The 144,179-nt window shown below is 47.7% G+C and overlaps 2 protein-coding genes and 1 non-coding gene across 4 annotated transcripts; 2 read left to right on the forward strand and 1 right to left on the reverse strand.

The window, feature by feature from the left end:
* Window positions 1-28,992: 28,992 nt before the first annotated feature.
* SIAH3 (siah E3 ubiquitin protein ligase family member 3) lies at window positions 28,993-88,460 on the forward strand. Its single transcript, XM_033105153.1, has 2 exons — window positions 28,993-29,315; window positions 85,237-88,460. Exons 1-2 carry the CDS (start codon window positions 29,181-29,183, stop codon window positions 85,906-85,908), a joined length of 807 nt encoding a protein of 268 aa, XP_032961044.1. The 5' UTR covers window positions 28,993-29,180; the 3' UTR covers window positions 85,909-88,460.
* Window positions 74,628-74,735, forward strand: LOC117021842 (U6 spliceosomal RNA). Its single transcript, XR_004422929.1, has one exon. It is a non-coding gene; the product is annotated as a U6 spliceosomal RNA (small nuclear RNA).
* A 41,821-nt stretch (window positions 88,461-130,281) lies between the features above and the next one.
* Window positions 130,282-142,033, reverse strand: CBY2 (chibby family member 2). 2 transcript variants are annotated; one of them, XM_033105208.1, is made up of 3 exons: window positions 141,959-142,033; window positions 141,573-141,653; window positions 130,282-131,484 (listed from the first exon to the last, which is right to left on the reverse strand). In XM_033105208.1, exons 1-3 carry the CDS (start codon window positions 142,031-142,033, stop codon window positions 130,282-130,284), a joined length of 1,359 nt encoding a protein of 452 aa, XP_032961099.1. The 2 variants fall into 2 exon arrangements, with proteins under 2 accessions (XP_032961099.1, XP_032961100.1); XM_033105209.1 differs by lacking the exon at window positions 141,573-141,653.
* Between the last annotated feature and the right edge of the window lie 2,146 nt (window positions 142,034-144,179).

Consider the following 144,179-nt stretch of genomic DNA (forward strand, 5'->3'; position numbering starts at 1 on the left):
GCCTGCAGTGAATATTTATTAAATAGTTGGGTGGATGGTCAAAAAATGCTTGTGAAAAAAAATATGCTAATGTAATAAATGTTAAGCTCTAAGCTCAAAAAATCCTGTTACCTCCAACGCCAAGGAAAACAGCTCACACTGTTTGGTACCAACAGTGACGAGAAATGGACAATTATGATGCAGGAAACCAAGGGTGACGTTCATTCTGGAGCTGGTTCTGGGAGCAGCATTCTGCTTCACAGACTCGAAGGTTAATTCATGATGGCAAGCTCAGACCCTTCAAAGACAAGTGGCCTGAGTTGCAGATGTCCCGCAGCTCCTGCAGAAGTCCAGACAAAGAAACAAGAGATCTGGGCTTAGAAAAGAACTTTGCATTCGCCCCACGCCCACACCGATGGAGCTGCGTGGCAGAGCGGAGCTGTGACCTGCTGGGAGGGACAAGGGGACGGGCCTGCTCTTCTGGGGGAAGGCAGCCAGCTCACCTGCAGCCCAAGAGAAGAAGCTGTGAACGGAATACGGAAAGACGCTAGGGGAGAAAGCCCCGTGGTTGCTTATCGAAGGACAGTCCCATGTGGGAAGGCAAGGGGTCATACACTGGCCTTTCCAGTGATACCTGAAGAGACTCTCAGTAACTATTTTCAGGGTGTTTGCATGAATACAAAGTGCGTCTTGGTTTATGATGTATTTCGAAATGTAATGAATTGCACAGTTCTGTTGTTAGCATGCCTCTTTTTAGTTGTGGGGTATGGAGAGCTTGAAATAGCCAATGATCAATCATTCATTCATTCATTCATTCATTCATTCATTCATTCATTCATGGGGTGATGACGACGTGTGAGCCACTGTGCCTGGTAGTGCAGGATGACTGACAAGAACTCATGGTCAACGGGGAGAGGCAAACTGGTCCTAAAGTTTCAATACGAATGTGCCAGGATGGGCCTGGGCTGCGTGGGGAAAGCACAGGACTGAAAAGAAACTTTCAGGAAGATGGAACACGATGACACAGGGACAGGGTTTTTGAAAGTTCAGATAAGGCAGTTATGAATTTTAAAATGTGTGGGATGATCTATAATTGGGCAGAATTTGAAGTGATTTTGGAGTAAAATATTATTTTCCCCTCATAATTTATTAAACAATGGTTACTGTTCGAAAAGGAATGGAGGTAATTTACAATAAAAATTCCTGCTTCTCAAAGGAAGAGAGAGCCCGTTATCTGAGGTGGCAGCAGAGGCTGTTGGCAGCCCGTCGTGCGTGGCCCTCACTCTTCCTGTGTGCAGCCATTTCCTGCACACCTGCAGCTCTGCCTGGGGGCGTCCCCAGGTGGGCCCAGCCTGCTCACAGCAGGCTGAAAGGCTGCGTGGCAGTGCCCCAGCAGCCCTAGGCCAGTGACAGAATGCTGGAGGATAAATACCCACCTTCCACAGGTGTGACAGCTCAGAGGTGCACTCTGCACTCTCTCCTGGGGGCCTCAGGGCGACTGCACCTCAGGTGTCCACGTCAGCATCTTGCTCATTAGTGCACTCCAGACGGCTTCCTTCCCTTCTCTTCCTCACTTCTCCACTTCCTTACCAGCACTTCCTGGGACCATCTCAAAAATCAACCATTTGCATTCAGATCCTTGGCTCCGGACCTGAATGATCCCGAGCTTATTTCAAGCTCATTTCAGGAGGAACCTAATTCTTATGGGTTGAACTGTATCTCCCCAGAAAATAAGTTCTAACCTCCCCTCCTCCACCGACGCATGTGGCCTCATTTGGAAACAGGATCTTTACAAATAAAATCAAGCTAGGATGAGGTCATCCTGGATTAATGTAGGCCCCAGTCCAATATGTCTGGGGTCCTTATAAGAAGAAGAACATAGACACACGCCAAGAGAAGGTCGTGTGAAGATAGAGCCAGAGATTGGAGCGAGATGCAGCTCTGAACCACAGAACACCAAAGACTGCCATCCGCCATCAGAAGCTGCGAGAGGCGTGCAAAGGCTTCCCCTCTCAGAACCTCCCGAAGGAACCGATCCTGCCGACACCTGGATTTCGGATTTCTGGCCTCCAGAACTGTGAGGGAATCAATTCCTCTTCCTTTAAGCCCCCCAGTCTGTGGTCCTTTGTTACGACTTTCCTCGGAAACTAATACACCAACATATGACAAAAGTGAATGTTTCCTTCTCCTGAATTTTCCAAGAAGCGGAGGCTCTGTGGCCGCGTGCTTCTGAGTCCCTTCCTGCAGGACTCCACACTGTTCCTGCTCTGGAGTCAGGCTGTGAAGAGGGGCAGATCAGGCAGAAAGGATGGAAGAAGGAGGCAAATGGACTCTTCTAGAGTCCTCCTGGGCAGTGATAGCCGGTGAAAATAATAATGTGACCAGATTTTACAAACAGAAAGGCTTGGAAATGCCTGATGCTGATTTACAGATCTTTTCCACACACATCCACCCAACCCTACACCCACGTGTAACTGAGTTTGCACAAATTTTTTTTTTAATTTATTGGGGTGACAATTGTTAGTAAAATTACATAGATTTTAGGTGTACAATTCTGTATCACATCATCTATAAATTACATTGTGTGTTCACCACCCAGAGTCAATTCTCCTTCCATCACCATATATTTGATCCCCTTTACCCCCATTACCCTCTGGTAACCACTAAACTATTGTCTGTCTTGTCTATGAGGTTTTTTTTTTTTATCATTTATATCCCTCACACTGTGGACCCCCCGCCCCCATCCACTATCTCTCTGACATCGCACCGAGCCATCCCATTTCCACTATCTCCACTCCCAATGCTGTACTCCACCTCTTGTAAATGTATACATACCTATATATACATATATATATATATATATAATATTATAGTTGGCATTCATTATTGTACAGCTTTTAAACGCTAAGGTATGTTTGCCATCTTCAGATGGATCGCATCACTAATTAAATACTGGCACAGGAGTCTGTACAACTTTAAAACTTGCTTATGTCAAATTGTACATTCCAGATCTCTTGGCTGTTTACATTTCTATTCCATTTCAGGAAAGAAAGCAAGGGGAGGGGAGGAGGAAAGGGAGAGAGGGAGGGCAAGGAGGGACAGAGGGGAGGGAAAGAAGGAAGAAAGAGAAACACGCTTGCAAACATTGAGCGCTCTTGAAAATTATCTTAGTCCTTTATCAAAACCCAATTCCCGTTTTCAAACCTTGAAATGTTTTTTTTTTTTTCCTTTTATCCACCTTTATTGAGCCAGTTACCTCTTCCCTAACTTGTATGTCAGTACTTTCCTGTAAGAAATAAATCTGCTTTTCGGTGTTTGACCTTGAACCCAGAAGATGGAGGAAGGACAGGGGAAAATAAGGACAGCCTGATAAAGACACTGAAAGCCCCCTCCTGAGCCTGGGGGAGACCCCTCAGATGTCTTTGGTCCCTTTGAGTTTTCTTCCCGGACTTTCATCCCCTAGGCCAGAGTCATCAGATAGGTACCAAAAGCAAAACCCAGTGTGAGCCTGTGGCTGAAAGTGGCCACACCAATTTGGAAGTCTCTTTTAAGGATTTGATCCTGCCAGTTTGCAGACTAGCGTTGCCATGGTAACTCTCCAGGGGGCATTTTCAACTAGGCAGAGACATTCCCACACTTGGAGACAGTTGGTTAAGAAAATCTATCTTGACAAATAGTTGGCATTTTAATTGAGGCAGAGTCACAAACTCTGCACACAGCTCTGAGTGACCCTTTGAGCTGGAGAATGCAAGTGATAAAAGTAATCTGTATGTCTGTAAAAAGACTCCCAACAGGGAGAGCAGGGCCTCCAAGTCCTTTGGGGAGGTTTCTCCATAAGAAGGAGGCCTAGCCAGCTGCAAGGGCTGTCAAGATCTTAAGTCAGTGGTGTTGATTCTTCCTGAAAAGGGAGACCAGCCTTCTCTTTCTTTACTCTCACGCACTCATTCACCCTCTCCACCCCGTCCAAAATCTTCCTGCCTTTCCAGCTTCTTCTTCTCTTGGGCGATGGACCATATTGGATTTTGGATTCAGTCAGACATGGAGTTCAATCCCAGCTGCATGGCCTTCTTACGTAAGCTCTCTGGGCTGCAATCTCCTCATCTGTTAAATGGAGACAGTATGGTGGAGGATACTTGCAAACAGTAAATGGAATGACATTGTGAATAGCTTCGCCGAAAAGGAGCACAGAGCTATCCAGTAAGCGTTGGTTCCTTCCCCGGACGGCTTTTCTTTTTGTTTGTAGTCTTTGTGTGAAGAAGAGCAGCCATAAATGAGAGAGAAATGTGCCATCCGTCTAGTTCTGTGCGTGTCTGGCTAAAGCAAAGGAGTTGGATGCTAGTTCCTGTTGAGGGGTGGGAGTGGCTCTCAGGATAAAGGCACAATATCCCAGGAAAGTCGGAATGGACAGGGAGAAATAGCAATTACTCAACAAAGTCTTGCAGTGGCCACTTCTGCGGGTGGGGCCAGGGGCAAGTAGAAAGGCACAACTTACAGATGCTCACCGTGGCACGTGTATTTAGCCACAGTTTCTTTAGAAAGTGTCATGGTGATTTCTTGAGGATTTGAATCAGATGAAAAAAATATTAATAGTCATGCAGTTAGAGCATTAAACTAAGAAATAAGTCCATTTCAGTTTTTTGTTAGTAAGAACCCTGGCATTCTTAACCCGGTGAGCTCTGCAAAGAGAAAAGGTCCATGAATTTTGAAGAGCCAGTGAGCAAGGTCCAAGTGATTAAATCCCAAAGATCACAAACCTCTTTTCAAGTTCCCTGGAACTAGCATCTCAGGCGCACACACAGCACTGTGAGTTTTCAGGCTACCTTTCCAACTCAGCGTTTGGGTTTCTATTTAAAAGTCTCCATATTTTACCCCGGAAGGTAAATTCTTCTGTGTGGAATTGCACAGTCATCCAACAGCTGTGTCTCTGATGTAGTTGGTTCTCATTGGGGCTTCTGGCTTCTCATGGCACCCATTCCAGGAAACACACCCCCACCCCCCGTCCCCCAGCGCTTCTTCTCATCTACAGGACGGACTCCAGTGAGGCACGGGGAAAAGTTCTGTTGTGAAGGTGGCTGGAGGGTGCACTATTAAACCACCAATTTAAAATGGCAAGTGCAGTAAATTATTTAATGAATCTTCTACTGCAGGGTTTGGGCCTTTGTTTTCTTCAAATTAAAAATAAGAGGAAAAAAAGGCGCAATTTCAATGAGACTCTGCTTGATGTTTTTCAAGCCTGTGGAGGTTCACTCCCAGCTCTCTCTCCAGAAAAAAGCATGTCAGTCAGGGAACTTGGGGGCTGAAAGGAAGAAGAGGCTTCCCAGGGAGCTCTGGCCTGAGGCTTGGGGACAGGCGCTGGCAGTCACCAAGGGGCTTCTGCTGTCCTGAGAATGCATGGGACCAGAGGTGTGAGGTCACCCACTAGGCAGAAAGGGGCAGTCACGCTGACCCGAAGGGGCAGGGGGGAGCCTTGCTCCTGGCCCCTGGCGCACGGACTCTCTGGAATAGGGGAGGGACCCGTATTTCCCAAGGTCCTCATACGAGATGAGCGCTCCTTCTGCGTCCTCACACCACCCTGTGCAGCAATACAACTCTCTCTGCCCTCTTCACACATGGGGACAAGGCCCTGAGTGAGTGAACCACATAGGAACGTTAGCCCAGGTGGTTAAATGGGGGGCCAGGAGGACTCCACAGCCCTCACCACTCCCATCCAGCCACAGGCTCCTTTCAGTCACCTCGACAAGGGACCAGCACAGGGAGGGGAGGTTTTCAGTCCGGGGGGAGCACAGGGGCGGGAAAGCAGCAAAGAAATGCAGTGCCACCAGGAAAAGCTGAAAACTCAGTGAAGGCCAGGTCCTGGGGCTTTGAGCCCCAGGGTGATGCTTCCTGCCCGTGTTGAGTCATCCATGGGGAGCCACTGAGGATGTGTGAGGATGGGGGTGCTGCTGCCAGATGTTTAGGAAGGTTTCGGGGGCCGTAACCTGGAGGGTAGACCCACGAGGAAGGACTTTGGGAGAATTTCAGTGGTTTGGCGGTGATGTCGGCTTCAGGGTTTGGAGTTGGTCTGTTTTCTGAGCAGTTTCACGTTCTCCCTTCTGCACATACCCCCTCAGGCGGAGGCAGCATGGCCAGTGGGTCGTGAGCTCTCCCAAGCTGTGCCGCTTTGTGGCTGTGTGATTGGGGCAAATTACTGCCCCTCTCTGAGCTCAGTTTCCTTGTCTATAAAATGGTCATAGTAATATGCACCTCATAGGGGTATTGTGGAAGATACATAAGAAAAAGCTTATTTAATGCTTGTATATTCGTGTAGACATCTATAAATGACAGCCAGTATTGTCACTACTAGGAAGCGATATAGCTCTTTGCGTTTTCAATACAAGCAGGTCTGACCAGAATCAAACATGCAAAGTAAGTGAAATTAGTCTTTGGTCTCCTTCCATCTCTACCCTCCATCCCCAAGCTCCAAAATCTCATTTGGTGGCAAAACCTGACCGGAAGTCAAGGGAGGTTAGTGACAGACTTCATCTTAGGATGAAGACTAACACATTTTCTATTGAAGTGTTAAACAACGAGGGGACTAGCCTCTGGTGCCCCGCTGCTGGTCAAACACTAGTCTAGAAGTTGCTGTGACGGTATTTGGAAGATGCGATGGCAACCTACAGCCAGCTAACTTGAAATAAAGGAGGTAACCAACCCTGGATCACGCGGCTGGGCCTCTGTATGCGTCTGCTAGGGCCGCCATAAGAACATACCACAGACGGGCACTTAAACAACAGGAATTATGTCTCACAGCTCTGGAGGCTGCAAAGGCCAAGATTAAGGCACCCACACGTTCGGTTTCTCCGGAGGCCTCTCTCCTCGGCGTGCAGACGACCGGTCGCCCTCTCCCTGCGTCCTCACAGGGCCTCACTCTGTGCACCGTCCCTGGTGTCACTTCCTTCTCTTAGAAGGGTGCCAGTCATGTTGGCTTATGTAACCTTAGTTACCTGTGACCTTATGTAACCTTAGTTACCTGTGACCTTATGTAACCTTAGTTACCTCTTTAGAGACCACATACGGGATTAGGACTTCAGCATCTGCATTTTGAGAGGACACAGGTCATTCCCTTGTAGCCTCATCCAGTCAGCTGAAGGCCTTAAGAGCAAAAACAGGTTTCCTGGAGAAGAAGGACTTTTGACTCAAGACTGGAACAGAAATCCTGACTGAGTTGCCTGCTGGTCTTCTGTCCTGCCTTACAGGTTGGGGACTTGTCAGCCTCCAGTCACATAAGCCAACTGCAAATCTCTTGATACACACACACACACACACACACACACACACACACACACACGGATATGTGTGTGGTACATAACATGATATACCATGGAATGCACATATATGGCATAGAATACAATGTGACATCTAACTGAATACATACATCATACATGACATCTAATAATAGGGGCAGTGCCAGGCACGCCTGTCTTCTGGCCTTTCCATCAGGGCTCTCGGGACCCTGCTGCCCAGCAGCTGCAGGCCCTGTCCCTGAGGACTCAGGCCCATTCCTGGAGTGCAGTGGGATTGCAGGGAACGTGGGGAAAAGCTTGCTTCTCCAGAGCAGCTCGTTCAATGAGGTCTTTACTCAGTAGGGACCCGCCCTTTGAAAGCAAATCCAGTTTGACTAAGTGGGAACGCTATCGTCTTATTTTCCTAGGTAATACTTTTTCTCAGTCTTTGGTGACCAGTCCTTCCTGCTACCCTATCCACTGGCCTCCTAAATGCTGTCAGATGTGGTCCTGAGCTAGTCATTAAGTCTGTTAAATACTGTGAGTGTTCTGCCTCCAGCAGTGCTATAGAGGTCGAGGGTTTTGCTGGTAAATGACTAACCTGTCTGAATATATTAATTACTGAATGAACTGTTTAGAGCTTTGGGAGCATTCTAAGATACCTTGGTCATGAAACATCCCCCCACACTTGGCCACTGCATGGTTGGGAGAGTGTCTCATTCCAGAAAAAAGCCTCCGTGTGTGTTCGGCACATCAGCACAAGACCCAGAAGCTGGGAATGTGTAAGTGTGCTCACATCCTCGTGCCCGTGGAGACTGGCTTGGTTATATCGCAGGAACAAACAGCTCCCACACTCAGCAGCGTAAAACAGCCGAAGTTCCTTTCTTGTTCATGCTCCTTATCACCAGGGACTCTGTGCTGGGTCATCCTTATATTGGGACCCAGGCTGACAAAACAGCCTCTGTCTGTGCATTTCTCATTGCTGTGACGAGGGAAGAAAGAACACTGGGGACACTCGCATGGCGAGGAAACGCTCAGCCTGGCCGTGAAGTGCAGCGTCCACTTACAACCCCCTGGCCGGAACAGGTCATGGGCCCCCCCCCCCGAATCCCGGGGACCCATTGCCTGGAAATGGGAAGACCCAGAGTCTTCCCATTGCCTGGAAAGTAGAGTGCTGGAAATTCAGCAGGCAGCATTGATCACCCCCACGGTAACGCACTGTGGTTAGTCCCTTCCACATCTGTCTCTCACACCACACGGCAAGCTCCTCAGGGCAGTGGGCTGCGTATTATGCCCCTTACCACCCCAAGACCTGGCAATCCTGCACAGTAAATGTTTGATGAGTGAATAAATGAATGTCCTTTCTCTCATCTCTCTTCCATGCTGCATTTTGTTTTGAATGAAGAGGAATCGTTTCTTGGCTACGAGTAACCACCGTAGGTCTTGTGAGAGCCATTTAAGATAGAGTCCAAAAGAGCTCCTGCTGGACTGGCCACGCAAGGCCCTGATTTTCCCATCTGAGAATCCCAGCCTGTCCTATTCTGGCCATGTGTGGCCAAGGTCGCGTCAGTGTTTCTTCTCTGCAAACATCTCTCTCTCTCTCTCTGGTCAGGTCGTTCAAGTGTCTGAAATGTCACCAGTAGGGGGCAGTTATGGAATGGTCCCTATTAAAACTCCCCTCCCTCTGTGGGAGCAGACACATTAAAACTTTCCGAGGGAAAAGGTTGATGAAAGCCCCTCCAGTGAGAGGGCACCCATCTAAAGGGTGGGAGACTGTGAGAGACAAGGGAAAGCGGTGAGCAGGAAGAGACGTCCAAACACCGTGCAGGGATGGAAAGCCTAAGTGAGGTGGCAGGCTGTGACAGTCCCTGGTGCCCGGCTGGAAGGCCAGGATACTCCACGAGGGCGGCAAAGGGCACTGGGATAAATCGTGCCTCCCTTACGGTGATGTCAGTACAGCCGTGTGCCAAGGCTAGTGCCCCTGAGGCAGAGGAACACAGCCTAGAGATTCGGGGACCCCTAAGTTGGGACCGGGTGGTCAGGCTTTGGAGATAGACACACCGTGGTTCTAATCCCAGCTCCAGCATGTTCCTTGCTCTGTGACTCGCAGGGTGTTCTTTATTTTCTCGGAACCTCAGCTTTTCTATCGAGTGGGATTAATCACATCCATGAGGCTTCTGGGAACATTTAGGAGACAACACACGTACAAGAGGACGGCACTGAGCTGTGCATGGCAGGTCACAGGGCTCAGGACACGTGGGCTTCCTTCTGTCCTGTCTCCTGCTGCAGTTTCCTTGGAGCCCACCCCATCCCTTACACACACACCCTCAGAGCAATGAGAATTCTTCGTTTTATAAAAGTACCGTCCTGACCCTAGGAGCATTTAGACTAGTGTTTTCAAACTTTTTTTTTTTCAGTTTTAATCACCACCCACAATCAAAAATACATTTGAACAAAATCACGTGTGGGCTGGTGGGGAACATGGGTGCAAGCAGTAGACTCCATCCATCTCATCAGGCTGAACATGCTGGAATCTCACACCCAATACCCCCCTTGTGGGTGTCCAGAGAAACTGCCCCACAGGCGTGCCAAGGAAATCGGGAGAAGGTTCACAGCAGCGCTGTTTGTCAACACCCGAACTGGAACCTTCCCCGCACATGTCACCAGCCCTGGGGCGGCTCCTATCTCCTGGTGCCTGGGGGGGAAGAAAGCTACGCAGCAGTGAAAACGAATGAACAGGAATAAATCTCACAAACACCACTGAGCGGAAGAAGCAAATCCCAGAAGAACTGTCTGGAAGAGCTCCACGACAGGCCAGACCAAGCCCTGGCTTCCCTGATGTATATGTGGGTGGTGGAATTAGGAGGAAAGCAAGGGGTAGTGGCTGCCTCTGGGGGGAAGGGCGGTGAGGTGACGAGGGTCTCACAGGTGGCTTCTAAGATACTGTCTGTCCTTGTTGTCAACTGTAGTGGGAGGAATTCAGGTCTGGGCTTTATTCGTCTTATATGAATGGTATGTATGCTTCGGGGAGTTTAATTTATTTCACAATAAAGATTAGAAAATAAGCAGAAATGCATTTTAGGCCTCACCCCAGGACACACATTTATGTATCTGTGTGTTTACACTAAAACAAAAATGGCGCAAAGAAACCTACCTTTGTTACATGAGGTGTGTACCCTGACACGTTTATTGTATTTGGTTCAAGCCAAGCTTTCAATGCTAGTTGTAAACTTCTAAACTGATTTCAGGACCCAATGGCGGATCAGGACCTACAGTTTAAGAAGACTGCCTTAGACTAATGGTGAAGACCAACATTGCACCTCGCCCAAATCAGAAAGGCTTTTTGAAATATTCAGCAAAGCCCAATACGGCAGAGACAGCCCATGTTTTTGGAAGGGATTCTTCACTTTTGACCAGCTATTTGCATTTCAGGGGCAGAGCTCCTCCTCCCGGAAGCTTGTCCAATAAATGCTCGCTGGTTATTACGCTCCAGAATCGGGCACCGTCCTCCTCTGATTGGAACAGCCAAGGAAAAAGAAGGCCAGACGCAACAGTTTGGGGGCTGTGTTTCTGGGGTGGAAAAACAGCGTTTCCAAGAAACACACCAAAGTGTATCATCACGAAAGACGCGATGGAAAGTATCCACAGAAGGGCTGACAATGGCATCTGAGGGGCAGGAAAGCAGAGGTGGGAGGCGACTGGAACAGAGCACCCCCCGCAGAGCGCTTTGTCGGGGTGCGGTCCATAAGGAGGGCAAATTAGGTGGGGGCGTGGCTTATGGAGGAAAGGGCTGCTCGCTGGCCAGACAGCTGAGCTGCCATAGGAACAATCAATGGGCGAGCAGCGAACACGCTTTGGTGTCTCGCTGACTCAGACCTTTCCTCTCCAGGGCTTCAGTGAGCATAGCTTTTAACGTTGAGCGTGACTCGGACGGCACGAGCCAGCTCCCACCCGTGTCAATCACACGTTTGCGCCAAGGAGACCAGGCCCCTGCTTGGATGGTCTCCTTGCTGTCTTCTGGTTTTCCTGTAGATACTCAAGTTCAGCAGTTGGTGACTCCCAGACAGGCCAAAGCCGGAGCCCAGGGGCTGCTGTCACCAGGGACCGCAGCGCATCCAACAACTCCCCACCCCCACCACCCCGTGTGGGCTATTTCTACAGCCTCTGCCTTGGGCTGGTCCCAAGCCCTTCTGCAGACAGTGACCAGAGGAGGGCAGGCTCTGGCTGCTCGTGAGAACTTTGGGACAAACTCCATTGAAGCCTTGAAAAGAAAAGTGGATGGGGTATCCGGGGAGGTCAGAGTTGATTGCTGCCCTGGTCCCACATTGAACCGCAAGAGGGTAGAGCCCGGCTTCTGATAAACACCTGGCTGGCACACAGGCTCAGAACTTTCCGCGTGAGCTGCCAAGAGGCTAGGAAGTCATTTGGCCTCCAGGTGGGCTCTGCGGTGACGCTGGGCAGCTGGAGTGTGGCCTCATCGTCAGGGTGGTCGCTGTGGGATGAGGGCAAGATCAGGAAAATGAGAGAGAAGTGACAGGACTCTCGTGTTCTTCTGTGTTCTTGACAGTCACTGAAAATTTAGGGCCAGAATAATAAGACATAGGTTCCCAGGACCCTTTCATTCCAGCACTCCTCTTCCAAGGTAGGGAGGGGAGACGCTCTGTGACATTAGGGACACTCTGTGAGCCTTTTATCAGCCTGTGTGCTCAGGACAGGACCATCCACAGGCTCGGTCCAGCCAGGCATGGTCAGGGCCTTCCATTTCCATCAGGGTCCACAGCAGTGCAGAAAATCAGGAACCTCTGGCCTCTGAGAGAGTCCATGAGAAAAGATCTGCTGAGATGACATGAAATGTGTCTCCTTTGTCCCCAGAAAACTGTTACTGCTTCTTTGTGTTGTGTGGATAGGAGGCTGTGATATTGCAGCTGTGTGTGTGTGTGTGTGTGTGTGTGTGTGTGTGTGTGTGTGTGTTTGTCCACAGACTAAAGAGAGCGAGAGCAAGCGTCTGAGAAAGACCAGAAAGGAATGGAAACACAGTCTGTTAAGCAAATGTTAACATAATCAGGAGCCAAGTATATCACCTTGCAGGGTTCAGGCTTTCCCTTCTGGGACCCTCTCTCCAATCGCTGGGGCTGTTGGCTATTAGCTCAGTCTCTTGCTACTAACCTGCTTTATAGAGAAGACTCATATATATATTTTAGTTAGCCCCTAAAAGGAAAATCGGGGTTTGAAAAGATGAACATGCCAGAAAAGCTTTGTGAAACAAAAGCAATGTTTCATAGTAAGTATCCACTTCTTGATCGTAACAGAAATTAAGCTGCTGTAGGTTTTTCCTATCCTACTTGTAAATGTGCCCAGAGGGTAATAAGCCATGAGCACATCCAGTAACTCTAATAATTGAATAATAAATAAGCATCGAGTCAAGACAGACTGGGTGAGGGCGCCATGCCAACAGGCTGGAGCAGCACCTCCCCAAGCGAACAAAGGCAGGTTGAGCCAGATCAGAGAGGAAATATCAGGACACCCCTCTCCAGATTTCCTGACCTGGCGTTTGTCCAGGACATCAGGCTGCAAACACACAGACTCCTAAATGCACACCTAGCACACACCAGCGACCTGCATGCAGCTGTAAATGAGCCTGCTGAAAACGTGATTGTTTTAGTGGGGGTTTAGGGTAGCCACTGGCCGCTGTGGGGCAATTGCCTGGAGTACTTAGACCATCACAAAATTGGATGCATTCTGCCTTCAGCATCAATCAGTTTCTTCCTCAAGGGAAAAAAAAAAAATGTGTGTGGTGGGGGCCAGGGAATTAGGTTATTGAGTTGGAAGAATTAGCATAATGGAAGGAGAATAGGAGCTGCACAAAGTGTATGAATTCATCGGCATATATAACTCACTCCTGGAAAGTGTTTTGTTTTGTTTTTCTTTATGATTTCTGGTGCATTTGGCCCAGTGGTTTGGGGCACGTCTGAGGCTCCATTGACATCTGAAGGGAGGGAGGAATAGTGGGACGAAAGACCTCCGGGCACGAGTAGGGAAGGAAGGGCTGGGACGTGTGAGGAAATGCAGAGCTCACACTTCTTGGGGTGGTACCTACCGTGTTTCCCCGAAAATAAGACCTAGCCAGACAATCAGCTGTAATGCGTCTTTTGGAGCAAAAAATAATTGAAGACTCAGTCTTATTTTCGTATAAGACCAGGTCTCATGTAATATAATAAAAGACCATGTCTTATATTAATTTTTGCTCCAAAAGATGCATTAGAGCTGATTGTCCGGCGAGGTCTTATTTTCTGGGAAACAGGGTAATTAGAAGGGCAGCCTCCCCCTCCCAGGACCTTCCATCAGAGGTGCCATCGCCTCCTTTGATAGAAACACCCAGAGCTTGCCCCTAGCCTTGCTCCATTGGGCCCTGGGAGAGGGAAAGGGGCGTGGGCCAGCAAATTGTTGTGCATTCTATCAATGTTGTTAGCGAGTCCTTCAGCATAGTGAGAAAATACTAGGGTACGACTAGAAATGGAAGGTACAATCTCTGTTTCAGTCTATAATGTGAAACTAAGCCATGGGAAAACAATTCTGTGGGTGTGCATGTGTTGACCTAACAGTTCTCTGAATTCACTTTACACACGTAGTGTAGCGCCCTGTAGACGGCGTTTGGGACAGGTTGTGGCCGATGGTTGGAGGAGATGGTGATGGTGTTTTCTGCAGTGATTTGGTGCAGTCTTTTCTGTAAAAGGGATGGATTCAGTGATTTACACTACTCCTTGTAATCTATGGAAAACCACTTTCCCATTCAGTACAAAAATGCTGTCAGTATAAGTATTGTACTACTCAGCGTTGTGTACGTAATAGTTGAATAATAAATACCCATGGACTGGATTTACAAATCCATTTCATAGATTCTAAGTGGAAAGCCTAAGCCTGTGCCACCGTCAGGCGGCTTGTTAACAGTGCAGAGACTAGACAAAGTCCCAGATGGAGAGCACAGCTCCTTGAATAATGAGCCCTTTGGATTTCATGGCTAAGTTCACCTTTCCTGCTGGCAGGAGAAGGGTAAGAAAGCACCAAAGTTGCGATGTCAGCGATATCAGAGCCAACTCCTTTCTTGAGAAGAGGAAAGTCACACACATCCATTGAACCACTAGGAGCTTGAAAAATTAACTTGTTTTTCTTAAAGAGCTTCAAATTCTTGTTCTCTCTGTCAGTGGAAGTGAGTAAAATGCAAGTGTCTGCTGTTCATTCATTTATTCATTCATTGATGTTTTGTTGTTTTTTTTTCACTGAACATCTGTAGTCACTGTGTCTCATCAATACCAAGCCCATTTAGAAACTGTCAGTGTCATCCGGGAGCTTGTAATCTAGTAAGAATCCAAGACGTATTCGTATATTACTAAAACACAAGGCAGGATAAGGGAAATGCCGTGAGAGAGATGCAGGTGCCCCAAGGTGGCAGAGCTGTGGCAAGACAAGAACCTACCATCTCCATCCTCAGACGAGAATGGGGTGAGGAGAGAGGCCCATCAGGGTGCCCACCACCCAACCTCCAAAAGCTGATCCAACATTCCAGATACAGGGGCGGGGTGTTGGCCTTCCTACCCTTTCTCCCCCTGCCTTGACTTACTATTTGTGCCTCTTTAAGACGCAGAAAACTTTGGCTTCTGCTTTGTATTTCGGGATCTAGACGCCCGAGACTACTTCAAGTGGTCTTAACATTTGTGCAGCCAGGAGACTGAATCTCTGATTGCAGATCAACAGTCCAAGAGAACAGGGTACATGATTAGATGCGGACATTTCTGCAGTATCCACTCTGAGAAGTGCAGGCTATTGTTTAGGCTTTCTGCACTGTGAGAACTCAGGGTGAAACATCCCAGTGTTATCAAGAAATAACATCATTTCAAGCCCTGCCATTACATGCACTAAAAATAAGATCTCCGGCTCTGCCAAGAGGAAGGAAAATATCTACCATCCTCCTGGAAACACGCGCACGCACACACACACACACAACTGTCAGGTTTCTCAGTGCTGCCTTGGTTTATATTCCTGATTTCTCATTTTCACTACAAACCCAAAGCTTTCTGGATGAATTTAGGTTGACAAACCTCAAAGAAATACAGTCCCAATGGTAATAGGCCCAGGGTCTCTTAGGGAATGAAATGGCTGCTTCACCTTGCTCTGGTTCATGATCTAGGCTCTTTAGAAAGACCTCTCCGTGTTGACGTGTGCTAGGGTTTGCCTTTTTACAGGAGAGAGGAAAATCAATCTGAGAGGCCACCATCAACGTTGATGTTAAAATACCAGTGGAGACAGAAAATAACAGAGAGAATGCTGAGAACAGTTTTCCTCGCCAGATGCCCTGATGGGCCTTAAGAATACCCAGCACCCGCCCTTCTGACCAAGGGTGGGCCGATCATAGGATAGTAATAATACCTAAGAAAAGCATTGTCCCCTGACTTTGTAAGTTAGACCAAGAATCATATGCTCAGTGTAGAAAAATAGAAAATACAGATAAGTAAAAAGAGATAAACAATCAACCAAAATTCTCCTACCCAGAGACAATCACTGCAAATATTTTGGTGTCTATCCATTGCTATAGATTGAGTGTTTGTGTCGCCCCCGCATTCATAGAAGGTTGAAATCCTAACCTTTAATGTGAAGGATGGTACTTGGAGGTGAGCTCTTTGGGAGGTGATTCGGCTCTGCCCTCACGAGTGGGATTAGTGCAGAAAAGAGGCTACAGAGAGCTCCGTTCTCCCTTCCGCCAAGTGAGGACACAGTGAAAAGTCAGCCGTCTATGAACCAGCAAGTGGGTGGTTACCAGACACGGGAGGTGCCCACACCTTGGACCTTCCAGCCTCCTTCTCATAGTCGTTTATAAGCCACTTGTCTACGGTATTCTATTATAGAGGGCCCACATGGACTAAGACATCCATCAAAATTTTTCATATATATACGTATGTGTTTATTTTTAATAAAATTGATGCCTATTATTTATTCATGCTAAATATTTAATGTTTTGTGACCTAATGTTCCCCTTAATAGGTCATGAACATCTTGATATAATTATAGATGCACACACAATCACATCATTACTTTATTTTTAATAGTTAAATACTATTCTATTCTCCAGATGGACTACAATTCATTTATTCAATCCTGTACATTTTTTAAGACATTTAGGTTGCTTGCCACCTTTCACTATTAAAAACAGACCCTAATGATTATCTTTATAACTACACGTTGCATACTTGTCTGTTACTTCCTCAGGATTAAACTCCGTACCGTGGAATTGCTAGGCACATACATATCCTTGCGGCACCGGCTACATATTTCCAAACTGTACTCCAGGATATTGTACCGATTTACACTTTTAGCAACAGTGTCTGAGAGAGCCTCTTCCCCTAGACCCAGGAGAGGCATCTTTTAAAATCCCGTGTGTAGGGAAGATGGTGAGGAAAATTGGCCTTCATTGGCTGGTGTTAACTTCTGTCTATTAGCTTTTGTCTGTTCCTGCATGTGAGGTGATTTCTGTGCTGTGATCAGGGGTTGAGTAGATTCCCGCTTTGGTCTCATTCTCTCGGGCAAGGGAGACCTGAGATGAGGTTGCAATTCCCCCTTCTGTCTCATTCCCGGCAGGGGAGATATGAGATGATGCTGCTTTCTGTCTGTTTCGCCCACATCAGCAGATGAAGTGACGAAGTAGCTAAGTTGTATCAGGATGACGTGACAGACACATCGCCAGGCCCTGGTGCTTATCCAGATGAACTAGCCCTTTAGCTGGATGGGCAACATTCATATCAGGAACTGCTGGATCCTCCCAGAACTGGCTATTCCTTGAGAGGGGAGGCAGGAACACCAAACTTGGCTCTGGGGTGCAGCTAAAGAGATATGTAAGACAGACCTCAGGTGGCTTGATTGATTGATTGATTGCTGTTTCAAGAGATTGCTATTCAGAAGATCTGCTGTTTCAGGACTGCTTTTCAGGATTGAATTGTTTCAGAGTAAGAGATTGGAACTTGCCTCAATGGACAGTAGAGACTTCCTTTGTTGGTGAATTGTCATCATTCTAGCATCTTTGGGAACTTGTATGCAGCTTGCCGCTTGCAGTGTTAGAAGACTTCCTAACTTCCGACAACTACAACAACAACGCCAACAGCAGCAGCATTCTTGGGACTAGCAAACAGCGGTGTGGGAGACGCCTGAGTTTCTCTCAGCTACAGACCTGGCGAGGTTTTCTTTTATGACTTTTCCAGTGCTGTTCCACCCCGGTTTGGTGAGCTTTTGGCATCTACTGTAATAGTTACTATCCTATAGAGCTTATTGCTGCTTTTGAATACTCCTTACTGATGTTATTTGTGTCTTTAGCCAAGTGATTTTTTGATCAGTAGTAAACATATGTTGATATCTCTTAAACTTACATATATGTATACTCCTTTGACATGACATTGTTCATCTTAACCACCTTTACTTTCTGTCATTAGCACATTCTGTTCATTGCCTTTGTCTTTTGCTATTGCATATTGCTGAATTAATTGATTAGATGTTGCTAAATAAATTCCTTAGCCCCACTCTAGTGTGTGCTCCTCCCCTTTCTTTTCCCCACTCGACATTACAGCGTGTATCATCTTTACCCTTGGACTCCCAACCAGGACACGCCCTCTCCTGACTGCAGGGTACAGCAAGAGCTCTGTGCCACACGTGTGCACCAGACAAAGGAAGATGGGCAGGCAGCCACAAACTGGAGAAATCCCTGAGCGGGGCTGTCAGGATACAGTGAAATTTTGCTCAAGAGAAAGAAAGAGAGAAAAGAGCAAGATGTCAGCCTCAGGGGCACGCAGCTTGGTTTTCTCCTTCCTTCCTTTCTGTTTTGAAAGCAGTGATACTTTCTGTTTATACAGCACTGCTCTTCAGAGCAGATCACCCCAACAAGGTTTCGGCTTTCCATCCTTTTCCGGACTCGGGTATAACTGACACCTGTGTGCTTCCACATAGGTTGTCGTAGTACATGGTCCCCACGACCTTCTTCGGCAGGTCGTGCTTCTCTGCAGGTTAGGACACTTGCCTAAACGGTAGGGTAGCATGTCGAAACTCTGGTCTCCAGTCTAGTGCTCCCTTTAAATATTTTCCTCTTTCACTTACTATTGAGGCCCTTGAAATAAAGACTTATTAGCCCCAGGATCTGTGGTAGAAATCGCTTCTTTGACATAACTCCTGGCGTCAGCTTAGGTTGCACTTTGTCTTATTTTCTCCTAAAGAAGGTTGCAGCACAAATAAGACAAAACCAAAACTGGTCCCAGCTACTCCACAGGTGCCGTGTCAGTACCTGCATTCAGGGAACCCGATTTATGTGACTCTGTGAGGTCATGGTTACTGACTTCCCTGTGATGGCTAATTGTATCTTTCAACTTGGCTGTACCACGGTATTCAGGCATTTGGTCAAACGCTATTCTAGATATTTCCATGAGAGTACTTTTCCCCCAATGAGCTTAACATTTAAATCATCAGACTTTGAGTAATGCAAAGTACCCTCCGTCATGGGGGTGGGCCTCATCCAATCAGCTGAAGGCCTTAGTAGCAAAAGACTTACTAGGAAATTCTGCCTCCAGACTGCCTGTGGACTTGACCTGCAGCAGCCACTCTTCCCAGAAGCCCCCAGCCTGCTGGCCTGCCCTGTGGAGTTTGAACTTGAACTTGCCGACCTCCATAATTGTGTGAGCCAATTCCTTAAAATAAGTCCTCTCTCTGCCCTCCTTTTTCTCTCCCCCCATAATATGCATGCATTTCAATCTTATCTAACATCACTTTCAAATCTAAGAAGCAAGCATGGGTGAACCCCATTCCTCCCCACCTTTCAAAGACATATTCAGATAACAGGAAGGGTCCAAGTGCTGTGCCAAATTCACAACCCAGCACTAAAAGGTTGGCCTTAGCGCCCCCAGTGACAGAAGAGGAAGCTAAGGCCTGGGAGGGCTGGGCTATCTGCCTCTAGCCTTGTAAAGGTGACTCCAGCTAAAAAGTATGAGCAGCACTAAGTAAAAGTAAAAGCAGCACTAAGCAGCAAGCCTGGGGTTCAGATCCAGGTTCACCTGACTTGCTTGACTCCCCAGTTCAGGACTTTGACCTCTGTGCCATGCAGCCTTGTTGGAAAAGTGGTTTGGCATTTGCAAGAGATATTCAGGCACAATTGGGGACAAGCAGGGCTCTAAATTCTCTTTACTCCCGAGCTGGTGAAGACTTACCCAGTGACTGTTCCAGCTGCTGAACACAGAAGGGGTTCGGTGGGGAGGGGATCTTCCCCTGAGCCAGTGCTCAGGGCTCTGTCAGTCTCTCCGATAGAGAATGACTTCGATGCTTAACGTCTCCCCCAGTTGTTCCTGCTCTGTCTCATCCCCAGCTCCCATCCCTTTCGTAGAGCTGGGCTCCAGCGCTGCTGAAACAGCCCCTGGCTCAGCTCTTGCCAGGCTCCCTGAGGTCCCACAGGGGCTGCCTTCTGGCTCTTAGGCGCACCTCTCTCCAGCACCCTCCCCAAACCTACAGTTCTCTGTCCTTCCTCACTGCCACATCCCTTCCTTCCTTCACCTTTCTTTGCAGATAAAAAGGTCTGGAGACAGGAGCCAAGGGGAAGACAGGAGGAGGTGGGAGACCAGTCCTACTGTCCCTTTCTTCTCATCCTTCCTCTCAAGTCCACACCAGTAAAATCATCATAAGCACCTTTCAGCCATGTGACTAGATGCTGTAGGAACTGTCACAAGAAAACATCCATGTGTTTTAACACTCAAGAGATTAAATCTGTGAGAAAGCCTTACCCACTGCTGTTTGGAGCCATGGGAGGGAAAAACAATATGACAAGAGGTAGTGGGCTCCTGTTTGGTTCCGGGTGGTTTATAATATGAAAAATACTATTTGCCTTTCATGGATGACACTTCAAGTGTTATGGAAGTGTTTTCGCCCAGAAAACATCTGATATTTTACAATATTCTTTCCCCTCTTCCTAGGAAAGATTTACGGAATCATTCTGCCTCTTTATTTCTACTGGTTCCCCCTCCCCACACCCTCTGTGATGCCAGAAGCAGCTGCTGTTGCCTTGGCAACATTACAGAATAAACTTGTTGCTCTTGGACCATCTGCACCCAGCCCGGGCTTTGTTGAGGCTGTTGGTCTCCTTTTCCTGTTTGTCATCTCCCAAAAGTCAGACTTCCTTCAGGTACTGGCCTGCCTGAAGTTACATGGGGGCTAACAGAACTCCTCTCCCCATGTCAGAGTTAGAAGGGCTGAGTCATTCCTTAGGACTCAGGTCTTTCCCACAGGACCCTTTGTAAAATAGATGCCTGTTACTAGGGAGACAGGACCCACCCACACATGACAATCCAGTGGGATCAGTCAGTGTTCTGGTAGAAAACAGAATCCCAATGGACAGAAGCACAGGGCCGCCATGTTTTTCTGACTATTATCTGTTTATCCTTATTCCAAAAGGGATATAACGTGATTATAAAAAAAAATTTGCATCTTAAAACAAATTTGGAAAATACAAAAACAATATTTAAACATTACGAATAATCCTGCTACCCATACATAGACATTATTACAATTTTTGTATGTTTTTCTTATGTGCTATGTGTTTCTTTAAAAAATAAGATGGATTTGTTTTATAAACACAATTTTATATCCTAATTTTCCTAATTGAATATACATTGGACATTTTTGCATGTTATCAAAATTATTTGAAACATGATTTTTCTCTCTCTCATCACCTCCATCCCTCAATTTCTCTTTCCAATGTATTTACTTGTTAAAGAACCCAGTCATTTTTCCTGTTGTCATTTACCATGGTCCTCTGTCCCCTATGTTTCCTAAACCTTGGTGGCTAAATCTCGAAGTTTGATCAGATTTCACGTTTGTGACTTTGGCCAGAATGCTTTGTACATTTCCCGGGAGGCACACAACCCCGGGCTGTCTTCTGTGATATTAGCGACCTCACGACCACTGCCCAGATCCATTATTTCATCAGGAATTTCCAAAAGGGATGTTCTCATTTAACCATTATTTCATCATTTGTTCACGGGGGTACTTCTACAAGGAGAAACTTCTCCTCATTGACTAGCTGTGCTGAGGTACAGCATAGAAGAAAGGCAGGATACGTGCCTAATTTATTTGCCAGTTATCAAAGAAATGAATTAAGTGCCAAGCATGATCCAAAGGAAACTAATTAGTTTTCCTAGTATCATTATGAAGGCAGGGATTTAAACATATTTGCTGTGTTTTAATCATTGCAGTTGTTATTCTTCATCATGCTCCAATTGTCCTGTCTTTAGCCAGTGGGAGCCTCTCCCCACGGCTTTCTGAATCCTTAAGAAGACCTGAGATTGCTTTCTAGTATTTTTATTTATTGCACCCTCACTTTCTGGTGTGATGAGATGTTCCAAACTCATCTTAAATACTTTCTGCTCCAGATCTAAAACTAGCTATTTCTTCAAGATCTAGTTTGGTTTAATAAGGGAATATATATATATATAGAAACCACAATCTGGGTTTTAAGGTACTTATTTTTCAAGGTCCTTTCTGTGAACAGAATTAAGAAATTTATTTTTGCTCTCCCCGCATCACTTTTATCTTCCTCCTCTGCCTGCTCCCTAACATAAAATGCGCCATTGCAATTACTGCCATTTGCATTCAAAATGACAGTGTTTCTTTAACCTCATCAATCAAAACTTGTAGCTCCTTTCTCTCACGTCAGTGACACCAACATAATTACTCATTTGCTTCATCAACAACACACACACACACATCGAATTACTCCAAAAGTTAATGGTTCAGAGCAATGATAAACACTAATTATATCAGTTTCTCAGGATCAGCAAGTCAGAAGCAGCTTTTAGCTGCTTGGCTCTGGGTCCGAGTCTCTCATGAGATTGCACAGTATATAAACCGGGGCAGCAGTCATCTGAAGGTGTGACGGGGCCTGGGAGATCGGCTCCCAAGGGGCCTACTTCCAGGCCACCAGGTTGATGCTGGATGTGGACAGAAGACGTCAGTTGCTCTCAAGGGCTGCTAGAGGGTCCTCGGGGCGTGATTTCTGGCTTCTCCCAAAGTGAGTAGTTCCAGAGAGCGTGCAGTAAATGGCAGTGTTTTTGTTCTAGCCTCAAAAATCACACATTGTTATGTCTGTCACATTCTGTTGTTATAAGCGACTCACTTCATCTGGCTCATATTCAGGAGGAGAATTAATCTCCACCCACTGGAAGCAGAATGTCAAAGAATTTTCAGGCATATTTCTTTTCACTCTCTGGCTGCAACTTTACTCACATGGTAAATGTGGAATATACTCACGCCTTCCAAAGACTCCCCAAAAGTCTCATTCTTCTGCAGCATCAGCTTGAATCCAGGATCTTGTTACCTAAATCAGATCCAGGAGTGAAGGAGAGTCCTCAGGTGTCCTAGAGTACAGCGCCTTGAATACAGTTTATCACAACTGGACACCTGTGATATACACCCACTCCCACCCCCACACACACAACACATACACACAACACACAAAACACATGTGCATGCACACAACACAATACACAGAACACATACAAATCACACACACAAAATGCACACACACACAACATACAATGGCGGGCAGCATAGGGTAACTACTATGAAACCCCTCCCCCCATTCAAAATGGAGGAAAGGAGCCTCACAGCAAAATTCATCAGGATAAATGTTGGAAGTTCCTTGACTAGAACGCAAGGCCTCAAAACGCGTCTCATAGCTCTCAGCGCCAGCCTCTGAGCCCTTGGTTCCCCTGTCTAGGTCATCCTTTCTTTTTCATGAAAAGAAGCCCGTGTTTTCTGCTGAAGAGCTTCCTGAGCTTGCTTCCTGCCTGTAGAAGCCTCAGGATCCAAAGGCCTCTTATCATTTTATATTGACTCTGCCCCTTCCAATCCAAACTTGTGGTATTTCTTCCAATTTACTTCTCTTAAAAACATCTTGGACCTCCTATAATTCTTGTTGCAGCTCACTCAGACAAAACCACATGCACAAACTCAAAATAAGTACTTTTGCACCTTGGCCTTCTACTGAAGTCTTTCCAAGGTCCTTTGGGCTTTCACTAATGCCCTCAGCTCCCATTCACTGCCCACTTCCAAAGCCACATCTACATTTTAGGGTTTTATCGTGGCAGCCCACTACTCCTTGTACACATTCTGTGTTAGCTAGCTATTGCTATGTGACACATTATTCTAAAACTTAGTGGCTTAAAGCAACACAAACATTTATTATGTCACAGTTTCTGTAGGTTAGGAATCTGAGAGCAGCTCAGCGAGGCAGTTCTGGTGGGGAGTTTCTCATTACGTTACAGTAAAGAGTTCAGCCAGGGCTGAAGTTGTCTGAAGACTCGACCAAGGCTGAGGGATCTGCTTCCAAGGTGTCTCATTCGTATGGTTGGTCAGTTGGTACTGGGCTGTTGGCTGGAGACATTAGGCTCTTTCCATATGGACCTCTCCAGAGGGCTAATGGAATGTCCTCATGACATGGAGCCTGGCCCCAGAGCACGAGAACAATGGGGAAACCGCAATTCCTTTGATGATCTAGCTTTAGAAGTCATACATCACCATTTCCACACTTTCCATTAGAAGCAAGTCACTAAGTCTCGTTCACATTTCAAAGGACAGGGCGTAGGCTCCACCTTTTGAAGGTAGTGATATATTTTTAAAACACTACCACTAACAATGTAAATACTAAAAGTAGTTAAATTTTTTGAACTTCTTTTTGTCCTTAGAGTATGTATATTTTATTAAGAATTTATAGTCATATTACTATGTTCCAAAGTCACTTAAAATTGTCCTTTCTGTGTGCATATGCCACCAACTTGAAAAACAGTTGATTTGCTTTATTTTGCTTTTGACTTTTGGAGATTTCTTTTTCATTTTTATTTTATAATTTTATAAGATAGTTTCAAGGTTTCGAAGTCAAGCCATGGAACAAGGTACATTCAAAGAAGTCTAGCTTCATTTCTGCCCTCCCCACCCTCTTCCCTTCTCTCCCCTATCAGGAACTTTGTTTTTAGTTTTTGACTTATTCTCCCATTTTTTTAAACAAATAAATATATATCTCCCATTCTAAGATAAATATTTGCATGTTATGCACACGATTCTTCACAATTTTTTAAATCTACAAATATAACCTGAATTCATTCATAGCAATATAACTGTAGGGTTTTTTAATGGCTAATAGTCACCATTATATAGGTATTTATAGTTCAGTCAACCAGTTCCCTACAGAGAGATAATGTGGAAGTGTCTAGTCTTTTACTATTACAAATAGTGCTACAATGAATAGCTTTATGCGTATGTCTTTCTAATTGTTTTTTCCAGTAGCATATTCTATAGCTGTAACTTATTCCATGTTTTATACTTTAAGTGACTTAAGTGTACTTCTACTGTGGACGTGTAGGGTCTATGTTTTTTTCCAGCAGTATAAGTGATACAACAATGAATATCCTTGTACTTAAATCTTTGTTGACCATTCTGTTGATATCATAAGAACAGATTCCTAAAAATTTACCTAGTAGGTCAAAGCTTCTGGTCAAACCGTTTTGGGCAGTTGGTGCATATTGTCAAATTGTTTCCAAGGAAAACGCCTGGCAAGTTACACTCTCAGAGGCAGTAAATCTCAGTATCTGGCAGTGGAGAAATCTGGGTTCAAATTCTACCTTTCCCATTTACTGGTTGAGTGACCCTGGACAAGTTAATTTTGCTGAGCACGTGGCATGGACCCTGACATAACAGCACGCCGGGCATTTCCATGTCTGTTTTTATTACTCTTATCACCAGCTGATGAGACTATGAGCCTCATAGTCTCACAGAAGAGCCATCAGCCCTGGATATTATTGTTGAAACATAGGAAGTGCCAGCCTGACAAGTAAAAAAACGCTATCTTGTTTTAATTTGCATTTCTTGCACTTCTAGTTTGATTAAACATTTTTCATTTATTCATTAATCTTTTAATTTCTTCTTTGGTGTATTCCATTTATATCCTTTGTCTATTTGTTCGGTATAATTTTAGTTCTTTAAAATGCATGTGCAAGAGTTGTTGAGTAGGAATACAAATCTTTTCTTGCCGTAATTGCTGCAAATATATATCCCCCAAGATTTTGGATGTTTTTTAATTTCTGTCTTCATGGTCACATGGCATTTTCCCTGTGTGTCTGTCTTTATATTCAAATTCCCCCCTTTCATAAGAATACTAGTCACATTAGATATGACTAGTTCACACGAAGGATCTCGTTTTAATGTGATCACCTCTGTACTGACCCTATTTCCAAGTAAGATCACATTTGGAGGAACTGGGGGTTAGGGCTTCAACATACCTATTTTTAGGGAAACAATTCAACCTACAACCGCCATGAAACTAGAACACAGGTCCAAAAACATAGACTATATCTAGCCTTCCAAAACGTATGTCCCAGTCAGCCATCACCCCTTGCCAAGGTTACCACTCTCCTGATCTCCTACACCAGGGATTACCTTTTCTATGTTCTTGAACTTCATTCACATAAATGGAATCACGTAAGATGAACTCTTTTCTGTCTGGTTTTTCTACCTCACAATTACGTCTGTGAGATGCATCCATGTTATTACGTTGTTGCGTGTAGCACTAGTTCATTCTTTTTCATGTTTATGTAGTATTTAACAAAAAGAGGAAAAGCTAATGTTATTTATACATTTTATTGTTGCTAGAGACTCAGGTGGTTTCCAGTGTTTAACTATAGTGAACATAGTTGCTTGAGACTATATTAGGAATGTGTTTTGATGCAAGTCCTAGGACAGGCCCCGTGGGGAGCACATGCTCACACCTCCGTTGGGTCCGTGAGGTGGACTTTCTGGCTCCTAGGGTGTGTGCAGTGTGGAGCGTTAGTAGATGCGCCCAGACAGTTTTCGGAAGTGGGTCCCGCCGTGTGTGAGAATTCAGGTTGTTCTCATCCTCACCAACACTTTGGATTGACTAGGGCTACAGTATTTTCGATGAGGAGACGATAATAATGAAAATAGCTTCTCATTAAAGTTATTATGAAAAATAGACATTGGATTGGTCATTTAACCTGTATTATCTGATTCAGTCTTTCAGCTATTTTTCAAGGGAGCTTTTAGCTTCGTTTTACAGGCAACACAACTGTCAGTGAAATTCACTTGCCCAAAGTAACAGTAAGTAGCCAAGGAGGGTCTGAATCCAGATGTCTGATTACCAATCACAGAGACTTTCTAGTCTAGATAAAATGTAAGTCTGGTTGTCAGGGAGGCAAAGGGGAGCCCAGGCATCGTCATGGAGCCTAAAGGGCTTGGTGTGGCTACTGTGGAGGGGGCAACTTAGTGGTAAGACGTGGTCACAGCTCTACATCTCTACCTGAAGGATAGTTCGTGCCACCCTCTTTCGGGGACATTGAACATGAACATCTATTGTTCAGGTGAGCTCCAGACATTTCCCAGGGGATGATTATTTTGAGAACTGATTCTGAGAACAGATGGGTGCACTTAATCGTCTAAAACAGAGTGACATTGGCCAGTTTTGGTCTACAGAGGTAGCGCAAGGGGTCAAGTCTGAGACCGAGGAAAAGAAACCATAATAGCAGGTCTGTGGCACTGCTCTCATCACTGAGGTGATATGCCCTCCTTAGCCCGTCAGCCCTCACTTCCAGGCCCGGCTGTAGGTACTATCAGGAGCGCTGACCCGGAAGAACTTAGCAGGAGCCAAGTTCACTCTTACCACACACCCTAGTTTGCATGGCCCTAGATGGTAGCGTGGATATCAGTGGGTAAACTATTTTACAGGACAGAAATAAACTCATGCTGCCAAATCATCACCCTTTCACCAAACATGCTCGGTAGACTCAAGTATTGAGAGGCTGCTTTGAATCAGCTGCTGTGTTGGGTCCTTCCGGATACGTCATCTTTGTCTTCACAACGATCTTCAGAGAGAGAACAATTTCTATTTTCCCCAGGTGACAGGTGTGGGAACCGAGCCTCAGTGAGGCTAGAACCTGGCCTGAGGTTCCACAAAGGGAGAAACAAACAACACAATAGTTCCACTCTAACAAACAATAGAGAAAGGAGAAATTTGGACCTTTGGGAATTACGTGTTTTTAAGAAATCTCTGGGATTGCATGCTCACTTTTATTTTATAAAAATGTAAGGCAATAAAAGAACACTGAATGATTTCCTGCTGAATGCTGAAAACGTGTTCTGGAAAATAAAAACTTTAGAGAGCAAATTGTGCTATTGTGGGTTAGCAACCTTCTTTACAAACCATTTAATGACCTCATGCAGGGACTCACGTCCTGGAAAAGTATCATACTGATGAGGTCCTAATCCCTTCCAGCATTGTCATCTTCTAGGTTTGTGCCAGTGCCATTATTTTGGAAAGTACAAAGCTTCCATTTTAATTGGAGTTTGGTTTATTTGTCTCTTAAAACATTTGTTTGGTTTTAAATTCAAATGAAAATGACCACCTGGGCTTTGTCTTGGTTTCAGTTAAACCTGTTCATCGTTTTTTTCCCCTCTCATTTAATCAGTTGTTGGTTTAATTGCCTGATCAGGTCACAGAGTAGGTGTCCCACGTGTGTGTACAGTGTCATCCATCACAAGTGTGGCACTGCAGCCAGAGCAGAATGAAAGCCATTCCAGAAGGAGCAATGGACTCACAACTCTGGGCACAATTCATGCACGAGGCCCACCCTCACCCAGACGCCCAGGATCTGGGCCGACGTCTCAGTAGAGAAACAACCAAAGAAGAGAGACACACAACAACACACCCAATCCTCCTGCTTGACTCACAAAGGCTGACTAGCCCCAGAAACCCTAAGACTCCAGGTGGGCTGCTCAGGAAGGGGAGGGGTGTACAGTCTGAGGACTCCAATGCCCTCCCCCTGCTCCAGCACAAAAAGGTGCTGCCGGCATTCACAGAGACGAGGCTTGTGATGTGGCATGTGTGTGCTTACTCTCTATTTTAATGTCTCCAACAATCTAGTGGTTAATTAGCAATTTGCTGCCCACCAATATGCAAATGAATGACAAGCAAAGGCCCTCGGCATCTGTAATTATTTCTCGGATTTACAAGCCACTTTCCTCTCTGTGTAGGTTTTTTCTGTGTGTATTCATGCATCTGGGATTTCATTATTTTCAGACGCATACTCAGGGCTTTTTATGCTTTAATATTTTCAGGCTTCAGTAATTACAGTAGTATGGAACATATATTTTTTTTCCTTGCCCGGGATTATATATGGACAGAGAGAGCAGAGAGAGTAAGATTTATCAAGGAGCTAAAATCCAAATTGCAGAGAATCAGAGCACAAGATTGAAAGAGGCACGTTTCTCCTCCTGCCAAGTCCTTATCTGGAATCAGAAGAATCTTGTAATATTTGATTTTCTCCCAAGCAGCTCTGCGGAGCCGCGCCGCGATCTGCGTTATCCATCTGCCTACTTTGGAGCCGGCTGTTTCACTGTTTGGCGGTTTAAACGGTTTCCGTTTCTGCCAGCGCATTAAGAAAGGCTCTCGTGTTAAATTAAGTCAATTAATAAATGGAGACACATTAAGCAATCAATTTTGTCAGCCTATCTCCCCAGCATTATGTATGGCTGGCTGTAATCACAAGATAAATGCTATGTGCTCCTCTATGGTGGTAACGTCCAATGATACGTCCTCCGCCGGGCTCGATTCATCAGGGAGTTTCAGTCGGGGAGGCATTTGTTATTGGCTGTCTCTGCACCTCAAGGATAACACTTCTGTCCTTTTCATTGGCCTCCTCACTGCCGCAAGATTCTAACCGTCTTATTTCGATGATGAATATGAAGGCACGCTAAGCCGGGCAGGAGCCGAGTGTCTCGGAGGCTGCGCTACTTCCACAGCCCAAGGACTTACAGCTGCCTCGGCGGCCTTCCTGTGCCAACCACCCCCCAAAAGTTGTGATGCTTTTCTTCACCCAGTGCTTTGGGGCTGTGTTAGATCTCATTCACCTGCGCTTTCAGCACTACAAGGCTAAACGGGTCTTCTCCGCCGCGGGGCAACTTGTCTGCGTCGTAAACCCCACGCACAACCTAAAGGTGAGTTGCTCTGCATGGTTTTCGATTCACGCCGCTCGGGTCCAAGTCCTGCCCCCCGCGCGCTCCTGCGTGCTCGCGGAGCTCCTGCGAAAGCTGGCTCGCTGGTGCTGGGACCATGGTGGGTGCCCGGAGAGGCTGCCTCGGCTCCTTCTCGCTGTCTGGGTGGCTTGGCGCTCTCCGTGACCCTGTGTTTTTACCCTGACTAGCAACAACAGCTGAAGTGACAGTCAGTCTAGTTTCTTTCTCCCAAGCTGTCGGCCTGAGGGAGGTGGCGGTCAGAAGTGGAGGTGGTGGAGGGAGTAGGGGGGCGTCCCCCTCTGTCTCCCAAATATTTGTGGGCAAGTGCCCTAGAGGCAGGATTTGAAAAGTTACGCAAACTGCCATCTGCCGCATGTGTTGGAAAGGACAGGGGAGCCCATGGATTTTGGACGCCCCCTCTGTGTACTGCGGAAGTAATGGGGGCAGGCACCTCCAGACAGGGACCTGGGAGTTGGCAAGGGGGCTCTTTCTGCAAACTGTTTTTCCTTGCGCTCAGACTCGGAGTGTGTGTGTGTGTGTGTGTGTGTGTGTGTGAGAGAGAGAGAGAGAGAGAGAGAGAGAGAGAGAGAGAGAGAGAGAGAGAGAGAGAGAGAGAATGAATACGAACATCAGGAGTTCCTGTTCTTTGGTTTCTGGAGCTAGATGCGCCCCTTGCACTGAGGACGAGGACGGGAGGAGGCTGCTTGCTTCGATTGTGTAATAATGCACCCGGCTCCGAGCTGCCGCCTGAATCACCCCGGGCGGCTGCGGGTGCCTTGCGGCCTGCGTGCGACCTCCTGGCTGTGCGTCTGGCGCCGCTGCCTCTGCTTTCGTGCCTTTAGGTCAATGCCCTATAAAAGTGCAGCCAAAATATGGGATGCGGGAGGACCGCATCTCATCCCAGCCAAAACTGATGGGACAATGAAGAGCCGCTGGCAAGGGGTGGTGGGGAAGCGGGGAAGGTCGTGCAGTCGTGGGGGGTGGGGGGCGCGGAGGGGAGGACGCAGCTGGCCTCTCCCCAAATGTGAAACTCTGAGCCATCATGGCTCTGTACTAAAACAAGCGATGGACGGACTCCCTGGGAGTTGCTTTCCTGTCCTCACTCTACCCAGAGTCGAGAGACGGGGGAAGGGCATGTCTGCAGGGAGAGTGCTGGAACAATCTCTCAGGATAGATCTGTCATGTTCATCGCTGCTCTTGCCCGGGAAGTGTTGCTTGTTGCTCCTCACTTTATAAACTATGAACCGTCAGGCTCTCCTCAGCCGGAGCACTGCAGGTCAGCGCCTCCAACCACCCCTCGCCCCCCAATTCCTGGAAGTCCCCAGCAGGGACAGCTGCCTGGAGCCCCTGGGGCCATGTGCCAAGGCCAGTGCTGGGTGGAAGATGTGATGGACGCTGTGGAAGTGCTCTGTGCCCCCACCTAGAGCCGTGGTGCCCAGGCTGTGACTGATACCGCGTCAGGCAGTCGCTGTCTCTCTCTCATCTCTGTGGTCTCTGTCCCCTCCTCTTGCTATTTCTTTTTTCATTCATGGCTTAGTTTTATAAATGAGAATTCACCACCAGTCATCCTTGGCAAAGCAAGTGTATGGTGCACATACTAAAAAATGATTCTGAATTTCATTTCATGGCCACTTTTGAGACCACATTCAAACTCCCATTATTTTGTCACTTCACATTAGTTAGTTCCCTATGGCAAGAAATTTTGTTTACTCCTGTTTTGCATTTCAATGCATTTAAAAATTGTTTATGAGATTTAGCATTTCCAGAGTTTGAATTTATATGGTTCATTGGCTGCAGCTGATGATGATGGAGAAAGAGAGAGGTGCTAAGATCTTGGTGTGGAGTGCGGGGGTATGCATCTGTGAATGTATTTCAGTGATGTATGCCTGGATATTGACAAGTAGTCCTGCTGCTTGAACCCAGGGATCCAGAGTCAGGGTTGGAGGCCCTGGATCATGTCTGACCAGCTGTGTGACCTCAAAAGACTCGACCTCTCTGAGCCTTTCCTTCCTCACCTTCAAAATGAACCTATGAATACCTGTCCCACCTCCTCCATGGCTCTGTGAGGCTGAAAAGAGATACTGGAAGTGGACGTGCTTTATAACACTCTCCTCCAAAAAAACATTATGTTATTGCACATAATGCGTAGGGGGCCATTAGGACCTTCAAAAGTTGTCACTTAAAGCCTATGGCCAACTTAGAAACCACATAAGCAGTAACATAAAAATAGGTGACATATCTTTTGAGAGGCTGTTTTCCATGGCTCACTTTTTCAAATGCATTCTCATTTGGCTTTTCATTTCCCATTAAAAAAAAAAAAAAAAAACTAAGAGATTTTGTTCAAATGAGCATCACCGCAGGTAAACAAAGCAAATTGAACGCTGCTAATGTGAGCAGGGGGTGTGGCAGGGCACACAGGACTCAGAGGCTGCCTCCATCGAGGTCCGGGTCCCCGTAAACTCCTCATGCTCACCCATGGTCCAGGTGGCCCATCAGGTAAGCTTTACCTGCTTCTCAGACCTGGCAGCTAACAGTGGCCGCAGAGAAGTTAAAGCAGTAATCCTGTAGGAGCACTGCTGCTCCCATCACTTATACCAAAAAGTGCGTAAAACCTCAAGAGAAAAGTGCGCCTTCTAGGCACTAATTTCCGTAGATAGACCACAGAAATATACCTTGGATAGAATAAGCTGTGATCCACGTGGGGAAAATTCTTCCTTTAAAGAAAAATAAAACGCTGTGGCAGTGTTAACCCAGAATAGCTATTGATCTGTGGTGCTTCCCGCACTTTGTGTGACAAGCTGGTACACGAAGGGATGACCAAGGACAGAGAGCTTGCGACCTCGCTTTCAATTTTCTGGGTGGCATGTAGCTACAAAGAGGGCTGGGCAGCCTGCGTTTTTTCCTTGTGGGAGCATTTTTGCACTTTGTCCTTTCCTGGGCTTTCCTGAGAATGCTGACAATATTTTAGGACCCGAGGCAAGTGCTGAGTTATAATCAAAATTCACTGACTGAGCAGAGAAAATCGTGTATTTACTATGCTTCTATAGGTCACCTTCATTCTCAGTCTTATTATGGCCATTACTCAGTGACCTGGGGCTCCTGCAAAGCTGATGCCTTTCCTTCTCAATGCACAAGCCTTCCCAGGAATGCAGACACCCCAGTTCAAGCCATTCCACCCCTCAACCCCACCCTAATTAAAAGGGCTGTTTAGTGTAGATGGCCTGGGATGTTTGCTTTAAACAGTCCCTCCGCAGAGAAGGGTCCCTAGCAGAGCGTCTCTGGAGTGCAAATGACACTCTGTTCCCCTCTGTCTGTCTGTCTCTGCCTGTGGGGATGACTCCTTGTGCGGATGCTGCCCTCCATTACCCCATCCCAAGCCATGAAAGTGACCACCCAGGATCCAGTGTTCCTGGCTGGCTGCCCTCTGCGTCTTCACTCGCAGAGGTTACTAAAATGTGGCCTGGGGGGCATCAGGCTGGCCTGGTGAGGTGAGGGGAGGCGAGGAGAGGAGGGCTCCTGGTCTGGATTCACCACTCCCTTCCCCTCCTCTCCTTTGCTTGTTTCCAAACCCAAGAAGCCTCTCTCCTAGCTCCACACTAGCCGTTTCTATAATGCCCTGCCCTGGGCCGCCCTCCCTTCCTCTGCCAGTCCCTGAACCTAGGCCTCTTCAGGAAAGGGTCTGTAGTGGCAGCCAGAGCCCCTCTGGCTCAGTCCTCAGAGCTTCCCAAGCAGACAGTAGCTGAGCTAAGGCTGGCTGGGTAACTTCCTTCTCTTACCCACAGCCCTTGATAAACCACTTTCTGAAAGAAGACCAGCAAAGCGCTTCTGGCAAACTTCCGAAAGGCCCTTGCTAGTGCCAGCGGCATTGCTGAGACCCCCAGAGCCCTCCCCAGCATCCAGGCCCGACGAAGCAACCTCCCCACCTGTCCTGGGAGGCTCTTCATGCTTCTACCCAGGCTTCCCAGAGCTCTTCTCTATGGTAACCAGTTAACCTTCGGTTTACACACACGCATGCAGTGGTGGGAGTGGCATACGGGACAATGGCTTTCAGTGCTTGATAGGTACCAAATCTAAGATTAGGACATTTTAGTACCATTACTTGAAGCATCCAGGTGCCTTTCATTCTAAGACCACCTGTGTGGATGGAGTGTGCTAAGTGGTGAGAGGGATGGGTGGGGGTGCTTGGAGGAGGCAGGGCCTCATCAAAAGAGGGAGCCAGGGGAGAAGCATGGAAAAGCCAAACAGCACCTGCCCCGACCGGTGATGGCACAGTCTTTGGCAGCTCATGCAGCCTGGGGCTTCCACCAACTCTTCCTGACACAGCGCAGCAGGCAGCCCAGTGACAGCTAAAGACCTTAGCATGGTTTCTAGAGGTTTAGTGGTGGCTTTTGGAGTGTTCAGTCTGAATTTCTCCATTAAAGCAGTCAAAGGCTCCAACAAGACCGTTTAGCAGCGAGTGTGGGTTACTCAGTTCATATTGACACAGCCACCTCAAGGGGCCCACCCCCAGTCCTCTGCAAATGTCACCGTCTTCCTTTTGCTGCACGGCCTTGAGCCTCTTCACAGCTCATTAGCAGCTTCCAGGGACTGGAAAGGATGAGAAAGGGAGGGGCTCACGCTAGGAGCTTTATTCTCCAGGCTTTCCTCTGCCCCCTCTTCCAACCCTTTGGTTTCTGTGAATATTGTATGACACTCCCCTCTGTGGGCACGGAGCAGTCATGGGGCTTTTCTGGTTCATGGTGATTGCAAATGAGGCTCCCGAGTCACATAAATGGACGCCCTGAGCCCTGAGGAGCAGTCATTTGGTGAACTGCGGGCTAGTGATGGAGTTGCAGAGTGGGGGTGGGGGGGACTGGCTCTGAGATGAGGCGAGCTGATTGCCTCTGAACCACATTGAGCCGGCAGCCCCAAAGCAAATCTTACGGAACTCCTTTCACCAAGGTCCCTCAAGCTGCAGAGGCTGTTTGGAAGAAATTAGAAAACAGGTACCGAGAGCTTACTTTGAAAGGCGCAGAGAGGTCAGAGTGATTTGGATGGCTTCCCTGGGGTAAGGCAGAATTTTTCTAGCAATTAACAGTAAGAAAAAAAAAATTAACTGTCTGTGAAGGTATTTTACCCTTAGCAAAGTCATCTTGACTCAACCAGCTCTGTTCCCCAAAGGGAAAAGTTGACCTGTTTAGACATTAAATGTTGCGTGGAAGGGGTCAACCTGGAGAAAGGAAACCTGCCCTCCCACGGAGGCCTGCGACCCAGGAATGATGGGAAGAATGTCAGAACTGGAAGGTTATTTGACCGTCGAGGAAACTGAGGCCAGAGAGGGGAGGTGACTTGTATGTTTCCTCGGGCTGCGGTAACAAATGACCACAAACTAGGCAGCTTAAAACCAGAGAAATGTATTCTCCCCAGCCCAGTAAGCTAGAAATCCAGAGTCAAGGTGTCCTCAGGGCCACACTCTCTCTGAGGCTCCAGGGGACGGTCTGTTCCTTGCGTCAGCCAGCTTGCGGTGGCTCCATGTGTTCCCTGACTTGTGGCTGTGTCACGCCAATCCCTGCCTCTGTGGTCACATGGCCGTCCTCCCTTCTCTGTGTGTCCTCTCTTCTGTGTGTCTATCTTCTAAGAATAGATGTGATTGCATTTAGGGCCTACCCGGATAATCCAAGATAAACGTCTCCTCTCGAAAGCCTGGATGGAAGCACACCTTTAGTCGTAGAATAGCCCCCCTTTTCCCACAGGAGGTAATTCTCACAGGTTCCAGGCACTGGGATGTGAACATATGTTTTGGGGGGCCACCATTGAACCCATGCAGGACTTTTGCAAAGTCAACCTATTTCCTAACAGAATTAGAACCAGAACCTAGGTGTCCTAATGACAGACCTACATACCTACACTGCCTTCAAATTATCCCAAACTGTGGTCCTTTGTGGGTACCTGCTGTGAGAGCAGAAAATCGCAGCGACCCCCTTCCGACACCCCACCACTCTGCCCTGGGCCAGCAATATGACCCCAGGGACTGTACCCCACGGCCTACCATCTCCCCTTCACCAGACCCGTATTTCCATAACAAATTAGAGCCCTCTCCAACATCAATCATCCCCTTAAATCTTTCCTTTCCTTTTTCAAATTCTTTTAAAAATAATACAATTCACATGGATGCATGCACATCATATCTTAAAAATCAAATGATAATAAGATACAGAGTCAAAAGCATGGCTGGAGCTTCACATTTTGCCCTTGGTGCATATTTTATAAACCCACCCGATCAACATGGAGAGAAGCAGCAGGTGTAAGGAAAACCCCAGCTCTGGGAGAGACAGCGCTGAATTCTGGTCCAGACTGTGTCACTTGCCCACGTGCGACTTTGAACAAATGACTTGGCCTCAACTCTAAAAAGGAGAAAATAATGCCTTTTCTATGGTGGCGATGAGGGTCACTTGAGCTCACAGAGGGACACTGTCTGCCACTGAGGAGAGTCGGGAATCATAGCAATTACTGTCAACACCGTCCTTATGATGAAAGCAAGCCCACCTGGCCATCTTTCTCCGCCTTTCCTCCCTCTCTGCAAGCCTCTGTGCTGGCTGGTCCTTGGGATGCAAATTGCCCTTGGCCAAGAAGAAAATTTGGAATAGAACAATTTCTTGCCTTACATAAAAGTTAGCTTTGTCCTTGATGCTTAATTTCAAAGAAAGCCCTGAACCCTGCTTGGGTTCTGAGCCCAGAAATCCAGTGGGAGAGAGTCAGGGCCTTGGGAAGACAGGGTTTCCATGTTGGGACAGGGGCTGAAGAGTTGGGTCCCCCGTCGTTCTTACAGCCAGGAGCCCAGCAGTTCAGTCCTCTTCTCCTGAAGCCTTTCCGTTGTGATCATAAAATACAGTGAATGCTGCCGCCAAGTGCCATCCGACGGAAAGGCAGGGATCTTCAATACAGGAAGCGGCAGGTCGCACCTTAGTAACAGTGTGTGACAAGTTTCAACTTGCTTGGTGTAGTCAGTCAGGTGTGAGCTACGGTTCAGAGAAATTGTGTTTTAAAGTCGGCCGTAACTCACCCTCCATCATGACAACGCTCTGTGTCACACATTGCTTCTGGTATGGCAATTTCTGTCAAGTAAAAACATTACGGTGTGGCCTCACCCACCTTATTCTCCAGACCTGGAACCATGCAACTTCTGGCTCTTCCCCAAAGACAAACTGATTCAGGACATGGAGGCAGCCACGACAGTGCAACTAAAGACATGCAGGAACGAGGACTCAGGAAAGAAGACTTCCAGAACTGCTTCAGAAAGTGGCAAGAATGGTGGGATAAGTGTGTCTGAAGGGAGGGGGAGTATTTGGGGGGGGTTAAGTGTATATAGCGAGGACAGGGATGAGGCTCCAAGCGAAGTCATCAAAGCCACAAAGCCATAGCCCCAGACTTTCAGATAGTAGGATGGACCATGTTCTGCTACCAAACACTACATTTTCATCTTGACCGTGGGCCCAGGATGAAAGAGCCATCAGAAAACAGATTTGAAACCAGCCTGATGTTTTTAGCTAAAGAACAGGGTCCTCATGGATAATTTAGAATTGTGGTCTAACGGGAAATGTCAGCTTTCCTTGCAAGATGCTGGATCTCTTAATCATTTCTTGGTCCTTTAATGTATTTTTAATCATGAATCCATGATTAGGAGATGTGTGCTGCAGGGCTGTCTCCAGCCACGGCACTAGGAACTCTGGCCAGGAGACAGAGGCCCATGGACAGGGCAGAGCCAGGCCCCCAGGACAAAACCAGAGAGTGTCCTCCTCCATGGAGGAGAAAGGCCATTGCAGACCACGTTTGGAGAAGGAAGACGGGCTTAACTTGGCATCAGGAAAGCCCCACAGAGATGGAACCAAACCCAGATCAATAACACATTTTCCAAAAGGCTGGCCAGCAAGTCTAGCCATCTGCCCAGCTTTGTAGCCAAATGCCACGGCCCCTCAGATCTGACTCCTGCGACCTTGACAAGGACATGTCAGGAAGTCTGAGGCAAGTAGCCACTCGGAACCTCAGGCTCCCTTTCTGTAAACAGGGTATGTTGTGGCTTATACTAAGCTTAGCTGACTACACGTCCTGAAGCCCTCAGACAATAGTTTTCCACTATCTCAGTTATGCATGTAATAATAATAATAATGATAATAATAATAAACAACCACAGCATGACGACCATTTATCGAAGGCATGCTATGTCCAGGAAGAGTGTTAAATGTTGTGTATTTGATTCTCACTAGGAAGTGGTATATTATTGTCATTCTCCTTCAGACAGAATATAAAAAGCAGAAAAAGGTTAAAGAGTTTGCTCAATGTCACATTGCTCTTTGTGGCAAAACCTTTTAAAATTAAAATCCCATGCTTTTAAGCACTTCCTGATAGGTCATCCCTTAGTGTTCTTTTTTCACAACAAACAAGTGAGCCAAATGCTTGGCCATAGGACCGATACTGATTGTATGACATTTCATTTAAAAGTATTGACCTGGGATCCTGTCATTCACCCTGGTGTATACATCAAACGCACACTCGATGCCCCGCTGCTTGTGGACGACCCTGGGAGGCATGCCCCAGGCTTCTCTGTGCTGCCCGTGGATACAAGCCTGTGGTTCACAGCAGTGACTTTGTTCCCTTCCTCCTGCCTCCGAAATAAACTCCTGCACCCAAGTCCTTATCTCAGGCTCTGTTTTGGGGAAACCAGTGAGGACTAGTATGTGTATATGTTATTCTAATAGCTAATGTTCGTTGAGCATTTACTAAGTGCCAAGTGCTTTGCTAAGTGACTTACATGAATTAATTGCCCTTTTTCTTTTAAGTCCCCAGAACCATGCCGTCAGTATAGGCCCACCTCACACAGGAGGAAGCTGAGCCATACAGAGATTCAGTCAGTCATGCCAGGGTGCGTCCTGTGAGTGGTAGAGTTTAGCGGGTGCTCTAACCTCTCTGTTAAGCTGTCTCTCCCTCTTGATCACAGAATTGGTTGTCTGGAAGCTTCTGCAAAGAGCCCAACCATCCACATTCAGGCTCCATAAAATTTACGCTTTGCATAAAATACTTGAGGGAAACCTTTGCAACAACTTGACTGAAATCCCCAACTCAAAATGATCCTGCAGGAAAGGAAACTTGTGCTCTATAGCCATGCGTTTAAAAATAGGTTACAGGGTTTGACAGTGGACAGAACACCTGAAACAGTGACCCCCAAATCGGGAACGTAGGATCGTCTTATCAGTACCTGACTTCTCAGTGACAATGGCAGCTTGAAAACACTTGGCCCAGGAAGTTTCCTCAGACATGCAGACGCTCTCTAAGCATCGGGATAGCATCAGACAGCCGCCTTTTCTCTGAGGAAAGAAGAAAGGAGAGAAATGATTTCCTACTGAAGCAAAAATGCCCTTTACGAGAACCGTGGCCCTTGCCATGTCACACCCGTCCGCTGAGGGGGCGCAGGCCTTTGGAATTTCCCTTCTCATTCGCAGCCATACTTCATTACCAAATTTACTTTTTTTAAAACAAAGAGGAACAAAATTTTAATGACTGTTTTCTACCTAATTTAACTCAGTCTCTATCTTGGTTTCTAGTACGCCCTTCCTCTAATGCTCTTCAAACATCTTCTCTTTCCAAAACTGCTGTGGGAAGTCCTGAGTGAGGGAGGCAGCAAGGCGAGAGGTGAGCTTATCGTAGGAAAGTGGAATGATGCTTGTGAGGTTCGTTTCCAGTGTGCAAGCTGGAGAAATTCGGGTCAGGGTTTATACTGCCTCAGAGAGCGTCAGGACACTCAGCCAGGAGCTGTGGAGGGAAGTCACCAAAGTAAGCCCAGAGTCACCTCATGCAGCAGCCCTGACATCTGGGAAAAGTCGCTGAGGGCCGCAGAGGGACACTGAAGTGGAAAGAATTCAGGGAACTCTGTGAGGAAAGTGCCTCAGACATGGGTGACGTGCCATCACCATCATGCCGTCCCCCGTGACACCTGCTCATCACAGCCCCTGATGGTGGGGTGAGCGGGGGTGACATAAAGGCCAACAGGGCAGGGCTGGCAGAGGGACCCTGGCCGGCCTCCCCACAAGCGGGCGGGCTGATAAGCAGCTTAAGTAGCTGCCTCATGGAAACCAAAGCAGTACATCTGTTTATGGTAATTAAATAAATGCCAGTTGGACCCTTCTCAGCGTGCGTACTGAAGCAAGCGCCAGATACCCAAGGCTGTCCAAGAATCGGAGAGAAATTAGAGGCAGAAAGGAGAGCTCCTAGGCACTTTCCCACCCCCACCTTGAAAATTCTTGGCCGAGGAAGTTTCCTCAGAACCAAGAGGCCAAGCTTTTTCCCGCAGTCTGGCTCCCTCCCGGGGGGGTTTTGAACAACTCACTTACCCTTGACTTCTCCAGCTGTGAGGTGAGAGGGTGACCGTCACTCTGTGCCTCTCTCTGAGGTGACCTTGGTGTGCAGTAGTGGGTCTCTACCAGTGGTCTTATCCACATGCTTTTCCAAAGGGGTTTGAGGCAATTTACACCAAATGGTGGAGTGACCAGGTAAATAAAGTAGAAGTAAAAAGGAGAATGCTAGTGGATTAATTGTATGGGCCTAACCCATTTGTCACGGGTGACAGAAATTTAGTAGAAAAGTGAAATTCCATAGGTGTATTTTAAGCACCTCTCAATGTACTAGAAATATCGTGGCCTTTTGGACTCAATGTGGCTTCAAAGTTAGTTCCAATATTTATAACTGTGTGACCCATGGCAAGTTACTTAACCACTCTGGGCTTCATTTTCCTCGTCTATAATAAGACATACTCATACAGTGTGATGCTAAGGAGTAACCGTGACAAATGTACACAAAGGCACGTAGATCAATGTCAGGCACAAGACAAGGCCCTTGTAAATACTGATTTCTCTTTGCTTCCCTCCTTCTTCTCTTCCTTCCTTCCTTCCTTCCTTCTTTTTCCTTTTCCTTTTCCTATGTTTTCCATGTTAAATGAAGAAGTCTCCAGGAAACATGTCCGACATTATTTGATTAGTGGGTTAGAGAGGAATCTCTGAGGATGAGAAAGAAGAGAGTCCTGTCGGGCAGGAAAGGGACAAATTTTCAAGATGTGGAGTGAATCAATTAACTAATCCAAAGTCACCAGATGAGTCTTTTAAATTCTCTGCATCTTATTTTTGTTATCTGGCTGTGGAATTAATAAGATGGATTCCTTCGTGTACCTCAGATCTCCCAAAGGGATCTGGAGGAGAAAGGGGAACGCTGGGAGGTGTTTTCATTACACGAAGTCGGGAATACAGGGCCGCCGTTATGGAGACCAGGGCACGACACCAGACAGATGTGGCGCTTCCCCACAGCAGAGTGGCTGAGCAGTCTGGGGTGCCAGGACCTGCCGTTCTGGGACAGCAAGTGTCGGCACATTTCCCACTACCCATCAGAAAATAAGGATGACAAATGCATTGCCCTCTAACTCTCTGAGATCGCATGGATGCATCCAGGCAGGCAGGATGTGGTGTCTGCAGAGTGACCACCAGCAAGAATTCCAGGCAACCGGTTGGCCTAAGGGAAGGGAGGCAGCAGAAAGCAGCCCACGCTGCCTCCTCTGAAGCCTTCCCTGATAGCCTCTCCCCCAGGGAGAATCAGGCCCTCCTCATTCTGCCTCACTGATCCCTCAGACTCTTTCTCTACGCAGTCATTGGCCCATCTGTGTCTCTGTTGGACGGTGAGTCTCCCAAGGGCTCTGTGTCCCCAGGCCTACAATCCATGGCTGGCACATAGTAGGCTCTTAGTAAATGTGAGTCTAATTAATGAACGGAAGGCTCAGGACTGTGAGAACAAGGCAAGGAAGTGGGAGAACTGAGTGTGTTATCAAGACAGAGGCTCAAGAACACGGAAAGAGACAGAGCCTGTCTCCAAAGCCAGCCCAAGCTAGAAGCCCTGTGTGAGGAGCACAGTGAGGTTACAAGGCCAGAGCTAGACAAGCAGTGCGACTTGGCCCCAAGCCCCCAGATCCCGCCTGCCTGAAAACAGTGTTGGTTTTCTGAGCTTCGACTGGACCTGGGCTCACGGTTGGGGTCAGGGATACAAGAAAGCGTAGTGTAATACTAAATGTTAGACTGAGCATTATTGTGCCTCAGTTCTCCCATCTGTAAAATGGGGATAATAATAGTGCCTCCCTCCTAGGGTTGTCGTGAGGACGAAATGAGTTACTATAGTAAAGTGCTTGGAATGGTGCTTAGCACAGAGTAAATTCTAAGTGGGTGATAGCTATTATTATTGCTGCTGCTGCTGCTGCTTTCGTCGTTATCACTACCAGATGTGAGCAAGGCACACTTAGCCCACAGGCCCTGACGGTGATGCAGAAGGAGAATGAGGAAGCTAGTAACTCCGGGACTTCACGTACTGTGTCATAGCTGTTTCTACCTTCAACTGGTTAGGAGTCGGTCATCTGAAAAATAGTTCTCCACATGCTGTCCAGAAATGTTTTAAGTTCTATTTTTTTGAGAGCCTGGGGAAGAGTCACTCCCACAATGGTGCCAAAAAAAAAAAACAACCCATGGGTTTGGAATTGCTTTGCTGGAGCATTCAAATGAATCAGGGGGTTTTGTGGCTTAGGTGATGGAGGCATCAGTCTTTCTCCATCTGTCATTATAGTCTGTCTTGTGGGCTCTCAGACCTAAAGGGGACAGAAGAACGTTACAAAGCCCCGTTAGTTGTTAAACGAAAGTTCCTGTTTATTTGTTTTTAAACACACACTTATAAACCACTTACTATGTGCCAGATACACCGTTCTAATTACAAATATTAATTCACTTAGTCCTCAAAATGCCCCTACGAAATAGAGTGATTATTACCACTACTCCGCAGATGAGACATGAGGCACAGAGAGGGTAAGCAATGTGCTCACAGCCACACAGCAGTGAGAGCTGGAGCCAGGATGGTGGGTGATCTCAGGAGCCTGCCCCAGAGGCTCTCCTGTGCCTCCTCTTCTGCCTCTTGTCCAAAGGCCTAAGTTGGGGCAAATGCACAAGAAGGGAAGGAGGCCACTCCAGCCCAGGGTCGGTTGAGCTGCCCGCCTGTCCCAGAGTCCCCCACCCAGAACAGCTCTACCTTCCGTGCTGGAAGGAAAGGGGACCCCACAGACCCCACCAGATTCCTAGGGCTCACCCCAGTTGGCCCTGCTTCGGAAGGGAGGCTTTGTTTCCTACAGACACTGAGCAGAGAACCCCAGAAGACGGCCCCCATGAGGATGAGCAGAAGGCCAGTGTCAGCCATGGGCCCTGAGCTCCCCGGGGCCCTGTGGCCTCAGAGCCCTCTACCTCCCTCCTCTTCCCCTGGGTTTTCCACTGTTTCCCAGATAGAACAGGGAGGGCTTGGGGCCGGGGGTCTCCTTCCTTTGATCCAAGCGGAGGGAGGAAGCCCCAGGGAGCCCGTGGATGTCCCAAACAGGTCTGTGTGATTGCCGGGCCTGTCACAATCAGATAGCCTTTTCTTTCCTCTGATAGAGATAAATGTTGATAACTCAATGATGATGAAAACATTGTAAAGTGCCAAGCACAGCATGTTCAGTCACAAAAACCAGGAATAATTGCTGCAGCCTTGCTGCTAAGAAAACCAGTTGTGGAGTCCAGGGTAATTCTAGTAAGAAACTGGCATTCGGGGATTAATTGTTTAGAATATAATGACTGCTACAACCCAAACTAATGAGAACAGAAGGCAGTTTCCAATTTGAATTTCGGGAATGAAATAGGCTTTACCAGGCTGGCTGGTGCAGAAAAAAGAGAATGGAAGGGTTTTTTTTGTTGGTCTTTTTTTTTTTTTTTCAGTTTTAAGCTTAGTACTGATTGGGTGAAAAATAAGAAAGCATTTTGCAAGAACAGCTTTTGAGGAGACTAGCCTAAAAGTCTGTGCAGATGCCTCAGGAAACTTCTGACTGATAATTGAATACCTGGCTGAGCTGTCCTGAGAGCCCCTAAGCAGGTCTGCCGCAGCAAGGCAGGGGTGAGGGAGAGGGAGCCGGGAGCACGCCATCTCCCCTGTCTGAATCTGTCCCCTCCTGGTAACCAGACGGATAGCAGCACTTACCCTGCCAGCCTCAATGGCTTATTGTGAGGATCAAAGGAGACAATATCTGACAAAGCGCTCCCAAAGTCACAGTGTGGGTGGGAAGTATTATTTCTCATTCCTTTTTTTTTCCCTCAGCCCTGTCTTGTTCTAAAAAGGACTCAAGGCCACCTACCTATTTTTTTTCTCTCATTTCTTGCAGAGCTATGAGCACCCTGCAGAATAACTGTCGTGGCAGGCAGTGTGATTCAGTATCAAAAAAGACACAGGATGGTTTGCTGAGAGGGCCCCAGAGGGAGTAGAACCATTGCCAGGTCTTCAGAGTGAGGAACGCACTATGGATAGTGGTCGAGGGAGGAAAGAAGATGGGGTAACCCATTCGTTCGTGTGTCCATTTATTGAGCATCTATTTAGTTATCAAGGGCCTTCTATGGAGAGTGGCACTAGAATGGAGAGATTTTAAGAACCCTCAAAAGACACCTACATAACAGGTACCTCCTGGGAGAGGTCCCACATTCTTCACCAGTTTTCCAATTCGTATCCAGTTTCCTCCCCTCTCTGCCCCTGCTTTCTAGCTGATGTTGAGTAATGAGGATGCTGAACTCAATCCCCCTGAATTCTTTCAACTAACTGGAAGGCACACTCCTCGAAGTCCCCCCGGAAAGGAGGACTCCCCAGCTTGCTTCCCAGACTTGAGTGGTCAGTGTACGTTCTGAGAATGGATTTACACCTGACCCTGGATTCTGGGGCGCCACCCTCAGACCAGACAAGAGGGGATCCTAAGCCCCAAGCTCTGCAGGTCCCCCCCCCAGTCCTCCTCCAGGTGTGCCCCACCCCGTGGGGGGAGGAATCTGCAGCCCCAAGTAAGCGTTGCTACCTGCAGCTTGCACTTCCCTTTCCAGGCCCCTCTCTGGGTATCGGGAGCTTGTCTTCTGCAGACCTGTCCACCCGAGGATGCACCTGCCACCAGCATGCATGTCCTTAGGCCTGGCAGGTAGTCCGGCTTCATTTTTGTGTTGACTGTGGACAGAACTTAGATGGACAGGCTGGGGTGGCCATATCCATACGTCAGGTAGTGGATGGAGCCAGAGACAGGAAGAGAAGCAAGTGGGCTGCCCAGCCTGGAGCCATAGCTGACTTTCTCCACTCCGTGTTCCAGAACTCTGAGCTGTCTAAATTCAAGACGGGCCTTCTAACATATTCTGAAGATGTTTGTGTATCAAGATAGGAAGGAAAAATGTGCTTTACTAACAGTCTGTTGGCTTAGTGTGTAACTCTGAAATACTAGACAAATAGTCTGTGGGCCTCTACTTGACCTTTGCCCTGGGTCTCCCTCACATTAGGGGATGGCCTGCACCTCAGCCAGACAGAAAGGAAGTCCTCCCCTCCAGAAGAGGCAGATCGTGGCAGATGGTTCTTGTGTTCTGAACACAAAAGCCTATAAAAATTCAAGACAATTGCTACTCTAGTTCGGGACAATACACGATTTATGAGCAGACCTGGGAGAGACAAGCACCCCTTGGTCTTCTCTGGAGACAGAAATGCAGAAAGGGAAACGAGCAAGATCATTTTGCCTCATACTGACTGATGGAGATAGATGTCAGAAGAGGGGATACCTGGAGAAGGGGGTGCAAGGGAACTGACCGGAAAGGGACATGCGAGAAGCTTCCAGGATGCTGGAAGTAGCATGACGTGAGCAGTGGTTCCTGGGTTATGCACCTGTTAAAATTCACCAAGCTGCACACTTAAGATTAATGCGCTTTACACACAAGTGGTTTTTGGAGTCCATCAGCTTGGGCTTGCCAGCTCTATGCCCTTGAGCAAGGTACTTATCCTCGTAAAGCTCGATTTACTGAACGCTTGGTGGGTGCGATGAACATTTGACCCACAGCAACGGGGAAAAGGGGAGGAGCCGGTGCCCCGTCCATGGCGGTCCTTTGTCCTACGGGCCCGTCAACTACTATTCAATTAGCCGTTGCTTATTAAAATGCTTGAAACTGCTAACCGCAACGTGAAAAGGCCTTTCACAGAGAGAGGCAAACGACTTTCTTTGACATTCGTAAGAATAGGTAGCTATTTGGACATCATTCATTCAGGTAGAAGCCCAAATAGTGTTCCGATTAGGAAACATAGGCAAAGGGAATTTTTGAGAAAGGGAAGGAGAACAGTTACATCCACAGAAGGAAGGTGTTTCTACTGGTGCAGGTAACATAACACAGTGATGTTAATTCTAAATTTTTTTTTAATTTGCAGTCCGGTAGTCATAGTAACTGCTTTCTTGTTATCTTTGCAAAGAGTTCTTTGGGAAACAAGGTGGCTTGGGCCCAATCTGAAGGTTACTTTGTCCTGTTTTAACAATCCAAGGTTTGAGGCATACGACGAGCCAGGCAGTTCCTCTAGGGTGGCAGCTCTGGCCCCATTGTAAGTGGCTCCGTTTACACTATTGTTTACAAAACTTTGAAATGTATAGATTTTTTTGAAGGTACAGGTTTTCTAAATGCAACAAAATGAGTTAGCTCTGTCCAAAACTCTCCTGCTTACTGACTATTCTGTCAACACCACCTGTAGTCACTGCCTGACTTCTTTGAAACCACACTCGGTCTAGGAGTCCACTTTTCTGCGTGGCAGACGGGTTACCCTTCACCATCGGGCCTCACAAGGCCCCTGGAATTCAGTCCAAGGGGAACTGGAGCACACTGTTGAAACTGGCTTATTGCAAAGGACGTTTGTTGCTCCCGGGGTGGACTTCACCTCGGTCCCTGAAAGAAGCCAGGTCCTGTCTGCCTGTGACTCTGTCTGGTAAATTCCTGGCTCTGACCTCACACCACACAACGCTCAGCAGGGGTGACGAGGACATTCTGACTGTTCTTCTGTTAAGTGAGCTGGGAGAGCAGTTTTTGAGTCTCGCAAAATATTGATTGTGCCTTCCTGATTATACTTCTGTTAAATTACGCTGTTCTCTAAATTCAACTTCAGAAGGAGAAGTAGGCTTTGACGCAGAGCCCTAGAAGCTTCGAGAGTAGCACTCATACATTCTAACCTTTACCTGATGCCCTCCAAGGACAAGGGACCATCCCAGGCCCAGTGAGAGGACAGGAGGGAGCTCTCAGCCCTCAGAGAGCTCCCCTGGCAATCCCCTAAAGAGGCATCAGGAATGAGAACTTCCGCCACGGCTTTGGAAGTGTGTCCAGCTAACCACAGTACAAGTCAGGCTGGGACAAATACTCAGGAAGAGAAGGGCAGGACAGAGACCTGAACAGAGCGCTCCCAGACGCCAGGCACGAGGGCTGCTTTGTCTGTATCTCAGCAAGTTCTCTCAGCAACCTGTCAAAGCAGTTATTTTATTCTTATTTTACAAGTGAGGAAACTGAGGTTCAGAGAAGCTAAGACCTGGCCCAACGTCACAGAGTCTGTAAGTGGAGCCAGAACTGGCTCCATAATTTGTAGGGCACAGTGCAAAGTAAAACTATCGGGCCCTGTGCTAAAAAATTAGCATGGCAGTGACAGCGGTGCATCAAATCAAGTATGGGGACCTTCTAAGCCTGGGACCGTGTGTAGCTGCTCAGGTTGGAGGCCCATGAAGCCAGCCTTGAATGGAGGAGCTACGAAGAATTATGGAAGGAAGAAGGAGGGAGAGACTAACCTTGGTTGGAACAACTGAGAAAATGAAGAGCTTTACTGATACAGGTGGCGGTGAACCAGAAGGGGAATGTCACTTTGGTTTCCTATAGTAACATACATGACTACAATGCCAATGTTTTGTAACCATAGCCAGACAGAGCCAGGAGCTTAGGGGTCTCCTGAAGCTTGTGGCACTTAGGAGTCTGTCCTGGGAGCAAGCTGCCACTTCTTGGTACTGTTCTGTGCTATCTGTCACTTTCCCAATTCCTCTGAGAATTCTGTGGCCTTCTGGACCAGCTCCAGGCCTGGATGGGACCTGTCTGCATTGTTCTCTATCCGTGAGGAGTAAGATCGGGTGGAAAGAACAGAACAATCGAGCATCAGTGGCTTGGACAAATAAGGTTTGTTTTTCTCACAAACAAGTCTAAGAGTAGATTTTTTTTTTAGCATTAGTTCAGGTTCTCAAAGTGTTGGTATTGGCCTCTCTGGGATTTTCTCTTCCTTCCCGTCAGGGTGCCACCTCATGGTTGCAGTATGCTTGCGACAGCTCTAACCATCTTCACTGCATTCAAGACAAAGAGAAAGGGAAAGGGTGACGCTATGCCCAAAACGGAAGCAGCAGTTGTCTCAGAATCCCCGCCTCCAAAGGGTGGCCCTTAAGTTTCACCGACCGGAGCTGGGTCACACAGCCACCCAGAATTGCCAAGAAGGGCAGGGAAACACCCAAGTCACGGTTATCCTGGGTGTCAATCTGGGGGTGCCTGTTACCCCAGGAGTGTGGGGAGCTGGCAGCCTCTGCAGCCCACAGCCTGCAGCTCCATGTCACTTCATCTCTTCCCTTCGGGGTACGGCCAGCCCGCCATGTCCCTGGGTTTCACCTCTGAGCATTCAAACAACCACGGATGGAAAATAAGTTGGTTGAATCCACAGATTCGGAACCCATGGACATGGAGGGTGTGCTCGGGGCTTGAGTACCCTCAGATTTGGGGATCCACAGAGAGTCCTGGAATCAATCCCTAGCGGGTACCAAGGGAGGACTGTGCTTACAACTGACAGAGAGGGTTTAGGGCTTTCTGAGCATGCCCAACTCTCCTGCGGGACTGCAAACTCCCAGACGGCAAATCCGTGTTCGATCTGAAAATGTATTTAATGACGTCAACTGCGTTAGGAGCTGTGGTTGTGCTACAATCCATTAATGAGCAATAAAGGCTACAACACAAACCGGAGGAGGGGAATGAGAGAAAGCATAGTGTGCCTGTCATAACAGCTTGGGGAGTCAAGGAGCGCTTTCAGAGAAGGCTATTGATTCACCCGTCCACACTCGCCCACCCATTCAAGTGTTTATTTAGCACCTACTGTATACCAAGCAGTGTCCTAGGCTCTGGGGATGTATTAGTGAATAAGATAAACTGGTCCCTGATCTCATGGGGTTTATAATCTAGTCTAGGGAGGAAGAAAAAAACTATAAATATATCAGGTAATGGTCAGTTCTTTACAGAGAATTAAAACAAGCATCTGAGGACTGGGTCATCCAGGAAAGCCTTCTCTAAAGAAGTGGCACATGAGGTAGAATCTAAATGCAAAGAACGTTTCTGGAACCCACCCTGCAAGGCTCAGGGGAAAGGCCTCCAGGGCAGAAGCTAAGGAGACACCAGGAAACAAAGCCACTGGTCAAGGCTGTTGGGGGCCAGAGGCAGGAAAGCAGGGACCCCTGAGTGATGGGTTCTGGGCTTTGTCCCACGTGTGGGAGCCTCTGAAGGAAAGCGAGGTCTTAGAGGATGAGTCCAGGTAGCAAGAACGTTGCTAGAGGAGGGGCCTCCTGTGGACACAGCAGGAAGGTGACAAAGTCCTAGTGGCTGAGTGTGGGCCTGGAGCAGGTGTGACACAGGGAAGGGAAGGTCCGCATAGGCAGAAAGCGTCTTTGAGAAGGGTCTCTGCCCTAGGCCCTTGGGAACTCCCAGTGAGTGTGGAGAGGTGTCTCTGGGGCGTTGGCAGTGAGGACCACTGGGGTGGGGCACTGCAGGCCACCGCCGACCCATTGGAGGCATCGTGATATCCGGAAGAGACGTGACAAGAACCCACACCATGGAGGGGCTGGTGGTAGGAAACAGTCGTCTGGGAAATAAGCAGGAAGCAGAAGCCCGGCTGGGCTTTCATCTTTGGGTGCCCCGCCGGGTTTCCCGGTACCTTACCTGTGACAGGTGTGCACTGACGTCTGTGGAACAAATGAACAGGTGATGAGAAAGCTCAGAAGCTCAGGAAAGCAGCAAGAGGGGAAATCGTTTGCAGTGACAGAAAGTAATGCCTCCTAAGTCCCTTCTTGCTCACCAAGGTGTTTCATAAAGACACTGACGACCTTTACCTTGGCGGGAAGGTGAGCTGGGAGAAGTGGGTAATCTAGAGCACTAGTTTGCAAAGGTGTGAAAGGGTCAATGCAGATGTCACCCCACCCTCCGCCGTGGGCTGAGGAGTGAGGTGACGCCAAACACATCCTGCCACTTGGCCGGCCGGGAGCTGGGCTGCGGGCTTTGGCGAAATCATCCGGTGGGTCACGCACGGCGAGGAGTGTGGTGGGTTAGCTCTGACATGGAGAGCGCTCTCCCTTCCCCGCCTTTTCTTCCTCATCTTCAGCCCCATTTACTAATGTGATGCTCCCAGAGTCAGGATAATGATTTAAAAGCTCCAATGTTGTTACATTCTGAAGCCTGTCTGCCATCAGGCTGCTTGTAATGAGATTTGGGAAGGAGCTGGGCTCTTTGCTGGGGTCAATTCATCGCAGGGAGAAAGTGCTAGCATCAGAACGCTCTGGAATTATTAGCACTCAGAGGACAGCTGAAGAGACCTCTTAATGTGAGATGCCTGGGGAGTCCTGAAGTGTGAGGTGCAATTATATTTCTTATTTATCTCCTCCGGCTCCATATTTAAGGGTGAAGAAAAGAGGGGGAGGTTAGCTCGTGTGAACACCAATAAATATTTATTAAGCACTTCTAATACTGTCATACCGCCTTACCTTTGCCTAACATGCAGCACTCACGAATGTGAACACGTGAGCACACATCAGGTCTCGGACTCACTTCTCAGCCCTGCTCTGGAGACAGCAGAAAACAGCCTGTTATCCTGGTTTTGTTTTTTAATAAATGAGGAATTTCAGGTGCAGACAGATTGAGTCCCTTCCCCTAATAGGTGGTAGAGCTGGATGGAAAGCTGGGTTTTCCAGCTTCATCCACTATTGCAAAAATGTAACAATAAACTTAAATAAATAAATACATAAATACATAAACAATAAGGCTGGATTTTCCAATTCCAGGGTCTTGGTTTTATATCACACCATTTTCTTTATGTGCCCGGCTCAATGTGATGCAGTCTGGAGGTCCAGAGAAGTTTAGCACATGATATGCTTTCTGCCAGTGGTTCCCAAGTCTGCCTGCGTGCTAGACGCATCTAGGAAGCTTTCAAACAAGGGGGAAAAAAATGCCAAAACCTGGACCCCAGCCCCAGAGATTGTGCTTTCATTAGATCAGAGCAGGCCCAGACCTTCCAGCTTATAGGGATGGGAGAGACAAGGAAGAAAGTGGTCGGAATCTGATCGTTCTTCTGTCATGATTTGTACCAATAGCAACGCTTTGTTGACAGCCAGCTGGCCAGCCTATCACATTCAACGCTACTGAAACCCTTTGAGGCAGAGGCTGTTATTGACACTTTTCGGGAACTTACTGTGCAATAGTGAAACAAATAAAGGGTGGGGAACTAATACAAACCGACTTCCAAACCAAGTCCTGCCGGTTTCTAGTTGTGCGATGTTGAACAAGTCACTTAAACCTCTTTCAGTCAAATGTGCTTCGTTTGTAAAATGGGATGTAAAAATTGGCCCTGAGTAAAAGTGGAAGAAAGCGTGTCTTTGAACTTTGTAGGGTTTGTTGTATGAGCCATAAAAACACTGTCCCATTGATATGACAGAGGAGAAAACTGAGGCACAGACCCAATAAGCAATTTGCCTGAGGTCACAGGTCACAGCCCAGGCCTTCCAAGGGACAGACACCGTCCTTTGAATAGAAATCAGCATCACCCTCCATGAGGTGAGGCCTTTCCCCAGAGGAAGACTTTCATATACCTGCTTGCCCCGAAGGCATTTGGGTCTTTGGTCTCCGCCTTAGATGGAGGGTAGGATCGAGCTTGGCGGAGGGAAGCTGGAAAGACTTCCTTGTGTCTTTAGAGAGTGAAGGTTTGGGGCCAAAATGTTTCCAGTGCTTGGGGAATCACGGAACAGACCGAGCTCTCTAGGGCCCAGAGGGTACATTCAGATAATTGGAGAATTTTAAAGCTGGAAGGCATATCAATTGTAGGTTCCATGGAAGAAAAGGAAATTGGAAAAACTCCAGGGGTAGAATGAGACTTAAGGTTTCTGAAGTAGGGGCTATAAAAAGACTTGCCTGGGAAACTGGGGCAGGCTCACCTTGCCTCTAGCGGTTCAGTTGAAATAGTGTAGAAAGTGCTTTGAAACTCTTGGGGACACAGGGGTTCTCAGTGCTGGCTGCATATTAGAATCTCCTGGGGGAGCTATCACAGGACTCCGAAGTGGGGGAACGGTGTGGGGAAGAGGGCACCATACACAGGTGAAGTCGGCACGCTGGGGGTGGGGCCCAGCAGTAAAAGCTCCCCAGGCATTTAAAATGTACAGTTAAAGCTGAGAGACCGCCATTCAGAAGCATCGTGCAAATATGACTTGTGATTCCATGACTATGCAAGTAGACCCCGGACTGTGATGGAACGGGGTGCCCGCCTTCTACGAGGGTTCAGATAAGAGCTAACAGCTTTACTCTGCAGCAGAAGGGCCCCCTTAAACCTCAGGACGGTCTGTCTGTCTAGAGGGCTTTTACAAGAGGCCCCGGTGTTGGCTTTCTCTAGGGTGACTAAGCATAAACTTCCATGGGAGACCATGTGACCTCATCTGTTCTTTAATCAAGGAAATAGAGCCGCCAGAGGGAATTCCTAAGGTGGGGGCTGGAGGCCATGGAGGCAGCGTTAAAACCAGCTTTGTACCGCAGAGGCATGTAGTCCGAGCTCGGAGCGCACAGGTGTGATGCATTCCCTGTAACGGCTGCTGGTGGCCCTCATAAATCACTGCCAGCTCTTCCCCAGGCCCTCTCTGGGCGTCAGGGAGGGTGGTGCCGAAAGATAAGAACCAGGAATCAATCTGGCTCGGGAAAAAGAACCCCCAGGTGTTTCAGGGAACATTTGTTCTCGTTCTCCCCCTACCCAGTTTGCTGAGCATCAAATCCCCCTTTCACTGCCTTTCAGCCCCACTTCATTGGTTATCAACCCAGGCTAGAGAACAGGGACTTCCTGGGGCCACATCTAGGTGATGCTGTGACTAAGAGCCACAGAGCCACAACATAACGAACGCTTGCCCGGAAACTGCATCTTCATTTTAGTTCTTTTGGAAACAGCTAAAATTCAATCTGGTGCTTTCCCACTTCAAAGTCTAACTATTCTTATGGCACTAACATTTTTTGACCACCTACTATGTGTCAGGCACCGTCCTAGGTCCTGGGGCAATATGGTCTTGGCTATCAAGGAGCTGATGGTTTAGTTGGGGAGACAAGACACCAAATAAATCTAACACACTGTGATTGGGCTGTTTGTTCCTGTATTCGTTTCCTAGGGCCACACTAGCAAAGTACCATAAACAAGGGCCTTCAGCGCAGAAAATATTATCTCACCATCCTGGAGGCTCCCAGTCCCAAATCAAGCTGAGGCAGGGTTGGTTCCTCCTGTGAACTGTGAGGGAGTGTCTGTCCTCTCCCAGCTTCTGGTGGCCTCAGGAGTTCTTTGGCTTGTTAATGGCATTCTCCCGGCATCTTCACCTCCTCTTTCCTCTGTTTATGTTGGTTTCTGTGTCCAGAATTCCCCTTTTGACAATGATGCTGGCTTAGGGCCCATCATAGCGGTCTCTTTTTGACTTGCTCATCTGCAAAGACCCTATTTCCAAATTAGGTCCCATTCACCAACACTAGGGGCTAGGACTTCAACAGCTTTTTTGGGAGCACAGTTCTGGCCATAAAGGTTCCCAAATACATGTACAAAGCACAGAGCAAGAAATAACAGGTCCTGCTGGGAGAGTTTGGGGAAGAAGAGGACCATGCAGGAAGAGAGAATATCATGTGCAAAGGCCCGGGAACCTGGATCAGCCTCCTAGAAAACCGGGTCCGCAGCAACACGACAGAAACAAGCCCCACAGCTGAGCTGTTCCCTGGTGAGACGCTCACTCAGAGGACCCCAGAACCTGGGGGCAGGGGAAAGAAGCCCCAGGGAACCAGAGAAAGAGAAGAGGTGGCCCTGGCGGGGAGCGTTTTCTGCAGAAAGCTGGTTCGTGTGTTGGTGGAGAAGGGAGGCAGCTGCAGGGAGCAGGGAAGCGCTGCTGCTCAGGTGTACTCAGGAATCACCCATCCTCAGGAAGGCAGCCGTGCGAGGTGCATGCATGAGCAACTTAGCTGCGGGCGACTGGGTCACAGTCACCCTGGGGAACCCATGGGAGACAATGCGGAACACACCTCAGAGTTGTCCCCTCAAGAAGGAAGAGTCTGGGCAGTTTTCCCCCAATTTATTCCCATCCTGTGTCAAAGCTGCCCCTGCAGCAGAGTCATGGGTACTTGCTGTGGCGTGTCTGGGAATGGTGAGTGCCGGGGGATGAGGCAGGTGCAGCACGCCATCCCACACGCGCGCGGGAGACGGGGACACCGACAGGTGTACAGAGGCTGAGAGTAGGGGCTCGGGGCTCCGCCAGACCTCAGACCATATTCTCATCTCTCAAACAGGAAGAGCAATGCTGCCTGACTAATGGAGTAGTTAGGAGTAGATATGTGTATAAATAAGAAATGATGCGTATATTAAGTATTCATAGGTATTATACATATTAAAGTGCTCACAATGATCCAGGCACTATTTTAAGTGCATTATTTAAATAGCTCCTTTAATCCTCAGTAATGGCAAAGGGCCCATATTACTATTCCTATTTTGCCTATAATAGGCAAATTAAGGCACTAGGTAGTCAGCAGCAGGCACGGGGTTTGGTGGCCTCGGGCAAATTCCTAATCATGCCATAGCGCTGCCTCGGTGCCAGGAATGCTATTACCTGATTCAGTGAGATAATGGCCTGGTTGGTAAGAAGTGCTCAGTGTATCGCTATTGTTGTTGCAATTGCTGTCATCGTCGTTCCTCACTGCGACCTTTGGGCACCTGTCCTGCACAGCACACACTCCTTCCCCACGGTCCTCGTTCCCCGGACCATCTTCTCCAGCCACACTGGATTGGCTGTCCCAGAGCAGGTGAGAAGCAGTAAATGTCACCCAAAGAGAAGAGGGCCCCTTGTTGCATGCACGTGGTTCAGAGGGCAGCCCCGGGCCTTCACCCTCTGGCAGAGGTGGAGGTGGGCAGTGTGGACAAAGCCTAATTACAGCTGTGCTGACACTCATATTTGGACAAATGCCATTTCTCCAGCATTTCCTAACTCAGCTGCCCTAGTTTATAACAAGACCTTTAAAAATAGATTCCTACGCATAATTTTCCAGTCCACATGTTAGTGGAAATAGGGGGCTGTAAACACCTCTCTTCTTTGGCAGGGACATGAACAGGTTTTACTGGATAAACCACACTTCATTCTTTTTATTCCAGTCTAGTCATCAGCATCCTAAGGTGAAGAGGCCAGCAGAAACAGGACCACCAGGCAGCCTGGCTGCAGGGCACCAGGCCCTGTGGCCTTTGTGAAAGGGGGAGGGGGTCTCTGGAGTTGCGCAATGTGATGGCAGAGAACAGAAACACAAATTAGAAGCAGCTTCGCCCTCAGCTAAGTCCCAGTCCAGGCCCAGCACAGTGGTAAAGCAGAAAGGGCCCAGCCTGGCTGCCTGGGCGTCTGTCCTGCCTCTACCTGTGCGAACCTGGGCAATGCAGCTGAGTGTCTCTGTGCCTCAGTTTCCTCATCTCTAGAGCAGAGTGGATGATTCCTAACGCATGGCTTTGCTGTGAGAATTAATTGAGATGGTTCCTGTAATGTGCTTACTGGGAGGTCTGGCTCCTGGAAAATGTTACATAGATAGTGTCTGTTGTCATTTTTATTATAAGGATCCCCCATACTGCCATGTCACTTTAGCAACCTCTGCCAGCTGTGTGACAGATGAACAAACCAACTCCCAGGAAGTTAATCGACTTATCTAGACTCTAGAGTCTCATTACTGTGTTTCCCTGAAATAAAACCTAGCCAGATAATCAGCTCTAATGCGTCTTTTGGAGCAAAAATTAATGTAAGACCTGGTCTTATTTTACTGTAATATAAGACCGGGTCTATAATATAATATAATATAATACCTGGTCTTAAATTAATTTTTGCTCCAAATGATGCATTACAGCTGATTGTCCAGCTAGGTCTTATTTTCGGGGAAACACAGGACAGGCAGGGGCAAGAATGGAATTCGGGGTTGTTTTTTATCCTACCAAGCCCTCTGAGGTCACAGTGTGAACACGTGTGCAAGTAATCAGAAGGAAAAGCCAGAAAGCGTCATCTTTCCTGGTGGATAAGATACAACACTTTCAAATAAATCAGGTACCTTAAAGGTCCCAGGGCTTATCCTAGTCAGGGTTCTCTGGAGAACAGAACCAATAGGATCTACCGACCTACCTGTCTATAGAAAAGGGAGAATAATCTATCTATCTATCTATCTATCTATCTATCGAGAGAGAGAGAGAGAGAGAGAGAGAGAGAGAGAGAGATTTTAAGGATTTGGCTCATGTGATTATGGGAGCAAGTCTAAAATCTGCAGAGCAGGCTGTGGGTCCAAGGAAGAGTAGATGTTTCCAGTCACGTCTGAAGGCAGTCTGCAGGCAGAATCCCCTCTTCCTCAGGGGAGGCCAGTCTGTTTTCTCTTAAGGCCTTCAGCTGATTGGAAGAGGCCCGCCCACATTATGCAGGGCGATCTGCTCTAACCACAGTTTACTGATTTAAACATCAATCTCATCCAAAAAATGCTTTCACAGAAACGTCTGGATTGGTGTTTGACCAACTGTCTGAATATTTCAGCCTAACCAGTTGACACGTAAAGCTAAGCATCACATCCGGAAGATGGACTGCCTCAGGACAGCCCCTCCCCAGCAAGCACCCACAGTGATGGATGTTTCTTTCTGCTGCATCTTTGTGGGCAAATAAACTCATGACTTCCTCCAGGAGCCTGGAAGGATCTGAGCAGGAGGATTCCACAGTTGTGAGAAGGAGCTGAGCTCTGGGTCAGTGAGCGAGAACGAAGCTTACAGATGGTAGCGTCTTCTTTGCGTGTGCTGCCCTCTGTGCCAGCAAGTCGACTCCTCTGTTTCTCTTTGCTTGCCCAGTACGTGCTCATTCTCTGAGAGCTCACTTCTTCTGGGATGCCCTCCCCAGAACCCTGAGATGGTGTTGGTTTTCCTGTTGAGTATCCTCTGGCACTCAGCAACCCCTGTCCCCCGCCCCGCCATGCCATGGCACTTCCCCCATGTAATGTAATTGTTCCATAACTTGTCTGTTTCTCCCACTGGATGCTCAGCATCTCGGGGACTACACTTCTTGAGTGGATGGATGAGTATCATGGACTGCTGGTGTGTGTCCTCCCACAATTCATATATTGAAACCCTATCCTCCAGTGGGATGACATAAGGAGGTGGAGCCTCCTTGGAGTATGAGGGTAGAGCCCCCATGATGGGGTCAGTGCCTTGAGAAGAAGAGAGAGACTGGAGCTCTCTCGGCCATGTGCGAGCACAAGAAGATGGCCATCTGCAAACCAGGAAGAGGGCTCTCACTAGATGCCACCTATGCTGGCACCGTGATCTTGGACTTCCCACTCTGTGAGAACTGTGAGAACTAAATTGTTGTTTAAGCCTCCGTTCTAGGGTGTTCTGCTATAACAGCCTGAACTAAGACAGATGAGTGAATGAAAGAATGAAGACCTCTAAGGGAAGGGAGAGGGCTGTCGTAGCAAAGCTGGCCAAAGGGGCCTCGGACGCCAGACCCCAGGAGGTGTTCTCCAGCGCCTTAGTCTGTTCAGCTGCTAAAACAAAGTACCACAGACGGAGCATCTTACAAACAGTAGTTTATCGCTCACAGTGTTAGAGGCTGGAAGCCCAGAATCAGGGTGTCAGCATGAGGGCCCTTTTCTGGGTCGTGTATCTCCACACGGCAGAAGGGGCAAGGCAGCTGTCCGCAGCAGGATGGGTCCATCCTAATGATTTCAGCACCTCTCAAAGGCCGCACCTAGTGGTAATACCATCGCCTTGGGCATTACGATTTCAACCTGTGAATTTGGGGGACACAAACATTCAGACCATGCATCCAGGGCTTTTCCTCTCGCTCCCTACGCTGTGGAAGCCAAACAGCCTCCTTCCCGCCCTTGGCTTCTCCCCTTCTCAGTGGCATGAGAGTGTCCCAGTAAAGACGGGAGGCCCTCATGTACCAGGCCCCAGTCCCGGGGCAGGCTCACCACACCCCCGCCGGATCTGGCCAATTTGCTTCTGAGTGTGGGCAGTGCTGACAGCCAGAGCCAGGTACCCTCCGCTTCACAGCGGCCCCATGGGAGCCCAGGAGGCCTGGGTGGGTGTCAGTTGGCTAGCTGCCTTCCGCTCCCTAGGCCTGACTGTGGCCTCACATTTCCAGCCCGGGAGGGTCTCAGTACCTTTATTTGATGCCTGCACTTGAGCTGGTGAAGACGCCCCAAATTTTCTCAGTGTTAACTCCCTCTGTGTGTCCTTTGCCAAGACTTTTGTGCCACTAGAGTGTCAGAAAACCCTAGGCGATCCCTGCGTACTCGTGCTGGGGCCTCAGCCCTTGTCCTCAGCATTCAGAGTAAGCGGCCTCACCTGGCTGCTCTTTGGCGTGGGGGGCTAAATGTACGCACCCACGTGTGTCACAAAAAGGCAGAGCGTGAGGAAGCTGTACCTAGGCTCCTAGTGAGTCTCTGTCATGATAATGATCGTTGTACCATTATAACATGAGCCTCTGCTGCTCCAGCCTGACTGTGAGGTTTCGCGGGCTCCCATGAGCCCTTGGGGAAAGCTCTTCAGCAGCCAGTTTTTAAGCACTTCCAGGTGAATTTCTTTTAGAAAAGTATAAACCAGGAATGGGACTACATCCCGGCCACCGCCCTGCCATGTCCTAGCTGTGAGGCCTTAGGCCAGTCATGTAACCTCTCTGACTCTATTTCCTGGTCCATAAAATGGGTGCACTGGGTTTGTCTATCGTCTCTTGTGGGATTTGGACACGTAAGTGAATGCCTGTGGATGCTTCAGGGCTATGTCCCAAGCCTGGACCTGCACTATCAATTCTGCGGCCAAGTTTCTGCTTCCAGCTGCTCGGGGATCCACTGGCAGCTCTTCCTCAGCTCATCCTGCATCTGCTTGGACATGACCGACTTGTTTCTTTTCTACGTCTACCAGTTCTGGCGGTGTCCATCGGATAAGTGGCTTTGGGCTAAAAGGAGTACAGGGGAGAGTCTGGTTCCTGTTCCCTGAACGTGCCGCAGCACCCAGGCCCAGATGACACACCCCTGCCCATCAGTAGCTGAGAAATCTCTGGAAGTTTGGGTGGAGCCTTCCCATAGAAGTCCAGTGCAGTCACACTCAGGCCCTGTCACAATCAGGTCAACAGTTCTCTGGCCCCCTAGAGACAGAATCGCCTTCCTTTTAGAAACTCTTTCTCCAAAGTGGCCTCTGAACCCTAGGTCAACGGACGTTGATCTACATGAGGAGCAGAAATTAAACCCAAGAGCAGCAAACACCAGAAGAGGATGGGCCAGGGACCCTTGTGTGACTGCAAAAGCAATTACTTACGGTCACACCATAATCTCATAGCCTGAGAGCCTGGTTTCCTGAGATGCAAAGAAAATGTCACCCGTACGGTTTCATTCAGAGGGCATTAAAAGTGCTTTGCCTGATCTTCCATTTGTTTTATCCACAAAGGCTAATTATGAAATTTTCAAAATCCAGTGAGGCTAAAAGCATTCATTTCTCTTAGGAAATGTACTCACTACTACTACCCTTCATCCCCTCCGACTAGTCCTGCCTCATTAGGTTCACAGAATCACCACCACCATCATCACCACCATGATCATCACCACCATCACCATCATCACCACCACCACCATCACCATCATCACCACCACCACCATCACCACCATCACCATCATCATCACCATCATCATCACCACCATCACCATCACCATCATCACCACCATCATCATCACCACCATGATCATCACCACCATCACCATCACCATCATCACCACCACCACCATCACCATCATCACCACCATCATCATCACCACAATCACCACCATCACCACCATCACCATCACCATTATCATCACCACCATCATCACCACCATCATCATCACCACCATCACCATCACCATCATCACCACCATCATCATCACCACCATGATCATCACCACCATCACCATAACCATCATCACCACCACCACCATCACCATCATCACCACCATCATCATCACCACCATCACCACCATCACCATCACCATTATCATCACCACCATCATCACCACCATCACCATCACCACCATCACCATCACCATCACCATCATCACCACCATCATCATCACCACCATCACCACCATCACCACCATCACCATCACCATCACCATCACCATCATCACCACCATCATCATCACCACCATCACCACCATCACCACCATCACCACCATCACCATCACCATCATCACCACTATCATCACCATCACCATCATCACCACCATCACCACCATCACCACCATCACCACCACCATCATCATCACCATCACCACCATCACCACCATCACCACCATCACCATCACCATCATCACCACCACCATCACTACCATCACCACCACCATCACCACCATCACCACCACCATCACCATCATCATCACCATCACCACCATCACCACCATCACCACCATCACCATCACCATCATCACCACCATCACCACCACCATCATCACCATCACCATCATCACCACCATCACCATCATCATCACCATCACCACCATCACCGTCACCACCACAATCATCATCATCATCACCATCATCAACAACCACCAACACTGATCATAACTACTCTGTCCCAGGCCATGTGCTAAGGTACATGAATCTTTTAATTTTTGAAATCACCCTCTGACAGAAGTTTTGTTATCATCCTAATTTTGCAGATGAAGCTCAGAGAGATTAAGTAATGACTCCCAGGTTGCACAGCAAATGAGCAGCTGCACTGGAACTCAACACCAAATCTCCAAAATTCATGCTCTTCTTCCCTATTTTACCGCTCTCGGGTGTAACAGAATACTTCCTCAATCGTATTCCCATGGAAGCCAACCAGAAGTGTCTGGGCATGCAAGCTATGCATTCTTTTTCTTTCTGACTCTGTGCCTGACTTCTGGAAATTCTGTCCCAGGCCCTTTTAGGTACTGCATGTGCAGACCCTTGCTCTAAGGGTCCATGGAGGTGACGAAGCAGAGGGCTGGGGGGAGGGGGTGTTGCTTCATCTCTCCAGGACTGGTTGTAATTGAATTGGTAGTGACAATGTACAGCCAGATTTTAACAATAGAATTTGTTCAAAGTAATCACTCAACCAATTCTAGACTCTCATCAGTTGCCCGAGTATAGCAGCACGTTGTTTCTCTAAGGATTTGCCTCGACTCCAAGCCTAGAAGTAGAGAAATCAACGAGCTCTGGGCAAATGCTGGGCTAAAGTTCCATGATACATTGGTCCCTGTTGCAGCATTTTTCTATTTCCAGGGGGCGATTTGCTCTGAATCCAGGACGCATCAATACCCCATGTCTAAGCCAGCAAACACCAGCCGGGTAGCAGGGTTTGAAAAATTCCTTGTGGATTTTAAATATCCAGAGTGGTTTGTGGCAGCATTACATCAGCCCGACATCTCATGCCAGAGTCGAGATATATGTGAGCTCTTGGTGCAAACCATTCCTCACCCGGCCTGACTCCAATGCGAAGCAGAAGTTCGCCCATCCGTTCAGCCAACTAGCAATTATGGAGCATCCCCATGTATGCAGCACAGGCCTGCTGGCCTCACTGCCATGGAAGGTGGAGGAAGGGCTCAGCAACCAGAGGCCCCTGGCCTGTCCTGGGGGAGGATGCAGAGCTCGGTTTCCTGGGAGGATCCAGATGTTGCCTGTGGGCCACGGTGATCCAAGCTGAAAGCTTCACAGCTACCCTTGCTGAACTGTGCCTTCAGCTTGTCTGCAATGGTTTAGGAACCTTGGGTGCTGTGGGTCAGGATTAGCACAAATGAGGAGCCCATGGCCGAGTGACAGCCCTGGGCTTGGGCTGCTGGTAGGACAAGTTCTAAACGGAAGTGGTTTTTGCTCTCTCTCTCTCTCTCTCTCTCTCTCTCTCTCTCTCTGTCTGTCTTTCTCTCTCTCTCTAACACACACACACAAGTTTTAAAATAACATTTATTTTTTTTAAATTACAAAATCAATACATTTTCTTTATTTTATAAGGATGCTTATAAAATACAGGAAACCACTAGGAAAACAATTGTCTACAAGCCCACCCAAAGATCATCACAATTAATATTCTGGTGCTTGTGCTTCCAGTAAATTTTTAATGTAATGTTTGATTGTATTCTTTATAAGAAGAGCATTAAATAGCATCATGCATCTACAGTTTTACCGTGCTTTTAAAAAAAATCACTATATTACAAGCATTTTTCTAGGTCAGTATGAAGATAGGACCTTCTTGGGGAAGCATTCGGGGCACTTTTAAGCTCTGTATCCCCTGATTTACATCTTGGCCAGGCCAGAGGGAGATGGTCCCAATTACTGATACTCTTGCCTGAAACTCTCCTTGCAGTCACGAAGCAGCTGGTTCTGCCAATGAGCCGGAGTCATGTCTGGCAATTTCTCCACGAGGCACAGCTCTCAATCATCAGAGGGCATTTGTTACAATGTCCAGAGCTTCTCATTTCTCAGATCTGCAGGCACAAAAAAACGTGTCTAGAACTTGTAATGATTTCCAAACCGCAGTCTATAAATTTCCAGTGTGTAATGGAAATTATGGAGTCCATTTGAAGTTCTCAGGTCTATGGAGCCCCCAACACGCCTATCCCCCCTACCCTAACTCCCAGTTTAGCCAATTACCTTAAGGCAGCAGCCACTGAAAGGTCAGAGGTTGTGCAGAGAAGCCTCGGAATTTATGTCCACTTCAGGACTCATTGACCCTCATCGACTTCTTTTATGAGTCAGGACCAGGAAGGGGCCATCAATATTGTTACAACAGGGTTGGAAGCCCACTGATTCACCGGTGGGCCATGCCACCGAGGGCACAAACAGAGGGCACTCTGGCTTCAGAGGCTCCTTGCTCAGCTAAGCAATTTCAGATGAGAAATCGGTACAAATCCTAAACATATTCATAATTTGAGGTGCGTAGTAAATGCAACATTCTTTTCTCCGTAACTGAATTTAATATATATTTTGGGTTCCTGTTCCATCAAGAGTGGAAATTTAATCTTAGCCACGTTGAAGAGTCCCCACCTTTGTCCAGAATTGTGTCCGAGTTTTCAGGGATCTATAAAGTGATGTTCTAGTAGATATTTAAGAATCAGCTCTGTGGGGGTGGGGTTGGGGGCTGGGGAAATATGCATGTACATATGTACATAATTTATTATAAATTTTACTAATATAAAGGATGTGTGACACAACTTTTAAAGAATAATAAATATATACAATATTCTTAATTTTAAATTTCCTATAGCCACACAGAATGCCTTCATTGGTTTCGCTGAACTCTTGTACCCATAGTCAACCCACGTTGCAATTCAACCATCATTTGACAAAATAGATTACAATGAGAAATCACTGCATCATTGATGAATGTGTGTGATTTCCATATGAATGTTGGTTGATATTTCCTTTTGCGTTAACAAGATAAAAGTGAAACAGTACAGGTAAACGTCTGAGTATCACTCATCAATGACCTGAATGACTAAGTTCTTGGCTGACTCAGATAATTTTAGAATACTAAAATAATACCTCCTCAATTGTTAGTGCTATTTAACACAAAGTAACGGCTACATACATGACACACTTTTAAGTTTAATTTGCCTTCTTAATATTTCTCCATCACTTTCTTCAGTCTACTTTAGACAATAAAAAAAAAAAACCCAACAGAAAATTAATCCCTGATTTCCAGCATTTACTCATGTCCATGGTTTAAATACTTTCACCATGGCTATTATCACTCTACCAATGTGACATTGTACGTGAAGTTGGGAAAGAGATGCTTATCAGGATCTAGTATTTCCTCCACACATAAAGATACAAATACAGATTTATGGATATGTAAATAACCTCAAGAACACGGATAACACGTAAAACAGGAAGTGATGAGTTTGGAGTATGTATTACCTTTGTTTTTAATATAAGTTATCTAATTGTCAGTTTACATGATTTAATTTTAATAATGGCTGTGTTTAACAGTCAGCTCACAAAACCCTGAAACATTACCGAGTAGCTTTTGTGAGCTGATACGCACTAAGCTTGTGCTGTCGGTGGTTGGATTTGGTGGGCATTCTTTCTAGCTATTGTCATTGATCCGTTCCGACACTCACTGCAGTTCTTGCTGCCATCGGGTCTCTCTCTGCTCATTGGTCCCAGCAGGTAACGACTGTGCCGGGACTTCACACAGGCTGTCTTCTTAAGGTCCTCAATCTTTCCCTCAACTCACCTCTGTGCTTCTGGATGAATGGGGCGCAGGTTTTAAAACTCCTTAGAAGGGCTGAGAGATTCTTTTCTCTAGTGATATGCAATGCTAACTTTCTACTCTACTAGATCTAGGCCAATAAATCATTTTTGGACTCTGTGCTAATTCACAGGTCTGCTTGTTGTTTTGTGCACCAGAATCACACTGTTTTAAATACTGTAACTTTCGTCTGTGTTTTGCCATGTGGTCAGCCAGTCTTTTTCACTACTACTCATTTTTCTGTAACATCCTCACTATACTTGTATTTTTATTTTTTCATATAATTTTTTTTTAAATTAACTTGTTTAATTATGTGTTTTTTTAAAAAAACTATTGACGTGTTTATCATGATCCCGTTAAATTTATGAAATGTCAAACACTAGGAATGGAATGGCAAACCCTAGGTCTTATTTATTATTTTATCATCAGAACATAACACAGTTCCTGGCACATGGAAAATGGTTGATAAAATTTGGTGAATGAATGAAAGAATGAAACTAAATCCACACACTCCAGCTTTAAGCGTATCAACAGACCCGACCTGATCACCTCCTCCATGCCCACCAGTGACCTGAGCTAGAGAGGTACATAAAGTGCAGCCCTCACGTTCAAACTCCTTAGGAGATTAAATCACTCCTGCCCACACCCTGCTGAGCGGCACTAGGCTCCTTGGCTGCTTCACCCCAGAACTCTAGTTCCACCTTCTTTGCTTGCCTAATGCCTATGAATTTAGGATGACAACTTGCTGAATACAGAACTGGAGCTTGGGGAGCTGGGCGCTCTCGTGAGGCACCCCAAGGCCGCATGTTTCCAAACACTGCATTATCCCAGAGCATGCCCCCTGCCTGTCCCATGATGTGAACTGTGGCTCCTTGCGACAGCAAATGTGGCTCCCCTATTGAGTGTTTGGACACGTTTGCCGAGAATGAGCTTAATAATCCAGAAGGTGTCCCCACTCTCCTTTCTGCCCGGGGACCATAGTCCAAGATCCAAAAGAAAGATTCACCCAATAGTACCTTCTCTGCCGCACCCTTCCTCACTCTATAACCTCACCATCGTCAGATCAGGGTCCTGTGGCTGGGAAAAACTGGACTCCTGTTACCCTGCCACTTTATTGATTTTTTCTTTTTTACTCTTTGTACTAGTTTCCTGGTTGGTTCTCTTGCATACCATCTCAGTCTCTTTGAAAAGCAGTTTTCCCTCCTGGTAGCTGCATCTTCCAGAGTCAGCATGGACAGGCTGGCAGAGTCTCCATCAAAACTCACCCTCACAGCCCCTCACCCTCGTCCACTGGCCTAGACCAATGCCTGGAAGTGGGGAGTATCAGTCAGCAAATGCTATCAACTGGGAGACACGTGCATGTGACCTTACCTATATTTAAAATTACATGAGACATTAGGTATGAAAACACTTCCTAGTGATGGTGCAGGGTAATAGTTCTTGACTGGAGAGAGAGAATAAGAATGAATAATGTAACGTGGTATTTAATGCCTGTTGAGCCCCTGTGTGAAAGGTTCTATCTAGACACATTTCCATTGCAATTTTTACTCATTCCTGTTGGAAGGCATGTCATTTTCAATGGAGCTTATGTATCATGGTCATATATCCAGGATACAGAACCAATCAAAAGTGGTGTGAAATCCCTTCCCGCCCCGGACCCCAGTCTTGCTTTCCCAGCCCTGGGTAACCTGGTGACACCACTCCTACCCAGTCTTATTTCTCATGACTCTGCTGAGGCCTCACCAGTCCACAAACAGACTAGCACCTTGCCAGCCAGGCTGGGCCCCATCCTAAGGGGGGCCCTCCTCTAATCCTTCCAGTACCCAGCTCTCTCCATTGTTTCTGGCCCATTGCAAGGGTCACCCCGTGCACAGGTCTTTTTCTATTAATACTACTCTAGCCATTTGACATTGAACGGAAGGCAGCCTGTTTCACTCCTTGCACTCATATTGCAGAAACATATGGCTCCGAATACGGCAGGTGCTGGTGAGCTCCCTGGTGGACAAAACAGCCATGTCGATCGCCCTGTCCCCTCAACAGGTCACACAGTGCCCAGCACATTCTAGTTGCCCTCCAGGCATCTACTGCTTGATAAGGACCCTGAGAGGAAATGGTCCTGAGCCTAACATCCAAAGTGAACTCAGGCAGAACCTGCCCTTCTCGTGGGGTAGTCATGGAAGTGAGGGCCCATCCCCCTTCCCGCCAGGCACAGGGTGCCAGGAGAGGTCACCCACAAAGACGGTGTGCTCTCATGATCAGTTCAGTCCCTGTGGAAACCCCTGCCACGGCCCTTAATTTCTGGTGTTAAAACAACAAACGAGGTGATCCCAGCACAATCTCTAATAGGTAGCATGGGTCAACAATTATTCATTTGTACTAGTGCTTTACGCATGACGGGCTGAGATGAAAATTTGTCCTCTTCCTGGCAAGAGCTATAAATTAGTTTTATGCTACTGTTAAACCCAGAGGCAAAAAAAAAAAAAAAAAAAGGTGGGGGTGGGGAAAGGGATTAGAAGTGGGGGAGGGTCGGCGAATAAGGCCTGACTGCTTCCAGGGACAAAGCTGCTTCTGGAAGGTGTGGCAACACCGTCCAAAGAGGGGGCAACAGAGGATAACGAACGAGATTGGGCCACAAAAGAAAGTGAGGCAGAGACCTGAGAAGGACTGTGAACTCTTTGAGGATCTTAACTGAATGTTATTTTTCTTTTTAGTTCCACTATCTGTCAGGTTTACCGAATACATTTAGCTGGTAAATGGTTGGATGCATACAGCAATCGCGTCTCTCTTAGCCAGATGTGAAGGAAACCAATTATGCCACACCCGTGTGCGTTCTCCGTGAGCTCGCCAAGGCCCGTGGAGCCAGTAAAAACAATGGTGTCAATCTGTGCTTTTTTGAAGGGTATTTTTCCCATAAGCTATTAAGTGGGGAAGAAAAGACTACGTGTATAGTAGTACTAAGGTATTTATGTGCAAAAGGCATTGGGAAAAGTACACACTGAAATGTTAACAGTAGTACTGTCAGGAGAGTGGCATTCAGAGTTTTCCATTCTCTTCTTTGTGCTATGCAGAATTTTCTAAAAATTTTGTGATGAGAATATATTTCCTTCTAATCAGGAAAAAAAAAGTTTTTTAAAAAATATCCCCCATCAGCCCGTAGTTCTCTGTGCTAGAAAGAGAACAGCAGCGCAGATCATCTAGAAGATGGGAAAAATCACCCGTGCTTGACTTTGGAATACGTTCCATACATTTCTTCCCCAGAAGATTTATCTTCCTAATTATGCTTTGCTCTTTACTTAATATTAGGATTAGTTCTAAGTCCCTGAGCTCCCTTGCCAATAATGAGCTGAATTGGATGGCAGGAAAAAATCAGCTTGGAGTGAAATGAAATGTGAGCTGCAGATAACCCACAGGCGGGTAACTGAGCTCTGGCTGCACACGCAGAGGGGGTAGGAAGCTCTGGGGGGCCCAGGTCCCCCGCTGTACAGCCAGACTCCCGAGGATCAAAACCCAGCTCCATAACTGCTAACCCTGCATCTCAGAAAAGACCCTCGTCCTTTCTGCACCCTCATTTCCCTGTATGCAAACTGCTAGTGATAATGGCCTCCCCCTGCCGGAGCCCCAGGAGGACTAAATGCCATGACACTGTCAGTCACCGGCTTAGCATAGGCCCTCAGCAGGTGTCAGACGGGACACTTCTGTTTGGGGCATGGCCTTCCATGATTTGTATTCACATAATACTTCCTTCCAAATGATTTGAAACCTCTTCCTCGTATCCCCTAGGAGTGGGGCAGGTACCATCCTTCTCATTGTACAGTCGTGGAAACTAAGGCCTGGAAAAGTGAAGAGTTGCTCCTGGTCTTGCAAGGTGTGGCAGGGCTGTGGCCACCTCCCAGTTCCCCCTGTGCCCTGCCCCTCTCCTCCCACAGGGCTGAGTTGACAATCTGTGCCTCAGTCCCCTTCCCCCGCCAACACAAGGAAATGTAAGTTTCAACCCGAGGCCCATCTATAAAGACTTGTGGAGATTAGCCAGGCAGTTACTGTTAAGTGCTCCACGAGTTCAAATGCTATGAAAATGCCAAGTTGTAGTCGTGGGGAGAAATTGAAGGAACACCGTTCATTCTGAGTCCTTGTTGCGAGGCTGGTACATTAGCAGCACGGGGACCGAGGACCTGTCATTTCTGTGTTTTATGGAGGAAGGCTTTAGTGCCATTTGCAACTTCTCTTCCTTCCAAAGTAGTCTCTGCAGTTAGATTCAGGAAAGAATGTTTGGCAGCCGTGGAACGGGGGAGGGGATGAGGCGAAGGGTAAAGTGCTTCCAAACTCTCCTGCTTTACAGGTAATTCATACAGAAATTAGCCTCTTAAGTGGATTCCAGCTCTTCCTCACCTCCCACCGAGGCACCCTCTCCTCCCTCCAACTCCTGTTGGGTTTGACATCCAGAAAGGAAAAACAGGAAGGACGGGCAGTTTGCACTCAGACCTCTGCAAGTCCCTGGACAGGATGCCACCCTGGTCGTTCTCCTAGGAACCCCTTCCTGACCCCAGAAAGCACGCTCTGTGGCCATAGGCACTATGTTTGCCTTGTTCACCATTTAATCCCCAGCACCTCCCATGGCACATAGTAACCACTCAGTGTATATTTGTCGAATGAATGAGGGAATGAATGAACGAATCCACTATGGAACAGCAGAATGGTATGGAAATCAATGGATGCGACTAAAGAGGTTGACGTGTTTATGTATTAGTACTGCTTAAAAATAAGAGGACAAAGCTGCTTCTAAATTCTGAGCGTGAAAACCCAATTAAACTAAATAGTAGTAATTACTGACAGCCATTTAAAAAATGGGGAATTTATGAATTAAAGCCGAGCTTGCTTCTAAGAAATGAATTTAGATACTGTGATAAGAAAGAAGATAAACCAACTTCCCATTCTGTACTTAAAAATTCCTTCACAGCTATGCTTCCCCTTGCGCCTTCTGGGAAGCCAGTCAGTGTGCCAAGCTCTGCGTGGGCATGGGGACTCCCTCTGACTGACAAGTCAAGTCAATACCTTGCAGAACGGGGAGCCCTCCCTTAGGAAGGTACTTTGGAACCTGTAAGGGTAGGAGGTTGTAAAAGAATTGGAGAGGTAAGAGGAATGTCTGAGGTCACCAGAACTGTATATCTGATCCCACAAGGGAATCCAGCAGGATGTGTGAGGGCAGGGAAGGTCGGTGGGGAGGTGAAAGGAGAGTTTTGCTGCTGGAATTCCAAGGGCCGCTGGGAGATTCATACACATGCAAGGCATGAAATCGGGTGCTTTAAATCAGTCGAAGCTTTGCATGTGCCTTCCCTTCTATATCACCTGCCTAGAGCATGGGGAACAGCAGAGAGAGGAAGCAAAGCCAGCCCCTGGCGTCATCCCAGAGGTGGCCTACGCTGCAGGTGAGGTGTGGGGCTGCACCCATCCTAGCCTGCAGCTGGCTGAGCCCGGGGAGTGAACGCTCCCTCCCCGGCGCCAGGGGAGGGGTTTAGACACTTGCAGGAAGTGAGCCTCCTCCAGTGGGGGAAATGTGGACAAGACAGGACAAATGTTGAAGAGGAGCCAGGGTGAATTCTGGAAGGAAATACACATATGGACACAATTTCAATGGCCTTGAAGTACATCGGGCTAATTATCTTCGCAGACACTAATAAATGCGTTCCTTAGAGACACACAGTGACTGTAATAACTCAAAGAGGAATATTGGAGGAATGACTCATCAGGGACCGGCCGCACCGCTGACCTCCCAAGCCCAGGAGCAGCAGTTCCAGCTTCGGCTTTCCCAGGTCTTCCCCCAAAGCCAAAGATTTTTTCATTAAATATATACCCAGTGACTGGGAAAGGTTTCGAGCCAATAAAACACCTGTCCCCACCTCACTCATGGGGCTTTCCTCGGAGCTGTCAGCAGCTTTTCATGGTGGTGCTGGAAAGAAAGAAGGAGCCGTTTATTCAGCCAGGCATGTGCCATGTCAGGGGGAGCCTCCTCTCCCCGCTTGGTGTGCTGTGGTCCTGGTTTCGGTCCTTAGCCCCTAATCGAGTCTCAGGGAGAAGCTTTCTGCCCCTAGAACCTAATGGCTAGGCCCGCACCACTCCCGGCATGGCTGGGAACGCCCTCACTGCCGTTCTTCCCGCTTCCAGGCCCTGAGTCCCCCTGGAAGTGGCAGCCACGACCCCCCCTTCCAAGCTCATGTGACTCTTCCTCTCTCTGGACACCCAGGACCTGTCTGTCCCTGCAGTGACTCCCCTCCACGACCTCCAGTGTCCCTAATGGTTAGCGTCTCAGCAGCCACATCAATACGTGGTCAAATGAGCACATGCGAAAATGAAAGAAAAGGCTTTCTAGGGTTCTTCCTTAAGCCCCGGACAACATGCCCGTTTAACAGTGACCCGGAGATAATGGCCATACACACCCACGCCCCCTGTGTTTTTTTTGTTTTGTGTTTTTAAAGTATAGCATGCAGTAAAGTATACAAATCTTTAGTGGATTTCTCAGTGGATATGCATGTGTATATGTGTATATGTACATATATCTATATCTGTATGAAGGGCAGTTTTTTACCCACAGCAAGAGCAGCAGGCAGAGTATTTGCCTTTTTGCACCAGTTCCTAGAGACCCAGTTACCACAGGGAAATGCAAAGAGGGCTAGATGATGCCTGCGCACACTAGGTTGCATTACAAAAGCTTAGGAAGCCCAAATCTTTTATAAAGGATGGTAGCCATGCCTGCCCCTAGCTGTAGAGGGAGATCAGCTCTCTGGCCTGTGGCTCTAAGAAAATCTGCCTTTTGCTTCAGAGGGAGACACGACTGGTATCGCTATATTTCAAGGCTGTTCACCATACAAACATCCTTGAAAAGATAGTCTGGAACAAAAGACAGTCAATGCCTGGCTTGCAAGATGGACAGAAATGCAAGAGCCCAATGGAGACTTGTTTCCCAACAGGAATATGCCCAGGAGTGGACTGGCTGTGTCAAAGTTTTAGTCAACACTACCAGAAAAGTATCGCGAAGTGATTGTACCAGTTTATACTCCCATTAGCAATGTGTGAGGTTTCAACGGCTCTACACCCTGGCCAGCACTTGGCATTGTTGGTCGGTTTCATTTAAACCCTCCTGGTATGGCCATGCCTTTGATTTTTCAGGGATGCTTCCACGTACAGGGCTGCTTACATGTTATTTATAATGTAAATGGTTCAGATCAACGTGAATATTATTACCAAGTTTTGATCTGTCAACGATATATTTATAGCCATATACCAAGGGAGCAATCAGCCACGGGTGTCAGGCTCTGGGGAAGCAGAAAGACACACAGGGCACACTTCTCTCAGGTAACACATTTTAAAGACAGAGACAGTGTGAGGTGGTTCCCAAGCAGGGAAAGCTAATCTTAACGGAAGGTGATGCCTGTGCAATGCCTTTCAAGACCTGGCACGGTGGGTAAGAGGCCTGAAGGACAGACTCCCAGTGGAGGAGAAAGGGGTGAGCTGGCAGGAGGCTGGGCTGGCCACGGGCCAGAGCTGCTCAGAGACACGGCTAAACTTTCCAGCAGCACTACACTGACCAAAATGCTAGTAAATGATGATGAAGATGATCATGAAGGTCGTAGCAGTTGTTTCCTGAGTACCATCTATGTTCCAGGCACTAAGCTAGGCTCTTTACATATCTGTACATTGCAGCCGGCGTCCGTTAGCCAGTGATGAGATGGTAATTCTCAGTAAAAGACTTGTTGCTAGGGAAAACATTGGTCCTGGGTGAGAGTTGTCAGGGAGATTTAAGGGTGACTTGGGAGGGCTTTGGTATTTCCATGATTTCATCTAATTCAGATATGCGCCTAGAAATTAGGTGAATTTCCTGTGCTTACGTCTCCGTCAGCTAGCTGTTCAATAGCAGTAATAATAATAGTGATGATGGACATCATAATATCTTCTTACGCTGGGCTGGGTACTATACCATGTGCCTTGTATACCATTCAATCCTCACTTCAACCCTATGAGATATTATAATTCCCATTTTATAGATTAAGAAACTGAGGCATAGAGAGGTTAACAGTCCACAGTGTCACAGCGTTTAGTAGCAAAACCAGGATTCATAGCTAAATTTGTCTGACTTCAAATATGTTTTCTTTCTACTTGGAAGCACTGTCTTTCCTTCTATGCTTGGTCCAATGCTGTACTTCCTATTTTAAGGACAGGCTCGTAGGAAGGCCTCATTTGCTGACGAGGACTGTTGGGAATTAAGCCTGCTGTTGGAAGACGGTCTTTTGTGTGAAATGACCTGGTCGTCTGCTCTCGATCCAGCCTCTCTGGTGTGATCCCTTGGGTGTGAGTTGACAATCATCCACAGCCACGCCTCTGTGTAGACACAACAGTGTGTCCTGACAGTGAGGCCATCGTCAGCCTCCGTCCTCCAGGGCAGAAGCAAGTCGCCAGGTAGGAAACCAGAGTTCTGAGGAGAGGTTCTGGGCAAGCAGAGGGAAGCCCTGCTTCTCTCACAGCCTTGCCATCTTGGGCCTAGAAGTCTTAGAGGAGTACAGGTGTGCAGGCATGAATTCATCCGCGCTGGGAGATTTGGAAACAGACTGGGAGCCAGGATGTGCCTGATATTGTACACAGTAAGCGAGGCCTGCCCCAAGCACTGGTCCAGCAAGTGAGCTCGGGATTTCTTCTGCTTCATTTTACTCTGAATCTGCAGATAAGCGGTTCAAAGATACACCTGGGCTCAGGGACACACAGGGATGAATGCCGCCGTCCCTGGCCTGCCTGGTTCCCTCCCGGCACCAGCACTTCCGTAGTACCAGCATTCAGAGGCTGTGAGAAACCCATCACCAGCTCAGAGTTGCCTAAAACTCTGACAGGGAGACCAGGGGGACGGTGGGGGGATGGTAACAGTCAAACCAACATGCCAGTGACATGTACACATTACTCAGATCCTCTAAGACGGAAAAGTTTAAGACCCAAAAGAATTAATCCATTCATTCACAAAAAAACACTTTTATTGAGCTTTTTTAGGTACCAGATAATGTTCTCAAGATACAGCAATGAAAATAACGAAGTCCTCTTCCCAAGAAACTTCCCTCACAGTAGGAAAGGTAGATAGCACACAGACAAATAGATGACCTACCCTATATATACATTATGATTATATACGGAAGCCCCCCACTTATCTGAGGTTTCGCGTTCCGCAGTTTCAGTTACCCATGGTCCACTATAGTCTGAAAATATTAAAAGGAAAATTCCAGACACTTTGAGAGAGACCACATTCACATAACTTTTATTACAACATATTGTTATAATTGTTCTGTTTTATTATTGTTCTTAATCTCTTACTGTACCTAATTTACAAATTAAACTTTGTCATAAATATGTATGTACAGGAAAACATGGTATATATAGGGTTTACCACTACCCGCGGTTTCAGGCATCCAACGGGGGTCTTGGAATATATCCCCTACGGATAAGGGGGTACTGCTGTAGTATTGATAAGTTCTACGCAGTGAAATAAAGCAGGGTAAGAGGATGGAGGGGTTGTTATTTTAATAGGTGAGGGAAGGACAGCCTCAGGGTAAAGGTAAGCGTGGAGCAGAGATGTGAGTGAAGTACAAGTGAGCCACGTGGGTGCCAGTAGTGTTCCAACAGAAGGTAGAAGCCCTGTGGCAGGTGCAGACAGCATGTTCAAAGAACAGCAAGTGGTCAGTGTGCTTAGAGCAGACTGAGCGAGGGGGTGTGGGTAAGACAAAAGACGAGGCCAGAGAATTAGCTGGGGGCCAGTGTATGTTGGTTCTTGGTGGCCATGATAGGGCATGGGGTTTCACTCTGAGTGCAATAGAAACCGATTAAAATATTTAGTGAGAAGAGTGACAGTCTGTATGAGGCAAGAATGGACGCAGGAAGACTCACGGGTTAAGTTCCTAGACCTGCTACACAACTGACCACACACTTGGGAGCTCAAACTAACAGAAATTGATTCCTACACAGTTTGGGAGGCCAAAATTCCAAAATCAAGGTATTGGCAGGGCCACGTGCCCTGTGAAAGCTCCAGGGGAGGGTCTTCCTCACTCCTCCTGGTTCTGGGGACTCTTGGCACTCCTTGGCTTGTGGCCACATCACTCCACGCTCTGCCACTGTCTTCACATGGCCTCTCCTCTGTGTCTGTGTCCTCTCCTCTTCCGTCTCTTCTAGGAACACTTGTCACGGGTTTAGGACCTATCTGGATAATCCAGGATGATGTCAGCTCGAGATCCTTAACTCATTCACATCTGTAAAGACACCTTTTCTCAAGTAAAGTCCCATTCACAGGTTCCAGGGGTTAGGATGTGGACATATCTTTTGGGGACCAACTTTCAACCCTCTACAACTAGTTAGGAGGCTATCGTAGTAGTCCAGACAGGTGATGAGGGTAACTTGCCCTAGGGTGGTAGCAGTCAGATGGTGAGAAGTGGTTAGATTGTGTTGGAGTGACAGGTCAATGGGGAAGAGTCATTTATTCATCCTGTCCATAAATATTTCTACGGTACCAACCATGTTCCAAGCACGTCTGACAAGGGAGGTACAGTGGGTAAGGCTCACCCACCCGCAGCTCACCTCATGGTCCAGGAAAATTAGATATTGAATAAGTGTGTTGCATGTTAGGAAGGAAACATGCAACAGACAGACATGACCTAGTCAGAGAAACACCTGAAGGAGAAATACAACTTGGCCAAAGGGTGCTCTGTGGGTAGGGGATGCAGAGGGTGGAGGGTTCTGGCAGAGAGAGCTGAATTTATGGAGTTCCTGGTCATGAGGTCTTTAATGAACCAGACAAACAAAGATGGCTTGGGGCCTTGGGCGGCCCGGCCATCAGAATGTCTCAGACAGGGCTCGCTTCGGCAGCACGTATACTAAAATTGGAACGATACAGCGAAGATTAGCATGGCCCCTGCGCAAGGATGACACGCAGAATGTCTCAGACCATCTCTGCCCGTGCATCGTCTGTTAACACATCTGCTTCTGAAATTTGCATTTGCATATGTAACCATGTTTAGCAACCCACCCCTTCTCTAAGGTTACAGCACTTACTCCTAGAATAGTGACCTGTTACATGAGCAACACTACTGCCCACACCGTGTGTGTGTGTGTGTGTGTGTGTGTGTGTGTGTGTGCCTCCATGGGCAATAGTGCTCCCAGCGTGCTGGGCACACCTCCCTCAGTCACCCCTGTGGTCCTGAAGTCATCTTCTGGAGATATCATCGTTAATGGGGCTTCATTAATTAATTTATAGCCTTTCAACTGCTCATACAGTCACCGGGTTTCACTTGCCAATTGCAGATATGAAAATCTGACTACACAAAAAGTTGCTTTGAAGAAAAAGTCTTTTATCTATAAGATTGATAAAACTCATTAGCATAGATTTAGCAAGATTGAAAAAACTCATGGCAGATGAAAGACAGAGCCAAAGAGTAAATACAGATGGAGCAGCATTCCTCTGACTGTGTGGTTTGACAGCGGGCCCACCCTGACATTTGCAGGGCTCACGACCAGAGTGCAAATGGAGGCCTGTATACTGGATGTCTAAATGCTTACAAGTAAAAATCAAGGCAAGAGGCTCTTCAAATATGTTCTACCCTCCTACCTTAGTGATTGTGCCTTCACAGTGATCTGGATGGCTACAGCCCTCAACCCATGACATGTCTTACTTTCTTCCAAGTGAGACATAATCCTACACTGTGATGAATCTCAAAGGCAAGTGGACGCAACAGGTCACACATCCAAGCTCTGCTCATATCCACCCCCAAATAGTCACCCATTGGCCACACCTCATGTCTAATGGTCCACTTTCTGTTCATTGGATCCCAGAAATAGCACAGGCTGCAGGAAACTGACTCAGAGGCCTTGTGTAGAGAATCCCAGGATCCCGGATATCTGGAGGTGGTCTGAACGGGCCAGTTCATGGCTGTGTGGGCAGGGCCCATCGGCACCTCCTCTCATGGGGAGGAGTATAGCCGGAAGAGGGCAGTAATCTTTGGTTGGATTGAACTTACTTCCTCGTGGCTGTTAACAATGAATAAGGAAGTAAGGGTGCACCCAGCTTTAGTTAGGTTAATGGTCCTGCCAGGTGTGGGAAGGAAAAGTGGGCCGAGGTCACTCTAGGAGGTGGACAGATTCTCTGGAGTGACCCAGAAAACTGAGTTTCCCAAACAACTTGTAAAAAAACAGTGCTATTGAGAAAGGGAACACCTGAGGCTTAGAGTAATCTCTCTAAAAAGTAAAAGCAAAGAAAGTACCTCTCTGACATGAGAAATTTCTTCTTCAAAGCTTTTATTTGACTTCCTGTGATGGCAGCTGAGCATGCATCAGCGGCCTTCTCCTGGTCAAAGCCCAGAGCATATTCTGTGTCTCATCACTGTTGGGTTCTGGGTGAGGAGCTGCCAGGACACCTTCCTGCTGAGCCCACAGCTGTGGACTCACACAGATGGACACACACACACACACACACACACACACACATTTCTGTAACAACCAAGAAGGAAAGGTAGACAACAGAGCCTCCAGCTGAAGACAAACAGCCTACCATCATAGATATGGTCCGGATCCAGAACAGGGTTCCATCGATAAATCACTCATTCATTCAAACAACAAATACTTACTGAGAGTCCCCTAGACTCTCGCCGGACACTGCTAAGTGCTAAATTTGCCCATCACTGGACTAGGCACCGGGCAGACGAAACACAGCCCCTGCTCTCAATGACTTCCATCCTAGTTGAGAAGGCCATGAACTAGTGATTTTCAGTCCGAGTTGAAATAAGTAGTGACTTGTATGGACAGATCTTAACTGCTGCCTGACCCACAGGGCGGGGAGGGAGGCAGGCAGCATCCCTGTCTTATAGGGGCTGATGGTCTCAAACAGACAACGCCAGCTGGGACCATGATGCCCGACCTGAATAGAACCAACGTGATCCTCACGTATGAAGCTGCCACGAATGCATCGATGAGCTCTACACATATGTGTGAAGCATCGATGGTGTGCCGGGCCCTGTGCTAGCCGGGAGGACATGGGAACAATGAGTCCCCATTCTACAGGCACTCAACAGGTAGGAAAGTACGCGTGTGTAAGTCAACCAATGCTGGGCAGCTAGGAACTAGAGGAGGGCCCGGGAGCTCGAAGACTGAGTCATAGTTTTTGTTTTCACAGTGTCACCCACAAATTCCTTCCCAGCCCCCATCATAGCCAGACTTTATTTATAAGATGACCAGCTTGGTCGGCAGGCTTTTGAGATGATAGGACCAGTGTACACGTCTGTATTGACCCCTTTTTACAGTTTTTCAGCCATGGACCTTGGTTTTAAAAAGTTTTGTCCACCACAATTTTCATTTTCTTCTTTTACCAATAATACTCATTTCTCTCTTTTCTAATTAGTTAATGCATTTATAGCCCAAGACTCAAGGCTTCTGTGTGTTTGCTAACCAATGTCTCCCTGCTCAATTTACATAATTTCGATCACCAGTAAAGAAATTGTGTATGTAATCACATATCAGAGGCAAGGTTTTGATACCGTTAAAGATGACATCAGACCACCATAAGTCCTTGATTCAGTGGCCGGATCTAATGCAGGGACTCAGCTCCCGCTCCCCACACAAAAACACAGGACGTGGTGAGGCCAAAAAGGAACACCCACGGAGCCATAGATTGAGGAGTCACACCACTATATTGTCACTGGCAGCTGGGTTGGAGACACAGGAAGCAGGAGCCACACAATTCGCAATCTGCCGCCGCCTCTCTGTCTGCCTGCCTGCCTGCCAACCAACCAACCCCCTTGCTAACTGCAATCTGCTCTTGCTAGCTCAGCCACGGCAGTTGTATCAGTGGCCAATGGCTAACTGTTTACAGCTGATGGCCAACTAGTCACAGCTGACGGCCGTCTACTACCCGAGCCAGCACCTTCCCATGTGAGGTCGAGAGCCTGGAAACTGCTCTCTGGGGCTGTGTCCCCACACTGGATGTAGGAATACGTAGGGAATAAGCTTCCGGACCCACCCCTGTAGTAATGGATCTCTCTGAAATATGTTAACCTATGTTCATAGCTTGAAAACTACGAATTTCATCAGAGTCCATTTCTCGCCTCTATTATGCCGCCTAACAAACTACTGACTTCACCAATGGAAACCTCTGCGGAAATGATTAGCCGCGTCTGGTGTGGCTCAGAAATATGGATGCTAATTGAGGCAATTGAAACTGTTATCTCTGGATGTGGCCTTTCCAGTAAAATGCTAGGTGATCACCTCGAAGTGTGAATTCCTGACTAGGGAATTGACAGCCCCTAGAGTGTGGGCTAAACATGTACACATTTCTATCACATTCTCTCCACTGAAGTCTTTTAAAGAAAATTATAGATATTATCATGCTGTCTACAGAAGACCTCATCCATCTGTGTACCAAGTATGACTGGGGGGAAAGGCGCGTAAGACATGCTTTCTAATTAAGATGTTCTATTCCCGTTGATAAAAGCCCCGTTGTTGTTTTGTCTCCATTTAATTTATTTCTTAACTGTTTGGAAGCGTCCCAGAGTCCTCCTGGATTTTGTGGGCTCGTGTACAGTCGTGCTAGATTTTGAGGAGGAGAAGTGGGGAGCCAGGGCACCCCAGGAAAATGGAGTGGGCAGCACTAAGCATTCAGCCTTGACTGTCCTCCCTGGAAACAGCAACAAGTTTCCATGTGGAGTGAAAAAGTAGTCACAGTTCCCTCTCCTTAGCCGACCTGATTCCCAGCGTGGTTCAGGCCTTGACTTTATCCCACTACTCTGATACCCGCCCTGAAATGTTACCCCACACACCAGCTCTGCCTCTCAGAAATGCATTCATAACATCACTGCTTTCCCCCTTCACCCAGCACTGAAAACCCGACGTAATTAACCCTCACAAATACTATGGCTTGAGCAAACGCCTTTCATCTGAAATTGGGTGCAAAATCCTCCTTCAGCTGAAACGCATTAGCATAGCCATGTTCCTGGAAACAACTGCAAAAGCAAAGCCATCCTCTAAGTAAAGGAAACAGACACTGGAGAAAGGGTCACGTGATTTTTCCAGGGGCAGGTTTCCCCTTTGGACGCCAGGATTTGGAGGGATCGCCATTACCAACCGTGGGAGTGTGGCTGATCAGATTAAGGAAGTGTTTTTAAATTCAATTACACCCTCAGTGGAAATGGTCTCACTAATGCTTGGAGAAAGAATTACACCCAGTCCATAAAGCCCTACATTTTAAAACTCAATTTTGGGCAATATTCTAAAGGTTAATTCAAGACCTCTCTTCCAAATGGGAAGTTAAATACAGCCAATTGAAAGAAGGCATCTGTGGACTGGCTGGGGTTTATCAGTCTGTAAGAGTTCATCAGTTTTAATTAGCATAATCACTAATGTTGCACTAACAGTTTAGTGAAGGAAAGTAATTACTCACACATCCACTGTATTGGATGGAAAGATTAGAATTCATTTTCCATAACGATTAGCGTTTTGCCAATTAAAAGAATTCCTTCTCCCTGCCGGCAGCCCTGTGACCTTGCTCACCCCAAGATCATTTAAATGAAACATACTCTGCATCAGAAGATGGAGCAGGAAGGAAAGAATTAAGGCCGGGAGTATTCGTAGTGCTTTCTTGGGGCACAGCAAGCTCCCGGTTCTCCATGAGTTTACATGCCTCGTTCTATGTCATAGTCATTCACTTCCATCCCGATGGATTAGACCTGCAGCTGCTTTGTTACCCTGCAGCAATTTAAAACATGAAGAGGCTAGTGGAGGATGAGGCCCAAAGATAGCAACGGGAGAGTCTGGATGCAAGGGCCACTGGGAGGGTCCGATAACTGGACTACCGCACGGCCTCTTGACGGCTGGCCCCTCCTGGCGCGCCCTTAGAACAGGCTTTGCTGGTGCTGCCCACAGGGCTCCCTAAAGCACGACGCTGTGTCTCCTGGGCCCGCTGCGGACTCCCATTGCAGAACTGGGTGCCACATTGGTACCTCAGCTCAGCTTCCAAGACTTGGGCAATATGGTCCAGCTGCTCGTCATGTCCACCGGGTCCTCCATCTACCAGCCACTTGGAACTTGGCATGTCTTAACCATCCCGTGTTCTTTTGTCCCCGGCTCCGTCACACCTGCCCTTCACCCTGTGAGCACATCTTTTGCCTATTTTGTTAGAGCCTTCACCCTTCACGTTAAATGTCACGTCACACTGACCAGAATGGCTACCTCCCCCGCTGGTACCGACAGGACCCCCACGGCATCCTGCCTTTGTGCGTTCTAGTATAATATTATTCATAATCATAGCGAGCTACTGGGGCAGGAATGAGGATCTTACTCTGCTCAGTATCCGCAGCCCCTTGCACACAGTAGGTGGTGTGTGCATTTTTGTGGAATGGCTTAATTAATTGTAAGCATAGGCCGACCCCCCAGTGCCTGTTCGGCCTCATCAAATTCCAGCCCAGGAGGCCCAGCCTGGTGGGATGAGCGAACATCACAGAGGAGGAAACGGAGACATTTGCATACAGGTGGGCATTCCCTCTTCACCTGTCCTCTCACCCAGCACCGTTTCCAAAGGGAGCAGACCTTTGCTGAGTGAATCTCCCGGCTTCCTTCTGGATTTAACCAGTGGGAGGCCCTGGCAGGGTGTGGAGGAAGGGAAGAAAAGGAGATCAAGGCATTTCTTCCCACCCCCTCCCGCTTTGATTTCACATCTCCGATGTTCGCTGCACAGAATAGGATGGCTGTGGGGACAGAGTCCCAGAGAGCAGTTTCCAGGTTCTCGGCCTCACGTGGGAAGGTGCTGGCTCCGGTAGTAGATGGCCATCAGCTGTGACTAGTTGGCCATCAGCTGTAACCAGTTAGCCAATTGGCCTCTGATGTAACTGCCATGGCTGCGTTGGTTGGTTGGTTTGTTGGCAGGCAGAGAACCGGACGGCGGATTGAGCATTGGGTGGATCCAGCTTCCTGTGTCTCGCCTGGCTGCCAGCGAGACGGGGTTGCAGGAAGACCCCTCGTTGGGGTACTGGTGGATATTTGCTTCCCGTGTCGCCAACCCAGCCGCCAGCAAGAATTTAGTGGTATGACTCCCCTATCCATGGCTCCATTGGTTTCCCTTTGGGGCCTCACCATATCCTGTGTTTTTGTGCTGGGGGTGGGGGGGTAAGGGGGTGGGAGCTGAGTTCGTGCATGACAATGGAAAAGGTGGAAGATTGATCTGGAGAAGGGCACGTGGAAAACACCTAGCTGAGAGACTGCTTCTGAGATGGGGATTTCGGGATGTTTGTCGTCACGGGTCAGCACGGAGACAGGAGGCCCCAGGGCAAGTGTGATGTTGGGCTCATGCTGGCCTGTACTCAGCCCCGAGTGCTGCCCTGGCAAGAAGGCCAGCTGACCAGGGTAGGCGCAGGTAGGCATGGACTGGGGCAGGAGGCCACCGAGTCTTCACCCCAAAGCACATCCAAATGGAAATGCCATCTTTTTTTGTTGTTGTTAAAGATTTTTTGTCTTTAAAGGGAAAGGGGAACATGACTTTATTGGGGAACAGTGTGTACTTCCAGGATTTTTTCCAAGTCAAGTGTTGTCCTTTCAGTCTTAGCTGTGGAGGGCACAGCTCAGCTCCAGGTCCAGTTGCCGTTGTTAGTTGCAGGGGGTGCAGCCCACCGTCCCTTGTGGTAGTTGAACCAGCAACCTTGTGGCTGAGAGCCCAATGGCCCATGTGGGAATGGGAACGTCAGCCTTCGGCGTTAGGAGCACGGAGCTCCAACAGCCTGAGCACCGGGCCGGCCCCTGGAAATGCCATCTTGATGTAATACTTAATGTGGTTTTAAAGCTGTTTGGCAGACATTATTTCATTTGATCGCCTAACAACCCTTTGAGATAAATATTTGCTGATGGGGAAACTAACACTTCCGGATGAGTAAACCGTGAATCAGACCAGAGTCTGCTGGATCCAACCTGTGATCTTCCCAGTCTATAATCTATGGCACCTTTGACTGATCTGGGTTCCATTCCCAGCTGTACCCGAGGAGTTCTGTGACCTTGGGCGAGTGACTCAACCTCTCTGTGTGTTAGTTTCTTCATCTATACGACAACATAACATGTTTCCCTCGTAATGGTTGTAAAAGCTACGTGAGAGCAAAGGGGGGCTTCTCAAAGGCTGGGAGAGGGGACAGCGTTTGGGGCTTCCCATGAGAAGCCAAGACCAGATGCGCTTGAGCTCAGCAGAAGAGGCTGACCCTCTGCAGCACATGAGACTGACAGAAGGCCCTGGGACAGGCCCTTGCAGCTGGCGGATGGAGTGTGTGGGCCCTGGGCTTGTACAAGCCCAGTGGATGGGAAGAGACCCCACGCCCGCCCTCACCCACTGACTAAATGGTACATGCCACCAGCAGGCAAGTGGGAATTAAGCCAGATTTTATTTTTTTTATTTTTTATTTTTTTATTAGTTTCAGGTGCACAAGACAAAGTAATACTTAGACGTGCATCATTTATATCCCTCACACTGTGGACCCCCCGCCCCCCATCCACTATCTCTCTGACATCACACCGAGCCACCCCATTTCCACTGTCTCCACTCCCAATGCTGTACTCTGCCTCTTGTGTGTACATACCTATATATACATATATATATATATATATATATATATATATATATATATATATAATATTATAGTTGGCATTCATTATTATTCAGCTTCAGGTGTACAGAGCAGTGATCAGGCATCTACATCTTCCCCTCACCTTCCAGATTTTATTTTTTGTTAAAAAGGAAATTGATCTTTTCTGTGAAAACTTAAACAATTATGCAAAAAACACTTACTTTCCACAATGCCAAACACTTAGGAGATCCTACATAGTCGTTCCCTTCCCTGAATTTAATAGCACAAGGTAAGTCAGATGCACTGCTAGCAGGATTCCAGAACCCCACCGGTCCCTTCATGGGCCTGTGGGTGTGTGGGATGGGTGGGTGACAGCCCAGTAGCTGCCATCCAGGAAAAGGGGAGCATGACTTTATTGGGGAACAGTGTTTACTTCCAGGATTTTTTCCAAGTCAAGTTGTTGTCCTTTCAGTCTTAGCTGTGGAGGGCACAGCTCAGCTCCAGGTCCAGTTGCCGTTGTTAGTTGCAGGGGGTACAGCCCACCGTCCCTTGCGGGAGTCGAACCAGCAACCTTGTGGCTGAGAGCCCAATGGCCCATGTGGGAATGGGAACGTCAGTCTTCGGCGTTAGGAGCACGGAGCTCCAACAGCCTGAGCACCGGGCCGGCCCCTGGAAATGCCATCTTGATGTAATACTTAATGTGGTTTTAAAGCTGTTTGGCAGACATTATTTCATTTGATCACCTAACAACCCTTTGAGATAAATATTTGCTGATGGGGAAACTAACACTTCCGGATGAGTAAACCGTGAATCAGACCAGAGTCTGCTGGATCCAACCTGTGATCTTCCCAGTCTATAATCTATGGCACCTTTGACTGATCTGGGTTCCATTCCCAGCTGTACCCCTGAGGAGCTCTGTGACCTTGGGCGAGTGACTCAACCTCTCTGTGTGTTAGTTTCTTCATCTATACGACAACATAACATGTTTCCCTCGTAATGGTTGTAAAAGCTACCAGAAGGGCCCCTGTAGCTCAAACTGTGGCATTCCCGAGGTTGCGGGGAGATGCAGAAACTGGCAGCTGGGGTGAACTCAATAATAGAACTAGTCTTGCCTGCAGGTCCACACTTGCCTGCAGGTCACCTCCACCACCAGGGTGATAATCTCAGTGTGTGTGTGTGTGTGTGTGTGAGTGTGTGACTGCCGTGTGCCCTAAAGAAAGAGACTAGCCAGGCCTCAGCCGCTGGCCACACACTGAGTCTGGGGAGGTAGAAAGTCTGGCAGCAGTGGTGGTGAGTGTGAAAGACAGACTATGTCCTTGTACTCTGTATGCCGAAGCCAGGCGCGGACGCAAGCGCCCAAAGGGCTTGGAGAGCTAGGGCAGAAGAGACAGTCTCTACCTGAGGGCAGACCAGAGAAGGCTGCCGTGTGATGGCCTCACGCCGAGAGCACCCATAGAGCTGCCACCTCCACAGAACAGCCTAGATCCTGCAGAAAACAGGAATGGTGTGTCGGGGGCGTGGGGCATGCTGGAGGCGGGGATAACTGGGGGAGGAGGAAAAGCTGCTGTGCTCAGAGTCAGGAGGTATGAAAATGAATCCCAAACTTTCCTTATGAACTTACAAGAGTTTTGTAACCTCAGGCACATTACTACAGGAAGCCTGTTTCTTCATCTGAAAAATATGAATCAGTTCTCATGGCAGAGGGAGGAACCTTGTGAAAACCACAATTAATGATATGCATACCACTGTCTGCCATCCACACCAAGAAGAAGCGTGGTGTTTACTTTGCCCAAGGCTGTACCCCTAGCTCCTGTAGGGTCTGGCCATAGCAGGTGGTCAATAAATGTTTCCTGATACCTGCTCAATAGGCGCCATCGCAGCTCCGGGTGTTTTGGAGGGCATTGTGGGCACACTGCCATGAGGAACAAAAGGTCAGGAGAGTCTCGGGGTGAAGGCTGCCTGGGAACAGTGAGCCTGGAAGGGCAGAAGTGTGCCAGGAGACAAAGTCCCAGGAGGCACAGGCGAGGCTCCCTCCCTGGGAACCATGGCCCAATGGCACATAACCAGCCCCGTGTCCCACCAGTTGCCTTAGGACCCAAGAGAGGGGCACCCAAAACTGCACAGTCCTGATAACACTGGAGGACACATGGGCATTTACTGAAATTTTGTTTGAAAAATGCAAGCAATGATCCAGTTGAGGGGAATAACCCATTGGCATCCAGCGCCAGCACATAAATATCGACAGTCTCAAAAAGGCAAAAATAATTTTTTTTTGTTCTTAATACTAATGACCACCGTAATGTATGTTATTTGAGGGGGAAATTGCTTCTTTGTTTATCTTATTAAGGAATCAGAAAGGCATAAATATTGCATTTTCTTGCACTGAGTTTTCAGAATTTCAATCGCCCAAGGTATCCACCATGTCCTTCATTTTTCTTTTGGATTAAAAAAAAAAATGTTCCATTAGATTTGGAAAAACTATTATTCTTGCAGGAGGAATCTTTGAAGGAGCTTCTGTTTTTAATTGGGTAAATTTAGGTCCTCTACCAAAATGAACTGATGTAGAGAAGACTTAGTTTTTCAGCATATAAATTTGGCAAAACATCTGAAACAATCTTCTCTACAAAATGTCTGTCAAAACAGGTAATAACCATTGTTGGCGAGGATGCGGAGACATTGGGACCCCCTTACATGGCTAACAGGAATGTCACACGGTGCTGCCACTTTGGAAAACAGTACGGCAGTTCTCCTCATTTTTTAAGAAATAAAGTTTTCTCCACCTGTGCTGGAGAGTCTCCTTTGAACATCAGGGGAGTCTCAGCCAGGCTGAGAAACTGGCCTCACGGCCACTAACATTCTTCTCTTGCTCCTGCAGCGTGTGTCCAGCCGCCGGGCCGTCACTCAGAGCGTGCCAGAGCAAGGCAGCCGCCCCCATCACCACCTCACCCACCACCACCGTCAACAACACCGCCCCCAGCACCACCTGCGCCACCATGCGCACCCTCACCACCTGCACCACCACGAGGCAGCGCTGCACGCCGCCCAGGTGACAAGCTGCCTGTGCCCCTTGTTCTCCTGCCCCTGGGAAGGCCACCTGGAGGTGGTGGTGCCTCACCTGCGCCAGATACACAGGGTGGACATCCTTCAGGGAGCCGAGATCGTCTTCCTGGCCACGGACATGCACCTCCCCGCCCCGGCTGACTGGATCATCATGCACTCCTGCCTTGGCCACCATTTTCTGCTGGTGCTTAGGAAACAGGAGAGGCATGAAGGGCACCCCCAGTTCTTTGCCACCATGATGCTGATTGGGACCCCCACCCAGGCCGACTGCTTCACCTATCGCCTGGAGCTTAACAGAAACCATCGGCGTCTCAAATGGGAGGCCACCCCCCGGTCCGTCCTTGAGTGTGTGGACTCGGTGATCACTGACGGGGACTGCCTCATCCTCAACACCTCGCTGGCCCAGCTCTTCTCCGACAATGGCAGCCTCGCCATCGGAATCGCTATCACAGCAACGGAGGTCTGCGCCACAGAGGCTGAGATGTGAAGCAAGAGGCCACCGGGTGCTCACACACGGCCACCCCTCCACCAAGACACTGCCTGTGCCCCTCGAATCTCCAGATGCCAGGACTCCAGACTCCTTTTTATTCTTCTTCTTCCTTCCTTCCCTCCCTCCTTCCTTCCTTCCTTTCTTTTTTCGTCTCAGGTACTTAGAGGTATTTAGTGTTTGTCTGCCGTGGGCATTATATTATGTAAGCATCCTGTGATTCAAGACCTTGGTGTGTTCTTTGTTCTAATTAGTGGTATAGTTTTATAGAAATTTTTGGATCAGATTCAATCAGAATGGTTATTTCCCGCCACCCCCAATTCCCTTCTCCACGGCTTCCAAAACGAGCAAAAGTCACTGAGACCACGAAGCAGACTGTTGGGGTTGAAAGGAGATTTAGTATCCAAACCATTTCTTCCTTCTCTTCTCAGCCTATTTCAGGGCACGCTAACGCTGAAGTGTGTGAGGAGGCAGGTTGGGCAGGGGAGCCTGGCTGGCTCAGAGGTAGATTTCAGACCAAACACACACGACTCTGGCACCTTTGCAGGAACCTCAGGGTCAGAGCTGAGCTGCTGGATGTGAGGAGATGGTGCCTCCTCTGAAGGCCCGGGCCCCGGGCTGGAGGCACCACTATGTTGAGTCCTGTGGGTTGACCCCAGGGCTCAGGAGTGGGCAGGTGTTGAAGCCTCTTTTGGCGGCCTGCCGTGGGCTTGTTCTCGGCCTGTGCTATCTTTTCCAGCTCTGCAATCAAAGTCCTCAAGTTTTAGGTGCTTTCTTGTAAACGTCTTTGCCTTCCCTTGAGCAGGTAGTAAAAAAGGATGGGTAAGAGGTGGGGAAAGAGAAGCAGCTGAAAAAGCAAAGGATGCAATGAATTGCCCACCTCTGGGGGGGCATTCTCCCCTCCCGGAGGCTCATTACCGTGTTACAAATCCATCAGTCCTTTCACTAGAGTTGAGCACTTTTGTATCAGGCAAAGAACCCACTGTGCTCTTGATACCTCACTAAACCAGAACCACAGCTCAGCATCAAACACAAGGGACCTGGAAAGCTGGCCCAATCCCTCGTACACCTGGGAGGGTCCCCTTTCGTTTCCGTACTTTCTAAAATGCTCCGAGGGCCCCATTCAGCACACAGACATTCTCACTGGTCAAGTATGTTTTCGGCACCCTGTCGGAGGGTGAATGAAAGTCCACATTGCCTCTGTGCAGATGGCTTTGTCTTTGCTCATCAGAACACTTTGTGGGAGCCTACCGTGTATTTAAAGAACACAGGCATGTTTAGTCAACTCCGTCTCCTCTGTCCAAGGTCGAATACCTGTAAGCCTTCCCAGCAGGCCCTCTTCTCCCTCCTTGTCATTTTTGTTCTACCCTTGGCTAATCTCCAGTCGCTGCAGAAGCAAGGCGCCCAAACCCCACGCAATGCTCATTAGAACCGAGTGGGCCTTTCGCCAACCTAATGTTTCCCTCTGCCTTGTTTCTTCACCTCGTCCACCTCTGCTGGATCCTGGCAGGCCTCCAACCGAGTACTTAGTTTCAGGCAGTTTGGCCTGGCTGGCCATCAGCAATCTTTCCCCCACCAAAAATAATTGATCCTAAAACATAACAGCCTTCCCTTAATGGCCAGGTAATCCTCTAGCCTCCCGCGCTGCCAACGCACACCCCAATCACCAGAAGGGTGGTGCCACTCAATAGGAGATTTAATAACAAAGCTCCCTCTGGTCACACAGTAATGGCTGGGACCCTGGGGCTGAGGTTTCCTTCTGTTAGAGTTCTAAGGGGGCCAATGAATATTGTGTCACTGAGGGAGGCAAAAGTCAGGTCCGCAGTCCCAAGGAAAAGGTTGTCACCTCCTTTCCCTTAGCACTGTCAGAACATCCTACTAGGGCACCAGCTGCCCCCTCAAACCACACGGATGGTGAGGAACGAGCTGAGGCAGGTTGGCTCCCTTGGCTCCTTCCTTTGTCCCCAGGCCCTTCCCTGGCACCTAAGACCTTCCTGGCTGCAAGGCTGTCACCTCTGCGAGCCACAATTCCTCCCCTGGTTTCTGGTACTCAGCCACCTGCTAACATTTGTAGCCTCACAGGTGCCCCAGGGAAACAAACAAAACCTCAGCAGGAATATAATTAGTGTTCACAGGGCCTTAGGGCTCCTGCAAACATCACCTGGCTTTCTTGTTGTGCCAAGTGCCCTGAGCCAAACCGGGAATAACTAAGGTTGTTACTGCACATTGTATTATGAACATGTGAGCCCAGATAGGATCTATGTTTGGTTCCTAGAAAGCAAATTTAGAACAAAGGGTAGAAATGCGTTATTTTTGTCCATCTATGGTGCTGCCAAGAAGGCCTTTCTCTCCATATCCACATGTGAAGAACTAAAGAAAAAGGAGCCAACTGAAAGCAATGAATAGGGACAGAGAATGGTACCAACAAAGCACATTGGCACCATTCTTTCTAGTCGCATGACCTTTATAATCCCAAAGGGCCCCTTCATTTGAGTCTCAGGTTAATCTTCATCAGAATCCTCAATTTCCTAAAAAAAAAAAAAAAAAAAAAACAGAAGTTCAGAGACATGAAATGACCTTCTCGAAGTCACACATCAAGTGGTTGGGACCACAACTAGAACCCAGTAAGCTGACTGCAAACTTGGTGTTCTTGCAATAGGAAGACCGACCCCAAATACTCAGCAAGGTCCCCACCTCCTCAGTGGACTGTGGGCCTGAGGGTCAGCTGGGTCTTGGTCCCGGGATACGTGGGGGAACAGGGAGAGAGACCTGCTTTGAGAGGCATCTCAGCTTGAAGAACTGATCGACCCTGCAGCAGGGGCATGTGGAGCCCTCAGGCCCCTTTCTGGGTCCATCTCCCACTCCAGGCTCAGGCTTGCATTCTCAGGAGTCATCCTGTACAGAACCTGGGACCTGGTTGCCTCGTTCCCACCCAGGTGCTGGCTCAATGACACTCTCTAAGTATCTGCACTTAAAAAGCAGGCCTAGGGAGACAGTAGCACTTAATAGCAAAAAATGAGTTACCAGTATTTGAACTTCAGGCATCTGTAAAAACGATTTTTTCAGGAGGTGTGGAGAGGACATCTCTGCCCCTCAGGCTGACTCTACATACACGGTCAATGCGGAAGGAAAGGTCAGCCCACACAAAGAAGTTTGTCTTCAACAATCGGACGCGGCATGATCTTACATCTGAGATAGATCCCATCACGACCTGCGGCTCCTGCAGACATTTTAGAAATAAAACAGGTGCATAATAACAGTAGTACTCGTAGCTACCATTCATCGAGGGTTCACTATGTGACCCAGTGGGCTGACGACTTAGTGTACAGTATCTCCTTTAATTCCCCTAGCAAACTGACAAAGCAACTACATCATTGTACCCATGAGCCTCTTAACCTAAGAGAGGATAGACGCGTTTCAGGCCACACAGCTAGCACATGGGGGAGCTGGGCCTCAAACCCAGCATGTCCAGCTCCAAAGTCCAGGCTTCTGACCAACATCAACTGTGTTATTTCAATGAATTCCTGGACCCGAGGCTTGGAAGGACCAGTCATAAAGGCTGTATGGCATAGAGGCCTTGCAGTGCTTCAGAACTAAATGTGCCCTTTCATTTCTCCCTTTACTCCCTCTTTTCCTACCCCAAGACAGACGCTGTGCTAAGGTGGCTTGTATATCAGTCGTTCCATTTTTCTAGGAATTTTGCGAGCCACTTGTTAAGCACAGCCATTATTAAGAATTAAATTATATAAATTTGCAATTATTTATATTAAAAAGCAAAGGTAATACTCAAAACCCGTCACTTCCTAATTATTTCTGTGCTCTAGCGGCTGTTGCCATCTACCACAGCTGCATGGTGAACATACTATATAGTGATGTCTACAGTCCATCTCCCAAGTCCACGTGTGCAGATACGGCTTGAAATTGGCCAGGATGGTAGTATTTACACCATGGAAATTGGCAAGTGCTATAAACTAGGGGTTTTCTCCTCAGAGAGCTAGTTGTTAAAGGGTTTCAACCTAGACATCTTGGATGCACACCGCGGGGTGGAGACTTTAGAAGGAGAAACAAGACCTGGCGAGGATACTGATGGGGTACAGATGACCGCCGAGCCAGTGAAACAGCAAGTTGTTGGGAAAATACAAACTGTTGTAGAGAAGAGACTCCGGGGCTTTGAAGCTGCTTCAAAAGCTTTCCCCGCCCTACGCCAGCCCCTTCTCTATGGTTGTTAGTGTGGGAAGTGCTAGCTGATGACTTTCATAGAGAAAGCATGGCTCCACAACACCAGCCTATTGGCCATCCCAATCCAAAAAAGAAAACCTAGCTCTCCCACACTAGGATCTCCTGCTACTCATTCTACAGGCCATCTTTCTTATCTCTGTGTGTAGATAAAACTCCAGCCTAAAGAAGTGTTTTACTTTGAAATTAGAGATTGAAAATACGCAACATCTGAGAAGGGCACCGTGAGCAGTGGTTTCAAACATCACATAAAATGTGTGACCACAAAAGTGTGACTCTTCCATAGCTCAAAGCTGAGGGACAGGAAAGGGAATGAGCCAAGAGATGAGTCACAGAAAAAAATGGAGCCCAACGCCTTACCTTCCGACTCTGGCTATTACAGTTCATTGCCACCCAGCAAGGACCCTGTTCTTGCTCCACACCGGCCCAGAGCAGTACTCTTTCTAAATGAAGGCTGTGGTTCCCACTAGGATAAAAGACATAGGAAACTGCAGGGTGAGTACCATGAAGCAGGCAGAAACTCCAAGGGCAACAGTGAATCAGTTACTCTGATCCCAGTGGTTTCAGTGGAAGGCACGGGAGACGTGAGGCTTGCTGCAGCTTCCACTGGGGTCCAATTTCTGGTGGGAGGGGAAAGGACTGTGGCCTGGACATCCAAGAATTACGCTCTGATTAAAGTTCAGCTACAAATAGCATCAAGAGGAAGAGCAGAGTCTTCTAGTAGATGGTTAGACCGTGAGATGATTTGTTCAGAAAATTTCCTCCAAGAACTGGTAAGTTGTCCGTTACGTTAACCTGGAGAAGGGCCAGCCGAGAAAAACGTCACTGAATAGAGATGCCAGAGGACGGCTGTAGATAAGCATTGATTTTTTTCCCTCCAAATCAGGTTATCACGTGGGTTACCCACATGAGTTAGCGTCTGTCTTTCCCAATAATGTATGAAAATATTTTACCTTGAGTGCTATACTATAAAGACTCCCCTCCATTTTTTTAACCTTTTTTTTTAGAGGTAGAGAGATAAGAAAGAGAAAGGTAATTGAGAATCATTTTACTTCACATAAATTGATGTATGTACAATTTTCTAGGCTCTCTGATGTTATTAAAGAGAACAAGAAGCAGCCGACTGAGAAGGCTACTCGATCTCTACCCTTTCTCCCATGAAAACTGTCATTAAATTGCATTTGATATTGTTTCCTTGAACTCTTTGGAGTTGTTTTTGTTGTTGTTGGGGGTTCTTTCTTCCCACAGGCTACTGTGCAACATGAGGGAACAGCAATGAAACGCTACAGGGGAAAACACAATTATCAGAAATTCGCCCGCTGCCACTTTTCAGTTATGTTTCATTATCTTTCTCCCCTTTTCATTTTTGCTGCCATTTTAAAGTTATAATTGGATGTAAGGAAGCAAGTGCCAGTGGAGTTGAAGCAAAGCAACGAGTTTGCCCCCAATCTAGTGCTGCCCCAAGAAGAGGGACCAAGCCTTCCGCACTGGATTGCAGAGAAAGAAACAGGCCATCAACCCCCGGCACCCCTCCCGCCCCGTGTCCCTTATCTCAGTTCTCCCCTGCCTCTCCCTGATGACAGTGATCCTGAAACTTACTTCTGGGCTTATCAGATCAGTTGTCAAGGGACAGCTTCATGGTTTAATTCTTTCATCTCAGGCTACTGTTACTTACTCGCAAGATGAGGATTGAGCAAGAGTTCTAATCCTATTGCCTGTCAGTTCATTTTAACCTCTACCTTCTTCGCTACCTTCTTATCCCAGAACCTGTTTCCTGCTCTCACAGAGGCTTATAGAGAATGCCTTCAATTGATCTGAGTGATCAACCCTGACCACAGGGCCAGCATGAATATTCATGAGCCCCATGTGTTCCTAGGCCCTTCCCTCCCTCTTGGGACAATTCTGTTCCTATGGGGTCCCAGATATTTGCCCCTCCCTCCCAAATGTCCTCAAAGACATACTAGAGAGAGACTCTGCTGAAAGAAGAGAGAAACTGACTGCCTGAAATTCAGCAGGGGAGGGAGGCCCAGTCCAGGCTCCACTCTGAGACGTAGAGTTTTAGTGCCCAAACTTCAGTGTACTTAAGAATTATCCAGAAAACTTGATTTCTGGGCCCCGGAACCAGAGATTCTGATTCAGGAGGTTCACAGGGGAACCGGGGTTCTGATTCTTAACACTCTCCCCACAGGATTCTGCTAGAGGTGTTTGGCTGACCTTTAGATTCTCAAATCCAGAGCTGAGCACACTGATGAGAAAAGGGGCCACAGAAAACAAAGGAGCAGATAAAGTCACCTGAAGAGAGCAGGTGGCCCTGCAAGAGGGAGGAAAGCAGGGGAGAAGGTGAGGGAAGTGGCCATGGTTACACTGTGATGCAGAAACAGGAAATGGAGGGGAGCAGAGGGGAGCTGAGCAGGGTTCCCTATGACCAAGGGGGAGAGAGAGCTCTATTCTTCTGTCATTTGGGGGATGGAGGTGGAGGGCAGTGGGGACAGGAGCCAGAGAAGTGGCTGTGCAGGCAGGATGCCAGAGCTCATCAGCCATGACCCAGGACTGGGGGTGGCTGATGGATGCCAGTGTGGAACGGTCCCCGGTGCTGCGTGTCACACAGTGACAATCCCTGCAGCCTGGTGCGCATGAACAGACTGCGGACTGCGTAAATCTTCCCTGGGAGCACAGAAGGGGCTCATCCTGTAAATCCCCACCAGGTCGGGATGATAATTCATATGTAAATCTCTGCCCCTGGCCCTGACAGGGAGTTACCGACCAAATCACCAGCGATGCATTTATTTTTCTGCAAATCTCTCTGGAATGCCTGAGCAGAGGTCACCATTTCAGGGCCATCGGTGGGGAATGTGAATCATCAGGCCACTTCTCCCAGCAGCTTAGAGCTAAACCCCACAGAAGCCTTGCCTACGGGGTGAGAGCAACGGAAATCACTGGACTGGTTTCTGAGCAGCCTGGAGGTAAACAAGATATACTTTGCACACCCTCTCCAAAGGGGCAGGGATCTGGGGGGGTGGGCGGGGGGACAAGCACCTGCTAAGGATCAAAGCTGGGGCCTGGATTACCACCCCTCTAGGAGCTCATCGAATGTTCCAATCTTTCTGCCTCTTCTTGGGTTCCAATTCAACTTTCACTGATACACAGGACACAGGCAGTTCTTGATTTTTAGGTCTGACTTGACAGACAATTCTGGGAATTACAGATTTGAAAAATAAAAGGCAATTCAACAGGAAATAAAGCCCCCAATACACTGGAATGCTCCCAGATCATTCAAAAGGTGAGCCCAACACATATCGCCTGGTCCTGCGTCCTGCAAACAGTGACAGAAGGTCTAGGCCAGGGGTGTCCAAACTTTCTTCAACGTTTTTCACCAAGGGCCACATGCGGTAAAATACACAAACAGCCGGGCCACTCACTCGAGGTGAAGGACGTGTTGCCTCACCTGGTTTATTTAAGTAAACTACATATATTTTTGGAATTTGCTGCGGGCCAATTAACAATGGATTGTGGGCCGCCGTTGGCCCGCGGGCCGCAGTTTGGACACCCCTGGCAAGGCCCATCAGCAAAACTCGAAGTTCTCCTGAAAGCCTGTGTCCATCCCCTGAACACCCAGCTCTGCACCCAGGAAATGGGGGGAAGGTGCTCTGTCGAAACAGAAGCATCAGGAAGCCAGACGTTACCACTGGGCTGCTTTAGAGAAGAGGCGACCCCCTGTGGGGAGGCGCAGTGGAGAGGGGGCCCTGCAGGGCAGTGCGCAGGGAACAGGGCTGCTTCCTACAACACAGGGAACCCAGCTCGATTTCAATTTCACCTAAACAACAGCAACAACAAAATGTTTAGTGTACCTTGTGCAAAATGTGGGACATAGTGATACTACAGAAGTATTTCTTGTTTATCTGAAATTCAGACTGCAGTGGGTATCCTGTATTTTTATTTGCTGAATCTGGCAAACCTAGGAGGAAAAGTCCATAAAGTACATTCATTTTATTGTGGATGCAGGTTGCTACCCCCGCAAGCACTCAGGAGGGAGGGGCCCCCTTGCTAACTCTGCCCCCAATCTGGGGACCCAAGAGTGTGTCCCACTCCCTCCGGCCACAGGGCTGGCGGGGCCACTTTCCTTAGCCCCCCCACACACACACACCACCACATCCAGGGGCCCGTGTTCTGAGTGGACGCGGTGGGCTGGAACTTGCCTCTGCTTTTGAACAAGACCAGGGTGGCTTTAGACCCCAGAGTCTCAGGGGCACTTGGGCAGAAGGAAGTCATGGCCATTCAAAATAGTCCCAAGTCTCTGTGTGCCACTGTCATCTGGCTAAATAATTCTCCAGATAATACACCAAAAGAAAAAAGTTAATTCGGGAAAAGAAAAAGAAAGGGAACCACCAAAGAGCACAAGTACACTCGAGGCAGGACCGCCCTCCGGCCACCCACATGGAAGAAGGACAGGTGCCCCAACGTCCCTCCCCCCCCCACCCCAGGTTACCATAGAGTTCAACAGGAAGTCAAGACTAGAGAGTTAACACGGGCCCAGCTCGACCCATAGTCTGCCCAGTTCTATGGTTAAGCATCTTAAGATGTCAGTTCACTTGCAACACCACTAAGAAGAGCACTTCAGGACAGGATGTGTGGGTGCCTTCATCTCAAGCAACAAAATATTGCTGGATGCTGGGCTTGCTGGAGGATACAAAGGGAAGAGGAGATCCGGTCCCCACCCTCAAGGAACTCCTCAGTGTACTCCAGGGGACAAAACAAATGCACGAACGCCTGCCTCAACCACTGTCAAGCACTCCAGCACTTTCTAAGCGGCAGCCCAGTAGCTGAAGATGGGTTTGGCCAGTAAGGACACGATGAGGCCAAGTGTACATTCACAGCTTACGACTTACGGCAATAAGGACATTTTGGTGCAGGTTCCCCGAGCTCCAGTTCCAACAGGACGCTGCAGTGAGGGCCAGGCATGGCCTGTGCAGAGAGTGGGGTGCATTCAGGAGAGGAACCCTGAGATTCGGAAACTCTGATCTTACATGGGGTTGCTAGCAAACCTGCCCTTCCCCCCTCTGGGGAGAGAGATTCTTTTTTCCCCCCTGAAACATAAACAAATCTCTGAGACGGGAATACCTCTACCTTTACTATCCAGGAATATAGGAATTTTACTATCCAGGAATATTGCTCTAGAATGAGTCACTGTCTCTACGCTTATATTAACATTCCTGAAAAGACAGCTCTGAAGTAAGTTGGCTGTTCATGCCTATACGTGTAGAAACATGAGACATTCATGGACAACTGTCTACCAACAGTATAATACAGAGTTAATGAAATGATTCGGAACTTAAGTGGCATAGTTTGACGAAGAGCTTGATGGAAGCTGACATAAAGAGGAATAACTTGAGACTGTCCCTGAAGAACTTGTAATATTCGAGACTAGCAGCACATTTTATCTGCTACAATAGGCGTTGCCAAACTCTTTCCATAAAGGGCCAGACAATAAATATTTCAGGTTTTGCAGACCACATGTCTGCTATTGCAACTATTCAATTCTGCCATTATGGTGTGAAAGCAGCCATAGACAGTACCTAAACGAATGAGTGTGGATGCAAGTAAAGTTTTATTGAAACTATTTACAAAAGCAGGCAGCCAATGGGTCCTACAGGCTAGTTTATCAACTCCTGTGCAACAATTAGCATTCAACAGACACAATGGGTGATCAAATGTTGGCAATGCTGGAAGGGATTCATTCAAGGGGAAGAGAGTTGGATGAAGAAGCAGCAAATGATGAAAAGAGTGAAAGAGGAAATATCTATACTACATAATTCCTAGCGAACTTTATCACTCTGAATTTTCATAATTGTTTAGGGACTTGATAGAATAACTACAAACTATACAGGTATTTTGAGCTTTCTCCCTAATATAAGAATGAAGTTACTGTCCCATTAGAATCTTAATTTATGTATTCACCCCCAAGATTCTAGAAGAACTAGATATTCTAGAAGGCCACAGTGAGCCTTACTCGTGAGAGCTCCTATGCTCTCTAAATGATGAAAGGGACTTTGACCTTTCTATAAAATCAGGATTACAGCTTCATTATAACAGTGCGGGCCGGAGGCAGTGCACTGACGGATAATTCTACAAGTAACATCCTTGAGGCAGAAGACAGTCAAAACACAAGAGTCTGTCTTGGGAAATACAGTTCATCATAAGAGAAGACTTTGGCTTATGACAGACATGCTGCGATGCTGCTCAAATATCTTCTTTCCCAGTGTTTTAAGATGTAGCCAGGTTTGATTGAATCAGGTGTGGTAAGATGACAGGCACAGACATGACTACCTTTGAAAGAAAAGGTTATTACTTACAATCCCCAAGAGGAGGAAGGGTACCATGCCACACCGGGCCACACACAAGAAGCAGCGTTGACCAGGAGGTAGGAAAGCACCCGTGGCCAAAGCGTGTACTGTAGTTTTCTCATGGGAAGGAATGGGTGAGGCAGAGTAAGCCGCTGAGAGGTTTGGGTTGGCTATTTGAATCATTTCAGTGGGTTCTAGGCTACAGGATGGTCTCCAGTTTGTCCCGTACTTGTCCTTGGGGTGATTTAGGACAGGGGCAGAAGTGTGCTGGACTTCAGGAGGGAGCCTGATAAAAGGAGGAGCCCTGGGGTGTGGATTCAGGATTGGCTGGTTTGCATGTGAAAGGCACACTCACAGCAAGTCCTTTGCTGTCTCTAGAATTAGCTAGCTGACTTTGGAAGGGCCAGTCCCCTCTTGGTGCCTCAAGGCCCCAAGATGTCAAAGCATCAGAAAATATAGAAAACAGAACACATGATTAAAACACCTAGCTCCTGGAAGTTGTTCTCTAAGTTGTTCAGAAGAAATTACAGCCTGAACGCGTTTGAATGTCTTGGAGAAGGTCGTGTGGACTGAAAGTGTAATCTTCATGGAAGATGCTCTCTTCATACCTGGGTGACTATTGCACAAGCTGTGGAGTGAGGCCTGAACTCAGGCAGTGGGAGCAGCAGGGCTTGGAGACAGAAAACAACCTTTCGAGATGATAGCAATTCGTAAGGAAACATTGTTCAGCCTCAGCCCTGTGCACGGTGCCCTCTGTAGTTGTGCAGTGCACAGTCTGCACAGCTGTACCAGGGATCTCTGAGTGGGAACCACCCAGGTCACACAGCAAAGTGGACATGTACAGTCAAGGTTTTTGTTTGTTTTTTAATTGGGGAATATTGGGGAACAGTGTGTTTCTCCAGGGCGCATCAGCTCCAAGTTGTTGTCCTTCAATCTAGTTGTGGAGGGCGCAGCTCACAGTGGCCCATGTGGGAATCGAACCAGCAACCCTGTTGTTCAGAGCTCACACTCTAACCAACTGAGCCATCCGGCCGCCCCTTACAGTCAAGGTTTTTAGTTGCAGACAAGGACATCTAGTCTAGTATGAGCAGAAGATCAGTTAGGAAGTTCACAGGAGGGAAGAAAGGCAGGAATGCCTGGCTACAGCACAGAACTCTGAGCAGAAGCACACTGCAGTCGCCCTCTGCTCTCAACACCTTGATGGTAGCAACCAGACACTAGGGGCAGAAACTCAGCCCCAGCTTCCCCAGAAGAGGGAAGGGTAGCAGCACATGCCACCCAAAACATCACTGTGGAAGTTCAGGACATGCTACCCCAAAATATGCCCCTGTGCTATTTTGATTGTGCTGAGCTATAGGCACTTAAAAATCAGCAAATGCAGGGAGAGGCTTTCTCTGAACTGTCCTTATCTGCCTATAGACAGATCCTCCAGAAGGAACTCGGCTGTCATAAGTCCCCTCCCTAACAATTTCATCAACCAGAGAAGTCACGGGAGAGACAAATGGACTCCACACTCAGACAAACTTTGTCACCAACTGTCCTACCTCTCATCTGTTCTCCTAAGGACCTGGCCCGTCAGTCTTCCCTTAATATCATTTCCACGCCCTGAAGAGGCTTCTGTCCCCCTCCCCTTTCCCTATTAAGAGGGTACTGAATGCTGAGTTCTAAGCCACTCCGGGAGTTACTCATTTTTCCTGGGCCTCTCCCATCTATGCATATGTACACATGTTAATAAGCTTCTGTTTGTTTTTCTCTTGGTAGTCTGTCTTTTATTGTGGGAGTCTCAGCTAAGAACTCAGAAGGATAGAAGCAACAGTATTTTTCCTCCCCTGTCACTGCGCTTGCCAAAGATCAAATCCCTAAGTCACGTGAACAGTCCTCAATGCCAGGGAACCGAAATCTAGGTCTCAGCTTTGGGGCTCTTTGCTCAGGAAGGCAAAGTGAAAGGGAATTGAAGTGTGAGCGAAGCAAGCCAAGTCACACTACCTGACAGAGTCAAGAATGAGAGGTTCAGAGTTTCAAGACCAAAACTGAGGATTAGAAGCAGGTGCCACTGGGATTGTCATCTGAGTTCTGGATTGTACCCATGTTGGTGTGAGCTACGAAACAAGGGGTGAGTAATCTGAAGAAGCACCAAAATGCTTTAAGTAGACTGCATTTTTGCCAATAGAACTTATTCCTGAAAAACTGAACTAAATCACATGCTAAGTGCCTCATACAGTATTTATTACTTTAAGCACCCCAGTGTGAATCCCTTGGCAAAGTGAATAATCGTCCTTCTATATATCTTTCACATGAAGCTGGATTTAATATATTGAGCTTTCTCGAATCCAGGTATACCATCCCCTTGGAGCCTTTAAAAGAGCGGAACATCACAAATTTTATGAAAGAGGCCATAAAAAGTCACAGTTTTGACATAACAGGCATGACATGACTGCAAATGTAAAACTGGCAACAGTCACTGCCATCATTGAACTCCCTGCCTTCCAAAGTGAGAGCTGGAACGCCTCTGCTTGGATGCGGTGGGAAAGACCTGCGTGGTCCTCGGAGGGATGCGTCTGCTTACTCGCTGACGTCCTACGTTGGAGCACCACCTCCAACGTAGGTCACGGGCCGCGGCCACGTGTGCACTATAAACACTCACCAAGATGCTGGACCCGAGGCGTAGGTACTTAATGCTGTCATACAGCGCAGCACGCGGACGGTAATTAACGCCCCACACTGTCCCACACCTGAAGCAGACTTGCCACAGTGACAGCAACTCTGACTTCCGACTTCGTGTTTTAAATGTCTGCCCGGAGAGCCAGAGGCCAGAAGCAGCACATTACGAAAGCTCTCTCTTCCAGCTCCTTCCACTCTCAGCTCATAATGGAGATTGGTTCTCCTTAATAGATTCACATACTTTTCCCCCAGTGCCTTGTCAAATAATGGCACAGTCAAAGCAATAAGAGAGGAGTCCACACTCGCAGGCATCTCACTAGTCCAACCGAGGGGAGGGGGCTTGTTTATTACCCTGTCTGGAGCAGAATCCAATTATTTATGGACCATTTAGATGCAAATGTATCGTTCATTTAGCACACACGCTGCATATGCAGACAATTTAGCCAAACAATGGCTCTATAAGGAATCCCCACAAATTTTCAAATATCAACTGTGCCTTTGCAAAAAGGGTTTGGATTTTCTCTGAATTGATCAAACTTGACAAGTAATTTCTACCTAATGTTCACGCTAGCCTCTTCTCTCTTCACCATCTGCAGGTGAGAAATCCTATTTTTCTGCTAGTGATGAAGTAATGCAAAAGGCTACAGATGCCGGGTAAGGAAGAGGAGAGTGTGTGCCCAGACTACATCGCCACAGAAAAGAAAACCATTCTGAAGGATCTATTTTGTGTGGTTGCTTTGAAATTACAAAACGTTTCCATTCGACACATTGCCCATCCCCCAGCCCATTTATGCCTCCTGAGCTGTTGCAGGAGAGGAAGCTGTGAAGAAATCTAAGCCATCTTTGTACAAAGAGAGAGTGTTCTCAGTCCCTGCCGGGAATTGTAAACGAGCCACCGCTGTTCAAACAACTCTCAGAATCAATGAAAACCAGATTAGGGAAAAAGACACCAAATTTGAAAACTTGCCCTATCCTGGAGTAGATTATCAAAATGCCAGCTTGATTCAGTTGTACTAAACAATTGGGTGAATGGGAGAAAAGCAAGGTAATAAGCCCAGCAGGTCAGAGATGGAAACTGGAATCAAATGAATTTTTCAGCAACAGGCTCAGGGGGAGGGGCCCAGGGTCTGCAATGCCTTGGAATGAGTTCTAAGGACCAACCCTAAGTATTTTAATCTCACCACTCAGCCCTACATGGGGTTCCATCCTGGTGCCATGTGCCATGGTGCCATGTGGTGACCTTTTTATAAAAAACAAAACAAAACACATTTTTCTTTGTCCATGTCCAAATGGAGAGATGATAATCTGTGTGCGATCTGCCCTCTGCCTCCTCAAGGAGGCTTAGCCCGACAGAAGCCTCTGCTGACTCCAGGGGACCCTTTGGCCTCGTCACTGGAAAACAACAAATTGCCAAAGCATCTTTTAACAAGTGACCTTTGTTTCCTGGAAAGCCCATCACTGCCTAGAGCCAACTGACAACAAAGTGGCAATGATTATACCAGGAACACTGGGCTAGGTGCCTTTTAAATTCCTGAAGAGAAACACAAATCTTCATATTGTTTTTGTTAATTCAACAGATTCTGTAAAATGTTGGCTAGAGCATAATTCTCTAAGTTCTAAATGGAACCTCATGCCAAATGAATTGTAATTCCCTATCCCTACCTTTATTTCCCCATCTACCTCTATACAAGGGGGCACGTGCACGTGCACGCGCACACACACACATACATTCTGTATCCACACTCGCTCCCCACTCCTTGCAACAATCCAGACTCTTACAGCCTGCTCCTTCTACTTCATAAACTTCCAGTGTCTTCCCTTTCTGTCCTTTCTGTGTTCCACATCATCCGGCACAGCTTGGCTGCCTCGGTTCTCTCAAGTCACACATCACCAAATTCAGTGGCTTCTTCTCATCTTCGTTTTACTCAAACTCTGCCACATTTGGTGCTATAGATGCTCGTGGATTTCTGGGAAATTCCTGAGCACTCTATAGAGAGGTCCACTAGGCCCCTCAAACTCAGTTTACCCAAAGTCATCATTGGCCTGCATTCTCTACCTGTATGGGGGCGTCCCCACCAAACCATCCATTCTTCTGGAGTTCCCTGCCTCCTCTCAGTCATCCGGAAATGGAAATCCCAGAGGCATCTTAAGCCCTTCCCTTTTCCTCACTAGCTTTCCCAGGCCACCTGGCACCCTCTTGATTGTTCCCCTATGTCACTGGCTGTCCAAGACTTGTCCCAGATTTCAGAAAATCCCATCACAACTGGCAGGATCACTCAAGGTATTCAAATTACTGTATAAAAAGCTCCCTGTGATACTATGTCCCGTTGCAGTTGCCACCTTTACAATGATCTTCGTAACAGATCTGGGTAAATGTATCTGACTACTTCATAATGAAATGAATGGTATTTGCTTGTAAATGACCTTCTCAACGTTTCCCCTTCATATTACACTTAGTGTATTGTAATTTCTGAAGTTATGCGAGTCAGTTACTTCTATGACTTAGGAGCTGCATTTCCGATGGGGTTGACGCATGCTGTTCCCCTCAGAGCTTTCCTTTCCGGGCCCACTGCTCCCTTTTAAATTCTTTCTGAGATCCTAAATTTACATCCACCCCGTCCCCGGTCCCTGTGTCTCTACCTTCTCATCTCTCCGGTTCCCCCTTCACACTGCCAGAAAGAGGATCATTAGACAACACACTCCAGACTCCGTCAGCCTCCTCTCCCCACTGTCTCGAGAGACAATTCTTCCTCTGGAGTGTGCCAGGTAAAGCCATCGCGGTGAGGTCCCTTCAGGCCGTGTTCTTCCGAGTTCCCCACACATCACACGCTTCAGTAACGGGGGTGTTTACTCCTCTAGACACTTGCTTATGCTGCTCCCTTCACCTGAATCCCCTTTCCCTCCTACCAGCCCCCCACGCTTCAGTACATGGGTCACCCCTCCACACAGCCTTCCCTGCTCCCAGGCCCCCCACTCTTCCTGAATAAGCCCCATCAGGGTGGCCAGTTCACCCCTCCTTAAGCCATAGTGTAGCTGTTTACGTGCCTCTCCCCCAGTGTGTGTGTCCCCCGAGGCAGGACTGCCCCATCTTTGCATCCCCCTCAGTACCTGCCACTTTGACAGAGCGTGTGCTCAGAAATGCTTGTTGATAGTGTCATATGGGAACTAGACTTACTGGGGGGATCACTTCGTAGGTTATATAAATGTCTACCCACTAGTTGTACACCGGAAACTAATATAATATTGTATGCCAACTGTAATTTAAAAAAAAGAAAGAAAGAAAGAAAGAAAGAAAGAAAGAAAATAAATGCTTATTGAGTTGAGTTGAAATAGCAAATCCTGCTAGAACTCAAAAACATTTCTGGAGAAAGACCAGTTGTGTGGGGCTGAGGGAAGGGAAGTTTCCATAGTCCTATTAGTGAAACTAAATTAAGAGCTTAGGGTTCCCCTAGGAAAGGCCTCTGATATTTCCATCCTGTTATTTTAATTGAGATTAAAAGCACTCCTCGGGCGGACGGGTGGCTCAGTTGCTTAGAGCGCGAGCTCTGGGCAACGGGGCTGCTGGTTCGATTCCCACATGGGCCAGCGAGCTGCGCCCTCAGCAACTAGAATGAAGGCAATGAGCTGCCACTCAGCTCCCGGTGGCCAGATGGCTCAGTTGGTTGGAGTGCGGGCTCTCAACTACAAGGTTGCCGGTTCGATTCCTCGACTCCCGCAAGAGATGGTGGGCTGCACCCCCTGCAACTAACAATGGCAACTGGACCTGGAGCTCAGCTGCGCCCTCCACAACTAAGATTGAAAGGGCAACTTGACTTGGAAAAGTCCCAGAAGTACACACTGTTCCCCAATAAAGTCCTGTTCCCCTTCCTCAATAGAAAAGAAAAAGCACACCTCAATAAAACAATGAGGAATAAATGCCCCATCTCCTTAAAAGACCATAGCATAAAGCCAGCTTGACTTCCGGAACTCTGCTCCAGAGCAAGGCCACCACCATCACCGTTTCTGCCCTGGAGGTCCTTCCCAACGGGACTGTGGCAGCTGGGGTGACTCTACTGCCAATCGTCTTCTGGCTAAGAGTAAAATCCCCACTACTCATTCAGCGGCGGGCTTTGGGCCGGGGGTCCCCACGGTGGACGCTCCCCGCAGTAGGTCAGCACTGAGCAATGACGCGCGAGCATCTCAGTACCCAGCACGCAGCACTGCCATTCGCCCCTGAACGGGGTTCCAGAGTCTCCTGACCCTGGTCTGACCACCTCCCAGTGCCACGCCTCCTGCTCTCCCTTCCGCCTCTGTCACCTCTGTCCCCCTGGCCCTCTTTGATCCTGCTCTCTCCATCATTCTTATTTCACCTATCTTCCCCTCACTCTCTGTTCTGCAACGTTCAGCCCCTGGGGACTGTGCAGAGCCCTCTCTCTTCAGTGTCTTCATGCTGGTGCTCTGTCGGGGATGCTCTCCCTCCTGCCCACCCACCTCATTTATCTGGGGAACTCCCACTCCTCCTGGTACCTTCCTGACACCCACGATGTAACACACGGCTCCCGCTGCTCTGAGCTCCTTGCATCCTGATGCTCGGTAATACTCATCACACTGGTAGTACTGAGTTTGGTGTCTGTCTTCCTGCATCTGTGTCTGTCCCTGGGCCCAACACAGGGTCTGGCACAGCACAGAAAATCAATCACTATTTGTGGAATTGAAATGAGCTGCCCGACTGGGGAGGTCCACATGTTTCCTGTGAATACTGACCACATGTCAGACATTGTCCCCAAAATGTTAGGAAACAGGCCCTGAACAAGGCGGGCAGAAGCTCTGTTGTCAATGTGTTGTGCTACGATGGAAGGAGATTTCAAAAAGACACAAACAGATGAAAAAGAAATATTATTACTTCCAAAAGTGATGGTTTTGAAAAGTTACAATCCTCCTTTTTCTTCATCATCCTATTTAGGTTGTTAAAGTTACGTAGAATCCAATTCCCTTGAAGCCCACGGTCACCCACTACCTGAACAAAATTAGGGTGACAGTAGCCGGGAAGAAGCAAAACCAACTGCCTTTGGGTCAACAGCCAGGGTGTGTGTCACCGTCCCCTGTGCTGGACTCATCTCTCCTGTCATTTCCGGGTCCATATCACAGCTCCACCTCAGATCATCTTTGATCCCAGTTATTCACAGATGCCCCCATCTCTGTTTATGAACAGAAGGACAAGGACCATCACTTCTTCAACCCTGCACATCGCTCAGCACATAGTGGGAGCTCAGTTAACACCTGCTACTGTTGATCAAGCTGAATTTGAAGGCTAGTGTGCCAAAGGTTGAGTACAAAGAAACAGGGCAAAGAGCAACTTGACTTCTGCAAACCCTGAAAAGGTCATTCCACATGATTCACCTCTTACTTAGCCTTTCTAATAGTACCTTGGGTCCCTGTTGGCAGATTTGAGGACTGGCTCATGTGACATTGGTGCAATTCTGTTATTATTCAACTATCCTAGCTCTTTGGTTCAACTGTGCTCCCCATGCCTAACCCCAGACCCACCACCTATGTGGAGGATAACCTCCTCTGGGGCCCACCAGGAACACGTGCCCTACTCACACAGGTTTGGGAATACTGCGGTCACTGCAGAAGCTAGTGACCATGGTGCCACACAAGCTGTCACCGTTCTTATACACGTCAGAGCCACGCCTGGCCACCTGGGGACGTGTGGAAATGTGAGGCAAGGCAGGAGCATCTTGAGAGCCTAGATTAGAGGGTGCGACTTCTCAAGGATGCGGCATCAAACTGTCCTCTTCCTCTGCCCCACAGGCGAAGAAAGCATCAGAGAGAAAGGAGAGGAAGAGCATGCCGGCTGTGAACCCCAAAGGGGGTAGTAGAGGCAGGAGAGGTGGTGGCCTGGGAAGGAGAGACAGAGCTGAGAATTAGACGGGATTAGTGCTCCTCAGACTTTAGGGTACCCAAGAATCACCTGGGGATCTTGTAAACATGCAGGTTCTGAGTCCACAGGGCTGGGTCGCGTCTCAGATTCTGCATTTCTGGCAAGTCCCTGGTGACAGCTGTGCTGCTGGGCTTCAGACCACACATTGTGTAACAAAGAGCGAGATGATTTCTAAGGCCCCTTCTGCACTGTAATTAAACCTAGGATTCTCTGAAGGGCTGGAATTAGGGTGACCACACTGGCTTGTGGGTGCTGGGAAGAGGAGTTGCAGTTCAGTATAACCATATGCCAGAACAAAGGAAGGTTCTGGAACTATATAAGAAGGAGAGAACCAATTTTGGAGGATCACTGCGGCCTCTGACACACTGACACTGAATCATCACCCACTGTGTGTGAAGCACTGGGCTTGGTACTTTATTGGCAAAGCACCACCTGTAAAACGAGCACACTTATTATTCCCATTTTACAGCAGAGGAAACTGAGGCTCACTTAGGGAGGCTTAAGTAATTTGCCCCACGTCACCCATCTTGAAAGCGGCCCAATTAGATTTTGAACGCAGTCGGGCTAAACCCAGAGCCGTGGTTTGTGATGACTCGGCCATGGCCCGGAGTTTAAACAAGGACTCCGTCTCCTCCTGGCTGTACTCTCCGGAGCATATGGCAAAAGCTTGAGACGGTGTCTATTATTATCATCATGAGTATTAGCAATAAATTATGGAGACAATGAGGCGGGTACCCCTGGGATTTAGAAAGCGGGAGGAGGAAGGGGGTACCCCTGGGGTGCCACTGAACCTCCTGGCCAGAATGAAACCTCTGCTCCTGGAAAGCCCTGAGCCAAGAAGCATGGCCCCCGTTCTCTTGTCCTGAACCATTCACTGCACCCTCCTGAAGCATCAGACACCCCGCAGACAAGCAGCAAGCGGGGCCAAAGCGGGTGTTAACCTCAGAGCTGTCATTGTCATCACATGCACCTACAAGAGATGAGACACACTCACTGCAGCAGAGACAGGACCGGCCCGACACACTGACCGCTCGGCCGCTGGCCAGCTAGTGTAGGACAACGCAACAAGGCCCTGCGTGGCAGGTGACAGGGGATTAGAGAAGGCCTTGCGAGCTGGCACAGGGCCAGGAAGAGAGGAAGGAGAGTGAGGCATTCCCTTCAGGTGAAATCTAAGAGGCTGCCAAAATGCCAGTAATCAAGATAAATAACAGTTTAGTGCAATATTTTCAAAGAATTGAAACTGATGCCCAAAAAAATCCATGATGAAAAAAATGTCAGAATTGTAAAGAGACCAGATCTGACCCTGAGAGTGAGTCCCTCACCTGGCCCAGCCTGGTGGGGCCGGGCACGAACAAGAGACCCAGTCCCGATACTTGGTGTAGGGACACAAAGAGGAGGCGTGTTGCTGCCTGCCTGTCAGGAACTGAAGGTGCAATCCAATTGCCTGCTAGGCAAAGGCAGCTGGAGCAATATTTACGGAAGATAAAATGCCAGCATTGGTCCAACTCTTCAGAGTCGGCGGGGACTTGAACTCAGCAAATCCACGTCTAGGAATGTATCTTAAGGCGACAATAACATGTGTGCGATCACATTCATTACTGAGCAGTTTATGTGAATCTTAAAAACCACTTAAATGGTCCAAAATAAGGAATTCGTTTCCAAACAATAAAAGACACCCCTATAATAACATACTATTCTGCCATTAAAAATGATGCTGTAGAAAGACTGGTAACGGCATGAGGAAAAGCTCACGGCCCTGCCAAGTGACCAAAGGAACTGAGTATGTGTTATGAAAACCATTGCTAAAGAGCAAAAAACACATACCTTCGGGGGCAGTGGGGCTATATTACATTCTGAATTATCAACATTTGCTCTTATGATTAGATCTTGGCATTGATTTTTTGTTTTGTTTTTGTTTTCCTGTTGTTGTTTGTTTTAAAGAAAGGGCTTGTTTACAGACTTCTAAAGCCTTGAGAGCATGTGGGATAGTGCCCTCAGAGGTGGAAGAGACAGCCAAGTATGGTGGCCAAAGAGGGAGGAAAGGAGAACATTCCAGGGGCGGCAGTGGGCACAGGTGGGGGAGAGGGTGCGGCCAGGCTGGCTGGAGCCCGGGAGGTGCCCTGCTAAGCACACTGTCCTCAAGCACACTGGTGGCCGAGGACAGGCAAGGTTCGTTGGTCTCAGCACGGGAAACAGCTGGCCACCGTGCTGCCCACTCCAGGAAGCCCTGAGATCCTAGATCCCGGGCATAAAGGATCCAGTGACCTGCTCCATCAGAGAAGGAAGGAGGCGTGATGAAAGTTCCAGCAGCTCCTCTGATTAAGACTGCAAATCCACAGCACTCCCCCTATCCCTCAGTGACAAGGGAAGATTCACACAAGTCGCCGCCCTGGTGAGCTCCTTCTAGCCCTTCAAGCTGCATATAAAATTTCAGGCATCTCCCTGGAGACCCCTCCCCCTAATTGGAAAACTATAATAAAAAAGTAAATATTGCCAGTTCTGATTCCATAATAACCTGAATGATGGAGCAGGCTGCCCTGTGCTCCCTGATCACTCTATTTGTTTACTAAATAGACCTGTCCGGCGTGAAAGGCTGAACAGTGGGGACTACTGTGAGCCCTGCATCTGTAACAATCATATCTGTACTGGGGATGGTCACTTGGTCCAGAAAACCTTCAGACGCCTGAGGGCTGGGAGGGAGGCTTTGCAAATTTGAAGGACTCCCTTTGGGGACATAAAGACATGCAGCTTTCTTTGCCACAACGGAATCAATAAAACCACAGTGGGAGGGGGAGGCAGCGTAAACACAGGTGTCTCTGGTCAGGCGGCACTCCTGCCTCCCTTGTTGTTCCAAACCATCTCACATCTGGCATCCACAGCATCTCAGGAGGCCAGGGCGATGTGAGGCAGAGGAGGTGCACAGGGTTCCGTGGGCAGGGAGAGGTCGGAGCACCTCCAAGCAGCCATGGACAAGCCCCCCAGGCTCCCCACCTGATCGCCAGGTCCAAAAAGCTATGCAAGCGGTGGCCACAGCCTGCCTGTCCCTTCTCAGGAAGCCCCAGCCACCAACACCAGGCCAGGGAAGAAACAGCACTGCCAGCCCCGGGTGGCCCTTATCAGTCAAGTGACAACAAGAGGCCCCAGGACCCCGAATGCAGAATCTGCTGATTTCCTAATTGATACTTTCCCAGAATTGTCGCCAAGGCCCTCCCGCTTTTATTGCTGAGCTCTGGGGTGTTAGTGAGGTGTGGGAACATCCGGGTGTGCAAAAGTCCGCATCAGGATGTTTACTCCGGTCAATCATTCTACACTGCTTTTCTTGCACAAAGGTATTAACACAAAACACAAACGTACGAAATACCAAGGTATCCAAACAATCTGGCACTATTAAAATAGTGGACGATACTAATGGAAATGTAATAAAGTAATATGCTTTGAAAAGTATCTGATTAACACACCAGGAACAGCGTTAACAAAATGTAAATGAGAATCCAGCTTGCAGTAATTTTAGAAGTACTGATTATCTTCAGTCCCAAACCATCTGAATAACCCTCCCCAATGATACCCGCCGTCAGAGGGTATATGTGACTGCAAGAACCAATCCACAAGTCGACCAGATGGTTAGTTTTGCATGAGTGCCAGAGGTGTTAACTGTGGAGGTTTTACATGAAGGAATACACGTTTATTGGTTCCTAGTTTTACATAAGATTACAGGTACACTTACAGGTGCAACAAAGGAGGATGTCTCCGAGAAATGGAAAGCAACTCTCTGTGGACGGGATCCTGCAGATGGTACTACAATACTTCCCTTTACCTGGAGTAAGCACTGGTCAGTGAACTGCAGAGAGCGATCAGGCCCAGGAATGAACAGGAGTCCCCTGGCAAGGCGTGCATGGGTCTGCAAGCGAGAAGAGAGGAAAGGCTGAAGGATGGAGTAGGTGGGAGGGGAAGGAGAAGATGCTGCTGGACCAGTGGAAGGCAGCCCCTGGCACTGTCCTTCATTCGACCTAGCCACAAGTCATCCCACTTTGTAAAACCCTGCAGGTTGGGACTGCACAAAATTTTTAGGAAGACGTTTTCCTAAATGTATGCTAATTCTCTTCCTCATCATAATAATAGCTAAGGCTTATTAGAACAAATTTTCTCAAGTTTTAATTATCTGGGTCTGGGGTCCGGCCACCGGCTGAGATTCCTGCATTTCTAACAAGTTCATGGGTGATGTGGAGACTCCTGGTCCCATGGACCATACTTTGAGGAGCAACTTTACCGGTTGCAGGTTACCATGAGCCAGGCACTGTTACAGGTGCTTTACGCATAGTGTTTACTCATCACAACAAACTTCTCAGGTAAGTAGCATTATTGTTCTCCCTTTTGGTAGATGGAGAAATGTAGGCACGGGGAGGTTATTTAACTTGCCTAAGGTCACACAGCCAATTGAGAATAGAGCCAGAATTTGACCCCTGGCAGTCGAGTGCCAAAGTCTGGGTCCCTTTAACAGCTGACATATAAAAAGCAAACTTAATTCTTAGAGATATAATGCTTGTACCCCCTAAACCACTATGACGCCAGACATATAGGTTCAGGTTTCTGCCTGTGGACATTTCTTCCACACATTTATTTGACAACATTTATTGAGCAACTATTTTGACCCAGGCCCTGGGCTAAGCTCTAAGTTTGTAGAGAGCAGGCCCCGCCTTGAGGAACTGGGGGAGGCAGGCAGCGCACTGATGAGGAGCGACCCATCCCGGGATCACAATTTGCATCAAGTATACTCACGTTTCCAACACGGACATAGCTAGGCGATTGCTTTCTTCTTCCTAAGGGGGAAGAGAAGGAAAGGAAAGGGGAAGGAAGACGTTTTGCAAATGCCTAACGCATGATAAGCCTTGTACACACAGCACCTCATCTAACCCTCACATCAAGCCGACATAGAGGTGATGCGTTCCCCACTTAAAAGCTGTATCAGACCCTGCCCAAGGCCACACGACTAGCCAAGTGGGAGCTGGCACGTGAACTGACCTCTAACTGACTCCAAAGCTGCTCTTTTCCCACATGCCACTGTTCAGTTACGTGTTGCTGCCAAACCACCCCAAAACCTAGTGGCACGAAACAGCACCCATGTGGTTATGCTCAAGGGCTCTGTACGTCAGGAATTCGGAAAGGGCTCCACCGTGCCCGGAGGACCCACATCCAGGGGCTCCTTCACACAAGGTCTGTGCCTGGCTGAGGAAGGCTTCAGCTGGGACTGCCATTCGAAGCTCCTCCTGGTGGCTTCCCCCGCATGCGGAAGCCTCAGCATAGTCAGACTCCACGTGGTGGCTCAGGGCTCCAAGGAGGAGTGTTGCCACAAGCAAATCACCTCTTCTTCATTATTGGGAGTTTGCTTATTGGGAGTTTGAGAATTCAGTTGGGGGAAGGGGTAAATGCTTGGGTTTCCGGAGGCTCTCTGCCCACAGGCAGGCTCTAGAACGTTCCACCTCTGGTTTTTATAAGCCTTCGGGGTGTGAGGCTTGTCTGTGCTGATGATGGAGTTTAGGAATCTCCCACACGGACACTAAGTCACTGGTTTTCAAGCATCAGTGTTTGGGGAACGTGTGAAAATGCAGAGTCCTACACCCCATCTCCATGGTTCTGATGACGTGATTTGCAGGCAAGTGGTCCTGATTTTAATAACCCACCAGGGCAGCCACAGCGGGAACAAGCAGGAAAGCTGCCAGGTCCCCCAGGATTAGATTTGCGGAGGGGGCAGTCAATAGGATTTAGGGGGCCTTTGCTTTGGTGATTTACTGATTTAGTCAGAACTCGCCAGTCTCTATTTTGACCCCCTGTCACTGCCATACTTTTCACTCTAATGAAAAAGAAAACAAGAAACATGGTTTAATTTTATTTAAATAAATAAGTTTCTGGAAAATGCAATGGAGTCTATTCACCCAGTACTGCTATATGTTTCTCTTCAATAATGAAGGACTAAAAGTAACCACTTTGATTAGACTCTCTTCCCTCCCTGCTTTGGATGCATTCAGGTGTCTTATTCTAAAAATCAGGCTGTTGACACTCAATATCAGCCCACACCCCAGCCCGGGCTATTTTGACATCTCTCTCCTTGAAAGTCTTTTTACTAGTGATCTCTGTTTATTTATTGGCCCTCCTAAATATGAACCACACATCGAAATATTTTACCTATGGCTCTTTGAAGACATGAGAGTGACAAAGATATGCAAACATGTGGCTTCTGCGCCCCGTGTATTGACCCTAGCGACAACCCTTATGGGTCCATTGCCATCATACTCCTACCACAGCTCCTAGCAGGTCGGAATCAAAGATAAGTTCACAGCAGCCTAGTACTTTCCTTATTTTATGTCTGCTTAAAAATACAAACTTTTTGAGCAGCTGTTGACAGTGTTTTTCGTTTATGAAGGATGAAGAAACAAACCTGCCCGATATACAAGCCATAGGAGATGTCGCTAAAATTTGAACCCACGTCTCCAAAATCAATTCCCTTTCTGTCTTTTCCCTTGAGAAGAACACACCGAGATAATCACGTTTGCAGTTCAGCCTTTTCCCACAATCAGTCAAACTGGGAAATAGTGACAGGTCTCTTACCTCCTCTGCTCTAGGTCAATGCGTGGGTGACGCGCGGGGTCCTACACACACCAAAAACAGCGCAGACAAAATGAAATGATTCTATCGAATGAGGGGTAGGAAGGAGTCCCACAGAGGCCCCTCTTGTGAACATATAATCAATGGATGGTACAGAACATGTTTACAAATCTATTCTCATTCTTCACCCTTTGTGGTTCCATTCAATCCCCTAAATCACTAGGAATGAAAGCTGCCCTGGCAGCTTGCCTTGTGCCAACTACACAGCATCACTATTACAATCTTGGCACCTGGCAGGTGAACGGGGGATGAAGGAAGGAGGAAAGCAAAGAAAAATGGGTGGCACAGCCACTGAAATCTGGAAAACCACCAGCCGAAGTAAGTGCGTTCTAATGCGACGCATTTACGTCAGACTCAGGAAAGTTTGGCACTGGTCCCAGTTCACTGTGCTACCAAGATCTCAGCAGACTCGGACTGGTACACGGGGCTCTTTCGGAAACCCTCTTTCTCATAGTCATTCACACCGAGCCCAGTGGAGGTCACTAATGCTGTTTGCCAGTATTGCTTGTTCTCCCCCACTTTGGGCACATGTTGGGGTGGCACTTCCTGGTCTCCTCCAATTGGGTGGGGCCATGAGACCAGTTCCGGCCCATGTATTATTTGTTATTTCCGAGAAGAACCTTTAATTGTAGGCACAAGAACTCACAGGGCATTCTTTTCCTCCGGATGGCAGCTGCCAACTCCAAGATGGTGGCTGTCCTGATATCCTGGGTCCTTCCTTGAGCAATTGCTATGAACAGAGACCTCTCAGCAACCTGGCATAGGCACTAACATGCAAGTATCTGTCCACATGCCCATGACTTATGGACACGTGTCATGCATGAAAAATAAACCTTTATTTTTTTTAAGCCACGGGGATTTGCGCGTTTTTGTTACTGCGATATATTCAAGCTTTTGAACCAGGAACAAGTAAGAAAACGGGGAGCCTTGAGATCACAGGAAGCCTTTGCCAGAATTGTGAAAATTATGGATCCCTAAGATTTTTGGTGTTCTAAGGGGAGCTCTGTTTCTGGAGAGCAGCAGCATGAAAATCCCAAACCCTGTGGAGGCCTGTTTGGGTTTATGGACTGTCTCATGATTCTAGAGGTGTGACTTTTGGTACTTGATATGCGACTATGCCATGACTCCCTACAGGATACTCAATAGACGTCGATACAGACTGGAAAGGAAATAACCAGCTGAAGCAAAGGCAGTGCTGCCTTTCCATCTGTCCTTCCCACTTAACATAGTGTCGGGCGAGACTGCTTGGGTTCAAATCCCAACTCCATCATTTACCAGCTGCGTGACCACTGGGCAAATTGCTTAATCTCAGTAGTTCTCACCTACCTCAGAGGGTTGTTGTAAGGAATTAACAAATCAGTACAAGTAAAGGGCATGGAACAATGCCTGGAACATAGTAAGTTCTCTAAGTACCCGTTATTAATATTATCAGTGTAGTGTTAATATTATCATTAGTCCATTTTTTTTCCAGCCATCAGTGAATATCTTTTTTTAATTAGACAGGTAAATCTGAGTAAACATATAAAGGGTTTTTTGTGTGTGGCTGTAAAAAAATATTTTTTAAGTGAAAATACAGATTTTTAATATATATTTTTCAGTCCCAAAGAATTTGCCAGCCATTCTGCTGTGACCATTCAGATGACACTGCCTTGCCAGACCTCACAGTAAAGCACTGCGCTGCCACCACAGGCACGAAAGTGTCGGCCCAGACACTCCATCACTCTCAAAGCCAATGTTTGCTATTGGAGATAAATAGCTATCATCCTTGGCTCTAGACGCCATCATTTTAAGAGTTCTCCTTGCAGCTTAGTAGTCACAGGTCCCCAATTCTACAGGACATATTGAAATGTTCAGATCTTTTGAAATGGAGACTTAATTTTTAACCTCTGGTTGGAAGTGCTCCATGTGGTTGAATGACCATGCATTTGAGTTGTAGAGAAGCTTAAGGGACAACCAAATGGTGCATAGACATTTTTCAGGTACTATTCAGCTCCACTTGACTTTCTGAGTATCTGTCACTAAAATATCTAGTACAGTTTGGAGGAACTCCCAGAGCTGTCAGCGTGCTAGCCCTCCAGCTGCTCTGCAAGGTGCTAGGCACTCAGAATGGGGAGCACTGGAGGCCCCATCCGTGCCAGGAAGTTTTGGCAGATAGTCATCTCTGCGTCCTCGATCCCACTCAACTCCTCTAGTTTTGGTCTATCATCCAAATGCGGGTCTGCTCTATGGGTTACGGTGAAAAAGGAAGAAAATGAATGAACCCCTATTTCACCCCAGCGATGTTTAGGACAGCTCTGTTTACTTATTTTTTTTAAGTCAGATTGCTTGAGGTAAAACTTAGATCCAGTAACATGTACCATTTTAGATATACACAGGTTCAGAAACTTCTCCAGGGGTCCTCCTGGAATTCACTTCAATAGCTCAGATACATAAATACAGCTCGGTCCTCTGACTTCTGGACTTGCATTCTTGCCCTTTATCCCCCAAAAGTAATAAAAACCACTTTTGAACACTTACAAGTAAAGGGTATATAAGCTTCAGTTTTCTATGAAGCCCTGAGATACTGAAATGGCATCTTTCAACTCAGCAGAGTCATTTATGTATGTATTAATAATGCCTCTTTATTTTCTGTATTTAATACCCGTACTTTGACATCTGGGGCCTTATTAACCCTGAAGAGACTGCCCCTGCCTGAGCTAGCCAGTCCCTCAAGGTAAAGTAAATGACTTGCCTGTAAATATGCCTTTATATGCAAACTGTTGACCTTAAACAGAAAGCCAGATATTCCTCCATCAAAATGGGTTTAATTCAGGAAAAACAAAGAATTGCAACTTGGGACATGCAGTCTAACGGTGAACCACTCGCAAGTCCAAGAAACAAAGGAAAGAAACCCCCTTTTACCGACTCGGGAGAAGCTTTTGTAAAGGAAGAGTCCATTGGAGGAAACTGAAAGTTTGAAGTGTAGTGACTTCTCATTGGCTGATTTATGGCCGTCTCCCATTGGCTGAGCTGTTACTAAACGAAGAGGGACGTTTTTTACCTCCTGTTGAGGTAGTCAAGTCCAAGAGGCAAAGTATGTTTCTTCCTGTTGGGGTCAGTAGTGTGTATTAAGTGACACATGGGTGAGAGTTCTCTTTCAGCCTCCCAAATCCATTTTAAATGAAGTCTCTGTTTATTAATTTTCACAAAACTAACCAATCCGACGACCACACCCCCACCACTTCCTTTATCAGGCTTTTACACAGAGCCTAATCCCCCAGGGCCAGGTATCAGACAATTAGGGACAGCACCTGTACCCCAGAACCCTCTGAAATTATTCAGACGAGCTCATCCTAAACCTGCTTCCCCTGCCTTGTCTTGCATTTCCTGCAGACCCTACAATAAAGGCTCTTGTCTACATTTTCCCCTCATTCCCTCTGCTCCTGACCAACCCTGGTGCTGTCCTGTGTGGCTCTGCATGATGTGGCATGCCCCTTTCCTCTTGGGAACTGTTAGTGATACGCTGTCTTTTCAATGGTAATCAGCTCCTGATCTGTTGGCTTCACCATAATAAAATCTACATTTTAAAACATACATCCACATGTATGACAAAGTACATGTCCAACTGTTTACTTGAAGAGCTCTCCCCAAGAAGCATGCTCTTCAATGCCAGCTGCACAGCTGTCACATGGGCCAATTCACACTCTCAGTCACAGTGCCATTAAAAACACAAACAGCTTAGGTAGGAAATGGTTTTGTGACAGTTAACATAAAATTCATTCATTCAGACACTTACTCAGCATCTATTATGTACCAGAGATTCAAGAAAGAGTAAGTTGTAGTCCAGACTTCTAAGAACTCCTAGTATAAAACAATTAGTACCCATAAAAGAGGTCTGACAATTAAGCTCAAGAACTCACCCTAGAAAAAGTGCTACATGCCTCATTATTGAATATCATTATGGTCACCTTCGAAGTACTCCCCTTGGGAAGCTGTACACTGACGCCAGCATCTAGTCCATCCTTCAAAGCAATTTTGGAACTCTTTTTCTGGAATGGCCATCAAAGCTGTCGTTGTATTACCCTTGATGCTTTAATGTCATCAAAACGTCTTCAATATTTCCTTTATCTTTGGGTAAAGAAAGAAGTCACTGGGGACCAGATCAGGTGATTAGGGAGGGTGTTCCAATACAGTTATTTGTTTACTGGCTAAAAACTCCCTTACGGGCAGCACTGTGTGAGCTGATACATTGTCGTGATGCAAGAGCCATGAATTGTTCGCAAAAAGTTCTGGTCGTCTCACTTTTTCATGCAGCCTTTTCAGCACTTTCAAATAGTGAAAGTTAAACGATTGTCCAGTTGGTACAAATTCATACTGAATAATCCCTCTGATATCAAACACAAGTTAGCAACATCGTTGCAACAAGTTCACGAATGTAATTATCAGACCTCGTATCACCTTATATTCTATAGAGTGGAGTAGACAGTCACTAGTCCCGGCCTCCTAGCTCTTGTGTTATGAGTGAAGGGGAACTTGGGGAGGCCAGCAACAAGGCAGCCAGAAAGGAAGCTAAAGGTATTAGCAAATGCAAAGGATAAACAAAATCCTTCCGCTCCATGACTACCTTCCCTTGTTTCCTGAACCCCCAGCAGTTGGCTTCAATATGTTAGTATTTACCTTACACTTCCAAGATTTCTTTTTTTTTCCCCCAAAAAGAATGTGGCTGTCTTCTGGGTCATAGCCTACAAGATTTGGCATATCTGCCTCCCACTCCTTGGCCACACAAGGAATAGAGTCAAGCTAAAACAGATTACTGGCCCAAAAGGCTTCTATACCAGAGGAGGCACGGCGCAGGAAGACGTCCCAACAAAGGGCAATGCTGGCCGAGCAGGGCTTGCTGGACATAATTGCTGTTTATTAAATGTCCGCCTCTCTGTGTTAAGGCACAAGGAAGGACTGTCCTTGCTGGTTCCCTGTGACAAATTTTATCCAATGAGTTGTAAGCAGAAAAGGTACGTCAGTCACATCTAAACCAAGCACATAATTGTTGAAGGGAGACTCCAGAGCTGTGCCAATCAACGTGGCAGCCAACAGCCACATATGGTCCAAACCTTGATGTACCGTAAGTATAAAATACGCACACTGGATTACAAAGAGTAAGTGTCCCAAAAAAAGTATATGTAAGAATGCCCGAATGTATTTTATATTGATTATATGTGGAAATTAAATTGGGTTACATATAATACATTATTAAAATTAATTCCACCTTACTTTCACGTTGCCTTTTGAATGTAGCTACTAGAAAACGAGAACTTGCCTATGTAGCTTGTATTATGGGTTTCTATTGGACAGTGCTGCCCTAGAGCCTTGTTTCCCTCTGCTACAAAGATTAGGAATGTGCCAGATGAGGTTACTTCTGGTGGCCAGGATTTTGGAGTGGGAATGACAATGTGGAGAGAGCCCTCCTGCTATCCTCCAAGGACAGCAGCAAAAGCGAGAAATAAACCTTTTATTAGTCTAAGTGACTGAGATGGGTTTGTTCATTACCACAGGATGACTCGGTCTATTCTAATTGACACGAGAAGGATGGAGACATAGGAGCCAGTCTGGGTGGAGGTATGGCAAGACATGCAGTAGGAAAGGGACAGAGGAAGAGATACTCCTTATGTCTGATCTTGCTTGTAATTATTCTTGCACACACACACCTATTTATCTCCTATGGGAGAGAAGGCAGGACATGAAATGCTCTTTTTGCCCAGTGACACTTCAGACACCGGGGTCAAACATGAGGCTGAACCGGTCTTATGAAGCACTTAGCTTCCAGGCACAGCTGGTGCTGGGGTTTTCGCTTGGCTGTGTAACAGCCACACGTGCTGAGATGTTTTTTACCTCCTTCCTGCCCATGGAACCCCTTCTGATATTTTACTTCCAGGGCTGACAGTTACCATAATGCCTCGTTCAACCTGCATCCTTGATTCATTCAGGACCCATAGTGACAGAGCAGAAAAGAACAATCCTGCCATGAACACCTGAAGGGAATTCTGTAAAAGGGTACGAGATAAGGATAGACTGAGCCATTTGGTGTTCAGTGAACATTGACGGGAGTCATAACATCCTGTTGAAAAGAGGTATGAGTGCTGTTTCTACAGATGAGCCCGCCAAGAATCAGAAATCCAGACTCTTCTACCATTCACCTATCTGCCACCTCCCTCATTCCCTGCTTCCATTACTGCTGTTTGGGCTATAACGGAGTATTTAACTAGCTGTGGTTTAAAATAGAGATTTCCCTTTCTCATACAACAAGGAGTTCAGGGTTAGTCAGTCCAGGGCTAGTGGAGCCATTCAACAATGTCGCTAAGGACCCAGCCTCCACCCATCTTAGCTTCTGCCTTCCTAAGCAAGTTGGTGTGTTGCCTCATGGTTCTAAAATGGCTGCTTTAGCTCCAACATCATGTCTACCTTCAAGACAGGAAGAAGAAAAGAGGAGGAATTAGCTTCAGTCCCATTCCCTGTGGTACAACAGGTGGGGCAGAGGTCCAGGCCTCACACCTGAGGAAGGGGCATACTTTGGAGAGAGAAGTATGGGAGAGATGTACCTGCTTCTCCTGAATCCAGGGGCCTAGACTCAGGGCTTCATCAGCAGGGAAGAAGGGGTACCTGTAATCTTTTTCTTTCAGTTCAGAGGGGTTTTCTTTTTGCAATATGCACAAAAGCACTTTTTATATTGGGGGCCTTGGGCCTAGTAGTCTTGGTTGAAGGGTCTCTGCCTCACACCCTCCAGGGATGCCCCCAGCCAGCTATATGTCACTGTTACAGGAAAAGTGACCAACAGTTTAGAAAACAGGGCTTTGGGGGTGAGTGTGTGTAGCCAACTATGGGTCACCCCCAGATCCTCCCAGCCCTGTACCAACCCCAGTCCTCATCTCTTTCCCGTGCCATCACCACCAGCAGCAGCACAGAAGTACACCACCATCCAGACAAACAACAGCTTCTTACCTATCCTCAGGGCAGCTGATTGACAATTCATTCCCACTTAAATGGTAGCAGATAACGACTGAGCATCGCGCCCCTAGGAGCACCTGATATTAACGGGCAACCATGGAAGTATCAGAAGCTCTTCCTAGAGCTCAAGGCCTGTGAGTAGTTATGGAGCTGAAAGTGAGAGGAGCAGTCAGCTCTCTGGAGGCGGCCTGTCTCGATCCCTGCAATCCTGCTGCCGGTTCCGGTTCCGGTTCCGGTTCCGGAGGCAAGGTGGGATTTTTCCACCGCAGCTGACTCTGAGATGGAAGCCGTGCCCATTCGGGGAAGACAGTTCTTGCATGTAGCATTTCTGGCTGGGTAATTTGCCCTGCAGCAAAGAGAGCTGGTGCTAATTTAGTGTTCACTTCTCATCAGCTGAAATGTTTTTATTTGGGGAGGAAATCAGCGAGCCATAATTATTATTGATCTCTGCGATAGCGATCGGAGAAAGCTTTCCTGTGCCCTCAAAAAAGCAGGACCAGAAATAGTGGCAGTATCTTTCTCGGCCAATCTGGGCTTCTTCTTGCTCTAAAATTATTTTATGGCTGACTTGCCATTTAAAGAAAAAACAAAGTTCTCCGTAGTGAACTTGGATGCCCTAATCCCTCCCCCGTCGGCATTTATGTGGTGTTTACCAGGGCCCTAGCCTTATAGTCTTACCTGACTTTCAACAGATGGATGTTAATGGGATATTTATTTACAGAGTAAAATTAAATTGGAGCTGCATCTTAATGCATGATTTACATAATCGGCTTTGTTCTGAACTGATGAGCTGTTTTCAATAGCACTTGGGACTTTTCAGTCACAGCTGCCTCAAAGCTGCAGCCACTGAGAAGGGAGATTAAACAATTTCCTACAGCTAGAAGTCTTGATGAGGACCTGTTATCCCATCCTGGAGACCTCATCCTTTCTCTAGATGCTGGAAAAGGATCAAAGATCCATGTTAGCTTGTGGCCATCGTTCAGGATCAAAAGAAAGATGTTCAATTTGCATTTGGAAGCCATTACAGTCATGGGTAATCGCCATGCTTACCTTCACTCCTATAAAATTTACGGCACTTTTATTTGTATAATGCCTCACACTCCACACAACACACAGAAATTACCAACGTGCCCCACCATGAGCTTGGGGAGCCCGGAGGGACTCTTTCTAATGATAGATTTCATTGTAATACCTGTGTACATGAAGCTGGTCTCCAGGGAGAGCACGTCGTGGGGGAGACAGGTGCAGAGCCTGGAGGAGGACGGGGAGGGAGGAGATGCTGAAGGGGAGACCCAGGTTGGCAAACTGAGCCTTAAGAAAGAACTGTTACCTCCTTATCCCAACCGCAGCCTGGAGAGCAGTGTATTAACCAAATACTCCCTGTGGGGACAGAGTCCCAGAGAGCAGTTTCCAGGCTCTCAGCCTCACGTGGAAAGGTGCTGGCTCGGGTACTAGATGGCTGTCAGCTGCAATCAGATGTCCATCCACTGTTACCGGTTAGCCATTAGCCACTGACATAACAGCCATGGCTAAGCTAGCAAGCACGGGTTGCAGTTAGCACGGCAGAGTGCAGTTAGCAAGGGGTTGGTTGGTTGGCAGAGAAGCAGACGGCAGGCTGCGGATTGTGTGACTCCTGCTTCCTGTGTCTCCAACCCAGCCGCCAGCGAGACTATAGTGGTATGAACCCCCTATCTATGGCTCCACGGGTGTTCCTTTTTGGCTTCACCATATCCTGTGTTCTTGTGTGGGGAGCGGGAGCTGAGATCCCGTAGGACACCCCACGTGACACTCCCTGTCCTTCCAACCCATCTGATCTTGACCACCTACTTCCCCAGTGACAAGCATCGCTCCTGAGAGAAGTCATCACAATGAAATCCTCCGAGAGCTCAAGCCCTTTAAGTTTGCTTTCTTTAGTCCTACTGACAACCTTAAGAGATGGCAACGATTATTGCCCCCACCACCTTTGGCAGAGGAGAAAACTGAGTCCTCCAGGAGGTAAGTAATTAGCCTCTAAGCCCCCAGTGAATCTAATGGAATAACCCAAATATGAACTCATTCTGTCTGGCTCCAGGATATGAAGTGGAGCAAACTGCCTGGACAGTCCTGTTAGACCTGAGATTCCCCTTTATCCGTAAAAACAAGCAGCTTAAAATGAGACTTTCACTCCTCCAGGCTGTATTTCTAACCTTGGTTCTTCCAGTGAACAAACACGTAAAATCCTTCAAGGGAAGGTTGATTTAAATTACTCATCCATCCATTCATTCATGTAAGTGATAGTTAAGATATAATAGGGAAGTCAAAGCCATAGCCCCTGGGGAGCAAGCACTGTACACCACTGGGATCTCTACAAGTTTTGGATTTCGTGATGTCAGCTGGTTGTCTAAATAAACTCCAATTCTAACAGAAAGATCTGTATATGTGAAACACATTCCTAAACTCCACTGAAATCTTCAGAGACAACTAAATGTAGCAGGGGAAACATTTACCTGGGAGTCAGAGGTCTGTAGACCTTTCCACTTATTAGGCATGTGACCCTTGGCTTGTGGATTCATGTTTCATGATGCGTTAAATGGCTAGTGACATCCTGTTCATGCTTAAAAGCCCAGCTCAATTCCACTGCAGACTCCACACTTGCTTTGGGGAGATCCAGGAATAAACAGATGAGAGCAAGAAGGCGGTCAGTTTCCCTGTGCAGTCCCAGAAGGTGAGCCCAGCATAAATACGAAAATAGGAATACGAAATACGAAAATATGAACATAGATGAGAAAATAGGAACTTCAGACTCTACATTTGACTCCCTAACTCAGGGGTATCAAAACTGCGGCCCGCGGGCCAACTGCGGCCCGCAATCCATTGTTAATTGGCCCGCGGCAAATTCCAAAAATATATTTAGTTTACTTAAATAAACCAGGTGAGGCAATATGTACTTCACCTCGAGTGAGTGGCCCGGCTGTCTGTGTATTTTACCGCATGTGGCCCTTGGTGAAAAACAAGTTTGGACAGCCCTGGTCTAACTGCTCAGTCAGAGTGCCCTTTCGAAGATCCAGTTTTCTGGGGGCCCAAGTTCCTGCCCTAAACACAATGCAGTCCTGAACCCCATGTGCCCATCTACCAGACCATCCCTGTCTCTTGCTGCTTTATTAAAATTGGCCTCATGTGTCCCTTCCCCAGGATCCTGCTCTCAACCCTGTACTAATAGGCACTAAATATTCGGGGGACCTTTCTCAGGGATATTTTCCCTTTTAATAAATAGGAGCCCTCTAGAGGTATAGTGCTTAAATTTCAGTTGTGTCTCTAAATAGTGGCAATTTCAGCCCAAGACAGCAAGTGGAGAGAGAGATGACCACTCCAGTGGGTTCAATGGTGCCCCCCCAAATATGTCCACATTCTAACCCCCAGAATCATAAAGGTGATCTCATTTGGAAAAAGGGTCTTTATGAAGATAATTAAGATAAGCTCTCAGGAGGAGATCATCCTGGATTACTCAGGCCCTAAATCTAATGACAAGTCCTTATAAGAAACAGAAGAGGAGACATAGACCCAAGAACTCCAGTCTCCTCCTCCTCCACATGGAGGCAGAGATTGGAGTGATGTGGCTACAAACCAAGAAACGCCTGGAGCCCCCAGAGGCTGGAAGAGGCAGGAAGGAGTCTTCCCCTGGGAGTTTGGTTGTACTCTTGGAGAGCAGACTGTGTCCCCAGTTGCAGCGGCACACCTCCCCCCCAGCCTCACACACCCACATTGGGAAGAAGGTGGGGAGCAAACCCCAACATTCTGGAGAGCAGAGATTGGGAAGGTGGGCCATGCAGAGAATATCAAAGGAATAAAACCTACAGTGCCAGGACATGCTTAAGAGAGAATGTCAGAATTTCCTTGAATATTGGAGAAAGGTTTAACATAACAAAGGGGAGCGATGGAACGAAGAAATAATGGAATTAAAATGAGAAAAGAAATACTTAGATGAATGAATAAGCAACCGCAAGAACTAAAATGAGTCTGCAAAATGATTTCTATAAGTAAATGATGGAAGACTTATCACTCAGAACACTTAAGGCTAAATCAGTGGACAGGATACAGATAGGAAAAATGAGATGAAACACTGCCATGCCCGGGGCGGGAGGGGCATTATTCAAATCATTCAGAAAGAAAAAAACAACTGCTCTTTGGGAGTAAAACAATTCTCTCATCTGCAGAAACGGTACTTGATCTTTGTTTAGATCGAATTTACCTGGGAATTGCTTGTCTAACCCAGATTTTTAAATGCGTTCAACTTTCCTAGGAGCACCTGGTCAAGATGAGGAAAACACCCTCTGCCAGCAGGACAATCACATTACCATCAAGACCATCCCAGCAGCCTGCAAAGACTGACTTCTGGAGACCCAAGTTCTCTAGGGAATCCAGCAGGTGGAGAGCAGGTGGCGTCTGTGGGCGCCCCAGGGCCACTGTTCCCAGCTGAAGCTTCCTCTCACCCACACCAGGGCAGACTCTGAGGGCCGCGATGTGGTTACTCGAATGAGCCCATTCCTGGGGAGGCCACCTGACCAACTTCCTGAGGCCATCTGGAGGAGGAGGAGGGGAAGGCAGGATGGGGTGCCCTCTGTCCTCCCAGGACTCGGTTCCAGTCACCGTCACAGATAAGGCCTAGCCAGGGTCGCAAATCAGATTTTACCCAGGTTTGGCACAAGCTCCTTTCCTGGGATGAGGGATCCCCACCAGCAAGTAAGGGTCCCATTCCACTCTGCTTGTTTGGATCCCATGTGAGTCTACTAGGAGACACGTATAAACAGGAAATGACGTGGAGAATTCCTACTGTCCATTTTCTATCTCTATGGTATGTGCAGAGGCAGTCAGGAGCATGCCATTTAATCTTTTCTCTTTATGTCTCCGAGATCCATGTTTGCATCTAACATGGAAGACCTGCAGCCTTCCCACCACGGCCTCTCAGGTCCTCCAGGACCCAGCGCCTGCCTCCCTCTTGAACCCGCCAGCACTCAGCTCAGCCGCACGGTCCTCCACGCCAGGCTGGTCCTGCCTCGGGGCCTTTGAATGTGTCAGTCCCCTGCCTGGAGAAGTCTCCCTGGTTCCTCACATGGCAGAGCCCTCTCTTCCTTCAGATCTCAGCTCAGACATCTCAGACAGGCTTTCTGACGTCTGGTTTCCAGTCCAGGATGTAAATCCTCGGACGTTTCATTCCCATCTCTTCTCAGAAGAAAAAATCTTTACAAATGAAAATCCACAACTCTTCTTAGATCCAGCAGAGAATTGAAGTCACAGGAATAGCCACCGCCCCCAAATTGGAGAATACAGAAAGGAGGATACAGAGAAGAACACCTGACTATAGCAGAAGCTTCCACGAGAAGCAGGGCTGGGGCAGGAAAATCTGAACTGTAATTGATGAATTGCGGGAGGCTGAGCCTGGGCACCTCTGAGAGGGACCCAGTCAGGGGGGCCCTCACACTCTTCACAGTGGAGTTTCTCACAGTGGAGATGAGAGGAAAACCCACTCATGCTTCTAGCGGGGGTGGGGGGGGGAAGTAGCCATTTTGAAAGACACCAGAGCATCTATTCTCTTTAACAAAGCTTGCCCTCAAGGGAAATGATTTTACCAGCTGGGCTTTGGTCAGAGCCTAACCTTGGAGAAGGGAAATACCCAACTCCGACCCCATCTAGCCCTCCTGTGCCACCTAAAGCGAGGGAAAACTGAGCAGCGCTTGTGCGGTCACAGCCCAGGATCCCCCACAGGCTGATACTACAGGACTACAGAACGACCCCTCCCCCACACTTCCCATCACATCAATAGGGATTCTGTACGGGGGACACAACTAAAGCACTGCGCATCTCACCCTTCGTTTACGAAGTCTCCAAGAGGCCTCTCCTGACAATCCTGTCTAAGACCACCATGCACTCCTCTAGTCCAGCAGCTCATTTCCTATTTTTCTTCATAGCAGTTAGCACTAGCTAAGATCGCCTTGGTTATATGATTATTTGTTTATTGTCTCCCCAAACAATAGAATGTAAATTCCACATCTGCCCTACTCCTCAGTGAACCCCCAGTACCTATAACAGCCTGGAACATAGTTAGGTGTTTAGAAAATATTTGGTAAATCATTTAGCAAGTGAATAAATGCAAGCCCATTCGTATATGCCTGGTTTTTGTCACAGAACAGGGTCCGTTGAGGTGAGGACACACCAGTTCCCAGCCTAGATTCCAAGAGGCCTTGCACACTGCTTTCTTTCTCTTGGATCTTTGCCTCTGCCATGGGACCAAGTTTGGGGTAACTTGCTGGAGGATGAGACAACACATGGAGAAGATCCAAAGGGCCCTAAATGATAAGTCAGCCCACCACCGGAAGGAAAGCCACCTAGCCACCTGCCAGGTGACCACAAGGTACATCGGCAAGCCCAGCTGAGACCAGAACTGCTCAGCTGAGCCGAAATAGTAAATGGTTATAGGACGTTTTGGGATGGGGTTATGATTCAACAATAGCCAACTGACGGAAGCAGGTGCCAGTGTTTCCGCTAGAAGAAACCATGACAGAGAAAGGTTAAGTGGCATCCCCAAAGTCGCACAGTCAGTGGGGAGCCGAGATACACACCCAGTCTGACTGAAGTCCGCACAGCTGGTGTACGGCCATGCAGAGGAGATGATGGTCACTAGGGACAAAGTGGGAGGTGATTGGGCTTCGTCCCCCACAACAATCATGGCCAGGGAAGACTCATTACAACCACCTGGCCACATAGATGTCCCTGTCCTTCCTCACCGCTCCAGGGATGTCTTCCCTAGAGCTCTGCCTACCCTTCCCAGGCAGTGGAATCTCTCCTCTCCGGATGTGACCTCCAAGGGACAAGGCGGGCATTTGGTTAAATTACGTTGAGTTCTAAAGGAGCCCAGTGGGGACCCTGAGAAGCAGCGCTGTGTCGACTAAATTCAGAAGGCCAGAGGAACATACAGGAGCATCCACATTTAAGCCAGAGACCCATAATAGAGTTTTATTTTCTCCTAAAGACCATGAAAAGCTAGTGATACATTTTTAAAAAGGAAATAACATGATGGCATACACATTTAAGAAAAATCTGTCTGGCTGCAACATGGAGAATGGGCTGGAAGGAACCTTGGAGATAGGAGCTCAATTCAGAGTTGGGGCATCCACGGGGAAGACGGCAGTGGTCAGGACTAGTTTACACTCATGGGAAGAGAGAAAAGCCAGAGGGTCCGCGAGCTATTTAGGAGCTAGAATCAACAGGACCCAGTGATTGATTGAACGAGTGAAAGAGTGGGAAGCAGGGAGGACAGCCCAACCACAGGTTCCCAAAAAAGTAACTGACAGCCAAGAAACTCTGTTCCATCCCACACAGTGCCCTGAGTGACAACCGACCCGTTTCTGAAAAGGTTTGGACTTACTGTACCCACGGAGCCATTTCTGATGGAGGTCTCTGAATCACCCAAAGAATAAAGGCAGGCTTTGAGAGAGAAAATGTCACACATTAAACAGCCACTTGTCTTGACAGCCTGAAAAATCATCTGTCACCAGCTCCTAACTTTGTTCTTGGTTACAAAGGCCATTGTTTGCGTGAACAAAGAGGGTAAGGAATCTGGAAAGAACTGTTTATCCAGAGAAACTGGTAAGAGCTGTGGTTGGAGAAGACTTGCATGTGAAAGAGGGAGGGGACGGGCAACCCCAAGCACTCTGTCTGCTGCAAACACTCAGGGGTTCAAAATTACAATGGAAAGAATGCGGTTCTCAGCAGCTGTTCTCGGTATATCCAGAATATTCTGAAGATGACCTAACTCCTTAGTAAAAGACATTTCCCATCTAATGCATCAGAAATTCACCTCCGGGGACAACAAACTGGTGGTTATTCAGGTCTGAGGGATCCCTGACTTCCTCCATCAGACACCTTGTCCCAAGGTACCTTGCTCCCAGCCGCTGGCCCTGCTGCCCAACCAAACACTGGATTCCAGCAAGCATCCATGCAGATGGAGGTCACTCCGTCTTATGAAAAGTCCTTAGAAAACGGGAAAGTTCAAGAATAGAATTTGGCGTATGTAAGCATACAAGATTTCCTTCAGGATTGTTTTGTTTCTGGTTCCTGTTGTTGGCACTCCACTAAACTCAGGACAACTGTCCTCGCATAGATGGTTTTCCTTTTGGATTCCCTTCCCTGAACTAGTTTCGGGGAGCTTTGCTTCCCGTTAACTAGCCAGTTGATTTAGGTTGTGTGTTCTTCTCTATTCAACCTGACCCTCAGCTTATGGGCACTAGACAGGCATAAAGATAGGATTCAGGCAGTTTGCTAGGAGGGTCCTAGTTGATTCCAGCAACCGAGAATGCCAGCCCGCCAAGCCCAGGGCCACCAGGAGAGACTAAGAAAGGCAGAGGGCTTAGCTCTCTAAAGGCAAATCTTAAAGGCTTGGAGACAAAACCTGCCCCACAAAGAGAAAACAGCCTGGGACTTCAGGTTGGCCCAGGAAACACACTGCAAGAGTTGAAAAAGGAGCAGATATGCTTAAAGAATGACGTTTCATTCATTTCATTTAGTGGGTTCGCGCCCACTGAGTGTTACCTGATCTATGATGGATTGCATTGTACAATGAAACATTGTTTTGAAGTAAATCTCCCCTTCTCCATAAAAATGACATTTTATGGCTCGTCTTGCTAATTTTTCACCCAATTAGAGTCTGACAGAGAAAGCTGACATTGTTAAATAGTATTAAATCCTCTGAGCTCCCGCAGCTTGCAAGTAAGCCTCCGACTGCTGTTACCTAGATTAATCCAAGTTAAACATTTGTAACATAAACATGGGGAAGAGTGTGCCTTTTGTCTTCCAGTTGTCTAGACTCACAGAAACCAATTTGGTTTCATCAAAAAACAAAAATGAAAAAAAAACCCTACACTCTGGGGTTATTACATTGACTTAAGCAAAGTATGATATTTCGTGATGCCCTACGTGATGCATTTACCAAATTCAGGAGAATAAAGCTGCCAAGGGCCAAAGACCCATTAGCAACAACTTCCTATTAATCAGGTCTGGGTGGCAACAGGGGGATAAATTACTCACATCAGGCTCCTTCCGCCCTGGTGTATGGATTAGATGTGTAGTCGCCTGCTGGCGAGAGTAAATACCCCTATCATTGATCTCCCTCATTTGGAATTTATGATGCTATTTTGGACAAGACTCAACAACTTCCTAAATCTGGAAAACAGGCATCAAAACTATTTTTAAACTCAATTTTTAGAGATCAGGTTTACTTGGCAATGTGATCTAATAGAAAGAATTTGCTATCTGCCGTCATTCAGTCTGAGTTGAAGTCCCAGTTTGGCTCTTCCTAGCTGGCTTATAAATAATTTCTGGTAAAGCCTTGGCGTTCCAGTTTTCAGAGCTGTAGAAACAACGATAATGCCCACCTCACAGGTACGGGAGGTCGGGGGTCACATCAAGTGGGAAAGCGACTGGCAAAGAGCTCCACGGGTGTGGACTATTGCCTTTGGCCCTGCTTCTGGAGCTTTCCTTGGCTCAGCATTCTAGCTAGCACGAACAATGGATTAGGAGTGAGTATATGCCAGTCTCAAACTCATGCTGTCACAGTGATCAGTTTTCCCATCAGCCAAATGGGTATACCCCTTTCCCTCACAGGTGACTACTCACTTATACCCATTTCTAGTGAATGGGGCATTATATTAAGAATCAGGTGGCTTAACTCACCACCACCCCCGCAGTGATTCCTCAACTTGCTGCACGTTTCACTCACCTGGGGAGCTTTTAACCCTCCCAATGTCCAGTTGTACCCAATACCAATTAAGTCAGAATGTCTGGGGGTGGGGCCCGGGCATCAGTATTTTGCAAAGACCCTGAGGTGATTCTACCAAACAGCAAAGCTTGGGAACCTGTCCAACTCCCTTCTGTAGGCACCTGAGGGTTCTTTCAACTTCTTGGTTCTAAAGTATGTCTAACTTTGGAATGGGGATTGAAGCCTAGGACACCAAATCTTGAACCTCTGCTCCTCCCTCCAGTGCTCCTGGCAGCCATGTACCCCACATCTTACATCCAACTGGGAAGTGTGAACCATGAGTAAGCAGAGGGCGCCCAGGGGCAGGGAGGTGAGCGTAGGGTCAGGGAGAGCACAGAGCACCGCTTCCCACACTGGATAACCCACGCAGGGTGAGCTACAAAGAGATTTCAAGATCAAATAAAATTGGGCTGTTCCGGATTCACCAAAGCTAAACAGGTTTCTTCAGACCCTTTAGGTTGGAGTATGATTATAAATCTGCCAGACAGGATTGTAGCAGCACTTCCCTCCTTGGAAACCTTCATTTTCCCAGAGCATTTCAAGGACTAGTGCTTCAAGGAATACACTTTAAGAAGCCTAGAGCAATGTTGTGGGGTCGGGGACAGGGATTTGTCCGCTGGAGGACATTTGGCAATTCCTGGAGACATATTTTGTTGTCAGAGCCCAGGGTTGGGTGGCTGTTACTGGCATCTAATGGGTAATGGAAAAAGACGCTGATAAACACCCTACAACACACAGGAGAGCCCCGCAACAAAGAGTTATCCGGCCCAAATGTCCACAAGCGTAGTTGAAAAGCCCTGGTGTTGAGTGACCTCTTCTGCCAGAGGCCATCCCCATGCCATAGCCTCAAACATTGAAGATGATGAGAAACCAAGAGAGAGAGGAGGGGAAGAGAAGAAAAAAGGAAGCAAAAAGGAGGAAATGAAACAGAAAAACAGAATATAATGAAGGAACAGACTGGAGAAACCGGAGAGGAAAAAGATGCCAGATTCATAATTGCCAGAACAGAGCAGCAATTTAGATGTCAATAGGTGAGTGGATACATAAACTGTGGTCCATCCAGACAGTGGAATAGTATCATTCAGTGCTAAAGAGAAATGAGCTATCAGCCATGAAACGACATGGAGGAACCTTAAATGCATATGACTAAGCGAAGGAAGCCCATCTTCAAAGACCACATACAAGTTAATGGCAGTCTAGAAAAGGCAAAGCTATGCAGACAATGAAAAGCTCAGTGGTTGCCAGGGGCTGGGGAATGGGGGTGGAGTAGAGGGAGGGATGAGCGGTAGGCAGAGCACAGAGGATTCTGAGGGCAGTGAAACTACTCTGTATGACACAATAAGTGAAAGCATGTCATTTATCCATATGTCCAAGCCCATGGAAAGCACAGCACCCAGCGTGAGCTCTAAGGCAAACTGTGGACTCTGGGTGATGATGAGCTGTCCGTGCCGGTTCATCAGCTGTAATAGATGGCTGTGGGGGGGGGATGGATAATGGGGGGGGGGCTGTGCCTACCGGGAGGTGTATGGGGGTGTATGGGAAATCTTTGTACCTTCTGCTCATTTTGCAGTGAACCTAAAACTGCTCTAAAAAATCAAAAAGAAAGGAAAAAGCAGAGCAGCACCCTGGGTCACTGGCCCCAGCTCGTCAGGGCTTTATTAGTTCTCCGAGTTGAGGAAGGCCGCTAACTCTGCTCTGCAAAGGGCCAGAGCTGGGGGGTGACGGCGAGGAAGGCCGAATGTTCTGGGTCCAAGCTGGGTGCGGCCGGGCGCCCTGCGGCCTCAGACCCTGCTGGGCTTCTTGAGGTCCTTGTTCTTGGCCGGCACGAAGGCGTAGAGCTCCTCAATGAGCATCTCCATGCGGGCGGTGACCTCAGTCACCGTGTCGATGACCAGCTTCTGCTGCAGCTTCAGCTTGTTGTTCTCCCACAGCGCCTTGTTCTCCTCCTGGAACAGCCTGTGCTCCACGCGCAGCACGTGCAGGGCCCTGTTCTCCTCGTGCAGGAGCCGGTTCTCGTCGCGGAGGACCTGCAGGCTCTGGTTCTCCTCCCGCAGGGCCTGCAGCGCCTGGTTCATCTCCCTCAGCAGCTCCAAGGTCTGGCCGCCGTCCGCCAGGCCCGGGCCCGCCTTGCTCTCCTCCTCCTCCTCCCCGGACGGCCCGGCCAGGTTGCTGACCATCTCGCGCAGGGCGCGGAGTGTCTTGCGGTCCTCCTGCGGGCACGTGGGCCCCTTGAGCTCATCGAAGGGAGCGGAGAGACCTGTGCCCTGGTCGGAGAGCAGCCCGGGGCCGTGGGGCTCCTCGTGGGGCGAGGGGGCCGGCTTGTTCCCCTCCGCAGGGCCCGGCTTGTCCTCCGTCTGGGCCCGGTAGGCCTTTCTGTGCTCCAGCAGCTGCTGCAGCGCTCGGTTCTCCTCCCTGAGGAGCTGGAGGGTGCTGCCCTCCCTGCTGCGGTGCGCTTGCGGGGCCGCGTCCTTCTGCGCCACGTCCAGGGCCGAGCTGGCGGCCCTGCCGTCCTCCCGGCCGCTCGGGGCCTTCTGCTCCTCCCAGAAGACCTGCAGGATCTTGTTCTCCCTGCGGAGGGCCTTGTTCTCCTCGCGCAGGGCCTTGTTCTCCTCGCGCAGGACCTTGTTCTCCTCCTGCAGCACGTGCTCCTTGGACAGCCGCTTGTGGTGCAGCTTGTGGTGGAAGGAGGAGGGCGGAGAGCAGTGCTGCGACTGCAGGCGACAGTTCTCGTTCACCCACCGCCCGTCCTGGAAGACGAACATCTCGTCGCTGAGCTGCACGCGGGGAGGGTTGTAGTCCAGCTCCAGGTCCGCCTGGGAGGTGGGGCGCTCCATGGGGTCCAGGGGCACCGAAGAGAAGCGATTCAGGGGGTAGGAGTGCTGGCTGAGCACCCCGCGGCTCGGCCGGGGCAGGACGGCCTGCCTGGCGCAGCGCGGGCTGGCGTACAAGTTGTGGAGCCTCAGGAAGGGCTCAGCTGTGCCCCTCTGCGGGAGAGAACAGGGAAGCCGGAGTTAGTAGAGGGACCGACACACCCAAGGTGGCTGATCGGGACAGGCCAGGCTTCCGCAAGATAAACCAGGTCTGATAGCCTGGCCTGGTCTGGCCTGGCCACAGGAGGCACTCTTGGGGTCCTCGCAAGGACATACACTCGGTGCTCATTATCCCCTGTAATCCTGGTTCTAGAAAATCGCCAAGAAGTCTGAATTACTGAACGCAGAACCATTGCTGCTAGGAGAAATACAAGGTTAGGTTCCTGCCAGCCCTCGGCCACATTTCCATCAGCCATTCAACAAATAACCTTTTGATGTCTGTTTCTGTTGAAAGACACCTCATGTAATGTATACCGTTGGGTCATTAACATGGAACTCGCTGCCAAAAGCACTGTGACTCACGCCTGAACAAGGTTTACCTAACACACCTGTTTTCTCTGTAAGGCACACCACAACTTCCCCTGCACAGAAGACTACACAGCACTCAGCGCTGCCCTGCAAGGCCGTTTTACACAGTGAAATCACCAACAAAAAGCACAAAAACAGGGTACTAAATAAACCGTGACCGGGACAGTATTTTACGGTGTGAGAGCTGAAAGAAGGCTCCTCAGCTGAAAACGTGAAGCCCGTAACTCAAATGCGTCACCACTCTGTGCGTGTCCATGAGTGACCACGAAAATGCCCTGAGTAGTGGTTTTGGGGTTACAAACAAGTTTCAGGGAAATAAAATTCAGGCAAACTCACAAATACAGAATCCATCCATAATGAGAATTAACTCTATATTGTGGAGGTTAAAGGCACTGATTTTGGAGTCAACCAAATATTTCGAGTCGTGGCCCCGCTATTTTATTAGTTTCAGGAAGACGGGCAAATTATGAGAGCTTTAGTTTTCACATTTTCAAATTGGGATAATTGTATCTGCTGCCCTGTGCCACTGAGATCGTTTTAATATGAAAAGAGGTAATGTCCAAAAAAGCACCACGCGTGGGCTCGGGCACACTTCTGTCACCAGAGAGCAGGAGCAGACATTGTTCTCCAGCTAGCCCAGCTGCCGATGTGTACCCACCATTGGCCTGGGCACATCAGCAGCATGAAGCACCCCACAGCCCCCCAAACTGCCACGTCCAAAATGGCAGTGCTGTTGTTCAGCCTTGCCTTCTCTCTTGCCCCAGTTGGGCTAATTATCCACTCTTAATCACCCGAGTCTGTCCTGCCAGCGGCCCCTTTAACATCTACCAACAGTGTGGGCTCAAAGCAGAAACTAATATAAAATAACAGTAAATGTCAGCTATAATTTAAAAAATAGTCACAGGGATGTAAAGTATAGCACAGGGAATATAGTCACTAACATTGCAATTACTACGTATGGGTCAGATGGGTAGCAGACTTGTTGGGCTGTTCACTTTGTGAAATGTGTAAATGTCTAATCACTATGCTGTTTTGTATACCTGAACCTAAGTTTTTAAACAAGCTGATAGACCCCTGCTGATGACTTTGGAAAGGCAATGCACCATCACAGACATATCACTGTGCAGTGAGAGTTCAGCATGTGTAAGTAAGACAGCAGAGGATGCCCGGCAGTTCATAAACGAATTCACCAGGGCAGCCATGCGCCTCAAGACCACCGCATGGAAAGGGGATCGGCCTCCAAGGCCTACATCCAACAAACCAGTAGCTCGCACACTTCCCAGGACAGAAGAATCATATGAGTGTGTTTTAAGTGCAGGTTTCGGAGCTTCCTACTTATAAGACTGATCCACTCAGTCTGGGCTTTGGTCCAAGAAGCTGCATTTCTCACCAGCTTTCTCAGGTGATTCTGGCTGCCGGTGGTTGGGACAGCGCTAAGCCAGGTAGGATATGCAGGTGGGAGTTACAGCAGGGCTAAAGGCTAAGATGTCAAGGCTGGGGTCACAAGGATTCTCATCCTGGTTCTGTCACTGATGGGCAGTGTGAAACGGAAGAGCTCTCTCACCCTCTCCAAGACCCAGATCAGCGAGTCAGACTCCAGGGTCTGAAAAGTACCTTCCGACATTGAAAGTTAATGAAATGTGCCTGTCAAGTGGAAATCATATGTGCCCTGCTTGGTTTACAACACCGCTGTGAAGACTGAATCAGATAATGAATGTACAAGTGTTTTCAAAACTGCCAAGCGCCATAGAAATGTAAGGTATTGTTATCAGGAAAAGTAGGTTTCACTAATGGAAGAAGTCAGGGATGTATTCAAAAAGTGGTGAGCAGGTGAAATGCAGCCTGGAGAAGAGGCAGCAGCTGCAGCAACAATGTTAATAAAAATAAGATCACGATAACTACTTCTCAATACACCGAAAGCACATCGTCCAAGTACATCACAAGACTCTCCAAATATCAATTCCTTATTTCTTAGGTTATTTTCACAATTTTACAGATAGAGAAGCTAGAAAACAAGTCAGGTTATCTGCCATATATCTCTCTCTCTATCTACCTACCTACCTATCTAGCTATCTAATACATATATTACGTATATGCATATAGAGAGAGAATATAATTTGCACAGTGTGTAAAGTTGGTTAGAATACTTTAAGACCCAAAGAGCTACATAAATAGAAGGCATCGTTCTATGCCATTAACTTTGCAATAAGCACATGTCATTAGCCCTGTAAGGATATGCTTAATCTTCCAGATAGCGAGGGTGTGAGGGCATTCTGCATCCAGAACCTTATTTATTTTAAATCCAGCCTCCACGGTTTTCGTATTTCTCAACTGGGAAAGCATGCTGGCTCTTGTGGCTGAACCTGTGATCAGAATGAACCTCAGTGTGGGTAGTCCTCATCGTGTCCTTGTAAATTTAAGGTCCCTTGATCCAGATTTCTGGGGCAATTAGCCAAGGTTAAAAAGGAGTAAAACTGGAGAGACCCTCTGCATCCTTAAACTGGAAACGAGGAGGGTTCCACCTCAGAAGCATCTTGCTCTAGATGACAGTGCTACGGAAAATGTGGTTTGAGTCAACGGCACGGGTTCCAATATTGAGAAGGAAAGGGAAGAAGGAAACAAATACTGAGCCTCAGTTTTGTGCTAGGCCCTGAGCTGAGCAATCTACCTCCCGAATTCATTTACTCCTCACAACACGGACTTAATAAGGTTCTATTATTATTCCCATTTTACAGACGGAGAAACTGAACCTCAGAAAAGTTAAATAACTAGCGTCAGTTCACATACTGAGTCGCAAACCCAGTTCTGACTCCCTGAACTTCTCAGTGTGAAGAACACATATGGGGTATCGCCATGGATTTATCAAAGGATCTGCAGTACTTTGGGGGTCAAGACACTTTTTTGTTAACTTTTTATTATGGAAAATTTCAAACAAATATAAAAGAGAGAGAGAATAGTCTAGTAATTGTTAGATGGGTATATTATTCCATATACCCATCACCTAGTTCCAGCAGTTATCAAATCGAGACCACACTTCTTCGGATATACCATCACCCAATTCCAGTACCATCCCCTTGGCACTACAAGGTTATTTTATTTTATTTATTTTTCCACTGGGTTATTTTAAAGCTAAGTGTAGACATTGGGTCATTGTATTCACACATACATCGATGCGTATCTTTCAAACAAAACCACAATCCCATTATCATTCTTTTAAAATTTAACAATGATCTCTTAGCATCAGCAAATACCGAGTCAGTGTTCAAATTTCCCTGACGTCTCATTCCTTTTTTTCGAACTGTTTGATTTCAAGCAGAGAGAGACTCTTCTTGATCCAACTGAACATCCAAAGAAAAAACCACTCTGTATATACCTGTTCATTGTACCCGTGATGGTCTTGAAATCACCCTCGTCTGCTGTCGCTACTCTGTATCCACATTCTGACTGGGTACCCAATGAACTTTCGACTGTCCCTTCAACAGAAGTGCACTAAATAAAACCCTAACATGTAGTGGTGGGTCCCTCGCTATGGACTATCTGTGTCTCTGGGCCCTGTCCATAATTATGCATGCCATCAGGTGACCTTGTTCACATCTTCTCACCTTCTGACCTTGGTTTCCCTTACAGTTTAATGAAGGGTCAGTGGCATTATGTCTAAATGCTCTCTTAGTCTAACTTTCTCTGGTCCAGTGGATCCAGGTTTGTAAATGGGCACCAATATGCCCCAGCTGCCCTCTTTTCCCAGCCTAGTTGACATCTAGGCTAAATGGCCAGCACTGCCCAGACAGACTCTGTTGTCTTCTCTGTTCCGTGCCAGGAGCACCTGGTCCCGAAAATGTTAATGGACCAATAGGTTTTACTTCCTTAGCCGGGAAGCCAGATCCTCCTCTTATGACTCAGTCCTACTAGCTTTCCTCCTACCCCCAGGCAGAACCGAGAAGGTCAAGTCCAATGTCACCTCGTGGCCTAGTTTCTTATACAGAACACAAAGACACCTTGATATTATCCAAGATGAGGTGAAAGTAAAACAGCACCTTTTCTATTTCTGAAAGTGCGAAGGTTTGAGGAAAACTACTAAATATACCAGCATCTCAGATATGCCAAGGATCCTGATTGAACTTTCGGGAAACATGAGGCCAAGACAAATTTTTTCTTTCCCGTGGTATTTCCCCAGTGCCGGTCAGGCCAACTGGACTTGGTCCTCAAAAGAAAGCTCTTTCTTGGCCGTGTGGAACCACCTTACCCTAATTTACTCCCACTCTGAATGTTCTTGTAAACATTCTTCCTCCACACTTATGTTCATGAATCAACTAGCATTAATTTAGCATCTGGTCTCAGACCTTGCCATCCGGGAACATCCAGTCAACTTGAAATATCAGTGAATAGCACCAGTTATTTCTTGGTGCAAATGAGAGAAGTCAAAGTGCCACAAGCATTACTCCAGGCAATGAAGTACGTGGACCTGGGGACCAGACATCATAAAACCTGGAGGAAGTCCTGGGTCTATACTGTATGAGTACGTGACCTTTTCAGATCACTTCATTTCTGTGCCTATGTTTCCATATAGAGAATATGTGGCTGTTCACATGATTCAGAGCCACCCCATATGTTTATGCAGGTTAGACAATGACGAACTTTAGAGGGTGCCATTTACAACTGCTGTTGCAGTGCACAACCTGTACAACCATCCACAGAAAGCTTATTAACATCTATCCCATTTCAGACAGTTTGTTGTAGAGTTCAGAAAATAGAAGAATAAATTTTCTTTGTTTATAGAGAGATACAGATACACAAGGATATACTGTGAGTTTGGAAGAGAAGTTGCTTAGTATTTCCTTAGAGGAAGATTTATAGAACAAGGAAAAGGAAATAACACTTACTGAACGACTATTATGTGACAATATGCTAAATGATTTCCATATTCATAGGTAATATCCCACCAAAAAGATCTACTATGACTCTACCTCAGAACACAAGCCAGCAAGGGGGCAGAGCCAGGGTTGAAAACCGAGATAGCTGACTCCAAACTGCATGCTTATTCTAGCTCTTCGCCATGCCTAGATGTTTTATTTTGCATCTGTTGATATCATTACCTTGCAGTGGTTCTCTCCTGTTCTGTCCCATCACTCCCCAGATGAATAAACTGCAATTCTCTAAGGACAGTGCCCTGTCCCTTATCTTTTTAACATCCCTCATCCTGAAAGCTAGTACAGCACATTTCATATCCAGCAGAGGCATAACGAGTCCTTGCCAATGAACAAACAAGCAAAAATGCACTGACAGGTAAGCAGGAGATACCAGGCTGAAATATGTGAAATTGTTAACATGGTACCATTTGGGGCCTACAAAAGTGGTGATTTCATTTGTCTTAATAAGCTTAGTCTGTCTGATGAAGCTATGTCCTCATTGCAATCCATGTTTTTAAAGAGCAGAGCTGTTGCTGAACAATATCAATGCTATACCAGTGGGGTGTTCCGCATGTCAATTCCACAAAACTGTAGGTTCACCTGTGTAGCCTTACAGGAAGCTGCCCCCGCACACAAATGCCCCGTGCATGCCGGCTGTCCATGTCACAATCTTGAACCTATAATCTAATGAGGGTAGAGGTCCCCCACATTACCAGTAACTTTGGGCTCAGAAGACCCATCTCTGCGTAATCTAGCTTCTCTGAATGTCACCTCTAAAACGAACCAATTGTAGCTGTGCTACCTAATTCCTGAGGTTGTTGCGAGAGGCCCAGAAGGTGGTAGGCGAGCTGTCACAAAGACCAAACAGATGGCCAGTCCTACTGGTGAGGCTAAAACATTCCTGGCCTCAAGTACAATAGCAAACGCTGACTATATTTCTTTGTAAAAGGGCTTTCCAAAAAGCGAGCATCTGAGCTAAGCAGACAGGTGAGGTGCAAAATCCCAGGTCTCCGTAGCCTGTGTTTGTAGGTCACAGGCTACTTCCAGTCTTGTTCCAAGTAGGTCACCTCAACCAGTGGCATCACAGGGTTGGTTTCATGAGCTAAACTAATCTTCCCTTGATGTCCTTGAGCCCTGACAAGAGACGTGGGACAACAAAAGTCCCTGGAACACCCCAGAAAGTTCTCCTAAGCCTGGGAGGCAGAGCTGATGGCAGCACGGTCCAATCGCCCTTGAAAAAAGCACTGTCTCCTCCCTGATCTGTGGGAAATGCCCTCACATATGGACACAGACCCAGCAGGTGGGAGAGGAAAACGTTGGCTTCTTCATGGAAGAATGGGATATGAAGATGGGTGAAGGAGGGAAATACAATTGCCTATGGGAGTCATGATGCTTTCCCTGCCCTCAGGAGAATGTGCTCACAGTTGTTTCCTAGGATGTGTTCATGCTGGGAATCCAGGAAGGACCCTGGGCACAAGCATCTCCTACAGATGCCTGAGTCCCATCCTTAGGTGGGAGTCTTTCCTTAGGATCAGGCCTGCCCTCTCCGTCAATTTCTTTTTAAATGTGACTGGTCCTGGAAGGACCAATAACGGTGTGGCTTTATCAGATCATTGGCCTCCGGGCAAGTGGACAGCGTGGAGGAAGAGTGGCCAGTGGACAGAACGGGGGGTGGGACAAGAGACAAAGGGAAAAGGCGAGGTGATAAGACCGCCTCTTACTGATGCCACGGGATTTCTAAGGAACAGGACTCTGAGTGGGACCTTCTGGAGTGGTTTCTGGGGCTGGTGGCCTCCCATCTAATGTGCCTTGGAATAGGACTGGACAGTGACTAGCCAGCTTAGCTGATGCTCTGACGGTCTCTCCACTCCTGGAGAAGTGCGGCTACCACAGACCAGAAAAGTAGTCCAATGCCCGGGAGACTCCGAGCCTGTCGACCAAGTCTTTTAAACACCTACTTTGCCAACAGTACTGAGGGTTACCGTCAGAGAACATTCAGCCAGCTGAGAGGCCCAGGACGCTGGAAGAAGAGGCCGATGTGTTACTGATATCCAGACAGCGTGACAAGGCTGAGGCTCATTCTCATAGTTTCAAATCAACTCGGCTCCTTGGTACCATGATAAAGTCAATGCTGGTTTTCATAAATAATTCACAAGTCAACGTGGCTGATTTTAATAGAATTATAAAGATGCCATCATGTGTGGTAGTTTCAGCTAATTGTTTAACACAGAATTTCATGAAATCTTCCTCCTAACAGGTCATTCAAATTTGCAGAGATATGGGTGTTGTCAGCCGGTTCCATAGCTTCTGAAGAACAAGCCCAAACAAAGGGGATTGAGGAAAGGCAACTGGGGGCATGAGGGAGCCTGGAGGGGGCCTCCAGAGCTCATTCTGATCTGGTGTGACCCTTCATTAGTGATCTAGCCTTAAACAACACCTGCAATGCACACACAGTGCTCACCAGGGAGGGAAATGCAAATGCCTGTGAGAACTCAATCATTGTGTACAAAAGGAACCAAGAGGGCAGCTAGCTGGGACAGGAAATAACATCGATGGCTTGCAAGTGAATGCGCTGGAGGGAAATAGATCAGAAAACACAAATATTTAATGTGAGGAAGAAAAACTGGAAATCAATAAGACCTGGAAAGACCTAAGGGAGATAAGGAACAGTGAGTCACAGGCATTCGCAATGTAATTGAGAAGCCCCAATGCCTGGCCGGATTGGGAGCTAGGAGGCCAGCGGCACTTTCTGAAGTCACAGAGCTGCTGAGGCAATTCCCTTCTGAAACAGAGGGACTCGTCCCAGAGTAAAGCAGTATGTGGCAGACACATGCAGGGAGCTCCGGGCACGCAGTTAAGATGCAGGGAGAGGAAGGGCTATCTCCTAAAAGCAAGAGAAGCAGAGGACTAAGACCTGACCTGGCCCGGCCACGTGGCATATGCCCATCTTCCGATATAACAGAGAGAGTGGGTGTTGGCCTGGGTTCAAGCCCCCAACTCCAGCTCTGCCATTACCAGTGGGGTTCCCGGGTTCCCAGTTCCCGTACTTACAGTGTCCACCTCGCACTTGCATGGCCCGACACATGATGAAAGCAGTGTTCAACCAATAGTCCTGCTTCCCTCATCAACCACATCAGTCCTTTCCCCCAAGCCCTGGTCGTGACGCTGTTCTCATAATCTAAACTTATAGACACCCACACCACTCCCCCAGCGCCCCTGCCCAAAGCATCCTGGCTGGTGTCTGAAACCTGCTGCATGACTTGTGTCCCGGTGGCAGATGCACCCGTGAGGCCACATCTGCCCACGTGGGGCACACGTGCCTAGGCAGCAGGTATCCTCTCATCCCGTGCCCTCCTAGACCCCAGCAGCTGCACCAGGACCTGCAGTACAGGCCCCAGAACACGCTCGAAGCTCCTTAAACCACTCCCCAGTTCTGCTCCTTGCTCTCCTGCAGGGGCTGTTTCTGGGAGGAGGCAGGGAGCTGCACTAGGTGTAGATGGAAGACTTCCAGATCCCTCCATCACGTGACCATTGCTTCATACCCTCTTCCCATCCCCACCCCAACCCATCCTCGGGTTGACACCCTCTCCCAGTCCCTTAGCAAAGCAAAGATTGACTTCTCTGGGCTGAGAACGACCCAACCATAGGGAGAGTAGTGGACAATGGAATTACAGACGTGTTTTATGTGGAAAGAATCGGACCTCAGCCAGGGCTCCTACAGCGGCAGAAACCCTGCGGGCAAGCCATCCTGATGGTCAGGAGAAAGTGAGCGTATGTTCTAAGCTTTAGGAGCTGAAACAGAGAAGTGTCTGTTCATTACAGCGTCATAAGGATATGCGAAAACAAATAGCCAGAATGCTCTGTGTCCTATATTTTTTCCTCCTGCTGAACACAGTTGCCTAGATTGTTACAATTACCTCCACCTATAGAAAGAATGCTGGAGGTTTTCTTTCTAATCGTGTCCTTCTGAAAATCCTTAAGAAAGAGAGAGCTTTAGGTGATCAATCCTGTCCCTACACGTCCCCGGACAGAGCTTTCACATAGTTACCTCTGCACTGGACTCCTCCACTCTACATTTCACCCTTTTTGGTTGCAGTGCCATGGTCTTCCAACTGGGCCTTAGGTGACTCTGGAGAAGCAAGGCTGCCCCCTTTGTGACATAGCAGCGGTAGAAACAATGCAATCAGGAGAACCCCACCAGGGCTCAGTGGGGGAGACCTGAGAATCTCCACCTGTCAACACTGCATCCATTCATTGGCCTCCGTTCTGAATCCCTCGTGCCCACCCCCTTACGCTCTGTATATTTGGTATACAGCTGGCCTTAATTCTCTGACACCTCCAAATGGCCCTGTCTGTACTCCTTGGTCTGTATTAGGTTTTCTCCTCATGGATTCAGTCATATGCATTTGATTCCAAGGCCAGTTGTAATTCTCCTCTAGAAATCCAGCGTGATTGCACAACTACCAGAAGATCTAATTTCGAGATGATTGGCGTATTTCAGAGTGTCATAGAAACTTCATGTGTTAGGGCTGGATGGTCTTACCAGACCACCTAACTCACTCTCCTCATTCGAGGGATGAGGGACCCAAGGCCCAGAGTGGCTAAGTGTCCTCTGCCAGGCACAGAGCTGGTTGGCAGCTGCCCCACAACTAGAATTGAGGTCCTGAGGACTCTGCTCGTTCAACAACATCTTTTGCTCGAGTTTTGAAAGAAGAGGGTTATTGTGGCTAAAACGAGTAGATTACATTCTTCTGTGATTATCCCTACCTGAGGTAGAACCACATTGATTGGAATTTCTAGGCTTTCAGATCTGGTATCTCTTTTTCTTCTACAATGTGGCCTTGAGAGCTGTGGAAAAAAGAAAATAAGACATCTGCTCCCCAGCCCTTCCTCCGGGCCACAACTGCTCATCTGAAAAACAGAGGACTTCCGACTCACTTATCCCCTCGTCAATTATGTACATCATGAAAATCGGAGTCTCAAAGAACGGGAAGATCGTGTCTGACAAGAGGCTGTAGCGATGTCTGAACATAAGTTAAGACAGGTATTATAACCGGTTTCAGAGCCTTCCGAAAGCCTTTGGAGCAGACATACTTACACCTATTATTACCTTTTCTAAGATTCTTATTTCTGTCTCAAGCAAAAAGTCATACCAACGTTAGGTGCCAGGTATAGGTCCTGTGCAGAAGTTGGTCACCAAAACACTCAGAACATTCCAGAGGTGACATCACAAAACAATATGGCAGTGTTCAGGGCTCATGGTCTCTCTCTGAGCATCTCAGGCGGGAATGAGGCCTCTGATGGTCAGGAAGAGCTTACCTTGGTGTGACATGGCTGGTCCAGGTCAGTGTGACACACAGTAGCCCTAACACTAGCTTCCTGTTTGGTCATCTTGACTGCTATTCACATCTCCTCTGCCAGGCTGGGCTGAGATCCCTATCTTCTCTCCAGAGATGGCATCTTCTCCTTGGAGTTGGATCACTTAAGAAGGAAAAAATGCAAACTGAACTCACTCCAGACCAAGAGAAGAAATTCAGTGTGAGACGTTTTTTGACACAACCAATTCTCCAATTCTTTGACACCAGTTGGACATCTTGCAATTCAGCTCAACCTTAACACAATCGCCCTGGAGTTGGTGTTGGGTCCCATATGTGAACGGCTCAGTCCCACAAGACCGGCCCCGCTTCAGATGCCTGTCACAAGTCCTGGGCCACTGGTACTTCTACCTGGCTGTATCAGGGGTTCTCATAACGCCCTCCTCGGGTTTGATAACTTGATAGAATAGCTCACAGAACTCAAAAAACACTTTACTTACACCTGCAGTTTTATTATAAAGGAACAGCCAAGTGGAAGAGATGCTTAGGGCAAGATATTGGATGGGGTGGGAGAACACAGAGCTTCCATATCTTCTTGGCACGCCATCCTCCCACCAACCCAGAAGCTCTCCAAACCATTGTTCAGGGCTTTTTAATGTAGTTTTCATTACATGGTTGTGCTTGATTAAATCAGTGGTCTTTGGTGATTGAACATTTCCAGCGCAGACGTGCAGGGGTGCAGACTGAAAGTTCCAACCCTCTAAGCACGTAGTTGATTCCTCTGGCAACCAGCCCACATCCTAAAGCTGCCAAGGGGGCCCCACCAAGAATCACCTCGTTGGCATAAACTCAGGTGTGCTCCAGAGGGGCTCCGTGTGAATAATAAAAGATACATCTATCACTCAGGAAGTGGTAAAGGTTTTAGGAGCTCCGTGTCAGGAACTACAAACAAAGGCCAAATATATATTCTTATTTTACCTCATGTAGAAACTGCATCAAGACCACAGTGCTAACATCCGGGCTTTGCGAAGGGGGCAGCGCAGCCCCCTGCCTCAATTCTGTCCAGTCACTTGCCTCTAGAGGCTGTTAGTGGGAGCCCTCTCATGTGTCTTCAGCCTCTTTAGACAGAGAGCTCCCGTGCCACGTTATTATGCCACACACCGGGGAGGGTGGTAGGCCAGCGTCTGAGACCCAGGGACACCTAAGCGCCCAACGGCTCTCCCACAGCCCACATACAAGCGAGTGTCGCTTTAAGAAAATCCAATACACAGTAATTCAAAGCTATACATGTGGAAAAGACCAAGAAAGTGATCAATCACATTATCAAAGAATTCTTCATTGTAAATGGGAACTTCTCCAAGGGTTTCCTTTTTTAATTTTATTTTTTAATTGTGGTTGAAACACATAACATGAAAAATGACCATCTTAATCATTTTTAAGTATACAGTTCAGTAGTTTTAAGGACTTTCACAAAGCTGTGCAACAGGTTTCCAGAACCTTTTCATCCGGCAAAACCGAACTTCTATGTCCATTAAACACTTAAGTCCCCTCCCCACCTCCCCCAGCCCTTGGCAACCACCTTTCTATTTCCGATTTCTATGATTCTGACTACTTTAGAGACTCCTGAGTAGAATCATACAGTATTTGTCCTTTTGTGACGGGCTTAATGGCTTCGCATCATAGCCACAAGATACTCCATATTGGAGCATGTGACACAGCATCCTTTTTTAAAGCTGTACAGTATTCCCTTGTATTTATATACCACGTTTTATTTATCCGTTCATCCACTAATGAACATTTGGGGGTGTTTCCACCTGTTGGCTACTGTGAATGATCCTGCCATGAACACGGGTATGTAAATATCTCTTCGAGAACCTGCTTTGAATTCTTTGGGATAAATACCCAGAAGAGGGATTGCTGGATCATATGTAGTTTTATTTTTAACTTTTTGAGGACCTCCATACCGTTTTCCACAGCCAGTGCACCATCGTTTAACGTTCCCACCAGCAACACACAAGGGTTCCAAGTTTTCCTCATCCTGTCAACACTTGGCATTTCC

Source organism: Rhinolophus ferrumequinum, chromosome 4, assembly GCF_004115265.2.
Source record: "Rhinolophus ferrumequinum isolate MPI-CBG mRhiFer1 chromosome 4, mRhiFer1_v1.p, whole genome shotgun sequence".
NCBI lineage: Eukaryota > Metazoa > Chordata > Mammalia > Chiroptera > Rhinolophidae > Rhinolophus > Rhinolophus ferrumequinum.

Coding starts and splice junctions, on each gene's coding strand:
- SIAH3 (XM_033105153.1), top strand. CDS start 29,181: ATGCTTTTCTTCACCCAGTGCTTTGGGGCTGTGTTAGATCTCATTCAC. Junction 29,316..85,236: donor ACCCCACGCACAACCTAAAG/GTGAGTTGCTCT, acceptor TTGCTCCTGCAG/CGTGTGTCCAGCCGCCGGGC.
- CBY2 (XM_033105208.1), bottom strand. CDS start 142,033: ATGTCACCTCTGGAATGTTCTGAGTGTTTTGGTGACCAACTTCTGCAC. Junction 141,654..141,958: donor ATACCTGGCACCTAACGTTG/GTATGACTTTTT, acceptor TTTTTTCCACAG/CTCTCAAGGCCACATTGTAG. Junction 131,485..141,572: donor TCAATGTGGTTCTACCTCAG/GTAGGGATAATC, acceptor TCTCTCCCGCAG/AGGGGCACAGCTGAGCCCTT.